Source organism: Phalacrocorax aristotelis, chromosome 11 (genome assembly GCF_949628215.1).
Source record: "Phalacrocorax aristotelis chromosome 11, bGulAri2.1, whole genome shotgun sequence".
NCBI classification, from domain to species: Eukaryota; Metazoa; Chordata; class Aves; order Suliformes; family Phalacrocoracidae; genus Phalacrocorax; species Phalacrocorax aristotelis.
Genome location: NC_134286.1, coordinates 12,201,132 through 12,339,436, shown reverse-complemented (window position 1 = coordinate 12,339,436; position 138,305 = coordinate 12,201,132). Strand labels below are relative to the sequence as shown.

The 138,305-nt window shown below is 51.0% G+C and overlaps 8 protein-coding genes and 1 long non-coding RNA gene across 24 annotated transcripts; 3 read left to right on the top strand and 6 right to left on the bottom strand.

The window, feature by feature from the left end:
- Positions 1-24,607: 24,607 nt before the first annotated feature.
- Positions 24,608-35,181, bottom strand: CNGA2 (cyclic nucleotide gated channel subunit alpha 2). 3 transcript variants are annotated; one of them, XM_075107001.1, is made up of 6 exons: positions 32,747-35,181; positions 32,395-32,505; positions 31,714-31,884; positions 29,217-29,324; positions 28,669-28,775; positions 24,608-27,975 (listed from the first exon to the last, which is right to left on the bottom strand). In XM_075107001.1, exons 1-6 carry the CDS (start codon positions 32,803-32,805, stop codon positions 26,552-26,554), a joined length of 1,980 nt encoding a protein of 659 aa, XP_074963102.1. In that variant the 5' UTR covers positions 32,806-35,181; the 3' UTR covers positions 24,608-26,551. The 3 variants fall into 3 exon arrangements, with proteins under 3 accessions (XP_074963102.1, XP_074963101.1, XP_074963103.1); XM_075107000.1 differs by having other exon boundaries at positions 24,609-27,975; positions 32,709-35,181; XM_075107002.1 differs by lacking the exon at positions 31,714-31,884 and having other exon boundaries at positions 24,609-27,975; positions 32,709-35,181.
- Positions 35,182-37,903: 2,722 nt separating this feature from the next.
- LOC142063354 (mitochondrial fission factor homolog B-like) lies at positions 37,904-47,755 on the bottom strand. 2 transcript variants are annotated; one of them, XM_075107003.1, is made up of 7 exons: positions 47,674-47,755; positions 44,120-44,348; positions 43,388-43,554; positions 42,524-42,612; positions 41,400-41,561; positions 38,617-38,695; positions 37,904-38,144 (listed from the first exon to the last, which is right to left on the bottom strand). In XM_075107003.1, the coding sequence occupies exons 2-7, from the start codon at positions 44,313-44,315 to the stop codon at positions 38,013-38,015; spliced, it is 825 nt and encodes a 274-aa protein (XP_074963104.1). In that variant the 5' UTR covers positions 44,316-44,348; positions 47,674-47,755; the 3' UTR covers positions 37,904-38,012. The 2 variants fall into 2 exon arrangements, with proteins under 2 accessions (XP_074963104.1, XP_074963105.1); XM_075107004.1 differs by lacking the exon at positions 41,400-41,561.
- Positions 47,756-48,764: 1,009 nt separating this feature from the next.
- Positions 48,765-59,089, bottom strand: PRRG3 (proline rich and Gla domain 3). Of its 9 annotated transcripts, none has more exons than XM_075107011.1 (7): positions 59,025-59,089; positions 55,814-55,855; positions 54,967-55,144; positions 53,845-54,016; positions 53,066-53,761; positions 51,634-51,794; positions 48,765-51,096 (listed from the first exon to the last, which is right to left on the bottom strand). In XM_075107011.1, exons 5-7 carry the CDS (start codon positions 53,178-53,180, stop codon positions 50,560-50,562), a joined length of 813 nt encoding a protein of 270 aa, XP_074963112.1. In that variant the 5' UTR covers positions 53,181-53,761; positions 53,845-54,016; positions 54,967-55,144; positions 55,814-55,855; positions 59,025-59,089; the 3' UTR covers positions 48,765-50,559. The 9 variants fall into 9 exon arrangements, 8 of the variants coding, with proteins under 8 accessions (XP_074963112.1, XP_074963110.1, XP_074963107.1 ...); XM_075107009.1 differs by having other exon boundaries at positions 53,861-54,016; XM_075107006.1 differs by lacking the exon at positions 59,025-59,089 and adding exons at positions 57,714-57,807; positions 58,708-58,844 and having other exon boundaries at positions 53,066-54,016.
- Positions 59,090-63,868: 4,779 nt separating this feature from the next.
- CLDN2 (claudin 2) lies at positions 63,869-65,211 on the top strand. Its single transcript, XM_075106999.1, has one exon. It carries the CDS (start codon positions 64,035-64,037, stop codon positions 64,728-64,730), a length of 696 nt encoding a protein of 231 aa, XP_074963100.1. The 5' UTR covers positions 63,869-64,034; the 3' UTR covers positions 64,731-65,211.
- A 20,063-nt stretch (positions 65,212-85,274) lies between these two features.
- LOC142063107 (uncharacterized) lies at positions 85,275-90,792 on the top strand. Of its 2 annotated transcripts, none has more exons than XR_012662634.1 (3): positions 85,275-85,907; positions 87,518-87,652; positions 90,381-90,792. It is a non-coding gene; the product is annotated as an uncharacterized LOC142063107 (long non-coding RNA). The 2 variants fall into 2 exon arrangements; XR_012662633.1 differs by lacking the exon at positions 90,381-90,792 and adding an exon at positions 89,039-89,310.
- Positions 90,793-93,395: 2,603 nt separating this feature from the next.
- On the bottom strand, positions 93,396-100,936 carry RBM41 (RNA binding motif protein 41). Of its 3 annotated transcripts, none has more exons than XM_075106996.1 (7): positions 100,833-100,936; positions 99,848-99,964; positions 99,086-99,278; positions 96,664-96,868; positions 94,912-95,288; positions 94,207-94,354; positions 93,396-93,843 (listed from the first exon to the last, which is right to left on the bottom strand). In XM_075106996.1, the coding sequence occupies exons 1-7, from the start codon at positions 100,838-100,840 to the stop codon at positions 93,686-93,688; spliced, it is 1,206 nt and encodes a 401-aa protein (XP_074963097.1). In that variant the 5' UTR covers positions 100,841-100,936; the 3' UTR covers positions 93,396-93,685. The 3 variants fall into 3 exon arrangements, with proteins under 3 accessions (XP_074963097.1, XP_074963096.1, XP_074963098.1); XM_075106995.1 differs by lacking the exon at positions 100,833-100,936 and adding an exon at positions 100,366-100,808; XM_075106997.1 differs by lacking the exons at positions 99,848-99,964; positions 100,833-100,936 and adding an exon at positions 99,561-99,691.
- Positions 100,937-102,045: 1,109 nt separating this feature from the next.
- LOC142063349 (nuclear pore glycoprotein p62-like) lies at positions 102,046-113,173 on the bottom strand. The gene is made up of 12 exons (XM_075106994.1): positions 112,738-113,173; positions 111,475-111,875; positions 109,933-110,043; positions 109,409-109,537; positions 108,233-108,328; positions 107,684-107,789; positions 107,388-107,532; positions 106,947-106,996; positions 106,689-106,823; positions 105,881-105,992; positions 104,939-105,005; positions 102,046-102,265 (listed from the first exon to the last, which is right to left on the bottom strand). The coding sequence occupies exons 1-12, from the start codon at positions 113,022-113,024 to the stop codon at positions 102,174-102,176; spliced, it is 1,731 nt and encodes a 576-aa protein (XP_074963095.1). The 5' UTR covers positions 113,025-113,173; the 3' UTR covers positions 102,046-102,173.
- A 1,334-nt stretch (positions 113,174-114,507) lies between these two features.
- Positions 114,508-125,661, bottom strand: LOC142063347 (nuclear pore glycoprotein p62-like). The gene is made up of 12 exons (XM_075106991.1): positions 125,197-125,661; positions 123,937-124,337; positions 122,395-122,505; positions 121,871-121,999; positions 120,695-120,790; positions 120,146-120,251; positions 119,850-119,994; positions 119,409-119,458; positions 119,151-119,285; positions 118,343-118,454; positions 117,401-117,467; positions 114,508-114,727 (listed from the first exon to the last, which is right to left on the bottom strand). Exons 1-12 carry the CDS (start codon positions 125,481-125,483, stop codon positions 114,636-114,638), a joined length of 1,731 nt encoding a protein of 576 aa, XP_074963092.1. The 5' UTR covers positions 125,484-125,661; the 3' UTR covers positions 114,508-114,635.
- Positions 125,662-125,819: 158 nt separating this feature from the next.
- Positions 125,820-135,774, top strand: DNAAF6 (dynein axonemal assembly factor 6). Of its 2 annotated transcripts, none has more exons than XM_075106992.1 (7): positions 125,820-125,957; positions 126,344-126,460; positions 128,096-128,159; positions 129,639-129,744; positions 131,587-131,683; positions 132,510-132,595; positions 134,999-135,774. In XM_075106992.1, exons 2-7 carry the CDS (start codon positions 126,365-126,367, stop codon positions 135,126-135,128), a joined length of 579 nt encoding a protein of 192 aa, XP_074963093.1. In that variant the 5' UTR covers positions 125,820-125,957; positions 126,344-126,364; the 3' UTR covers positions 135,129-135,774. The 2 variants fall into 2 exon arrangements, with proteins under 2 accessions (XP_074963093.1, XP_074963094.1); XM_075106993.1 differs by lacking the exon at positions 125,820-125,957 and adding an exon at positions 126,022-126,222.
- The last annotated feature ends 2,531 nt before the right edge of the window (positions 135,775-138,305 follow it).

Below are 138,305 nucleotides of genomic sequence, written 5' to 3'. Positions count from 1 at the left end.
TAACGATTATTGCTGTGTCCATGCCGAGAACTGCTTATCATTGGCCTCTCTACACAGGGATATGATGCCCAAGCTTGGCACATAATGCCTGCCATTTAATGTCCCCATCAAGCCACAGAGAAACCAAATGGACTGGAAAACTGGCCCACAATCAGTGCTTTCCTTCCAAACTGGCACCCACAGAATGCAAGACTCCTCTCCATTTTCAGCCTGGCATCCCAACCAGCCCCCTGCTCAGCTGGCGATGGCCGGGGAGAGCAGCAGTGCCAGACGCGGTTGCTTCTACCTGTACCGCCGGTGGTAGGACAGGGTCTCCCTGCTGCCTCGTGGTCTGGCAAGGCTGACTGGGGGGACACCCGCAACTAGGGGCTCTGCCCCAGCTGCCCCAGCACAGGCATGAGGCTCAGTCCCCCTTGAAGCCAGCGTCACAGCCCTGCCACTGTTTCAGACAAATGGTGAGCAAGCCCAGCTCCAGCTCCTGTGGCTGTTTGGCCACTACAGAGATCTGTTCAGGCCAACCCAGATTTGGCTGGCAGGTGTCCGTACCCCACATGCAAATACTTTGGCAGGAGGTCTGTGAGCCGAGTAGATGAGACTCTACATTCTGATCAAAGCCAGGGAGGGGGGCCTGACCCACAACAGCTCCTGGGATTTCCTCACCTGGATGCACCAAATCTGATGCTCAGTAGCTTTTCCTTCCATTGGCTCCCATCCTCAGTTGCATTTCGGGCATCAGTGGCCCCACGCTTCCTGCCAGGGCTGGCCCTGCTCCCAGGGCAGCATCCCAAAGCAGTGCTGTGGCTCTCTGCGTTTCCCCCACCAGTCCCTCTTTGAAACTATTCTCCCAGATTCATGGCTGTTTCACCTCATCTCCTCCCCCCGTGACCCCTGAGCACTGGGTTCCCACTACGGTCTGTAGCTAGCAGTCAGTGCTAATTGACTCCTGGCTGCCATTCATAAAGCTGTGGATATTTTCTGGCTTTTTCTGCTGTGCTGTCTTTCTTTTTGGCCCCTTCAGTGCCTCCCGCACCTCCTCTTTTAAATCTGGCAGCTCCTTGGATGGACAAGCACCCGCAGGGTCAGCTGCAAGCCCATGGCCAGGCAGTCCTGCACATTCCCATCCCATCACCAGAGCTAACCATTAAAACTGACTGCAAAGTAGTGACCCAGGTGCTCTCCTGGGGGACAAGCTTTGCTTCACTATGAGTGAACAGGGGTGAGGGGTCCCACCACCACGCATGCTTTCTGCTGTGTCCTGAGAGGGAAGCCCCACAACACACTGTCCCATCCTGCTTCAAGGTCAAGCGGCAGCTGAGACGCATCAGCCCTATAATCAGCACTGCTTGTCCAAAGCTGGCTTTTAGAGGGGCTGCAGGAGTTCTGCTGCCACCTTTAAATCCCAATGTGCAGAAAGTGAAATCAGAGTCTTCCCTACAGAAACCTGTAATATGCTTTGCATACAGCCAGTCCCTGTGGCAGTAAAACTCCCATCACTAGTCCATACTGCTCCCCTTCCTAGGGAAAAGAAAGGAACAGGGTTACCATGCTCTCAAGGGATGAGGAAGCCATTATTGTCTTCTCTATGCACCCAAAGAAACCTTGTGTTTAGGAACAGAGGTCTGCAAAAAGCAGTGCTCTTAAAAATGAAATAAGAAGCCTTGAAGAATTTTTATTTGCCATCTGTACTCATAGGCAATTAGAAGAGTAGGACATAAGGTCTGGTTTTATGTAGAGGCTTTTTCTCTTTCTTTCTTTTTCCCTTTGTTTTAATCATATAGCTCTTGTAGCACAGAAATGCGTTTTGCATCATAACAAAATACAGGAAGAGCACTCACTCCATAAAACATTTAATCAATACTACTGGGCAGCCAGAGCCAAAAACATGTCTAAAATGAGTTGGGAATTGGAAGAAAGTAACCGATGTCATTCAAAATCTCAAGGCATGTTGAAGGGCCGAACCGTGCCCTGCCTGGCTGAACAGCCCCGGCAGGATGGGAGCCGTGAGGTTGGTGCCTGGGAGAGGGGAATTCATTGACATCAGACATTAGATGCTAGGGTGGAGGAGCAATGGGAACCATATGAGCAACAACAGGGAAAACTGCCCAGCCAGCGCTCTTGCACCTGCAGAGAGTTTGGCCCTGTCACAGGAGAAATGGGTGGGAAAGACAAGATACCAAGTGCACAACAGGCAATAATAGCACAAGGAAGTGGGGGTTGCAGGGATGGGCAGAGACCACAGGACGAGGGGAGCAGGGGGAGGTTACCTGCTGCTGGAGACAGAGAGCAGCCACTGTGTGGGTGACTGCAGGAGCCTGCCTGAAAGAGGGTAATGGAAGGATTTACGAGCACAGCGATAATGAAAGCCAGTTATCCATGACCATCTTAAATCTTGTCAGAGGGAGGATGAGAGGGGACATCTCCAGTGGACAGGTTGGAAGATTTAATGCCACCATTCTGCAGTGTAATCGCAAAATAAGCCCACCCTGCACTGGCTGCCTCTCCATGGGAAGGGGCTCACGCTCCTGCTTGTGCTTTCAGAGCTGGTTAGAGCTGAGTGCTGGCCACCGCAGTCAGATAGGCCAGCTCTTAGCCAGCTACAAAGGGAGGGAGGTTAAGTAACACAGGAGTCACTGTGGAGAGGCTCAGCATCTCTCCCAAAGACCAAGAAGGTCACCAGGCTGCTGCAGCCCAAATGCAGGATGCACCACAAGGCTCAAAAGACTCAGCTGCTGAGGACATCACTCCAGTCTCATCCAGTGGCATGCACCAGCAGCCCCACACATCTCTGCTCCCACAGCCTTTATTAACAACGCTGCATTTCCAGCCAGTCACTGCAGTGCCCCTCATCCCAGCCACAGGGAAGAGGACACAGCCCTGCAGCGGCTTCCCAGGGCTGGAGGGGGCCAGAGCCTGAGAAGGTCCTTTCCTCACCAGTACAAGGTGTACAAAACCTCTGCTCCCACTCCAAGCCACTCCTCTCTCTTTGCATCGCATGGGTGCTGCTGAGCAGAGCCCGTGCTGGGGTACACACACCCCGCTCTGTCTGCACCCCGCTAGTGTCCTTCCCTCCATCCCAGCCCTCAGGTCCTTGTGCAGCTTGGCAAGCCCACGGGCCAGGCAGATGTGCCAGGTGGGTAGAGCTTTCATGGCAAGGACTCAGGGAGCATGAACTCAGCAGCAACAGGGCAAACTCAGGAGCCACCCCCCCACACCCAAGCCTGGGGTCCACATGAGATGGATCACTGTCACATCCTGCAGGCCAGCACCGTCAGCAAGGAAGGAAGACCTGGGCTCCAGGCAGGGACACGGGGCCACAAGGGAACAGGGGAGGAGCAGCCACAGCCACTGCAGCCCCCACGTCCCCAGAGTCCAGCCATGGGAACTTCCTGCCTGCCCTTCTGCAACCAAGCAGCCACAACATGCTTTCCCTGAGAGAGGAAGAAATCAGGTAAGCAATCTCTACAAGCCCATATGGAGGGGCTGGGATGCTGCCCAAGCTTCAGCTCAAAAAAAGTGCACATTTTATGGTATAAATATTTTGGTTTGCCTCCTCCTCTCCAGCCCACAAGCTCCAGCATGGAAACCACAACAGCAGCCCTCATCACAGCCGTTTTGGCAATTGGCTCCCTCTGATCCCCACAATAAACAATGTTTTCTGCAACAAAAGCCCACACAAACTCACCTGGCTGGCTGGGGCAGAAACCCCCAACCCTGCATGTGACCCCCTCTACTGCCTGTAAAGGCCCACTCACCGCTCAGGCACTGCCGTGAAGGAGAGGGACTTTTGGCAGAGTGGAGGGGGGCTTTTGGCTCCTGTGAGGTGCTGCTCCCCCTAAAGGCCACAGCAATTACCACATTTAAGGCCAAGGAGATGGCAGGCTGCCTTGCAACACCACCTGGCTCTCATGGAGCTGTTTGGTACATTTTGTTCACGTTGGCCCCTGTGACAGAAAAAAGCCAAGTCCACTCCCTTTCCTGTTAACAGCCTAAAAATTAATGCTCGCTCTGAAATTACAATGATGGCAGCAATGCAATGGGGAATCTGTCCGCCTCATCAGCCGCACCACCTTGCGGCGATCCCAACGTGAGCCCTTCCCATCAGCTGCAGAGCATCTCCCCAGGATGCATTCCCCATTGCTGTGGGTCCTGCCCTTACCCCACACAACACGTCTGCCAGCCCACCGTGAGCCACAAGCCACCCTACTTTCCAGACTCTTCCTCTTTGCCTCCTTCCCGTGCCATGGGAGAAGCACTCAGCCACCAGAGCCGCTCTCTGCCACGACAGGCGCAGTATCTGCACCACGATGTGTGAGCAGTGTGGGGAGAACAGGGGTGTATCTTCTTTAACTTTCAGAGCATCTGTGGACACATCTTACCACCACTGAATGCAAAGAGGCATGAGCTGCCACCTCCCACAGGTGCATGAGGAGCACTGCAATTAATCCCAGGTGCCAGCCCCAAACTTTCTCCAAAGACTCAGGCAAGTATGATAGGAATTTGGTAGGGTGAAAATGTATTCATTTCATTAAAATGAAGAGGACAGGAAATCCATAAGGGGCTTTCGTCACCAACTCCGCTTGGAACAAGAAAAAGAGAGGGAGAGATAATTTGTCTAATAAAAATAATATTAAAAGAAAATTTTCACCAGCTTATACTTTATGGCTTTTAATTCTTGAGAAATGAGATTGGGTCCTGCCTCCCCCAGCCCTGCTTTGGCTGTGAATGCAGCCAACCAGGCCCAGCCCTTCACCCTGCTCCATCTGCACAGCAAGTACCCAGGGAGAGACCAGGAGCAGCTCTTCAAGCCACTGTTTTTCCTTCAGACATACAGAGCAGAACACTTAACCTGCAAAGCTCACTCAGGCAGTGCCTTCCTGTGTGTACCCTCCAAAGCCACACACCCAATGCAAAACCTGAGCTTGGGATCTGCACTTACCTGGGCAAACATTTGTTTTGTGCTCTAATAGCAAGGCGAACGCACTATTCCCCTGTGTAAACATCCACTCTCCAGACATAAGCACTTCTGAGCTGTGCTGTACTCCCCTGTTCAAACAGCCACTTTCTAGCTGAAATCTGCTGCATTCTCCTGTGTCAACAGAGTTGGTGCTTGGGGCTGTCCTCGTCTCCTCTGAAACATCTCATCTTGGATGGCAACAGTCCAAGGGTGACTATTTATCCATACAAATGCAGTCCCTGTATGGGCAGTTTTTAGGCGCGCTCTGTTTCTTGTGCCACTTCAGCGGATGGGGTTGCAAAGCAGGAGTAGGAGGAAAATGATGATGAACAGCAGAGACACAAAAGAAAAAGAGGTTAAAGCAAATAGTGGCTTTATCCTCCCAGGATAATGTGATAACTGTCTTGAAAGAGATAAGGCAAAGGGACAGAGCAGTCTCACCTCTGTGGTCTTAGTGCTCCAAGGGAGATAGTGACCAAAGCAGGAACATGCGGAGAGTGGGACAACCCCAAAAGAGCCAAAAGTGAGTCCTGGAAGGGGAAGAATGATGCTGGAGGGAAGGTACCAGCAGAGCAGGTTTGTGACCCATGCAATTTCTTCATTCGTGACATCATGCTGATGACATTTGACACTGGTACAAAGCCAGGAGGCTGCAGAAGCAGATGGAGGGTGCACAGCCCATCACCCAGCAGAAGACAGCTTGGAGCCCATTAGGAGGAGGAATGAGTGCAGCATGCAGGGCTCAGGCTCATGAGCATGGGGCTAGGAACAGCTGTTTCCATCACCCATCAAGGACTCATCAGTTGGGAAGGGTGAAGGAAGAAATTATCTAAGTCTATGAGTCCAGGAAAGCCTTGATAAACTATGAGTGTGATGGGACCACAAAAGACAGAAAAGCAAGTCTAGGGGAGGTGTTACAAGCCCACTCACAGCAGTCTATGGGGCACTGGTTAGACCCTTAGGAAAACCCTTCAACATCAATAGATCAGAGAGGTGGCATCACACAAATTCCCAGCTGCTGTTGTTGTTTTCCCTAGAAAACTCTTATCATGATTTTTCCACCCAGTTTTAGGTTCATGGCAGGACCTAGGATGTGTTTGGTGATGTGTGGGTGTCACCAGCATTCAGCCTACTCTGGATGCTTGTTTGGACTACTCAGCTGTTCTGAGGCTCCCTGCAATGGTCTGGGACAGGACTCATGTCCCCTAGAACTTCAGTTTATGTTTCCGTTGAGATGTAAATTCACAGGGTATTGAAATGAGCCCCCATAAAGGACCAGGGCTGGGAAGGAGAAAGCTCCCATACCTTCTAGCATCTCACCTGCCCCATGCCATAGGATGGGGTCACTGTCTTCTCTATATATAGGGGGAAGCTGAGGCAGGAAAAGTGAAATTATTTGCCCAGGACCACTCACCACATGGTGGCTAAGCTAGAAGGCTATCCACATTAAAGAAGGTTAAAAAAGGAGCAGAGAAGGGCTCCTGAGTGAGCTGGTGAACACAAGGCACATGCTATAAAAGCAGTATAGAAGAACCTAGCTTGCTCAGCCTTGGTAAAGCAAACTGGCAGTGATGTGATTTTTTTTTCTCTATAAATACATCTGGAGAGTAAACACCAGGGAGGGGGAAAAACCTATTTAATCTGAAGGACAATAGTGGCACAAGAAAACATCCATATTAATGTTTCAGGAAGTAAAAGAGCTGGTTATAGGGAGAAGGAAGGGAGGAATGAATGGCTTGAAGGAAAGACAGAGGAGATACAGGTGGGACAAACTACAGAGCTGCCAGGCAGGGGCAGAGCGGGAGCTGCCTCTCCCAGGGGAGGGATTCCTGTGGGATTGATGCCCTTGCAGATCATGTGGTCCACACACTTCCCATGTGATGAGGTTAAACGGAGAGGTGCAACTAGCTAACCTTTGGCACCAGGTGGGAGAAAGGAGCAGGGGGGAGGGTTACAGAGGTATCGTGGCAGAGGACCTGAGCAGGGTGCACAGGGCACACTGGGGAACAAGCTGGCTGCTGCCCTGCTCCCCAACATGAGCAGCAGGAAAACAAGTGCCTGAACCACAGGACAACCTGATGCCTCCTGCCCTCATCCTCCCAGACTTCCTGCATGCACTGGAAGGTGCTGGGGACAGCCACAATGCCCTTGGGTTATGCATGGGCCAGCAAGGGGTGGAGATCCCCCAAAATGTCAGCAGCCAGTGCAGCATCCCCAGCAGATCCCACGTGCTCTGCTGTCCACTTGGTTCAGAAACAGAGCCAGATATTACTTTCTCACTCCCCCTTCCAGAAGCAAGCTGGGATTTCCATACCCGTTAAAAACAAGTCTTTGTTATTAGCCCTGTGAATTATTTATTCTATCATAATTAATGCAGGACCATTAACGACCGTGGCAAAGCTCCCCAGCTCACCCATCTGCAAACACTGCTCCACTTCTGCTCACCATTTCAGCATTAAATATGCATCAGGACTGATAAATGGCTCCAGCGCACTGATCACCGTGAGCCTGTTCAACAAAGCACTCTGAGCATGGATACCTCCCTTGGGAAGGGCCATGCTGGGGTAAACCTGAGGCATCCAGGGAGGGAGGCATCTCCCAGACAGGACAGGCTTGCTCCCATAGCACAGGTCATCCCATCCCCTGCTTTTACCACCGAACGGAGACACCTTCCCAAAGGTGCTACCTCAGCCATGCTCAGATAAATCAGTACCCTTGGGCTCTTGCTTCATGTCATGCCTCTCCCTTTTCAAGTCAGGTTTGGAGCAGATGAACCCCTCCAACTCCACCTTGTTTTTCAGCCCTGCTAGGTTTGCAGAAACACCAGCCGGGGCATAGCGTGACAGTGACCGGACCAGTGACCGTGAGACACCGACACGTTCTGGGAGGCTGCCCAAGCCTCCAACAGACGGGTGAAGCTGGGGCTTCCCAAACTTCCTAAGCCTTGGCAGAGAAGGACATGAAGCTACCTCTATCATCTCTCCCAAGCACCTCTGCAAACACTTCTTTAGCATGAGAGAGGATTTTGGTCCCCATCCCATGTCACAGTGGACTCGGGTGCTCCTGGAGCAGCACTATTGCCAGTCACTTCATTGCTTCTCACCCTCTCAGCCAGCCACAAGGCGGTGTAGACAAGCCCATCTCTGCAGTCTGTGGTGCACTGTCATTTGTCCCCATCCATGGCCATTCAATTCTGTCTAGCAGGCACATTGCAGGCCAGCAGAGCTGGAGGCACTGGGTCTTCTGCTGAGGAGGACATGATTGAAAAAGTAGCCTGCAGATCCAGAGAAGATGCCTTCATCACATCACCCAGAGGGGGATGCCTGCTCTGGCTGGGCCTCCCAGGATGCATGAAGAGAAGGATGGACTTCAGTTGCCTTCTGTGGTTTCACACGGTTTAAGCAAACGCCCAGGGAGAAGGAGGTGGATTCGGAGTAGCTCACCTAATTAACAAAAACAAGAGCAAACTAACAGCTGCTTTGAAGCTGCTGAACTCTTTTGCTCCTTTCTCAGACCAGCCCTTAAGAAATAAAGCAATTCCAGAGTATGAGGCTTTCTCAAACTCAGTTGGCTTTTAGGCAGAGCACCACGCTGGGAACACCCAGGGAACAGGATCCCCTAAGGGCAGGTATTATAGGGTGCCTCAGGAATTCCCTGACAAGCTCACTGGTCTTTCATTGATTAGTGAAAAACAACCAAAGTTTGCAAAATTCAGGCTTAGTGCAACAAATCAATGTGCCAGGGTTCAACGCCTGGAAAACCCTTACTCCCCACCCCATCAAAGTGTGCCCTCCAGGACATCCTGTACATGAGCACCCCAGTGCTGCTTGTTCTGCACTTTTTTTCATTTTCCAGAACTGCCACTCCTTCTAGTCAGCAGTGGCAGGCTTTAGAGAAAGACAGTTTTCAGTTATTGCTAAGTTTGATTTAAATCTGGAATCTAGCTATACAGCACATAGATTTAATCAAGAGACCATAAGCACAGCAGTTATGCAGCTTGGCTCCATGAGGTCACTCCAAGCAGCCTTTCACCAGCATGTAGAACCAAACCAGCATCCCTGGTTTGAGCCGGGAAGATGGGGTAAAGCCAGGCTAAGCTGGTGCATGAGACAGGATTATTTCAAAACATGCAATGGGCTGACTCCAACACAGAGGTCTGAATCCAGTAGGCAAGAGTGGGGCCAGTGGAGCTGCTCCCATCCTGCCACTCAGCAGGGTTAAAACAAGAAGAGAAGAAGGAAATATTAGACATGTATTGTCTGGGCTAATCCTGGCCCAGCAGTGAAGTGCACTTAAAATGACCCTTCTCTAAGCTTCATCTCTCTCCTTCGATTCTTCTCTGATTTGAGGGTCTTTCTGGCTGCAACATCTATTTCTCTGTCAACAGCCCTCACTGCATCTCTCTTGCTATCTTTAGTCTCGGTTTATTGATCCCTCATTCCTATCTATCCATCTGATTCTTTTGTGCTTACTTCTGCCTGTCACTCAATTTATGCAGCACACCTGTCCTGTTTTACAATGTGTAGCTCATGTCAGCCTCCTTTTTCACATTTCCCCTTCCCTGGTGAGGGGGGACACCAAGCAAGGATCCTAATGCTGCCTGTGAATCCGAAACACCAGCCATACCCTTGAAGATAAGGGCATCTTTGACAGCAGCATCAGCTCTCCACACTGGCTGGGTCAGGGCATAGCAGGGCAAAGCAGGGAACAGGGAAAGGCAGATGAAAGGAGAAAAGAAAGACTGAGAAAATGGGGGAGGATGGAGGTGTGCCCACAGAGCTGCTCTTGTTTTATTTTTGCCTTTCACGTCTTTAAAGGTGAACTGGGAAAGAGAGACGCCAAGAACAAAGCCCTATCACTTACCCTGGCTCATTAACTCATTATCGTTAATGTGGGCCATGCTGTGGCAAGCAGAACAAGGGGAAGGAGAAGGATTTTCTGTCTCAAAGCCTGTGAATAAAGTCCCTCCTTACTCAGCAGGCAGCCACTTTTCAGAGGGCTTGAGCTGATGGATGCCTAGATTGCCCGGCCATCCCTCCCCAGAGCTTAGTGGGGCTGAAAACCTCACAAAGAGTTTGGTCCATATTTTCGTGTTTTTCTATGGGACTGAGCACCATGGAGGCCCCATATCTAGACACTACCAAAGCACATATTTAGTGTGCATGTAGGTATCAAGAGTGACACCAAAACCACTGGGCCATCCATCTGTCATGAAGGCAATCAGGGATTGGTTTACCCTCTACTGAGGAACTGGGCTTGGAGCACTAACAGAGGCTCAAACTTGTCAAAAACCACCACAACTAATTGTGGTGGATGAGGTGGGGTTTGAAACCCGGTCACTGGCCAGAAAGTACATCCGGATCCTCAGCAACTGTGTCCTCAGTGTCTATTGCAGCTTTCCTAAGGACAGCTCCTAACTGTAAAGCGCCCTGTTGTTCTCCAGGCAAATCTAATGCTTATGCATGTAGAGTGTGGACTCACCTGGAAAGCCAGCAGAAAGACTAATGCCCTTACTGAGTGAGACTGAGGCCTCAGAAAATTCCCAAATCCTGACCCTATCAAGCACTGTGACATAATCGTTCCCAGGAGCACTGATAAAGGCTGAAGAAAAGTAGAAACATGCAGCTCCATGAAATATGGCCAAGAGAAAAACTTATGGGTTTTTCACAGAGGGTTTTCCTGCAAGATGGCATCCAGGAGGACAAAGCACTGCGGATATGTCCTGAGTCACAATGGCCTTGTGCAGTAGAAATCCTGGGGCTAAACCTTGGTTTACTTCATGGCCCATAGCAGCCTAGGGACAGAAAAGATGCAATCTCCATTTTGCTGTCTGAACCAGCAGATTGCCCCTACTTGGGCCAGGAACAGCCAAAACACTGATGCAAAGACCATTTTTTTGCCCTCCTGCCACAGCAACAAATGAGAGATGGGGAAACAACCACCGGTGGCAGGCAAAGATTGGAGAAGATTCATGCCTCCAACAGAAACTGTCCCAGTGTTGTTGTCCCAGCACTTCAACTGGAAATTGTTTTCACAGGAAAAGAAAAAATCAATAACAGCAGGGCTGTGAGGGTACGTCATTATTTTAAAAGTCCTGCTGGATTCTTGGTAAAGTCAGGAAAAAGGGATAGGATGAAAAGCAGGTTTATATTCTGGCTTTGGTTATTCTAGTGTAAGATTGCAGTCTAGGGCTTCAAAATCAGTGGTTCAAATTCCTCCCATGTTCTTTGCAAGCTGGTGGGCTTTGAAAGTTGAGATTTGTTCTTCCCATGCAAGAATCTCACCACAGCCCTGACTGGTGCTCTCTGACATGCTCCCAGGCAGAGAACCTGAGGCCTGGGTGGATAATAGTGACTGGACTCAATCGCTGCCCCAGAGGGATGCTCCATCAAGGCTGCAGCAGGCTACACAGCAATGGGTACTTGCATTACCTCCAGCAGGAGCCAGGCATTCACCAGATCCCTCTTCTTATATGTCCTTCCCCCAGCTCCAGTGGCAGAGAGTGGCGAGAGGAGACAGATCCTGCCACACACAGGTGCAGGCTCTCCTCCTCCCTTATCTGGTGTCAGGCAGCTCATTATCGCACTTTTCCACTGTAAGCTTGTTGGCACCTCCAACGCTGCTGTGTGCTGGAGTGAAAACACTCTACAGCCTCAGGGCATGCATTTCACTTTCTCAGACATATCTCACCTTCAGTGAAATGGTCCCAGTAGCTCTCCCCTCTCCTGCCTACCACGTTCACACCTTGTTAAATGCCACGGTTGTCCTAAGTAACCTCCAGCTTTACTGCAGTAGGAAAATACTTCCAGGATTCCCCAGATGTGCCAGCTCTTGTTTGAACTAACCACTGCAGCAGCTGAAGGCCAAAACAACCATAAGTCTGACCAGTGCAGAACCAGGACCCCGATGTTTTAGTTTTGCATGGCAAGGTTTTGTTGGCGGTGGGGCTACAGGGGTGGCTTCTGTGAAAAGCTGCTTGAAGCCTCCCCCCCATGTCCAATACAGCCAATGCCACCTGGCTCCAAGACAGACCCACCACTGGCCAAGGCCAAGCCCATCAGCGACGGTGGTAGTGCCTCTGGGATAACAGAGTTAAGAAGGGGGAACAAAAACAAACAAACAAAAAACCCAAAAAAGCCCAAAAACAAACCTGTACAATTGCAGCTGGAGAGAAGAGTGAGAATATGTGAGAGGAACAGCCCTGCAGACACCAAGGTCAGTGAAGAAGGAGGGGAGCAGGTGCTCCAGGCAGCAGAGCAGAGATTCCCCTGCAGCCTGTGGGGAAGACCATGGTGAGGCAGGCTGTCTCCTGCAGCCCATGGCAGTTAACAGGGGAGCAGATATCCACCTGTTATATCCATCCTCCACCTGTGGAGGATCCCACATGGAGCAGGTGGATGCCCGAAGGAGGCTGTGACCCCATGGGAAGCCTGCACTGGAGCAGGCTGCTGGCAGGACCTGTGGACCCATGGAGAGGGAAGCCCACACTGGAGCAGGTTTGCTGGCAGGACTTGTGACCCCGTGGGGGACCCACGCTGGAGCAGTCTGTTCCTGAAGGACTATACCCCTCTGAAAGAACCCATGGTGGAGCAGTTTGTGAAGGACTGCAGCCAATGGGAAGGACCCACACTGGAAAGTTTGTGGAGGACTGTCTCCCGTGGGAGGGACCCCATGCTGGAGGAGGGGAAGAGCCTGAGGAGTCCCCCCCTAAGGAGGAAGGAGCAGCAGAGGCAACGTGTGATGAACTGACCACAACTGCCATTCGTCTCCCTGTGCTGCTCAGGGGGGAGGAGGTAGAGAAATTAGGAGTGAAGCTAAGCCCAAGAAGAAGGGAGAGGTGGTGGGAAGGTATTTTAAGACTTGGTTTTATTTCTCATTACCTTACTCTGATTTGATTGGAAATAAACTAATTTCCCCAATTCGAGTCTGTTTTGCCTGTGACAGTAAATGGTGAATGATCTCTCCCCGTCCTTACCTGGACCAGGAGCCTCTTGTTACATTTCCTCTCCCCTTTCCAGTTGAGGAGGGGAGTGATAGAGTGGCTTTGGTGGGCACCTGGCATCCAGCCAGGGTCAACCCACCACACCCAAAAAGCTGCAGCTTCATAACAGGCCCCAGGAGAAAAACAGGATGAGACTAGGAACAGAGCAAGAAGGCATGGACACTTGCCCTATGCTCCCAGCCTCCAGCAAGTTGTGGTTCCAGGGACTTCTCAAGCTGACTTGTTTGGTTGAAAAGCTGCTGTGCTCCAAATTGGGCCATGGCTGGTTTGTGACCACCAGAAGACGCAGGCTTTGGGGACAGGACACATTAGGGAACCGAATGCTGACCCACACTCCAGAGAGAACAGAGGAAAGGGAAGGAGGACTGTGGCAGTAATTCAGCCTTAATTAGCCTCATCAAATATTCATCTGGTAATTTCTCTGAATTTACAGGGAACATTAACAACATCAATACGATTCATTGACTCTTTGAAGATCCTGCAGTGTAAAGCCAACCCACTCCAAAAAGAGAAGCGACTGAGAAGGAAGGAAATGCATTTAAGCAGGCAGTGAAGTGCCATGGGGATGGGAGGCCCTGGGATTTTCTTTGGCAGGGCCTCTGGAGATGCTGAGCTTACTCTGAGGCCCTCCAGCCGGCAGGATCCCCCTTCCCTGCATCCCAGCTGAGCCTGGCACACAGGGACATGGAGCCATGAGGGCGCAGGACCAGCCAGCATCTCAGGAGCATGGTGGCACCCAGTGTAATGCTGCATGGCAAAGTCACGAGCTGCCGTACCAGCAACCAATGCAGAATATCCTGTGCTGGAGCAAGGCAGTTTGGTTGATCGATGCACAGCAGCACATTAGTCAGCTTGGGTAGGTCACTGGAGCACTCACTGGTCCTGGCCAGACCTGGGTCTGGAGGTGGCAGCTGAGAAATTTTCTGGGCTGTTGGTTGGCTCCTGAGATAACATGACCTGTGCTGATGAGCAGCTAGGAAACATCTCCAGTGAGGTCTATCTACAGCAGGATCTCTCCATCCTCCTCGTCTGAGACCAAGGTTGGAGAAGGGAAAAGGAATAACAGCAACTACTCCATGCAAACAGGTCCATAAGTCTGAGTTCTCACAGAAAGCACAAGCTATGCCCTTCGTGACTGACAGAAAGCAATCAAGCCAAGGCCAACTTACAGGGAACCTTTGCCCTTGCTTTGCAGTAGAAAGGTTTCCATAAACTGCTAGGTTGTTGTGGGTTTTTTTTTCATGAGACATTTCCCTTCAATTTGTCTTTCACAAAAGGTCATTTTTAAAGACAGCAGCCCACTGGTGCCCATCACTCAGAGGCTCTGACAAGCCAAACGAACTGTCAGGCCATATTTTGCCTCCTGGCTACATTCAAGGTTTTGCATTCAATGTTTTTATTTTCCTAATGGAGTTTTTCCTTCAAGGCCAGTGCACTATTAGAAGCCAGACAGCACCAGCACAAGGCAGAACTTCACACAGGAGAAGTCTTACAATTCAATTTACTGCCTGGGAAATGTCACAGTAGGTGGCCACAGTACAAGATATCAAAGTGGACATTATCCAGGCAGCAGGATATAGAACAGTCCCAAACTTAGGAGCATCCAGATAATGGTGAGATTTTCAGGGATCACAGGGGGTTGAATATGAGTAAGACTCACTATGTCCCAGGTGAGCAGGCAAGGGAGAGCATCAGGAAACAGCAAGGCTCTGGAAGCCTTGTCTCCGTGTCACCCGCAGACTGCAGAGCAGACAGGAGAGTCTGGTCACTGGGTACAGGCTCCTCCTCCAGCCCCGAGCATGGCAAAGAAACTCCACAAGGAACTTGTTCTCCTCCTCGCAGTCCTGCTGGCTGTGGTACCCAAGTAGGGACCACAGCTGACACGACCCAGACCAAACTGTGCGTAAGCCAGCATCATGGGGGGCTAGGTCCAAGAAGAGTTTGTATCAGCACACATTAAGAATAATCATTTACACTTCTATTTTATTGAGGGGGCTGGGAGGCAGGCATGAACCATGCCTGGGCTCCACAACTAACACCCTCCTGAGTCCACTGAGGGTGTGAGGGGTGGCCCAGGGACACCTGCTCAAGACAACCATCAGCCAGGGACAGGAGACCAGGTAGGAGCAAGAAGGAACCACCAGGACAGGAGGGGAGCAGAGAAGGCTCACTGTGGAGTATAGCACCTGTTGTTCATAACTGTGATATAGATAAACATTTAAAAAGTCCTTAGTTGAGGTAGGATGAACTACCTAAGTAAGGCCCCAGAATAAACTGCAGTGGCAGCATTATGAGCCTGAGCCTTGAAGATGTGGGTGTACATGATGTAAAAAACGCCAGGGCTACCCACATCTCATGGACAACAATGCAACCTTGGGAGCTGAGCAAAATCCGTCCCTGGGTAACAGAAACATCAGAGATCAGATGTCCTGTGTACATTCAAGGCACCAGATTTAGTCAAGTCAGATGCAACGTGAACTTGCAGACCAGTGAAGAAAGAGCGGAGCATAAGGTCTGTTGGAAAACACATAAAACCAATCTCAAGTGGACTCAAGTGAGAGGAGGAATAAACCCCCACAGTGAATGGCACATTGCTCCTGGAAAAGAGCTGAAGACGGTGATGGCTCATTGCCCCCACTGCCTGCACCCACGGCACCCAGGGGGAGCCCAGCACCAGGGGCACAGGGGAAATATCAGCTTTTACTTGCACAGCAGCTTGTAACTGCAGTGCTGCTGATGGCATTTGTTAAGTATTGACTGCAGAATCAATAGGCTGTCAGTGTTAGTATCATTTTAACTGTACTAATAATAGCAACTGTTTGTTGCATTTTTTGTTATATTGTTAAAAGTTTTAATTACACTAACAATAAATTGTTGGTTTGGCATAAGAAGGTGTGTTTGGCCTTTGGTGAATAACATCCCCCATCTAACGAACACATCTGTGTCCTGCCCTGCCTCCCAGGGTGGATGGGATGCAGGGAGCTGCCATCCTCCCGATGGCTCAACACCACCCCTTCACAGAGACCCTTCTTGGGGCAAAATCAGACCTAATGCCTTGCAGCTCTCCCCCCTGCAAAGTGATGTTTGTGGGTAGGGCACAGACTAACTCACCACCTCCACCTTGCACGGCTGCAGACCACAGCTGTTGTGACTTCTGAAAGCCCCTTCAGGAACCAGTCCCCACCTTGCATCAAAGGCCTTGGCACATGAAGGCACCGCGGAAAAGCACAGAGCTCTAACCTCAATCTGTTGCTGATACTGCTGCAAAGGCAGGTTAAGGGATAGCAGCGACTGGCTTACATCAGCCATGCTCCAGGTAGCTGAGCCATATCCCCAGAAGCAGCCCAGGTCAGAGGCAGCAAAGGGAGGCCTTAAACCTCTGCAAAGGACAAGTCTGCCCATGGAAAAGTATCTGTATACCCATGCAGATGGCAGCATGTTACTGGTTCGTATAAGCTCCTGAGAGTATTACACCATGCTGAGTCCCTGTAGCAGCAGCAGGGAGCCCTTTGCTCCTACATGTGGAATCAGCAGCATCCCTTTTCAGGACAGAGGACATGCCCCTGTGGCTGCTGGGGCTTCCTGCCTGCAGACACCATGAGTCTGACCATAGCATTAACCTGGCTCTGAGCAAGGATAGAGGGATGCTGCAGGGCTGAGAAAGGGCTGAGTTCAAGGTATCTACCAGCAAGCAAGAGCTCGGCCCCACACCAACCCAAATCAGGGTCCATATCTCTGTTTGCTCCATCTCCTGCAGCCTCCCCCAGGATGGGGACAGGTGTGACAGGTACCGTCCCGAGGGCTGGCATGAGCCTAACAGCACCCCAGATTCTGCCCCACTGGGCAATCCCAAAACTTGGCATTGTGTGGGATTGCTTAACCCTGGCAAAACCCCTCTGTATGCCCACACCAGCTGCACTTTCTCAGTCTGGAGGCTTTCCCCACCATGAAAACCAGGTGGAGGGCTACAGAGGAGCTTGGTCACCTGGCAGAGAGCTGGCTGGCCCCAGGTCCCTCATCTCAAGCAGGGGCACTTTGCCCAGCTCCCCCCAGCACCCCAAACAAGCCAGGCATTTCTCCAGCTCCTTTGCATACCCCCAGCACCCCTTCTCTCAGCCCCTGTCCCAGTGCCTGGCAGCCCCTCAGTCCTTCCAAGGGCAAGAAACAGCCTGTGCTTACAGTCCACCCAGCGTAACAGTTCACCACAACATGCTCACTTTTAATTTGCTTACCCAAGCAATAAAGCAGAAATGAGGAATGGCAGCTAATTAAAAGTATCGATTCATGTGGCATTCAAAACTACCCAGAGCAAGCCAGGGGGGAAAGAAGGATGAGGAGCCTGGAAGAAGAAGAGGGGATGGCAGGACTGCAATGCTCCAGATGGGTTTATCCTTGGTCCCTGTGCTTTCTTACCATGGGGAAAACTCTTCTGCTTTAACAATCCTGCTCCTACAACTCACTATCCCCAAGGTACTGGGTCTTTTCTTTACTAGACACAGCTCCAAGATTCCCATTACATCAGCTCCATGTAGCTTAGCATGCCCCTTGTATTTTTAAGACTAACTGATGGTAAGCCAACAAAACCCCTGAACTGAGGAAAAGCACAGCTGGGATGTGTTTCTAGAGCAGTGGCACAGCACGCTGAAGGGTTACTGCTTGCAGTCCCCTCTGACCTTCACATCTGCAAAGCCGTATGCAAACACACAGAATATGCTGTCTTTGTCACTCAGGTACATGCAGGACTAGAAGGATGCCTGGGGCCAGCAAATCCAGACAACTTCCAGTCTAGATGGTCCACATCTCATCTGCTCTGCACACCATTGAATCCTCCCTGCTACAAGAAGATTGGTTCTTAGCACCAAAGTCAGTGCCTATAGCTCTCATGGGAATGGGAGCAGGGGAGATGGAGGCCATTACCAGGGACTCAGGTGTCTGCTGTAGCTAGGTTTCTTGTAGTAGAAACATCCAGTTCATTAGATGAGGAAGGTGTTTATGAGCATGTGAGGGTTGGGGGTAGCCTTGGCTGCAGTGACCGTGAGATGGTGGAGTTCAGGATCCTGCATGGTAGAAGCAAGGCAACGAGTAGTATTACAACCCTGGACTTCAGGAGAGCTTTGGCCTCTTTAAACACCTGCTTGGAGGAATCCCATTGGTTTGGGCTCTAGAAGGTGGGGCGGTCCAAGAGAGCCGGTCAATATTCAAGTAACACTTCCTCCAAGCTGAAGATGGGTGCATCCCTGTGAGGAAGAAGTCAAGCAAAGGAGCCAGGAGACCTGCAGAGATGAGCAAAGAGCTTCTAGAAAAACTCAAATGGAAGAAGGAGGTTTACAGTATGTGGAAAAGGGACTGGCCACTTGGGAGGAATACAGGAACACTGTCAGGGCATGCAGAGATGCAACGAGTAAGGCCAAGGCCCACTTGCAACTAATTCTGGCAAGAGATGTCAAGGGTAAGAAGAGGGGATTCTTCAAATGCATCAATAGTAAAAGAAAGACTGGGGAAATTGTGGGCCTGCTGCTGAACGAGGTGGATGCCCTGGTGACACAGGATGCAGAGAAGGCAGAGTTACTGAATGCCTTCTTTGCTTCAGTCTTTACTGCTAAGGCTGGCCTTCAGGCATCCCAGACCCCAGAGGAGAGAGAGACAATCTGGAGAAAGGAAGACTTCTAGACAGCAGGTTGACCATGAGCCAGCCCTGTGTCCTTGTGGCCAAGAAGGCCAACGGTGTCCTGGGCTGCATTAAAAGGAATGGGGCCAGCAGACCAAGGGAGGTTATCTTCCCGCTCTACTCCACCCTACTGAGGCCACATCTGGAGTACTACATCCAGTTCTGGGCTCCCCACTTCAAGAAGGACAGGAAACTACTGGAAAGAGTCCAGCGGAGAGCTACGAAGATGATCAAGGGGCTGGAGCATCCCTCTTACGAGGAAAGGCTGAGAGACCTGGGTTTGTTCAGCCTGGAGAAGAGAAGAATGAGGGGGCAATCTTACCAATGCTTATAAATATCTAAGGATGGGTGTCAAGAGGATGGGGCCAGATTCTTTCAGTGGTGCCCAACAAGACGACAAGGGGCAATGGGCACAAGTTGGAACCCAGGAAGTTCCACTTAAAGATGAGAAAAGACTTCTTTCCTGTGCGGGTGCCAGAGCAGTGGCACAGGCTGCCCAGAGAGGCTGTGGAGTCCCTTCCCTAGAGACATTCAAAGCCCACCTTGACACGGCCCTGTTCCCTCTGCTCTGGTTGTGCCTGTTCAAGCAGGGGGCTGGACAAGATGATCTCCAGAGGTCCCTTCCAACCCCTACTGTCTGTGATTCTGTGACAAGATGGGAGCTGAGACTGCCTGTGCCTGGCCAGTGTGGGTCTGTCTGGAGAGGAAGGTGGCTGCTGAATCCTCACTTCTCAGCAAGAGCAAGCCAAGAGCATCTAGACAGCGCTCTGCCAGTGACAGAGCTATGAATAGACTCTGAAGCACCCACAGCCACCCATGAAGTGAGAAACTTCCACTTTCTTGCTCCACATTACCCATGTCACCATCTCCCCACCCCTCTGTCTTGTGTAGCTACCAACAGCTGTCCCTATGGAGTTGGAAAAGAGCCAGAAACTGGGACTGAAATCTTGCTCCCCATCCCTCTAATCACACACACCAAACAGATGCCACCATGTCCTAGATTACAAAGGGAGCAGGGTACCCAAGTGCAGCATCACCATCTGAGGACTCGGAAGCAAGGATGATCCTGCAGGCAAGGATTTTTGCTCTGGATATGCTCCAAATGTTTCTCAGAGAAGTGCCAGAATACCTTCAAAACTTCTTACCTTCAAAACTCCCCTGGCAGCCTCAGCAAGGTTTGCACCCACATCATGGGCATAGGCCCTTGGAGGATCTTCACCCTCTGCCTGGTGTGTTATCAGGGCTTCCTCTGAGCTCCAGGGAAAGTCGTGGGGGGTTGCAGGTACACACTTAAGCTTCTTCTCCGCTTCCTCCAGCCTACCTTTTTTTACCCAGACTGCAGCCTGCTGTATCTATTGCAGACCATCCTGCCTAGCAAAGCACCCGGGCAGTTCTTGCTAGTGCACAGCGAGACACAGGGATGGCCAGCAGCCACTCCCCCAGCATCCCCCCCCACCCCTTCCACCATCCCACACCACACACAGGGATCACAGTGCTGGAGGAGATCAAAGGTCCTGCTACTGCAGGTAATCTGGCTAGGCAGGCAGGAGGAGGGATTCACTCTCTGTTGAAGACTTTATCTGGCTCCAGGAAGGATAAGCCTAAATCGTCTACTGTAGTTCCCCTCTCTCCGCACCACCTTCTAGTCCAGAAGATGTAATGTGACATGTGGCAGAGACCAAAAGGCAATGTTTAGGAACAGATCCAGGATAAATGTGCCACTTGGGGCAGGCAGGGGACAAGGATGACTGAAGTCTCAGAGGAAGGAGAGGGAAGGAGACCTGCAGTCTACAAACATCCCTTCTTGCAGACCCTGGCTTTTCAGGTTCTCACCCTAAACCGTGTGGCGAAGACATGTCTCCCATCCCAGAGGCTGAAGGAACCAGCCAAGCTGGATGTCCCCACAGGAGGTGGCAAGCTTACAGGCAACCAGTTCTGTGCCAGTGTCACCCAGCCTAAGCCTGGATCCTGGCTTCGAGACCCAAGTCAGACCCTGCCACTGCAACCCTGCCAAGGCTCCCTGGCTCCAACAATCTGCGCTGCCCTGGCACAGCCTACCTGCACTGTGGAGCTCCCAGCAATGGGCAGAGCTTGCAAGGCTCTCCCAAACCCCACCTGGCACCAACTGATTTACTGACCACCATCTCAGCTTGAGCCTTTTCCCCATGGACCACCAGCCTGGGGAGTTTCTCTTAGGATCTTACCTGCATGGCTAGGCTGAGGAAGGCACCAGGGAGAGCCCCATGATGGGCCAAGGAAGCCTTCACCCTCAGGAGCCCCAGGATGGTGGGTCAGGGAGAGAAGGGGTGTTGGGAAGGCATCCCAGGGTTTTCCCTCCATCCCTCCAAGGAAGATGGCTGAGGTGGCTTCACCTCCAGCTCACCCATTACCCTGAGCTGCTGTCATGGCAGCACACACTCAGATTCAGGGAGGAATGGGTACTTCTTGTATAACCAAGGAGGAAGCAGCACCCTGGTATTTTGAACAGGGAAGGAGGACAGGAGCAAGCAAGACAGTCTGCAATGGAGCTCACAGAAAGGCTGACCTGGACCTGCACGATGTGCAGGTATGCAGCCTCCTGCCGACTGCAAGAGGGGTGCAACGGTCAGCTACTTTGGCTCTGCAACTCATGGCTCCGAAACGTGCTCATGGTGATGGCGATACTGCCTTGATCTCCACAGGACAAAACTGTGACCGAGCACCCACCAGTCTGTATGACACACTGGGTGTTTAGCACCAACCTTCCTCTCCAAAGGGAAGACCACACCTCAGTGAGTCAAGACTCACTCAAAAACCTCAGGAAGGTCCTCAGATACTCATCAGGGGCTGCAAAGAAAACATACATTGCCCAGCACCACCAAAAACCCTTTAGCAGTAGGAGTAGCCACCATGCTGGTGCATGGTGGCTGTCCTCTCCAGCCCTTCCCCAGGAGCAGTCCCAGGATGCAGCACATCCAGCATCACCCACAGCCCATGAGGACAAGCTGAGTGTAGAGCCTTTTCTCTGAAACCCCACTCGTACCTGCAGGACAAGCAGGCAGTTCTTTGATTTCAGAGCTATTGAATCCATATGATTATGAGCAAGCCATCCCCCCTCTAGGGAACAGCTGCAATGGCAGTCTGATGACCTTCTACACCACCTTCACACCCCAGCCCCTGGAGAACAGGTGGAAATCTTGCTCACAGCAGCCCTCTGCAGGCAGTGTCTCACTCCTGGGAAGGCAGCACTAGCAGCACACAGGCAGTCCTGGTTCCCTTGGGTGCAGAGGAGGCAGGAGCTGGGGGAGGTAAAGCCTTCTAGGGAGCACTCAAAGAGGCCTGTGCTGGAGAGCTTGGAACTGCCTTCAAACTTTCCTGATTTTCAAGAGACTTCAGCTGAGCCCATAGGAGAGACACAATGCAGTCAGGAAGACAGAACAAGACCAGAGCTTGCCCACTGCTTTGCACTGCTTGAGGCCTTGGCTGGACAGCCAGACCCCATCTCAGCAGTGCAGAGCAGACTATTGCAGTGGCACAGCACTACGGAGAAGACCAGCACCAAGTTCAGCAGCACCAAGAACAGCTGTACTGCTGCCCTTGCCATGACACACACCAGAACCACAGTCATCAGGGATCCTGGTGAGCCATGAGCTAACCAACCCCACAAGCTCTGTGTTTTACACCTTTCCCCTAGCACTGCATGCACCACAAATGAACTTCTGACCAGGGTGAGCCTGCTGTGCTGCAAGACTCAGAAGCTTCAGGCTTCATGCCAGACCCTGGGCTCAAAGCCAGGCCCACGCTGCAATCCCAAAACCCAGTGGTCCAAACTCATATGAACCCTGCTTGCAGCTTGCTGACCTAACTTACCTCTGGATAAGAGGCAAAGCCAGATCATCCAGTGCCCTGGGGTGCATCAAGCGCTGCATCGCAGCCAGGCGAGGGAGGGGATTGTCCCGCTCTGCCCCGCGCTGGGGCGGCCTCACCTCGAGTGCTGGGTGCAGGTTTGGGCACCACGGTATGTTAAGGATATAAAGCTACTGGAGAGTGTCCAGAGAAGGGCCACGAAGTTGGTGAAGGGTTTAGAGGGGAAACCGTATGAGGAGCAGCTGAAGTGACTTGGTTTGTTCAGCCTGGAGCAGAGGAGGCTGAGGGCAGCCCTCATCGCAGTCTGCAGCTTCCTCCCAGGGGGAGAAGGAGGGGCAGGCACTGATCTCTTCTCTCTGGTGACCAACAACAGGACCCGAGGGGATGGCAGGGAGATGTGCCAGGGGAGGGTTAGGCTGGATATTAGGAGAAGGTTCTTCACCCAGAGGGCGGTGGAGCCCTGGAACAGGCTCCCCAGGGAGGCATCACGCGCCAGGCCTGGCAATATTCAGGAAGCACTTGGACAAGGCTCTCAGAAACATGGTGTGAATTTGGGGTTGTCCTGTGCAGGGACAGGAGTTAGACTCGGTGATCCTTGCAGGTGCCTTCCAACTCAGGACATTGTATGATTCTATGATCTCCTGTGCTGCAGTCTCCAGCCTTGCTGGCCACAGCCTAAGCAGAAGAGGTTATTTTGGGGCTTGCTCACAATCACCAAAATGGCCTCTTCATGAACATCTTAAGAAAAACAAAAAGCAGGCAGCCAGGAGGCAGGAGTTATCACCATTGTGTCCTGGCTAGCTCTCTGCATTTCCCCCAGCTGTGAAATGGGTACTTACATTTCCCAGAGGCCAATGAGAGAGCTTTTTCTGGGTATTATCCAGCGATGATTATTTCATTCCTAGAAGCAGTGCTTAGAGAGAAGGAGGAAAACCCAGTACGACACGATGCATTAGTGGTTGATTCACCCTAGAATCCCAGCCCTTTTCCTGCAGCTCTGGTAGAGGCAGGTTAGGTCTGAAGATGCACCCTTTGGTAGCAGCAGATTTGCAGAAAACATCAGCCACAGAAGTCAGGGGGCTTCCCTGGTTCGATGGCACTGGAAAGTGTGGGTGCCTGGTGAGTTACACATGGTTTTCCCCAGTCTGACCTCTCAGCCAGTCAATATATTTGCTCCATATTTGATGTTGCCCATCCACAACACACAGCTGAGAATGCTTCTGTTGTATAGGGGATTATTTTTTTGTAATGGGAGAGATCTAAAAGAAGGAAATTATTGATAATATATGGACAAAGCAGTTTAATGTATCACGGTGCATGGGCAAGTCTCTGCAGAGCACTGAGCAGCCCCTTACAGTGGGCACCCTTGTGGATACCAACCCTGCGGGGAAGCCTTTGGCAGCCCTCTGCTCCCTATCTACAGGAAAGCCTCATGGGGGGAAGGTACATACGAAAACAACCTGTAAAATGGGCAGCAGCCAAAGCTGTATCTGCTGTGCCCCGAGTCCATGCCGCTGGGAATTTAGGCAGCTCGCAAGTGCAGCTGTGCCATTGTGTGCTTCTCTCCAACATCTGCCTGTCCTGCCCGCTGAAAAAAATCACAGAGCTGCTGCTAATTTCATTAGCAGGCCTATCAAGTGGCTCATCAATCTATGGTTTCCTGGCTTACCACAGTGAGGAAACAAGAGGGGTCTGCTCTGAATTCACAAAGCCATCCTCTGGGGTAGTTTGTCTGAAAGCTTAAAGTTTCCCGAGTGGATATTATCTCAGATTAAAACTGGGGGAAGAGGTAGTCTCCACCTTTGGTTTTTTTTCCTAGACTAAAACAGAACATCCCCTAAACTGCCAACAGCTCCCCAACCCGGAGGCAGGAGTTGCCCTGTCCTGGAGACAGGCAGGCCCAGGCAGGGGACAGGCACCCGCTGTCCCCGGCTGACTGCATCGCCCAGCCACCCGTGCTCCCCAGCAGCGGAGAAGCAAAGCCCACGGGCTCTCAGCCGAGGGGGCGCGCACTAGGTGCACGGGGCTGGCACCAGGGAACGAGAAGCGCCAGGGTGGTGGAAGAGGCTCCAGCTCACCCCCCCAGGAAGCTGCAGCTCCATCGGGAAACGCTCAAATGGTGCGTTGCCAAACGCGCGGCTCCCCGCAGCTGGAACACGAGTGGCTGCAAACCCACAGCCCGCACGGAGGGTCCCGGCTGCCGGGGCCGCCTCCAGACCCCCGCAGCCGCCTCCAGGCCCCCGCAGCCCCGCGGGCGCGGCGGTTCCGCGGCTCGCAGCACCCTCTCCCGGCGCCCGGCCCGCATCCGCAGGGCGGCAGCGGCGGCGGAGGTGCCCGCCCGCCTCCGCTGCCCCGGCGCGGGATGCTCTGCCCGCCGCCCGCCCCCTGCCCCCCGCCGCAGGCAAGGAACGAGCGGCAAATTCAGGAGCGACAAATCACAGGAAAAGGGAAAGCTGGGAGCCAGGGCTCTTGGTGTTACAAGAAAAAGCAGAACAGAAAACACCTCATCTTCAAATAAAATCATCTTAATTAAAAAAAAAAAAAAAACTCACACAGAAACCCTACAATTCAATTTAGACATGTCGAAAAACTTTTTATCTGACTGCAAATTCTAATTTTGGTAATTTAACCTTCCCTCTCCCACCAATCCCAAAAAACAAGGCCATTATTTTTAAATGGAAAATTCTCATACAAAATTAAGAGAGGCAGTCTTACGTTGGAAGGAAAAGAAAGGACAAAGCAAATACCTGCAGTTTTCTACCATGAACCTTTCTGGCTTGATACCTCCCCACGTGTCATCCCATTATTTTAACCAAACTATTGGCTGAATTTGACCCAGAACATTAATTCCTCCAAAATCTCCTTCTCCACCAAATGTTCTCTCCCTCAGAAACCAGGCCCAGCCCACCCCACAGACCCAGTGGGCAGGAGCAGGAGGTCCCAGACACCTACACACGGGCCAGGGCAAGCTATGTGAAAGAAGCAAGAAGTGAGGTTGCATCCCCCAGCCCCAGCACCCACACAGTATCCTTAGGCATGGGTGCTTGTGCTGGGGTTGCTGTTGCTTGCAGGGTTTTGGTGGCCTTTCCTGCACTGTGCCCCTCACCAACAAGCTGCTCACACCATGGAGCCTGCAGGGCTGCAGCCCAGCCTGGCAGAGCTTTGCCAGCGCATGCAATGGTGCCACGTTTTCATAAGGAAGTTGTGGTGCTCAGCCACCCATGCCAGGTGCCATTTGGCCACACCAAATATAGCAGAAGGGAAAACAGAGGTAGGCAGGAGGACGGCAGCTGCCTGCCCTTCCAGCCAGATGTCCAGCCTCAGTGTGGGTGGTGGAGATGACGTAGGCAGTGACAGTGACCCAGACAAATCTCTCCATTTGCAGGCGTAAGAGGCACAGACTGGGCTGTCTTCACTGAGTTTTGGTATCTTGTGAGTAAGGAGTCTTTTGGTGCAGACTGTGTCCACAGACACTCAGTAGACTATCGACCTAAAGTGAGTTATAAAGGCTGAACCCAAAATGCATTTGTAAATATCTGGCTTGTGTTTTGGTGTCTCTCGTTGGGGTCATTTTGTTATCTGCAAGGAATGCAGCATCTTCCAAAGCTCTTCTCCTCCTTGGTCCTTGTGTTGATGGGTAGGTGGCACATGGCAGGCTCTGTCTGCCGTGACTCTGCATCTCCTCAACATACATGGGAGGTCAGCATGTCCAGGTAGCCGTCCATGCAAGATTCATGTCCCACCTTCTATTAAGGCAAATAGGAGGAAGGAGGTGTGATGGGCAACTTTTGCCATAGCTGGAAAGAAATGTTAGTGGTGGCATTGGATATTCTCCTCTCTTTAGTGATCCAAGTTCAAGGTCTCAGAATCAAGACAATGAGAAAAGGGACAGGCCAGAGGAGGAGCTAGGACTGTCACCTGATTTGGAGCCATCCAGGAGCTGCCATCAAGGCAGTGGCAGCAGCAATGCTAAGGACCTGAGAGAAGTCCCCAGCACGGCAGCCACAGGATCTGCCTTGTGAAGTAGCAAACATTGTCTCAGCACAAGGCCAGACATCATCTAGCTGACTGCTGCATCCCATCATTGCGTCCCACCAGGTAAAGCTTCCTCCTCATCCTCAAGGAGACTGTCCGAGCTATCAGAGAAGAAGTCCTCCAGATCCTGCTGCCTCATCTTGGACTCCAGAACAGCGATGCGCTGCTTGAGCTTCATCTGGGCATCATTGTACTCTGTCAGAAGCCGGCCAAAGCGGGTGTGCAGTGTGTCCAGGTTCCAGGCCAGCCTATCCAGCTTCTCCTCCATGCTCTTCCCTTCCGTGCTTGCCTCTGCAGCTGCCTCATCCAGCAGCCCTTCCTTGACCAAGATCTCCCGGCCACGCTCCTCCAAGACTTTTTTGGCATCAGGATACTCTGTGACTGCTTCCATAAGATCTTCCTTTGACAGGCAGAAAAGATCAGAGTAGCCCAAGCTACGGATGTTGGCTGTGCGCCTGTTGCCCATTTTGCTCCCTTTAATGTTGAGGATACTGATCTCACCAAAGCAGCCTCCTGCAGTGAGCAAAGCATACTGTGTCATTCCATCATCCGCCACCACAGCCAGCTTCCCCTCCTTGATGATGTACATCTCTTTCCCAATGTCTCCTTTCCGGCAAATATAATCTCCTGGGCTGAACACCTGAGGGCGAAGCTTCAGCACCAGCTCCACCAGTAGACCTGCCTCACAGTCCTGGAAAATCCTCACCTTCTTCAGTGTCTCCAGGTGAACATTGATGGCAATCTCTGCCCTTAACTTATCAGGGAGATTCTTGAGAACTTCCTGTTCATCTACTGCCTTCTTATTGGTCCACAGGTAGTCAAACCACTTGATAACTTTGGTTTCCATGTCTTTGCTCACCTTGCGGAACTGCATGTAGTGTTTGATGGCATCAATTTTTGCCTGGAACTCTGCCCTAGTGGCATTCATGTTGGATATCATGGATCCCACATTCCCCACAATGGTGGCAAAGATGAGGACACCGATAAGGAAATCAAAGATCACAAAGAGGTACTCTTCATCACGCACAGGCGGAGGGGTCTCTCCAATGGTAGTCAAAGTCAACGTAGACCAGTAGAGACAGTAGACGTACTCCCGGATCAGATACCCATATTCAGGGTCTGTGACATTGGGATAGACCCAGGTGTCCTCTCCAAAGCCTATAGCCTTTGAGATGGCATAATAAATGCATGCATTCCAATGGATGATGACCAAGATATAAAGGACCAAGTTGCTGATACGGAAGATGTTGGGGTGGCTGGTTCTGGTCTCAGTCCTATCAAAGAACTCAAACATGCGGGAGAAGTGCAGCAGCCTGTTGAAACGCAATTCAGGGCAGTGCAATCCCACGGCAAAGTATGCCAGGTCTGTGGGCAGGATGGAGAGAACATCCAACTTGAACTGTAAGGTGTGGATGTAGTTATGCCGTAGTTTCCTCAGGTCCTTAACCAGGAGGCCCTGTTCCAAGAAACCTAATAGAGAAGCAAATTATCAAATTATCTTGGCTTATGTTCAACTCTTCTGCAGGCTTTGTAAGCACTTCCGAGAAACATTTTATGGTATGCCATGCACATGTGTGCATATATACACAGGGTCATCCAAATATTACCAGGTCCACCTGATCTACTCGGCTTACAAGCTTTTTGTTATCACTCAAGCCCTTCATGTGGCAAAAGCCACCTAAAGATATCACTTAGGGATTTACTCTGTTGCCACAAAGAAATGGGGACACAAAGGTTTCCATCCTACAGATCATTAATTATTGCAGTTCTGACAGAAGATGTACAGCCACCTGCTGCGTTCTGAGAACATAAAATTCTACCATTTTTCCATGTAAATAATTCATTAGCTGAACTGATGCAAAATCAGAGATACAGACCTTCAACTATGCTCGAATACTTATAGTAATGCAGGTAATTTTGTACAATTGTTCAAAGGTGAAGTTGAAAGCTGGGATGATTAATCTTTCATTCTGAAACTTACTCCGTTTCTCAGATCTTTTAATTAGATTCTTTCTCTGGAGACTGCTTCGTACTAGTGAGTGCCAAGGTAGACAAAACCTTTCTTCTAATGGCGCTGTAGATTAGGCCTCTCCCTTGCAGCTCATCTCCACTTTTAGGGATTAAAGCAAAGCACTCACAAGATAGGATGCTGCTTCTGCTTACCTGTATGCAGGCAGATCACTATGTCCCCAATGTAGATAGAGTCCGAGACGTAGTCTAACACCAGCCAGAGGACAACATAGGTCTTTTGCAGGTCACTGAAGCAAGCCCTGGAGGAAGGTCATAAAATAGGGTGGTGAGATCAACAAATCTCCTTCTCATCTCCAACTGTTACAGCTGAATATAGGCTGACTCTGAGGCCCCTAACTCTCCAAAAGAGCTTGGCCACTTGCCCCTCTTCTAGAAATTAAAACCCCCTTCTCTGAAAAACCTGCCCTCCCTTGACCTGGGTGAAACGTCGTCTTGAAACCACCTCCCAAATGCATGTTGCAGTTTTACCCCAAAATCATGGTCCTTTCCAATCGGGGCCAGAGGATGGATGCTCTGTCTTTGCACTGCAGAAGTGTACGGTGATAGCATGAGCTCCTTTCCTTTAGATTCCCACCAGCCCCAGCACCACTGTTTTCAGTTGTCTGATGCTGGCTGAGCCACGGCAACCAGATGAGCAGAAGGATTAGAGGAAACAGGGACCCTGCAACCTCCCAGCTCACCTGGCTATGAGAAAGCACCAGTTATAGAAGACAGGAACTGCAATGACAGCCAGCCAATGGTAATACCAGTCCCCTGCAGGGTCCACCACAAAGATCTGCCATTTCTTCCTGGAAGCAGAGAGAAGCCAGAGCTGGAAATGTATGAATAAAGGCCTAAACATAGAAAATAGGGTTGGAAGGAACCATCTGAGCCACATCCTTCATCCCTTGCACTAGACTAGCTTAAACATAGCTGCAGCTTGAGTGCCAGTCTGTAAACTAAAACCAGACTCAGCAGTGCTGAGCAAAAATGTCCAGTACTCTTTAAGCCTATTTATCCCCAAAACTGGGCTCAGTAATGTACCAGAAGAGGAAACTGTAGGACCGTAAGGCAAAGCAGGTGGCCTACATGCACACAGCATCGCAGTGTCAGAGCCAGAAACAGATGTATGGAAGAGGGTGATCAGAAAACTTCTTGTTATGTGACATTGCCTCTCCCAGATGAGGTATGGATTGGTGCCAGACGGATCTTAAAGGAGATCGATTAGAGCAGGAAGGAAAGTGTGCTGCAGGTCAGTGGGAGCAGCAGGAGGGTATGCCCAAGCCCCAGAGCAGTGACCGGGGGGGCAGCTGACATTGCAAGGCTGCCATCACCATGCTGCTCACAGCTGCCTTCCTGCAGTTTGCTCAGTCCTGGGCCCAGCCTCTGAACTTCTCCCAGGTGTTTGATCCTGGCCCTCTGGGGACTCTGAGAGAAGATGTATGTGCTCCAGTCACCTGATCTCACTGGAGAAGCCAGGGAAGAGAAACTCTGTGGCTGGGCTGATAGACTTAGCTGCTGCAGCCTTGTAGGGCAAAAATCCCTCTGTGCCTCCTTCCTTCCCCCCTTTACAGCTTTGAACATGCAAAACTCCCTCCAGTGATAGGAAAAAAAACCAACCCACTTGCCAACAGATTCCCCATGCCCAACCCACTGCTTCTGACAGCTTCAAAAGCAAAACCTGTGCCTTGAAGTCTGCTTCCCCAGCAGCACAGGCAGCAGCACCACCCACAGTGCCCATAACATGGGGACCAGCACTCGGAGAAAAGCCAGAGGCAGTCCTTCACATTTGCTCTGGGTACAGCCACAGACAAGCAGGTGGTCCAACCTCCCCATTAAAAGTGCTTATCTTTTGCTCACAAAGTGTGACTTGAATGTTTTTTGAGAAAAGGACTCTCTGCTCCCTGGGACATACAGCACAGGAAGCACTGATTCACCTGCAGACAGCTGGTACTGTTGTAACACCCCCAAGCACTAATAACCTCAATAACGTTGGTAATTACACTGGTAATTTCAGCTTTAATTCACCAGTGCTGCCCACGGCAGGTGGCCAGACTCACTGACATTACACTGACAGTGGGTCCAGGGCTGGAAAACCAGGCCTCTGGGTTAACCCACGAAGAGGGAATAATCATCTGCCTCTTCCCAAAGCCTTTGCACCCACGCCTGCAACCGTGGAGGCTCTCACGGCTGTGAACAGCAGCTCATGTTTGGAATTACCAGACCTGGGACTCTTCTTACATGTAGAGCTGAGAACCTAGAAAACAGCAGAAGTTACCACCGTCTCCCCAGGAGCCCGTTGGCACCAAGCAGCCCCTTCACAGCACACTTAAGCTCCCTCTGATAATTAACAAGCTCCCCTTAACCTTGCAGGTCAGGATGGCTTTTTCCATAACTAGTAAAGACCTAGATACAAGGCTTAGATATTTTTCTCCTGCAGAAAACAATCATTTTTTGATGCTTTAATTACCATGTATAATGGTAAGGTCCAGAACAGTCTGTGAGCTTTGCCCTTTAATTAGCCAGCAGAAGAAAAGCCAGGTTATTGCTTTTCACTGGGAGTGTGAGCTGAGAAAATGAAAGGGTTGAATTTGAAAGAGCCTTTTCAGAAAGCTGCCGTCACAGTGTCTGCTCTTGGGGAGGGGGAGGGCATGTCCAGCAAATGCACTCCCTTCATCTCGCAGATGATCAATGAGACCAGCAAATCCCACGCGTCTGTGATTGCTGTGGTCTCCTGGGTAAAGACCCTGCATCCCTTGGCTTGTCCCCAGCTCCTCATATGCGCAAGCTGAAGGTACATCTCTTTACAGACTTAGGGCTGGCTCCAAATGCCGACCCTTGGGTTAAACTGCTCTGAAAATGGGGAGGTCTGCTAGCTGTCATGAGCCATGCAATGTGTGTTTCCTACCAGAGCATGGACTGGGGAGACAGACCCCATGGGTGAGGGACAGGCCAGGTCTTCTCCACAGGAACAGACTACCAGGTCGTGTGTGACTGCACAACAGCCCAGCAAAGCCAGTCTAGCTACCAGGACAGGGGCTGGTGAGGGCAGGGAGGACCCTTTCCACCACCGCCTCCTACCTCATCCTTTCCCATTCCCATCCACCTCTATTAGCCATCACTGCTGGGAGCCCCCAAGCACTGTGCACAGCTAATCTCCAGCAAAGGATGGCTGGAGCCACAGGGAAGGGACCCTACTTTTTGTTTTTCTCCTCCGTCTCCTCGTCCTCTAGATCACTGCCAGCACCTGCAGCCACTGCCTGGAGCTCGGGGCCCTGGAAGCGCTCGAGGAAGGGGTCTGGCCTTTGCTGCTCCTCATGCAAGCTCTTGCTGGCCCAGTTCCTCAGCACCAGCACCAGCCGGACTATCCTGAACAAGGAGAGAGGCAGAGTCAGGAGGTGTCTGCAGAGCAAGGAGAAAGCAAAAGCTTGAGAGCAAGCAGGGGGGCTACAGCTGAGAAGAAAACCCTCACAGCTCCCTCTCAAGCCCAAATGTTTCCTTTTTCCCACCTTGTAGTGATGGTATGGGACCAAGAATATATGAGCAAGAGAGCCTACACTGGCAGAGTCCCACAGCTCCTTCCCTAATCCTGTTGCCATTCCCACAGGGACATGAGGAATGTGTAGGTGACTGGGGTAGAGTCAGGCTACCTGCAAGGCAAAGGAGCCTTCCCAGGGCCCCAGAGGTGATGTCACTGTCCCCTCCCACAGCCCTCTCCATGGGCACCAGGGGACACAGAGCAGCATTCACAGACCCTGGTCCCTGCAACGCTCGAATGCCATACAGCAGGAGGGGATCCTGACCCCATGCAAGTCCCCAGTGTCAAAGCCAGGCACAAAAGGCTCAGGCTCAGTTCAGACTGGCAGCACACACACATACCTTGCCAAGGCTCGCCTGCCTTGGAAAGCGGAGGCAGACGGCTGCTCCCCCACATCCAAGGAAGCCCCTCTCCGCAGCTCTGAGGAGGTGTCATCCTGGGTTGAGAAGGTCCTGCAGTGGGTAAAGGGGGGGGTGTCACAGCCACACTGCGCCATCGTGGCACCTGCCCACAGCCAAACTGGAAGAGGCAGGCAGCTGAGGTTTGGCATTGCAGACCTGCCCACACCAGGTCTTGGCAGACACACTGAGCTGGCCCTCCCCTCCTCCCCTGCCCCACCGCTACCTCCCTCAACCAAACCAGGGACCAGCCTGACCTCCTGGTGCTGAGCCCCGTCCCCTCTGCGTCACCCACCACTTGGGCTTGAGTGGATGGGCAGGGGCAGCAGTTGGCTGGTGAGCTGTGCAGACCATTAATCTTGGCCATCATCCTCCATGTGAGGAGACCACAGGTACACACCCTGACCCAGAGACCTGCAAAGGGCAAAAAACAGCCACAAGAGCCATGCAGGACACATCACGCGGTTTGAGCACAGAGATATGGCACAACACAGGAAAATAGAGAGTCAAACCCCATGGGATGTGCCCACCCCCATGTTTTCTATCACCAGCCATCACTGATGATGCAGTAAGAATCCTGCAGAGCATTTCACCCTCCCCAAGCGATCCCACATCTGCCTGTGGCCCATGAAAGATGCTCTCCTCATTGTTCAGGCTCCTCAGCCATTGCCGGGACAACAGCTTCCCCAGCGAGCCATGGCATAACAACGAGCCCACAGCTCTCGGCACCACTGCCTGCCCAAGGACAAGAAAATAGACTCATAAGGGATGTAAGTTCAAGGCCAGCCCTGGCAGGGAGATACTGTCTTCACCAGCAGCACCGGGAATACTTTGCATGTACAAGGGTTGTTGCACCAGAGCAAGTGCTCTCCTTCCCCAGGGCACTACAACCTGGTTCTCTACCCAGTGAACCCCACCTCTCGTCACCACAGAAACCTCCCCTGCACTTGAAATTAAGGTTTGCTATTTAAGAGCCTTGCTGAGGTTCCTGCTGGCAGGAGCTACCATCTGGTTTCAGAGGGCAGCAGGGAAAACCCTACATTAATATGCAGAGACTGCTGTGGAGCTGTTAAGCATGGGATTTCACTGGGGTTTGTTTATCTAAAAGGCAAAAGATGCCCATGGGGCTTGCCCAACCCCAGCATCACATGCAGCCCTCACTCTCCTGCTGCACCCTAGTATTGACTACACCATGCAAAAGCACCTCACAGAAATACAGACTTGCACGTGCATGGACACAAAGGCACACGGTCATTCCCCAGCCCTACCTAGACCACAAACTCCCACCCTGGTCACCCCGCCTGCTCCCCACAGTGCACAATACACCCTCCATACCCGCAATGCATGGATGAGGCAGGTTCCTGGAGACAGCACGCTCGTGCTCTCACATGGTGCAGCCCACTGCCAAGACTCTGCTTGGGGGAAAGCAATGCCTTGTACACCTCTACCAACATGCACAGAGACTATATCCACACTGCAAGCACAGGGACAGTCATGCATGCCCAGGCGAGCCACCTCCCTGAGGCAGTGGAGCCACTGCCAAGGAGCCACCACTGTCCACTTACGAGCCTGGTCTCCCTCGAAGCCTTCAACACTTGGCTGCTGCTGAATGTGGGCTAGCAGGAGTGGCTGGGGAGCATCCAGCCCCCGGGAGCCTCCCAGGTCTCTCTGGAGCACTCAGGTTTTTAAAATGTGTTGAGCTGCAAAGCAAAGCCAGCACAAGCAGAGCTGCCTGCGCTCCAGCCAGGCAGCAGTGTGGCAGTGGCAAAGGGCCCTCTGCGGTGCACAGAGAGGATGCACACGCATGTGTGCGTGTCTCATCACTACAGCACGCCCATCCCCTGAGCATCCTCACCGCCCTGAGCAGCAAGGCACACTTCAGAGGAGTTAATAGCAGCCAGCTTTGTGTCTGGGGGATGAAAGGGAAGGAGGGAAACATGCCGCTCAGGGATACTCCATTTCCCTACCCACGCATCCCCTTCTCCCCCTGCCACCTCACCAGTGGCTGGAGGGACCCCAGGCATCTTCAGGGCAGAGCCTGGCTGGAGGTCATAGTCATCCTGAGCAGCTCTGGGTCCAGGGGCTCCTGAGTCCCCAGCAAACCTTGGGGAAGTCTCACAGCCCACCCAGGGACAGGCACAGCTGGCAGACCCCCACCTGGGCTCAGGTCCTGCTGCACGAGGGGATACACCAGGATTGCCTCCTGGGCCATCTGCTTCTACTCCCCTCCCGGCCCTCTGCCCTAGGGAAGAACAAAGCTGGTGACTCTTTCCCTGCTTCACAGGCTGTGCCACAGCTACTGCTATCATAGAAAAATTGCAGAAGTAGCCACATTTTAACACGCTCCCATCCAGTCACTTCTCACACCCGGGGAGCAGGAGACCAAATGTGCTGCTCTGGAGTCCTGGCAAAGAGAGCTGCAGTTTGAAGATGATCATGAAATGCATCTTTCACTAATTTCTGCCCTCATATTTTGTTCACAAAGCCATTTTATTCACTAGTTAGCAAAAAATTTGCATCCCCAAGGCAATGAGGAAGAGGTTAATTTTTACCCCCTTCCTCTGGCATCTAGTCACATGCAGTGGCTGAGGCTCGATCAGTCCCTGCCACACGCATGCAGTCCTTCATTGTGTGCAGGGCTGACCTGAAAGCACCAGCACAGGGATTCCCTTCACTATCAAAGGCTTACTTTTTTTTTTTTTCTTTTTTACCTTTTTTTTTTTACCTTCAAAGACTTAAATTCCACTTGTTCTGATCTCACTGAAAACCTGGGCAGCAGGAAGTCCAGAGGAAGAAACGGAATTTTCACAGCCTTGGCTGGGGCTGCTGGCAGCGTTGGGTGCTGCCTGGGTGAGCACCCAGCAGCGAGGGACACATCACCCTGCACCACGCCACAGACCCCAGCACTGGGGACAGCTCACAGACCAGGAGCACCGGCAGCAGCACCTGCCCACTTCCACTTCTTTGCTCCCTGCCTGCAGCTGCCTTCAAAAGCAACATGGGAACTCCAGTAGCTGCTCCCTCGCAGCTCCCTTGAGCACCATATTGCACAAGACACTTTATTTTCGTGCACGTCGTTGTGGCAATGACCCTAGGAGACACCCAGCTCTGCCACATCTGCTTCCCTGGGACAAGAAGAGCTAGGAAGAGGAGGCAGGGAAGAGAGAAAGGAAATAAATAAAAGCATCACAACCCCAACAGGGACAGCATTAACCAGAAGCTCTCCTCCTCCAGATCCCGCCCCCGGCCAGGGTGGCTGGCATGTGTGTTTTACACCAGCAGGCCAAATGGCTTGTAGCTCTAGAGATGTCAGAAATCCAGCGTCGGATTAAATAAGCATGCATGGCTGAGACATCCGGCACCAGGTCAGAGTCCTGCTGTGAAGGGAATAAACCTTACCTGTTCCCATCCACTGAGATACCAGAATCAGACTCCACAGTTGGTAGAAGAAACATGTTCAGAACACATGGAATTTATTAAAATATGCATTTTATGGGTCAGTGTTTCCAGATTTACACCAGGTTTTATGCCTTACATGAAAGTCATATTGTATCCCCTGCAACCTGTCAATAATTAGCCTTTCAGAACACACACAGTTTGACCACCTCTCCTCCAAACATCTTCAGTCCACACTTTGAACGTGGTGCGTCCCCCAGGATGCAAGCACTTCTCACTCTAAAATACATATTAAAATAAACCAAAACCAACACAAGTTTCCTCCAAAACATGTTTGCACCTCCCAGAGAAAGAAAACCAGCCAAACGATTTACCTTCTTTCCTGGCACGAGCCACACAGCGGCAGTCCCCTTATACAGACCCATTGTGTAAAGTCTCCCGGTAACCCTGACCACATCCCCTGGCCACGAGGGAACCATCCCAGGAACAACCCCTGCACCAGTGCTCCCATCCCTTACATACACTCTGCCACAGCACTGCACGCCAAGCCCACCACACCGACCTGGGTCTCATCTGCAATAAATCTCAGTGCTCTCCTCAGTTCAGCTATCAGGCACAGATTCAGACATACAATTACTTGTGGGACAGTTATTTATTAGTCAATGTCCACCTGCCAGATTTACAGTTATGGATGCCTGATGCAGTTGCAGGCAGAAAACAAAACACCCAAGCATCCATGTCTGTAAATACGCTATTGGGACATCTGGATGACATGCAGCTCCAGCTACAATTATTTATAGGTGGAACAGAGAGGTCCTGTTAGGCCATGCCAAAACCTGCCTCCAGAGCCTGCAAGCACAACTCCAGCAGATGTGCTTGGATGAACCAGCAAAAGCATCTCAAAGTCACATCAGATCCAAATGTTACTAAACCCTCAGAAGGAAAGAAACAGCAAAGCTGTTGAACTGGGCTTGTTTTTAGCTAAAGAGCTTCTGGGCCAAGAATTCCCCTCACCTGTGTTCTTGCACCATCACTGAAGTTACAGCTTGGCAGCAGACCTGGGAGTGATCCTGCCCTCTGGCATTGGCAACCTAACAAATATCTACTGCTGCCCAAATGGCAATTTTCCATGGCCTGTCTGGTGCTATCACTGCTGGTATGAGGTCTTATAATCCAGAGTCACCATGGGGAAGTTTCCCATTTAAATCTCTCTGGGAAAGAGCCAAGTTCCTGGATAAGCCCAGACTTCAGCAACTCTCTTAGAGTTACTTTGGATCTGAATGTTTGCAAGCACTCTGGCTGAACTGCCTCCAGCAGGATGAGAGCCAAGGACACAGTGGCACAGCAGCAAGTGCAGGGATGGGAGCTCCTGGCTCCTCCAGCCATACGTTCAAGAGAAGGGTCTATGGCATGGGACAACTGGCAATACTTCCTCCACCAAAGAGCAGTTGCACCAGAAAGAAGAGAAAACTCATCAGCAGTTCAAAACCACTCAACCATGCCACACAAGCTTTTGGGGTGGGAGATGAGGAACAGACCACTGCAGTTGGCTGAGAACTTTTACAGGGTCAGAATTGAGTTATCCAAGATGGGACATGGTCAGGAGATTGGGCCCACCACAGCCTAAGGGTGTAACAGGACCCCATGTCCTCAAATACCCAATGCTTTGGTTTTGCATCTCCTCTGGCACACAGCCCAAGAGCCAGAGGGTCACCCATTGCTTTGCACAGGACAGACACTTCCTGTATAAGCCACCAATTTCTTATGAGCTTATGGGCTTTTCACAGCAGCTTCCCACAAAAGCGCTGACCCCATCAAACATGCTTGCTTGCATACGCAACATCTGCAGCCACGGCCCAGCTCTGGGACTATGCCTGTTGGGCCAAACTCCTTGTACCCCACCTCTCCCTGACACCCATCTCCAGCTGCTGTGGCACAAGGTCCAGCTTCATCTTTTCCTTCACCCACCTCTGATGCTAGAGCATGGGAGAGGGATGGCACCTTGTAATTGGGGTCTAAAATCCTCAAGAGCCTACAGTGCAAAAAGCAGGTCAAGTTAAGAAGAAACACACAGTTTTACTGTTTGCAAGTACACGAGCAAGGATTCTCTTCCGGCCCTCACCCACCCTGCCAGGGTTGGGCATGGGAGGTCAGGGCATGGGAAATCATCTCCTCAGCCAGAGCCACGTGTTGATGAGGCAGGCAGAGATCAGCATGGAGTAGACCAGGGCCTCCTTCTGCCGCCAGGCGTTGCACTGCTCCTCCAGCACGCGGAGCCTCCCTGAGATCCTTGTCAACTGCAAGGGAAGCAGTGGGGCCACTGTCAGCCCTGCAGCAAAGTGCAGGACACTGGCTACACCCCAGAGGCATGGGACAACAAGGGATGGAGGGATGCGAGCTGCTGTCCCCTTCAGGTCCTCCTTTTCTAGAGCAGCAGCTATCTTTGTATGGGAGAATTAGCAGCAGCACCTCAGCTCCTGAGCAGGTGCTTCAGGAAAAGGTCCTTCACACCAGAAGAGCATCTGAGCCCTTTACTGCCAGCAGATGGACGGGTCTGCCTGCGTCCTGTAGACCTATAGCCCCTCAGGGTAGGAGCTTGACGGTCAATACACATGTAAGTCTTCCCCTGCTTCTCCATTAGCAGCACTGGCTGCGACCAGCTCGGCAGCACCAGCCCATCAGGGCTGAGCAACAGACCCCTGGAGCCTCTTCACCCACCCTCCTATGGCTTTCCCAGGAAACATTTGCAGCCCTTCACCCCAATCTCACCTGCTTTCTCATTGCTGCCATCTCAGCTGCCCCAACCTCCTCCAAGGCACTCTCTGGGTCTGGGCCAGCCTCCTGGGAGCTGGGGAAGAAAAACAGATGCAGACAGACAAACACTGCTTGAGAGGTACAACTGCCTTCCCACACTTGGGGAGCCAAGCCATGCAGGTAGCGTGTGCGTGCCCAGGATGTGCTGTCTGGATGCAGCATCAGGAGGGAGAAAATAGCACCTGCACAGCATCTACTCATCTATTCTTAATCCCCATCATGCATATTTATACCCCTCCACCATGGTGATCACAACAAAACATACAGCACAGATCATGAGAGACAACAGGGAAAACACATGCTTGTATTTCTTTAGAGGTCCAACAGAGAGAAAATGTGATATTTACCAAGCATCCATTCTCTACAGTCAGAGGAATTCATTGAGGGTTGGATAAATCATCTTTAGAGCCAGTCAGGTAAATACGTATCACAGGGCCAATGCCGAAATGGAGGGATGATCTCATTTACATCGGCAGGTGAGGATCCCACTGGTGGGAAGCAGCCATCAACTAGGGGGAACTATGTGAGCAAGTGCATCAGCCAGCAGAAAAGGGACCTGTGGTTGCTGAGACAAGGATTTGTTCCTCTCCCATATCTCCAGATACAACTCACTTTCTCCACCCCCCCGACAAAAAAAAAAGTATCACTTTTTGCTCTATAGCAAGTTTTACGTACATCTTGAAATATAAACAAGCAACTCAAGTGCGTACCACTTTCTTCCATCCCTGGAAAAAAAGGGGCTACCACTGGGATTAGCTGTTGCACTGGCAGAGGCAACACAGACCATGGATTTCCAGGGCATCTCCTGGAGACACAGCCTTGCTGCAGGGCCCACAGCACCGAGCCACAAAATAAAGCCACAAAACTAAGTAGATCCACGGTGAGAAAAATCAAAACTGCCATGCTCAGGCTGTTGTTCCAATCACCATAGGCTAGCCCTACAGCAGTTTTTCAGTAATCAAAACTCCCATATGCACACGAATAACTCACATGGGCGCTTGCAGATACCGTATTGGTTAAGAGTGTCTAACACCACTCCTTTGGAGACCTTGGGGACAGAAGGGTATTTATTCCTGTTCACAACATGATGTTGATCTCACTGAAGACAAACCAGAACTGTATGCAGAGATTCAGTGACTCTCTATCTGAAAATACATTTGTGAGATAATACCCCCACATAATGTAGCTGCAGTGTAAAATAAAAGTCACAACAGAAAGAAAATCCAATTTCCCCCAGCACAGAGCCATTGAAAAGGGACAGATCCTGCAGCTTTTGACTGAAAAATCCCAGCTAATACAGGTGAACACCCTTTAGAGACTAGAAATTACCTTCTGATGACTCATACCCTTAAAGAAGTCACTATCAGGCAGATATTCCAATCTCTGTCCGAGACCAGACTTTTCTTTAAACCCCAACAGGGACAGCATTAACCATTAACTTTTAAAGTTCAGGACAAACAAGTCAGCTCAGTAATTTTTTAATTTTGTTGTTGCACAGGGGTACACAGCTGTCATATCGAAGAGATACCACATGCATCTGAAGCAATACGAAGTACCAAGAGGCAGAGTTTCAAAGTGGCTGGCTTCAAAGGGAGATCAAGACCTGGCGAGGGGCCCAGGACTCACCCCATTGCATTACAGCAGCTCCACAAGCCACCATTTCTCATGGTACAATGGCCTAAACCTCCTCTACTGCTGACAGGAAGAGGGAGAAGGTCTTACACACCACTAACCAGATCTGTTGGCCTGCCCAGACCTAATTAAAACAAAAAACAAAAAACCAGAACAAACATTTGAAGACAGTCAGCCTACTGTGGTTAAAAGCAGGGACATCACTTTGCATTGTCCACAGGCAGAAGCCAGCTCTGCTGTCTGCACCTCCACACCAGCTGGGGAGGGAAGTCAGGATGTGCCACTGATGATGGATGCTCACTCTCCTCCCTCTCTGCCTGGAGGGTTTGCTCAAGGAGAATGAGAAGTATTTAGACATTCCTCCGGGTGCTCAGCAGCCTTAGAGCAGTGGGGACACCTTAAGGCTGCAATGATGTCTTTGAACGTGTTAAATTTACTGTACTTGCACAGATAAGAATGTGGTGGAGACAGTTGCTCCAGCACACCCGGAGAGACTGAGGTCATTGCACAAGTGCTCCAGTGAGCAGGCAGGACTGCTGCACCCTGCCCAGAGGCATTGGCTATAGGGTGAGTAACTCAGTGCAGCCTGTTCATAAAAAAGGTTTAATTAAGAGTGACCAAGATACGGCCCAGCCAAGGGTGCTGGGAGCCTGCAGGAGAGGGTGTCTCAGGGACAGGACCTGGGTCAGGCCATCTGTTCTGGATTGTGATTCCCTTCACACATTTCTCTCCATCAAGCTACCAAGGCACACAGGAAAATTAGCACTTGCTTAGCAGTGAAGAGCAGCTGAAATCCCAGCAATGTCACAGGCAGTGTTTGATCACTCGGAGTGCCCAGGGGATCCGTGTTAAGCTAATCAGGAAAAACAAGCTGGGCTGGGTTAGCAGGGTGCACCCAGGCTGGCTCACCAGGCGCTCCTGGGCCAGGCACCCAGGGCAGACAGGACAGGTGAGGTGGAGAGTCTGGGGCAGCCATGCAGGACCATCCTGCTCCTGTGCCATGCAGCTTGTGGTTTACAGAGCTCGTGCCTGGCTCATGCCTTAGCAAGGCAAAGACAAGTCCTTGCAGAGTGAGAGGGAGGTGGCTCAAGATGAGCCAAAATCACCTGGATGGCACTGGGTCTTGCAGAGAGTGCTGGACACGGTGGAAGAGCACCTGGCCCAGGAGGTACATGGTCTGGAAGATGTTCTGCATGGAGTAGGTCCTGCCCGTCTCTGTGAGGAGGGAGAGCGGAGCACTACGTGCAGGCAGGGGGCACATGTCCAGCCTGGGGTACACACAGAATCATGCCTGTTATTTCCTGGCCTTTTACAGCATGGGCACAGCCTGGTGTTTGGCAGTGCCCTTCATCCCTTCAGCAGCTCTGGGAAATGCCATCAGCACCCAGAACCCCATGTCACCAGGTGGGAGAACCCCCTCCAGCAGTCCCTAGGCTCAAAGGCAGTGACCTGACTCCTCCAAAGCCAACCACAACTGTGTGATAACCAGACCTTCACCAGCTTCTCTCACAGGGGTTGCAGAAGGCAGGTCTCCTGCCACCCAAGACAACCCTGGACTTCTAGGGGGAAAGGCGGCTCTGCTCTGGGATTCAGTTAGAGCCAATTTCTCCACTGGAGAGACTCCAGAGCCATGGGCAGAGGATCACTTGTCACCATGCTACTGCTCACAAGCTACACTCGAAGAGCTGAAAACCAAGTGTGCTCTTAGCCCACCCTGACTGCAACGCACCACAAGTTTCAACAACCCTTGTAGAAACCCATCTAAGCCCTGGTGCCTCGTTTGCCAGTGGTCACCAGCCCATAGTCCCCAGCATGCTGCCATGCTGGTGCTGGAGCAGGACAGCACATTGCAAAGCACTGACAGGAAGATGGGCAGAGCCAGAGACACTGGGACAAGCCAGAGTGGGCAGTGAGGTCGTCTTGGCCCAATGGCCTGGCAAAGATCCCAGCCTGCTGCGAGAGGGGACGTGGTCTCCCATTTGCACCTCAGCAGAGAGCTCATCAACCTGGGGACCAATGCAGCTGCCTTCATCACTGCCTGGCACAAACCTCTCTGATACCAGAAGTCATGTTCCTCTCGTGCAAGAGTAGGACTTGCCAGGCACTGCCTTGCCCTGATCTGGATACCCCCCTTACCTCGGGGCACCAACATCAGAGAGCATCAAAGCAGCACAGATGACAGGAGATGCTGATCCCCCCCCACCCCAGATGGCTCCGGGTTCATGCTCACCGCTCATGGTGCTGGCCTGGGCTATGCAAGGCCAGCTGGGCACAGTCACTTGGAGTCCTCTCCCGCCGCGACCTGCTGCTGTGATGGCTCTGTTGGCATCGAACACAACCACATTAGCGCAAAGACCCGGCCCAGTGCCCTGTGTGGTCTGCAGTGCCAGGAGCCCATCAGCATGGGGAAAACACTCAGTGGGGGGAGCGTTACGTGAGCCCCAAACCTTGTGAGCTGATGCCAGAGCAGGTGGGGACACATGCTCAGAGCAGGGCGAGGGTGACCAGCAAGGAGCCTGCTGATCTGATCTCTATTCAGATGAAAAATCCTGAACCTAACGCATCTGGGAATGAGTCTTGAATCTCAGGTGATGAAACCATTTGAGAAGGCAGATCAGCAGCTCCAGCAGCCAAACAAGCCTTTGCCTGCCCATGTCAGGGGACTCTCTGAATTAGTTTCACACCAGGTTAGAATCTGCTTTAAGCTCTGACACCAGAACCCTTTATGGTGCAATGATGAAACAGCTCCACCTCATACTTCACTTGGGAGAAACAGTGGTTGAAAAGGAACTTCACAAGTAGCAGAAGAGGCTGTGGGAGGACTGCACCTACCTCAGCCTGGCTTCTGTTCACAAAATGCGGTAGAAGATCTGGCTGAATTGATGTCCCAGCACCCAGTACTGGTTAGGGGACAGAAAGAGATCCCACCACGTCTACAGCCTTGCTCCTTGGATTCCTAGGACCTCCTAGGAGGAGGTAGCACTCTGGGAGATTAATTTTGGCTTGGACTGAGAACAGACCTCTGGAGAAATCCAACACTAGGATTGCTCCCCCTTCCCACCACAGGCAACCCTATCCACTCCCAGTACAGTACCGATCGTTTGCGTTTCTGGGAGCTTGATCTGCTGGCTATGTGCAGAAAAGGGAGCTCCCCGAAGTGGGTGGGCTGTGCAGAGGAGTCCGGGGATGTGTGCACCATGGCAGAGGGGACCTTCTTTTGCTGGTTCAGCAGGTTAGGCCTCAAACTGGCATCTGATATTTCTACAGAGAGGAGAGAGGGAAGAATTAAACCAACATGAGTGCCCTGAGGACAGGAGAGAAGAGAGATCCACCCACGTAGGAGAGCCTGTGTCTAGTGTTACCAGACATAAATTAAAATCCATGTCCCGCAGCTGTGAGTGGCAAGACAGCCTGGAGCTGCATGGACTGGGAAGCAACCAGACACAGTGCTCTGGAAAAGTGAGGTTTGGGAGCTGTTTTTCAAAGAGACAGGGCTAAATGTCTCTGCACCCCAAAGCAGGGAGCCTACCAAAGGCCAAGAGGGAACTGTAAGAGATGTGGAGGGAGATGCCTCCACATTTTGCTCCTCACCTTTTGGAACTAAGACCCCTCCTGCCTTCTGTTGGTCACCTTTGCCCACCTCTCCCCAAGCGTCTCTCCACCATCCTGTCCTACCTTCCAGAAGAAAGCTGACTACAATATCTGCCCCTGTCCTCTCCTCTTGCAAAGCAAACCACTGGGGAATTTATAAGGGGATCCTACTCCCTAGGATGTTGTAGAGCCCCACCAACCTTCAGCCACCTCAAAAGACAACTCAGGACATTACCTTCAAGAGAAATCCTATCAGGGATGTGCATCCGAAAGGAAGGAGGGACATCCTCTGTCACTGGCTCTTCGTCCACAGGGCTGAAGCTACCTGCTACCTTCAGCCTGTTGGGAACCTGCATCCTTTGACTGATGGCTTCTGTGAAGAGCAGGTCACAGCGGACACGGTTCAAGTCCAGTCCCCAAAACGGCCACATCTTTTTTTGATTTCCTCAGATTGCTTGAGCACCCTGGGGTTTCACACAGAGGAAAAGAAAGCTGAGTGAAAGTGGTAACAAGCAGCTCTTCCAAACTGGCACCTGCACAAGGACAACACACATGCTATAAGACAGCTAAAATACTGGCAGAAACAACCCAAAAGACAGAAACCAACGGAGTTGTCCCAGAGAACAGGATGTCCCACAGGGTGTCTCTCTTGCTGGTGGTGGCAAGGGTGTGGGGCCATCACAGGTGGGAACTCCTGCCAGCAGGGTGAGAAAGGAGAAAACTCCTATGTGTCCTGGGAGCAAAACATGAGCTTAGCATCTATTGTCTCAGTTGATAGAAAGGAAAGGACAATAGTTCAGCACACCTGTGGGAGAACAGCAGTTCAGTATACCCTAAAAACTAGTGGAAAAAATTATTTTCCATCCAGAAGTAAAGTTTTCAGGAGATCAGGGAGCACATTTTTGTGCACCTTCATCTTCAGGGGAAAATAAGGTTTTCTAAATAGAAAACGCACATTTTGGTGATAAGATTCCAGGTTACCACAGAAAAAACTGAACACCAAACTCCTCTCTGCACACACTTTCACTGGAGTATCCCCTAGGGCCATACCCCATTCCCCACCCGATCCAGCACCCATCTCCTCAAGTGACCCACACCAAGCTGAACAAGATGGACTTTGCCCTGAGCAGAGCTGCCAGATGCTGAACCATTCACCCAGAGGGGAAAGAGAAGCACATACCAACTCCTCCAGACCAGCATCAGCTTGGCTCTCTCCCAGGAGGGGACTGGCACTGAGGAGGGACACAGTCCCCAGCAGTAACTACTCCTCAGGACAGCCGACAGCAGGAGCAGGACATGGGACACGGGGACTATCTGGGGCTTTGCAGCTGCTCAGGACGCACAACTATCCCATGCCTCAGTTCCCGCTTTGCCAAGTCCCAGGGCTTTGAGAAGTGCTCTGGGGCCACAATGTCCCAACGCTTTTACTGAGCGATGAAAGCAGAGGGCAATCAACACACATTTTTGAGAGAAGATCCCAAAAAAACCACATTCCTGGCTCCCAGCATATGCACTCTTTAGTCTTTCTCAAAAAGCCACAGCCAAGGAGAAAACCCCAATAAGCAAAGGCTTCCAAGGCTGGCAGACCCCAGCCAGTCCCCAGCGCTGCTCTGGCGTCCCAGACGTGCCACATGTGTGCCCAGTCCACCCGCACCCTCCTTGCTGCCACCCTTTGAACTTGCCATGCCCAAAAAGGTCCCCATCTGCACCCAGGTCAAAATCTCCACCATAGGAGGGGCCACCTGCTCCAGCACAGCCCAAACAGTGAGAGGAAGGAGAGGTTTTCCTCTTTGAAGCTCAAGAGGGCGAAACGGGAGGAGGAGAGCAAGCAGGAGTGTGCAGGGGCCCTGCCTTCTTTGATCACGTCGTGGACTATATTTAGCAGCTGGGTCTCTGACGCTGCATTTCCAGCCCACCAGGCTGCTCCCACCCGGCAGCAGCCAGGGCTGCCTACCTCCACCCTTGCTGCTGCTTCTCAGGGCACTTCAGACCCTCTTGCTTGCCCCAGCCCCCTGCCACCCCTTGGGATATCACCCAGCGAAGAGGAGCAGAGGGAAATCCCTGGGGAGCAGCACTGCCTCCTGAAGCCCAAAGGGCAGTGGGAGACAACACCCCCCTGAGCCACCAACCCAGACCCCTCCAGCAGCTGGGCCCTGGAACTCCAGGTACACAAGGGCAGCAGAACCGGCTCTGCGTCTGCAATAGCCAGCACTTCCAGTGATCACCTGCCCCGCACTGCTCTCTCCTCCTCTGTCATTAAAAACCTTTTAATTAGAGAGAAAGAAATTAGCCTAGCATCAGCTGCGGCAATTTCCTGCTTCCAGCCATGCAGAGATGAGATCCTGGCCTCTGGGACTGGGTTTGCCCCAGAGGCACTGCCAGAGACACAGTGTGCAGGGGCACAGCTGCCCCACACCTTCTCCACCACCCAGCCCAGACCCAACACTGGCACGGGTGACACTAACCCATGGGTGTCACCACACACACACCCTGCTTCTCCCCAAAACATCAAAGAAAGTGGATTTTTGCAAGACCCCTGCCTCCCCCTTGCCCCCCAGGACCAGGGCAATAAGTCCTGGGACAGTCCCTTTAGTCCTGGGATGGTCCCACAGGAGAAACCTGCATCAGACACCCAGCCCCACAGTCCACAACCATGAAAGGCCATTGGCTTTCTCCTTCACATTTTTGGTGCTTTAGAGGAGCAAGCATCCTGAGTTGCTTTCTCAGCCTGTTCTCCAGGAAACCAGCATATATTAATTACAGTAAATCTGGAGAGGGCAGGTCAGTTCATTTTCTAATCACCTATGAAACCTCTGCAGCTCCCAAAGAGCAGAGGGATGGGAAGGGAGTGAGAAACAGGCTCTGAGAGACCAAGCTACTATGAAAAGGAGGAAAAAAAAAAAAAACAAACAGCTGTCAAAACAAAATGCTTAAGTGGCTGGATTTCCTCCTTTAACTTTCTTTAGGGCGTTTTCTAGCTATTGCCAAGCAACTCCCCCCCAGTCGCCAGTGGAAGATAACTGCTTCTCAGCCTCTGCTTTGGCACTTGTCGCATTTGCAGCGACAGGGCATTTCTGGCTCACTAAGCCTGTGAGTAGGTTTAAGTCCTGCAAGCCGGGAAAACCTGCCCTGGGGAGGGAAACCCCACAACCTCCTTCTCTGTGTCCCTCCCCAGATGTTCCATACAAAGCAGGCGGGGGTACCAGCCTCATCCAGCACCCCTCCTCCGCCTCTCGGGATGGGGGGATGGGGTGCTGGGGTGAGCAGCCCCCTGCTAGAGGAGCTGACCTCGCTCACAGCTCTGCCCTTCAGCTTGGGGCTGTAGCTTGTCCCGCAGGAAGGGGCTAACAGGGAGGGCAATGGGTTTTGTCGCCCGGCTCAGGTCAGAGCTCAGACCCGCAGAGCGCAGCCGGCCGCGCAGAGCCGGGGTAACCCCTCTGCCCGCCGCGGCCCCTGGCCCCAGCCTGAGGATGCGCCGAGGAGCAAAGGGCTCCGGGGATCCCAGGCACAGCGCCCGGCTCTGATCACCGCCGGGGGCAGAGAAACTCAGGCCACGGGACACGCGTGACAGGAGCCGGCCACCCGAGGGGTGGGAGGCGGGACGGGAGCGGGTCTGGGGGCGGCTCCAGGGCACGGAGGACTCCCGTGCCCCCGGGGGAGGCACCCCGCCCCTCGCCCCCCAGGGACACCCGCCCCCCCCCCGCCGGGGCTGCCCGCAGAGCCCCGGCCCGGCCCCAGCGCCCACCGGCCTCACGGCTGGCAGAGCGAGGCGGTGAGTGGGCCACTTACTTTGGGTTTTTGCAGACCAAGGGAACTGTCGGAGCTGTAAACAGGCGCGCCTGCCGCCGGCCGGGGCGGGGCGGGGCGGGGGCGGGGCGGGGCGGGGGCGGGGCGGGGCGGGGCAGCCCGCCCTCCCATCGGCCCGCCCGCCGCGCTTAAAGCCACAGCCGGAGCAATTAACGAGCGGCGCCTCTGGGGCCATCGGGCACCCCCAGCCCCCCGGTCACCCATCGCCCAGGTAGGAGGAAGCTTGCCGGAGCGAAGGGATTGCTCCTGCCGGGGCAAAACCTGCGGGCAGAAGCAAACCCAGGAGCCTCATCAGGTTCCCGCCCCGCGACCCCACACACGCGCAGCCTGGGGGTGTTGGCAAGCAAAGCAACCCACGCCTCAGGGTGAGGTCTCGGCCCGTGTCCTCCTGGCACCCCGAGGCCGATGCCCGTGGCAGCCCCAGCACGTCCCCGTGCCACCCGGGGAGCCCGGGAGGGAGCGGGGCCGGCGGCCGTCCAGCACCGAGCTGTGCCAGGCCTAATCTCTCCTGCCTCTCAGTGGAGTCTGCAGCTATAAAATGATCCATTTGGGATGAACGACAGTTTTAAACACTTCTGAATGGGGACAGAGTCCAAGACCTGACCGTAAAATCTGGTTTCAAAAGGGCTTTAAATAAATCCCATGCTGCTGTAGTCTTGCTATTTAAAGGGGATTATTTAAGAGGTTTAGGAGCACACAGAGGAACAGCAAGACAACTTGTGCACCTAAATCCCCGTAAAGACCTTAGGAAATCCCTCCGCACTTCACCTACCAACTGCTTGAGGCACCCTCCAGCTCTCACCGACGGTTGAAGCACATGCACAGGGAAGTCAAAGCTGGATGGGTAGGGTTCATTCTCAGCCCCACAGCAGCGCACACCTGATCTCCAGTGATGGTCCCCTCCTCACTGGAGACTGTGCTGCAGCTGTGCCCGGGGTGGGTATTGCTGCCATCATCCCACAGCTGCCTCCATCACCCCACAGAGCAGAGCCCCAGCACCCCTGTGAGATGGAAATCCAGCTGTGCCCAGTGAGATATCCCCACCATGGGAAAAAGCCACCCTGTACCACTCAGACAGTGAGGGTTTTTTAATAAATACTTTTTTTTTTTTGCACAGAAATATACCTAGTTTTACAGAATACAAACTGCAGGGATAATGACCGAGCATCAAAGACAGAGGATGCAGAGCACCCTTCTGTCTCCCTCCGGTCTTTTCCAGGCTCTGACCCCAATGTCAGATGTCACGTCTTCCCTTAACCCCGATTTGCTAAGGCCAAAGGCAGAGTAAATGCCTGGGGAGGGGACAGACAAGGTGCCAGCAGCTGCAAACTCCTGTGTCCTGCCCCAGAACAGTCACACCGGGCAAGCCTCAGCTCTGGGCTGAGGGCACCTGCTGTGAGAGGATCCCTGGGACCGAGTGGGGTGCAGGCAGCCGATGGATGTACAATAGCTTTTTGGTGCTGGTGGAGAGACTGGTGCTGGGATAACACCGAGAGGTGGCAGTGCTGGGAGTTTCTGGGCTACTCTGGGAGGTTGGTGAGCACAACCCCCTTTTTAACCCATTAGACGTCTGGGAAAGGACAGCCCTGTTGCTTGGACCCCAAAAGCAGCTGCCCAGGTAAAGGGGACACTCTGGTCCCAGAGCAAAGCACCTGGCTCTGCCCTGCCCTGGCTCCACCACCACCCAGTGGCCAGGTGCAGCAGGGTTTGGCTCTACTGACCCACTGGCATCACTGGGTAGTGGCACAAAGAGTCAGCTCTTGCTTCTGCAGCAGGCCCTCCATGCCATGGCCACCAAGCACTCCACCCACCAGAGGGGCCTGGAGGACAGTGGGGTCTCGCATTCCCCTTTACCTGCTCTGGAGAACAAAGAGCCCCAAAGAGAGTGGCCAGGCAGGATCGAGAGGTTTGGGGTAGGGAGGTTTGGCCTGTTCACAGGCTCCCTGTGCCAGCATCCCACCCCTGCGGCAGACAACGCACAGGCCATGCTCCAGGAAAGAGGAGCACCATCACCACTTAAAGCCATGGGACCACGTTTGGCTCGAGGTCAGAGATGACCCCATGGGCCACCTCCGCCACAGCCAGACCTCCAGCTGCCTGGCATCTCGGCACCCCAAGTGGAAAGCATCAGGAAAAGGACCTGCTACTTCAAAGTCACTTACCTCATGCACAAGATTATCACAAGCCTTTCCCTCTTTCCAAAGGGAGCTAGATCAGAGAGCACCTCCCTGACAGTGCCTCCCTGATCTCCAGACAGCAAATATTGCTACAGGCACCGCAGGATACACTGAGTTCCTCACTACCACCTGGCAGCAAATCTACACAAGGGAGGCACTTTCTCCCCAGTCACAGAGGGTGGACACTGACCATGGGGATGGACAGAAATTCACCACACCCCTCCTGCATCCCTAACTCCTAATCAGAGCCCCGAGCAGCAAAATGGGGCCCAATGAGGACATGGGGTAAGGCGGAGCAGTGCCCCGGGGAGGCAGCTAGGCTGTTTTCACGATGGAAAATGTTATGTCTATTTGAGGGGGGAAGTGAGGAAATCAAATGCACCATGGGGAGACCCCTGTGTTGAGCCAGGAGCAAGCTGCTGCTCTGCTCTGGCTGCTACAGCACTTACGTGACTGGGGAGTCTGGGGCAGAAGATGGCTGGCTGGCTCCAGAGCCATCCCCACAGCCCAGCCTCACCCCACTTGGGGACAGCTATTTTTGGTTAGGAGGGTAAGGCTATTGTGTGATGGCACCAGCTTGTACAAGTGAGACAGGGTGCCGACTGGCACCTGTAGGGGATCCCGGGCATGGCAAAGGGAGGGTGGGTAGGTGAGCGTGAGTGTGTGAAGAGACAGGAGGGAGGCAGGCCCACTATTTGCCCGCAGCAGGGGCAGTGGCCACGATCTCTTCATACTTGGGCGGTGGGTCATTGTAGGAGATGCTGGTCTCTTCGCCACTGCTGCTCTCCGGGTGGCCTGTCACCTCCTCATAGGAAGGTGGAGGGCTGGCACTGGACAGTCTGGAGAGGATGGAGACCGAATGCTCTGGTGGGTAAAGGGTGCCATCTTGCTGGGGGTTGCCCCCAGCTCTGCTGTCTCCAGCCACACGGTTGCTCACTTCTCGCTGACACTGGGTTTCCCCTTGGCTTTGTGACCGCTCCCGGTACACCATGACCCTGGGGAGGCTGCGTCCTGTTCGACTGGCCAGGTAACGGTTCTGGGCATAGGAAGGGCGGTGGCGGGTGGCCTTTTGAAGCTGGCACCTCCAGATGATGAAGAGGGCGATGACTATTAGAAGAGCCACTCCCAAAAGAGGCACTACCACGTACATAGCGTCTGAGCGCTCCGTGCTATGCCCGGGGTCCTTGACAGAGTAGACAGAGTTGGTATAGCCCTTCCAGAACTCCATCTGTGGCAGGAACAGAGAAGCAATCATCATGCGCTGCAGGTAGGACAAGCACCCCCTGACCACCACCAGCAATAATCACTGCCCAACCTAGGCCCACAAAAGAGGCAGTTTTCCAGCCATCCTGTCATTCTCACCAGGGCTGCCAGCATCTGAGGCACTGTGGAAACCAACATAAAAGATCATGGGAACATCCCTCAACAGCGGCTGACAGCCTCCACACCAAGCAGGGAGATATTTAGCCAATACCAACCCCAGCCTGGAGAGTCAGGGACAACAGCAGAATTTCCCACACATACCATGGGAGTGCCAGCTCGACCTGCAGCTGTGGGGAGGGTGTCCTGGCAATAGCAAGGTGAGGGCACTGCCAGGGAAGGGAAAGTCATGCTGGAAAGCCAGGCCATGGCATGGTGCCTACAGACAGAAGAGGACAAAGGGAACAGGAGAGGCTGTTCCCCCTATGCTTTGCTTCTCTGCTGCCAGCTAGCTAAGCTGTAAGCCCTCACACATCCACTGGGGAGCAGGGCAGGACAAACGCACCGTCTTTTCCTTGTTCTCAAACACTTCTTTGACCTCCTCATAGCTGCAGACCTCCTCAATGCACTCCCGCTCGATGGTGCCCTGTCGGATCTCCTCCAGGAAGCCGTTGGCTCGGGGAAAGCGCTTCAGGACCGAGTGGGCATTCCTGGCCCCCAGGAACACTGCAACACAAAAGGCAGAGACACACTGAGCAGCGACAACCCCACACTTGGCCTCTGCCCAGCCAGGCTTTCCCACCAGCTTCCCAAAGGATTTTGGTGATAGAGGCATCCCAAACACCAAAAGCCCAGGGCTACAATTCAGTTAGCACAGCAGAGTGCCTGCTGAGGGAGAGCACACCCAGAGAGGCACAGAGTTCTTGGGATCTGCCTGGAGACATATGGCACCAGGAGCATCCTTCCAGCAGGGCTGATGCTAGAGACATCAAAAGCAGCAGCTGCAGACCACACAGGGCAGCTGAAGAAGAGACAGAAGACCCCAAAAAGACTTGTTTTCAACCTCCTGCCCTTGACAGGATTCTACCTTGCTGCCCCTTTGCTGCAGGGCAAGGGAGATCCCACTGGGAGAGCAAGTCCCTACAGGGCTGGGACACAGAGCCAGGCTTCTCTGCCAAGACACGAGGCCAGCACCAAGACAGACTCACAACACACAGCACATTGTGCATCATTCCATGGTCCCCCCGCGCATCACCCCAGAGCCTCCTCTCTTGCTTCACACCTCCAGCGCCCCCCAGGAGGAGAGCAGACAGCCTGCTGGAAGCTGGCGTCCCTGCTGCCAGCTGCTGCAGGGTCATCCAAGCTCAGGGGACTTCAGGGACTCTGTTCAGGTCCCAGAGAAACCACTGTTTTCTTCCAGGCCCAGGCCAAATAAGGGCAGACATCCCCAACACACAGGGAGAGCACAGGGGATCATGAGTCAGATACTGAAAGGGGCCTGAGCAACCTCTCCTCACATGGCATCACATTCTTATCCCTACTGCATTTTGGTGCAGAGGCCTCACAAACCTTCCTCTGCTCCCAAAGTCTGGGAGACTAGGTTGCCCGCATCAGATCTTCCCACAGAGCATGCAGTCAGGAAGGCAGACAGAGCAGGAATAGCATCTTCCTGCCTGCAAGAGACAGCACTTTCAAAGCTTCACCCCTCATATTCTGCAGGAGGGAGACCTCCATGGGGTGCAGGGAGCAAGTACCTACCAGGACTTGCAGCAGCACAGGAGAGGCAAAAAGTTGCTGCCCAGAAAGCAGAAACTCCACACACAAACCACGACCCTTCCAGGATCCAAACATCCCATGCAGTATTTCGTATTTCCGTAACGCAGCTCAACACACTCAGCTGTAAGCTGGCACCATCTGTTCCCACTAAGCCACATCATCGTTCTGCTTCCCTTGAGGATGAATCGGTTCAGCTGGCTGATCCACAGAGACCTATTTACCTCTTTCACCTTCCGGGTCAGTCTTCCATTGGATCAACCAGATGAACCAACTCACACAGCAGCAACACCAACAGATGCAGGACAAGGAGGCAAGGGGACTGCCAAAGTCTCCCATTAGGCCACGTGGCTGTAACACGGAAATACTCCTTCAGTAAGAAGCTTGGTGAAGATCAAACGTAACAGTTAGTGAAAACCTACCAATTTCTTTAATTATGAGCCTTTTACCAGAGAAACTGGCAGGTTTCCTTCTGCTTTACCTCCCATGTATCCTGCTCCTAAAACAATACAGCAAGGTATTTGTAAATATGAAGGCAGGGACAAGATCATGGCGTAAGCAGCTACTACTGTGCTACACCATCCCATGCTTGGAGGCACTGTGCAATTTGTGCTGTGTAGGTGCATTTTCCCTCAGTGATTTATTAATGGCTTGCTTCAGTGAGAGAGTTTGGCGAGGGCTGAACCACTGAGGTGTGAATGAAGTGAGTCAGAGACCTTCCTTCAGAATCAACTTTATTATGCAAATCTTTTTTTTTTTTTTTTTTTTTTTTTTAACAAGGACAACCGAAAAAGCGTTTCCAAGAGGCACAGAAGGCATCTTGCAGGACGGCAGGGATCAGCTTGCCTTGGCTTTCACAGTTGAGGAGGGCTTTACTGGCTGGAGAGGGAGCAGGCTGGCAGGCTGACCTTCTCTTGACCCTTTCCAGAACAAGATTAAATTTTACAAAGACACCATGCATTCTGCAAATCTCCCATCCTTTGCTGGAGAAGTCTGGCCTCACCTCCTTTGCCTCCCACCTTGATCAGGCTGTGGTATCAACGCTCCTCTCCTTAGCACTTCACTCTGAGCCTCTTTCCAACTTCCTCAGCACACCTTGGAGCAACAAGCTTGGCTGCAGATCTCATTGTCAGGGTTTTCCATCCCTGCAGGTAGCAGGGATGCTGAACTGACCACTAGGGTGAGAAATAAAAACAGACACACAGGCAGGCAGGTATCACAAGCAATGTCCCAACTGAAAGCATGCTGCAATGGAGGTGTGTGCCTCTTCCCATATCCAGTTTCCCTCAGGGACCTAGATATGGCAGAAGAGCATAAACTAAGTCATTGCTCTCCCCTCTCTTTCACAAAGAAAGTGTAAAGAGCTTACACGTGCCTGGGGACCAGAGCAGGAAAGCCAGTGGCTTTCAGGAAACAAGAGCCTTGCCAACTCTCATCTCCAGCCTGGATCCCCAACTGACACAAAGAGCACACAGCTGAACAGGTGTTGCCCCCAAACCGCAGGCCAGAGGGGACTTCCCAAGGCCCAGCAGCCTCAGTACTGACCTCCTGTGCCTCTGCAAGTCTCCCCACACCAGCTGGAGAACTGGTGCTCAGGAAAGATCAGAGCTTTAGGCAGGGAGAGCAGGCACGAGGTCTAGGCTCACTGCATCTGGGCTGGGTTTCCTGAGGTGTTGTTGGGCCCTGGTGGGCTGGCAGGCTTGGCCACACCGCTACCCCACAGCTCTGCTGCCTCCCTTGTGGGGACACCCCAAGGCTGCTTCTCCGCAGAATGACATGCAGCTGTGTCTGTGGAGGGACAGCCAGGGCTGCATGCTGCCAGAGAGCATGTGATGGTGAACACGCTGACCACCACCTCCCCCTCCTGCACGTCAGGGTCACCACAAAGGGGACTGCTTGGCAGGGGACACTGCCACCACAGGGGACACTTCTCACAACCAGTAAGTGCTGGTAAGCCAGCACCGGAGCTCTGGGAGGGAGAAAAGGCAGCAGTAGAGGAAGACAGGGACCCAGCTGGGTATCCTCCTCATTAACAGAAGATTAAAACTGCCTTTTAAAAACACTGCCTGAAGACCTCTGCCCCCTCCCCGACCTAGCACAGCACAGATAATGAAAGAAGGCATACCTGTCATCCCTGGGGTCCTCCGCCTGTCCAGTGTGGCTACTGCCTCCGCCTTCATAGCTGGCTCCAGCGACACCCCGAGAAAATCCCCAGATCACAGCCAGATCTCTACATATCCCTGTTCACAACCGCTGTCCTCCTTGAGCTCCCATCACATCGCTGCATGCAGCCTCCACACAGGCTGCCCAGAAGAGCGAGGAGGGAGGGTTGAGTCCAGCTCTTTACAGACCACACGCCATCCTCCATCCTGCACCCTCACCAGACTCAGCCCAGCTTTAGCTGCTGGCCCCAAGCAGCCCCATCTGCCAAGCACTCCTTCAGACGCCAAGATGCAGTGAGCTCCTGGTGGGGCCAAGTTAGGCAGCTGCCCATCCACTGGGAACGCAGAGCCCCAGTGCCACCAGCCACACAGGCTACAAGGCAGTGTGGTCCCCAGGATGGGCAGCTCATGCGATGCCAGTCATGGGCTATGAGGAGCACCGTTGCTAGGAGATGTCAGCGCAGACCAGACGGGCAACCCCTGCAGAGGGGCCAGTCAGTCCAAAGAGCCTCAGGGAGGCCTGCCTTGCACAGCAAGCATCACGCAAATAAAGAAATGCCGCAGTGTATGGGGAGTCCCAGAAAGGTCAGCCCTTCAGCACCTCCCCTCGTGCAGAAGGGAAAGGGAAGCACAAGTCAGGCCAGACCTCAGACCTCATCCAGAGATAACAGCCGATGGCACCTACTCCCCACAGAGAGTAATACACCCCAAAAAGCACAGGCACCCCTTCCTTGAGAGGTGGCTGCCAAACATCCCCTTCTCTCCTCCAGCACCACAGCCACCTCTCCATCTTGACTGGGGAACACTTACTTGCCATGCTGCCTCACTCGGCTACAGGGGGCTCCTGCCTACCTGCAGAGAAGAAAACAGGAGAGTCACTGACAGCTTAAATTTCACCCCCTGAAGCCCAAGACCTCCATCGCCCAGCATCAGATTAATGCAGAAAGCAGGGTGCTGTCTAGTGGACCCACAACAGTTCCCAGCCAAGCAATGCCTCTTCAGAGAGCCAAGGACTCGTGCTGCCTCCCTGCTCATCACATGGCTGGAGGGACTGGTCACCCTCAGCCCCCGAGAGCCTGGGGCAGGCCTCTGCCATACTTGTGCTGCACCAGCCCAGGGAGGGCCAGGGCCCTGCCCAAGAAGCCCAGAGGGCTGCAGACAAGCAAAGTAGGAAGGGAAGAACTGGATGGAGAGTCCCCATATCTCATCTGCTGATGAGATGACCTGCATATCAGAAGCTACTGGGAGCAGTCTGGTGCTCTTCCCTTCCACAAGAGATTGATGGATATGGATAAAGCAATCATTGTGTTTTAAATCAACTTCACAGCCATGGTAGTTCTCACTTCTGCAACTCCTACCCATAACCTGCAATAAACAGGGCCATTCCGTTTTCTCCACTGACAAAAAGCTGGCTACACAGGGGGACAGAAAAGGATATGCATCTCCTAAAGGTTGATGGGCCAAGCTAAGGGAAGCAGCAAGAGTGACAGAGCTCCCTGCATACCCAGAACAGCAGCTCTCCAGCTGGAAAAGCACCTTTTGTGCTTCAAAAGCAAAACTAAGCTAAGCAAAACCCCATAAGAGTGAGACAAAGTCCTGCAGAAGCAGAGTATATACCTCCCTGCTCACAGGAGTTTCACTCACTTGTTTTTGCTTTGTCTTCTCCTTTTGCTCAATGCCCCACCAATCAGACTATCCTGGGCAAACTCATCTCCTCCCACCTTGTATGACACCTTGCTATGGCAAAGCCACAACTCTAAGGAGACAGAGGGGACAGGACTAACCAGCTCCTACAGGGATTTATTGTGGATGCAGGAGCAAATGTGGCTAGAAACAGCAGAAACTAAACCATGTGCTGATCTTAGGTCCAGGACCTCAGATATTCAGAGTTATCCCAAAAGCACTTGAAACCACTCAGCTGGAGCAAGGTCAGGGGGAACAAAGGGCTGTTCACAGGGTCAGTGGGGCTAGAAAGGCATTTCTCATTTCAGGTAAAAGGCAGGCATCCACACAGAAAGGCTGATGCACCTCCATACACCACCATAGCAGGCACTACCACACCTCATGAACAGCCACCTTCTCAGTAAATCCAGCACCTCTCCCTCCAACATCAGGTCTACTGTAGTTTCTGAGGTTCCTGCACCAAAAGCAGCAAGAGGCCAAGCAGGCCTGGAGCTGTCTCCAGAGGCAGAAAGCAGCTTCTTTCCAACAGTTTGCAAAACTCGGATTGCAAACCTCTGTCTGGAGTTTAAGGAGGAGCAAAGGAAAGCAGCAGAGCTCCAGAATTACACAGGAGGGGCCTGCCACCTCCTGTACCTCACCGTCTGCTCCAGGAGGCTTTTCTCAAGAAATTGTGCAGCCAGTGCCACTTCTCTGAGCCATCCTGGGGGATGTGAGAGCAGCCGAGAGGCCCCCCCCCACAGGCTGCATCAGGTCTGAGCAGGGACCACCTGACTGGCTTTGTCTTCATCAGTTTTTACAGAGAGACCCAAGCCCATGGGATAAAAGAACACATGGCATGGAAAACTTGCCACAGTTTCTACACAAAGCTCATTGTTAAAGGCATTCTCCCCCTTTGATAGACAGGAGAACAGAGAGGCAGAAGTAAGGATATTCAAGATCAGATATTTCAGGACCCCCAGATCCATAACCCATGTCATACATTGGGCAACACGTTTAAAGATTTTATCTTTAACTTTTTTCCAAGTACCTGTGCCAAAGCACCCAGCATCAGGGCTCAGAGATGGTTTATTCCAGTGCAACAATAAGCCAGGTCTATGCAAGCCTAAAAGCATGAGCATTGCCTGTGAGAAAGGCAGACATCCCAGATGCTTATTTTTATTTCCACACACAAATTCCCAACCACCTCCCCCGGCTCTGATGAGCAGGAAAAACTGGACCACCGCACGCACCGACACCAAGGCGAGCAGCATCCCTCCTGCTTCTGCACAGCCACACAAGCTGAGAGAAGTCTGAAGCTGGAGACTGACCTAGCAGACGCCCACCCAGTCCCGGTCCCCCCCTCTGGTTTCCCAACACACGTCGCCTCCTCTATAAATACCCCATCGATAGGAGGTTGCTAAGGCAACCGTGAGGAGGCGCGAGGGATACAGCCATGAGAGTGAGGATGCTGCAGTCGCACATTTGTGTCTCCCCCGGGCTCCCCCCATCTCCACCCCCGCTCCCGTCACCGATGCCAAAGGAGGAAATTGTGCTGGTAAAATTTGGTGTGCGCGTGGTGGCGGCCCCCGAGCGGGCGCGGTGGGCACCCCGGGAGGGAGCACCCCCCCGCCAGGCTGGGGGGCACAGGTACGGGTCGGGGGATCCACTGATGCCAGTGACGTGCCACGGCGTGCGGGGAGGCTGCCGGCTCTGCTGGCATCACGTAGCCGCGGCTGCCAGCCGCTCAGCAGGATCCTAGCGATATTCGGGGTTTTCCGTGCCAAGATCCACAGCGAGGAGAGGAGGCTGCACCGGCTCCGCTTGCCAGGGACCGTGGGGTCCCCGTGGGGTGCCAGGATGCCTTGCCCTCCCAAAGCAGCCTTCGGATCCCATCCGACCCCACGCAGCCAGTCCTTGCACGGCCCCCGGCCAGCCTCCACCCCGGCCCCTGCACTAGCCCTGTCACCCCCAAACCCGCTCCAAATTATTGCCATCGCCTCAGCTTCAAGTGTCGCCCCACAGCAGGGTCCCGCCTAACTCACCTGCCCCATCAGCCCAAGCGTGAACTTGCCCAAGTGAGCGGAGCCTTCTAGTCCCGGACGAACCCCACCACCACGCTCCCTGCCCCGCCGGCACCGCGCCCCACCGGCACCACGCCCCACCTCCACAGCTCTTCCCCAGGCGCCCAGAACCCCCCTGACAGCTCCACGACCCCCGACTCCCACCTCCCCGGCCCCAGCCCCTCCCTTCCCGCCCCAACACCCCATAACCCGCCCCACAGCCCCCCTCGCCCCACAACCCTCCCCACGGATCCCGCCTCCCCCGCCCCACACGCCCGCCAGCGCCGCCCCGCCCGTACCTCATGGCCGCCGAGCGCCCCGCCGCAAACGCTCCCCCCCGCCGACGGGAGGGAGCAACCCCCCGCCCCCTCCCCGCCTCCTCCCGCCCCAATAGCGCCTCTCAGCCAATCGGACCCCGCGCAGCCAGCGCGCCCCGCCTTCCTCCTCCCGCGGCTGCAATAGAAACGAGGAGCAGGGGTAGCGGGTGGGGCTACGCGCTCCTCCCCCAACCCGAGACGCAACGGTAGCCAATGAGAGAGGGCTACACCTGCCGGGCGGCGCCGCAATGGCTGCTGGGAGTCGTAGTCCCCTGCCCTGCGTAGGCCGCAGGGCTGGGCCGCGCCACCCCCGAGGGCCGGTAGCGGCGGGCGGGGGGGTCTGTGCCCGCCGCAAGCGGGGCAGGCATCTCCCCGCGCTTCCGTGGTGCCGCCGGGCCTGCCCCCGCCGGCTGCACTGTGCCCTTACATCGGCCTGCTAGGGCTGCCAGCCCGCGGCGGGGCACCTGCCGCCGCCGCCTCTTCCTCCTCCTCATCATCATCATCTTCCTCCTCCTCCTCCTCGCTGTCCGAGTCCTCGTAGAGGCAGAGGGTGGCCTGCACCGGGAATTTCTCCAGCAGCTTCTCCCCCGCGCCGTACAGATAGTCAAAGGCCTTGGACTTGGGCCAGAGGAGCCTGAGTGGGGAGAGCCGGGGTGAGGGCGCCGCCCGCCCGCTGCCCTCGGGCCCAGCCGGGCGCCCGGCGCCGGGGACGTACCTGACTGGGTGGCGGAAAAGCAGCAGCGTTTTGTCGGGGCCGGCGTCCCCCGCCGCCGCCGGAGCCCCGGCCTGAGGAGACACAGTCGGGTGGGACCTGCCCGGGGGCTCCCGCTGCGCCCTCCTCCCGGTGCGGGGCAGTCGGGTGCACGGGGACCCCAGCTGCCAGCGAGGGCCGGGGTCTTTCTCCCCCCTTGGCGGGGTGATGCCCCACAGACCCCGCAGCGCCAGCCTGCTCTGAAGCCAGCTTCTCCCCCCTCCTCTGCCCCTGGGTTTAGGTCCTCATGCCCCCACAAAGGAAGCTGGCATCTACTCCCCCTTCCCTATGGGCTTCTTGCCAGTGTAATCTCCCCCCCGTGCTCAGGACCTCATGCCCGGGCTCCCGCTAACCCCCTGAGGAATGTCTGCCAGGCCTGGGAACAGGCAGCCCTTTCAGCCCTGGCAGCACAGCTGTGCAGGCGTGGCTGCCCCACGGGGTGTGCAGCTTGCTGGGTGGAGGGGTGATGTGCTGGGGGAGGTGGGTACGGTGCTGCAGTCCAACAGTGCCAGGGGTGGAGGAGTCTGGGGTGAGAGGCTGGTTTTCTGCCAAAGAGGACCCCCGACCCTGCCAGTGGCAAACTCGGGGAGACCCGGTGGGGAGCGTAAAACTCACCGTGTCTGTCTGCTCCCTCCGACACCCGGTCACCTCCTCTGCTTGGGGCAGCCACGGTCTCCAGAGGGGCAGGGATCTAGGTGTGGAGAGCAGGTTTAGCACAATGGCTGTCTGCCCTGGCCTGCTTCCCCCCTTGCTTTGCCCCCCAGCTCTGCAGCCACACACCCCCAGCCCCACAGTCTCATCTGCCTGGCTCAGCCCCTGCCTGGGTGCATGGCTGGGGTGCCAGGCACACATGGGTGCACTCGTACCACCTTGGCGTCAGTGCTCCTCACACTGCTCCAGGCCCCGCAGCACACCTGGGAGCCCCTAATATTGCTCCCCAGGCTCTGCACCCTCTCTCCCACCCACGGCTGCCAGGATCAGAGGGTTCCCCATCAGAGCAGGGAGCCACACAGCCTTCACCCAAATCCAGCTGCAGCCTTCCCCATCTCACCTCCTGCGCACCCCCTTCCCTCCCCACCTTCCCCAGTCCCCCCAGGCTGTGCAGTACCCAGGTACCTTCCCCCATGCTCCAGCCCCAGGGCTGGGTGAGCAGTGGCCACAGGCATCTGAAGCCTATGGGGAGGCAGGCAACAGGCAGCAGCTTCCATGGTGGCAGGCAATGATGTCCCTTCCAACGCTGCAGACCGTTGGTGAGGACACCTTTATAGCCCTGCCCCAGCTGGTGACTCTCAAATTCTTCAGGGCAGGGGCAAGGGCAGGGGAGTGAGGGACTAGGCATGCAGGGACAGGGGTCCCTGGGGTGTGAAATTTGTCCCAGTTGTGTAAACAGAGGGTCAGGGGGAGGCTGGGGGCGGAGGGGCTGCGATCTCTGGTGGAAAAGCAAAACACAGAAGGGAAAAGTTAGACACCATTTGTGAGAAAATCCCCAGGGGGGAACAGGGGAGGGCAGAGACAATTAACAAGGATGATTGAGTGCTCTTTGTAGCCATTTGAATAAAAGGGGATGTGGGGGAGGGATGGGAAGTGCTGGGACAGCATGATAGGCATGGGATGGGGGAATGGCCAAGTGATGGGACAGCCTCATGGGCATGCCATGGGGATGGTGTAATGGGCTTGTGATGGGGACAGTGCAATGGGCATGATGAGGAGTTCGGCATGATGGGCATGTCATGGGGACAGTGTGATGGGCTGCAGTTGTGGCAAATACAGAGCGACCAGGAGGCAGGTGATGGGATGCTCAAGAAAGGACAGGGAGGGAAGGTGGATGGCAAGAGTGGACCCCAGGCACAAGCAGGGCAATGCTCCTGCTCAGGCATCCATGCCCCTGCTCGGATCACCCCAGGGAGCTGCCAGGCCCCATTCCCACACTGCCGGTGCAGTGGGGAGAGCACACGCTTGTCTGAGCTCCCTGACATCTCCGTTGGCTTTTTGAGATGTGAACCATACCTCGAGCTACAGAAAAGCTTCCCAATACGAGGATGCAAGGCTTGCTGCCCCCTCCCGCCCCCAGCACTGCCACATGTCCTGTCTCTGCCTGCTGCTCCTGCCTGAGCACTTGAGGTGAGGTGCCACCGGCAGACAGGTCAGCTCCCACTCCTGGGAGGGTTTCAATTTGGGACAAGGGAAGAAAATAGCAAATGGTCCCTGCTGTAGCTCTGCTGTCAGTATCCAAACACCCCTTTCCAAATGCTAGCTGGATCCTGCTCAGCTCCAAGAACAATTTGTCACCAGGGGCCCTCCCTGCCCCTCTCCATCTGTGGCAGCCGGAGAGCAGGAGGGGGCACCAGGCCAGCAGAGCCCTCATTACTGTCTCCATTTGCTCCTCATTTGGGCCAGGAGTCTTACAACAACAAACCCCGCAGGGGACAAGCAGGGCCAGGGGGAACGAACTGAAAGCCTGAGCTCACCCTGTGGGGACAGGAGTTCAACCTGCTGTCATTTCACTGCCCCTCCGACCCCAACACAGGCGACACAGCCCAAAGTGGACACATGGAGGGTGGCACACAGCCACCCACTGGACACCAAGGCTGGCCAGAAGGGTGACAGCAAGCCACAGACCTGAGCCACTTAGGTAAACCTACCCTGACAATTAAAAGACAAAGCAAAACAAGGCATCCGAGCTCCCCAATCCTTCCCGATGCCGAAAGGGTTTAATTCTGATCTGCAATAAGCCTCTGATCCAGGCTGAGATTTGCAGGTGGATTTTGCAAAGCTGTAGCTAAACAATTCACAGCCCCTGATCCCCTGGGCCGGGGCCCCGGCTGCTCACCCTGCCCCAACCAGCCACCTCCAGTCCTGGGTGACCCCTGGCTGCGGCCACCCTCGGTCCCACACCGCGTCTCCAGCTGCTGCCGTAAGTACTGCGGAGCTCCAGCATGACCCTCCCATGCCTTTTTGCCAGCATCCTGAGCACCCCAGGCGTTTCTTTTGCAGCAACACCGCTGAGACAGAGCAGGAGGTCTTGGTTAGCACAGAGGAAAGGAGGCAGAAAGTTGGGAAACTTTGGTACCAAGCCTTTGAGGTACCGGTGGGGGGACAGGGAGAGGAGCGGAGGCACTGGGCGGTGGCTGCACTCTCAGTCAGGAGCATTCCCAGGGCGAGAGGCTGCTGGCCGCAGCGTAGGCATGGTGTGGTGTGGTTCAGTCGGTTTCGCAAGACGCTGCAGGAGGGGGAATTTTGAAACAAGGCAGGGGGAAAACAAATCACCCTACTCCACTGCCTCTGCCAAAGCCCCCACCTGTGCCCGGGGCTGCCGGCAGGAGATGGCACCAGCAGAAAAAACCCTGCTGATGGCAATGAGCATGAGCTTTGCTCCAGTGTGTGCACCCCACCAAGGGACGGGTCACCCCACTTGGCCAGGGCACTCCGGGGAAGCATCCCCAAGGCACTGCCAGCATGCTTTGCCCTGATATAATTCTGCCCTCTGTGGACCTCTGGGCTCTTCTGGGGATACAGGCATCACTGGCACATGCCTCCCTCTCCATCATTGTCCCCAGCAGCACAGAAAGGCTGATAGCCATGGTTCAGTCTCATGTGAGTGAATTCCATTGTCCCACCAAAACCTCGGCAGCTCAGGGTGGGTGGTGGGTGGCTGCAGGTGCCTTGGGTGAGCCTTTTGCAGGTGGGGATGTGGTGCAATCCCCCTTACTTGGCTGGGAGAGTCTCAGGGTCACCACCTGAAATCACCTCCGGCAGGTCCCAAATAACATGGCGTAGACATAGGTTTTTGGCTTCCTTGGCTTGGGATATCACAGAAAAGGGACCCCCAGGAAGGCAGCAGGCATGTTACCCCTGCTAGTGGCTGAGTCTCCATCCCTGCCCGCAGCCCCCGCACAAGGGAGGGCTTTGGCGTCCTTCCCGGGCAGTGCTGCTCTGCCTCTGAAGTCAGGCTGGGGAGATAGCAGAGGTGAAAGGGCGCTTGGCGCTCCTCCACAGGCTTGGGTCAATCGTTAATCGGGGAGAGATTGCTTTCCACTCTTGCAGGTAACCTCTCCTCCCCCCAGCTCCCACCCACACGCTGGTGCCCGCACAAAACCAGCACCCCCAGGAGTGGGGTGGAGCTGCAGCACAGCGAGAAGAGTCGCCGGCACGGCCATGGGAAGGTAAACGCACAGGAGCGAACCACCAGCAAGCTGGGTGAGAAGCCGTAAGCCCTGGGAAGGTGACAGCCAGCCCCCACCATGGTCTCCATGGGGCTCCAGCTGCTGGGCTACGCTGTGGCCTTCCTGGGCTACATCGGCACATTGATAGCCATGCTGCTGCCCAGCTGGAAGACCAGCTCCTACATCGGCTCCAGCATCGTGACGGCGGTGAGCTTCACCAAGGGGCTGTGGATGGAGTGCGCCACATACAGCACAGGCATCACCCAGTGTGACATCTACAGCTCTCTGCTCAACCTGCCTGCCGACATCCAGGCGGCCCAAGCCCTGATGGTGAGCTCCTGCACCATCTCCTCCCTCGCCTGCCTCCTCACCGTCGTGGGCATGAGGTGCACGGTCTTCAACCAGGGCTCGCCGGCCAAGGACCGGGTGGCTGTGGTGGGTGGCACAGTCTTCATCCTTGGGGGGCTGCTCTCCTTCATCCCTCTGGTGTGGAACATCCATGTGGTGCTGCAGGATTTCCACAACCCCGTCCTCCCCGACAGCATGAAGTTCGAACTTGGGGAGGCACTTTACCTGGGCATCATCTCCTCTCTTCTCTCCCTCGTCGGCGGCTTCATCCTCTGCACCTCCTGCCCTACCCGGGACCCAACAGCCACCTATGCAAGCACCTACCAGCCCCGGCTGCTGGCGGGCAAGAGCCCCCGGCCCTCCGTCAGCCAGACACAGAAGACCAAGAGTGAGATTAACTCCTACAACCTGACAGGATATGTGTAGCAGCTGTGGGTGGGAACCAGGCTGGCACATCTCCCGGCTCCCCAAAGCATCTGGGCTGGCACCAAGGGAGCGCGGTAAGAGGAGAGGACACGGCGGCATGTTCTGTGCCCAGCACTCTCGCTCACAGGCTTGGGGGGTTTGACCCCACTCTCTCCCCAGGGATCCTGAGAGTCTTGTGACTGCTTGGAGATCCCAGCTGGTGGCTTACCAGCTTGGGTCTTGAGGTGAAGGACCTCATACCCAGTTTCTATTCCCTCCTCTGTGCTGCCAGCCCACAGGCAGCCTCTGGCACAGTGGGACCCCAGCCCACAGCCCCACAGCCTGCCTGGATGGGGGTGGGTAGGCTTGTACCCCCAGAGACCAGCCTACGGGCTGTAGAGTCATTACAGAGGGGCTCAGGGCATCTGCACGGATCCGGAGTCACTGCTGGGGGGGTTGAGTGCTGGTTGCAAACTGATGTCGCAATAAATCTGTGTTTCTAGCCTGGCTGTTGTTTCCTCCAGCACTGAGGGGCCCTGGCAGCTCCCCCGGCAGGTTGGACTGTGGTGGGGGCCGTGCTCGCCCAACCGGTGGGTCCACAGTGCAGAGGGCGTGCACAGCCCTTGCTCTGGCCTGTGTCCCCCCACCCCATGGCTTTGCAACCCAGGAGCCCAGGCAGGTGGGTTCACTATCAGGGGGGGCGTTGTGGGTGGGGGTGTCACTCCCCTGCACGGTTTGTCCCTGGGCACTGCACTGGGAGGTTGCCATGTGCCACCACTGCGAAGGGGGCGAGCACGGCTCCCCACGGGCTAACAGCAGGCAATGCCCCCCCAGACCTGCTCGCTTCTAAGGGTGCAGGTATCACTGCAACCAGGATGCCCACAGGGGGATTTACTGCCCCTGTGTGCATGTGGCATGTCAAGGTCCCCAGGCAGTGGGGAAAGCCCCAGCATTACCGCATCTCCATCCCAGGATGCTGTGGTCCCAGCACCTGGGAGGCAACATGATCCTGAGCACCCGAGGCAGACGCTGGCCATGGCAGAGGCTGAGCACCCCAACACAGCTGCAGAGGGCTCTCGCAGGTGGGTCCTGAGCCCAGGGGTCCTTGCAGGGGCTGTTTTGGGAGGAAAAATGTCACCAGTGAGACACTGGCAAGCCACAAGGAACGGGCAGGCAGGAGCCAAGACTGCTCCACATGACACTTCAGCAGCAGTAGGACACACTGTGTTGTTGCAGCCCTGCACAGTAGCAGCAGCATGATAGCTCACACAGGCTGCCAGTGGCACAGGGAGAAGCTGGGCACGTGCCAGGGCACGGCAGGAGGAGAGGAGGTGCAGGCAGCCCAGCCCACAGCCCACAGAGGAACAAATATATTTTAACCACTGTGCACCCTCTGACGTCCCACTGCCAGAAATCAGATAACCCCTGCACTGCCATGCCACAGCACAGGGCCGCCCAGGGACCCCCTTGCCCTGGCTTCCTGCCCCCCAGGGAGCAGGAGGCTTTGATCCACCTGCTGGCCGCTCATAAAGCAATTTAGATTAGGTCCCAGAGAGGACGGGACCATGTTCCCCACTCAGACGTCACTACCGTTACCCTTGCACCAGTGAAATCATGTTTGCCATGGGGTTGCTTGTGATAACGGTGAGTCACACTTTCACTGAGCAAGGGGCCACCTGGGGACCCATCCCCGGGGTGATGCTCACTGGAGGGGACCAGGGTAGATTTCAAGGCAAAGGCAAGTCATCCCCTATCCATGGCCAAGGGACAAAGCACTGCCTCTGCCCTGGGCTGGCTGAATTACTCATTGCTGCCCTGGGTAAAAGAGAGCCTTGGGTGCAGAGGATGGCAAGCATGCAATGCAGCGGTGGGGCACTGGAACAGGCACCCCAGGGAGGCATCACGGCACCAAGCCTGACACTATTCAACAAGCACTCGGACAACGCCCTCAGAGACATGGTGTGAATTTGGGGTTGTCCTGTGCAGGGACAGGAGTTGGACTCAATGATCCTTGTGGGTCCCTTCCCACTCAGGACATTCTCTGATTCCATGATTCTATGCAAGGGGCTCAGCCTGTTGGCTGCAGCCCCCAGGAGATACTGTGAGTTCACTTAAGTTCTTCAGCCATAAATGTTTTGTTTCTGGGCAGCTGACACAGAGAGGAGGCGAGAAAATAGTTGGTACGAGAGGTTTGTGCCTCTGAAAAGGAGGAATTCCTGGGCACCGGGTCCTCGCCCCTCACCTCCCACCCCAGGCAGTGGGGCCAGACAGCACTGCCTGTGTCTGCGGGCAGGGGCTCCACTAATTAAACAAAGGGGCATTTGAAATGCTTGAATCAGAGTTTGATTGCTGCTGGGTCTATTAACACTTTAATTCAAGCAGCAGAAGGGAAGATTTCTGGTTTTAGAAGAGTCAGCTTTTGCACAGCTTCCCCCTGAAGGAGAGGGGCAGCCGGCACAGGCTAGGGCAGGCAAAGCGAGGAGCTCAGGTGCAGAAACGCCTGTGGTTTGGACAGACAAGCACAGGGCAGAGGCACTGCAAGGGGCCCCAACATCCCCAACAGTCCCTTGGGTTTCTCTCTCACCTGTGCAATGCCAGACTCCCCTTCCACGGGTGAAGCACGCCAGCCTCAGCTGCAGCCCAGCAGAAGAGGAGCTGACAAGCATGACACTGAAAAGGGGGTGAGCCTTTCCCCAGTCCCCCATGCCTCCAGCCCTATCAAGGGGGAGCCCCTGCATTAAGCACGGGTTGGCTCAGGGAGGGGAAGATTTCTCCCCTCCAGCTTTTCTGGCCTTTAACTTGAACACACCCAAAGATGTAAAACTTGGCTACAGGGCAAGGCAGGTTTAAAAGGATCTTCCCCTTCTTTACCAGAAGGAGCAGAGGACAGGGAAGCAAGGACAGCGAGTGCACAAATGCAGTGGCAGTGGTTATCTCTGCCTCGCGCAATAGCCACATTCCTCGTTATCAATAAGCAGGGTCCTCGAGGGCAGGCTGGATGCAGCCCAGCCCAGGGCCAGAGAGGACAGGAGCCCAGACTGCCCCGGGAGCCACCTCAGCCAACAGCAAGCGTGAGCAAAGCGATGGAGCCACGCCAGCCAGCATGGTGCAGAGCCAGCCCCTTGGGTCACCTCTTGCCCCTCACCAGCTCAGTGGGAAAAGTTGAAGGTGCTCCGGGTTTTCCTGCAAGAAAGCCACAGAGGAGCACAGCCCCAGCCAAGGAGAGGAGTGGGATGCAAGGGGGACAGGCAGCCAGGGAAGTAGAGGAGGGGTGGGAAGAAGGCTGGGTGGGGAATGGCTCCTTCCTCTGAGCTCCCAGGCTGAAGCCCTCACCTCGCAGGACGGCATGGTGGAGCAGAGCACCTTGCAGCCCCTTGCTGGAGGGCCAGGCTGTGATGACTAATCCCCTGTCGTAAGGAAACAAGTCCTTCCCCCTCTCTTCTTGCTCTGGATGCTGCCTCAGATGAAGAAAGGAGGCAATAAAATACTAACATGCCCTTATCTTCAAAAGCAATAGAGGCACTATAAATGCCCAGCACGTCCAAACCCACAGCTGCACCTGGGCCGGGGGCTGTAACCTCATTGGATGGTCATGAGAAACATGCAAAAAGTCCCAACTTCTCCTTCCAAAGAGGGAACAACACATGCTTGTCACCAAGGCCTTTGCAGCCAGCTCTTGCCTACCGGGCACCTCCACCCACAGCACTCCTGGTGGTGCCCTGGCCAAAGCACCCTCCTGCTTCCCTGGCTCAGCAGCGCCTGGCCACTGCCCCATGCAAGCAGAGCCTCTTCTCATGCAGAGCACTGGGTAGTGATGCCCAGGGGAAAAAGGGCACAGGTTTGTCCCAGACTCAACCAGATCCCATGCCTCCTGCCTCCCTGGAGCCCTCCAGGCAAGCAGAGCTTAGTACTTTCTGGCATCCCCTACCTGCCTCTTGTGCCTGCCTAGCACAACTGATCTGAAACAGCAGCAAATAATCCATGCAAACTCTCTGAGAATTATCATGCCAGGTGCTGGGAGAGGTCTTCTCTGCCCACAGCCCCCAGGGAATTGCTCAGATAGGAGAGGCAGGAGGGAGAAGAACATTCAGGCCAAGTTCCTGATGGGCCAAGGCACTTGGAAAGGGCCTCCACATTCCTCCACCCTCCTCCCAGCCATAGCACACTCCCAGCTGCCTCCCACACCACACCAGAGCCTCCTGGGCCCTCAGGAAGCCAGGGCTGGTGTGGAAGAGGACAAACTCTTCCTACCCGTGGTGTTACAGCAGCCTTGTCGGGAGCAGCAGAGGGTGTGCAATAGAGGGGGACTGCTCTCAGGCACTACAAATCCTGACTGCCAGGCTGGGCAAAGCAACAGCTCAAGTCATGGACTGTGCTGATTGGAATGGGGGATGCACCCCCTGGCCCAGCCATGACCCAGGCCCCACCTGATATCCCTGCTGGTGGCCACGCTCTAGCCCAGGAAAAAGCCTCATCGTTTCACCTCGGGGCATCTATGATACTTGGCTGGCAATTGCACTCACACTTTACCTCCAAAGGCTTCCTGCCCTCCCAAAGCCTTGGGGATGGCCCCATCTGGAGTCACACAGCTGAGACACTGCCATGAGACCATTGGTGCCTGGCTTTTCTGGTTTTAATGGGACACTTTGCAATGAAAGTGAGGGGTAGTGAGAAACCAGCTCCTCTTCAGAAAATACCTTCAGTCAGAGGAAACGCCTGTCCACAAACTCATGGCTTTCTATAGCCTCCTGGGAGAGACTGGTTTAAAGGTGCTTTAAAGGATCTTTTGGTCTTTAAAGAAAGATATGAGGGAAACAGGGCAGAATGAACTCCATGGCACCGCAGGGGACAGAGACCTTTGGGTGAACCAGAGGAGATTGCTAGAAAGCACCTTGCTGGCTGGGTTTGAACAACAGCTTGGAAATCTATCAGGAGAGTTATAAAAAGTCTTTATCTCAGAAAACTATGATACCTGTGAAGAGGACACAGGGGTTTGATCTTCCAGGCATTTTATTAACATCCCAATGAGATTTCTCCGTAATTTGAGTGTAATCTACACTAGAGGAGCTTCAGGATAGCGATCTCAGCAAACCTAGCATACATGCAATCTGTAGCAGTGAAAGCAGGTTTTATCAGTAGAACCTACAACAATTCAGTGACCAAAATAAGCTTTATCTGCAAGACACTTTTTATAGTGGTGTAAACATAAGCTCTTCCAGGGTATTTACAGAAATATCACTGAAAACAGGCTACATCTCTAGCCAAAATCTGCCCAGGAGAATTGGCCTAGAGAATTGAAAAGAAATTGTCCTGCACCCTCAGCAGCTCCACTGACAATTGATGGTTAAAAAGCACCACCTGCACAGAAGAGATGAAGACCAGAGAATCCCAAACACCTTTCATGGACAAACTGAGCTGTGATCACATGAACCAGTTCACAGAGTCATCCCAAGAAATCCAGTCTAACAGCTTGTCATCTCCATGCTCAGGGTACACTTGAGGGCACCAGTATTTTAGCAGCTGCTAACCTAGGTTCATACCTAGAAGACACTCACACCCCAGGCACAGCTGAGTCCCTCCAAGCTCTCTGCTGTGCAATGGGAGTCTGGAAGAAACAAGAAGTCACCCCGTAACCAGAGAAGCCCCGGAGGCTTCACCAGCTCTGGGGCTGCCTCTTACCTCCACTCAGGATTTCAGAGGAAGGGTGTGCTTTGACGAAGCTTTTCCCACACTGGAGAACTAATCTCTCCTCAACGCAGGTGCCTTTTTTCACAGAACTTACAACATCCTCTATTTCTGGGATGTCCAGCCTGCTAAAAAATGCTTAAAACAGGACAAGACCCACGTCACAAACAGCGTGATTGCCTTGAACTCGCTTTCCTAGAAAAGCTGTCTCTCTAGGTTTCTCAGGTCACTGGAGCAAAGTGCCAAACCACTGGCTATACCTGGCAGGTACTCCCAAGATTGCTCCAACAGATGCATTTTCATTACCCACATTTTTAGCCTTTTCCTTTTGGGGGTGGGAGCAATTCCAGCCTTCAGTATTTTCCAAGGCATAGAGCAGTCCAGGGGGTCTGCAGGCATTACAGAGCTAAGGGCAGACCGCAGTCCTTGCTGGCTCCATGACCATGATGCTCCTGTGCCCTTTGAGCTATTCCAGTACGCTTTTACAGGAACAAGGGTGCTGCCCTTTGCCTTTGGATTTTCCCCTCGCTGCAGTGGAGGCCAGGCACCGCACCTTGCAGAGCGTGGGTAGGCAAGGAGGCAATTCACCTCTGCTCTTCCCCACGACTGAATGATTCCTCATTGGCCTTCTGCTCTTTCCAGCCCCCCTGTATTTTAATGGTGTTTCTAGATTGCCAGCTGGCAGGTCATTTCACACCAGGTCTGGCCACTGGCCTGCACAAGGCTGCTCTCTCCATCTCTATGGAGGCAGAGGCACAGGCTGCCTGTGCCCAGGGGAGGCCAGTGGGTAAGAGACAGCAGATGGAAAAAAACAATTACCTCCTTGTTTTCAAGGTGAGGAGAGCAGGCACTTCAGGACCAGGGACATTCCTCGGCAAGGGGAAGGACCTCTTTGCTGTGAAGCAAAGCCCCTTGAAGGGGAAGGCGGCTGCCAGCACAAAGCCCCCATAGCTCAGCCCCAGGGAGTAAGAGGTGGCTGCCAGGAGCCTGTTAACACACATTGAATTTCCACCTTCCCAGGCAGAGCTGGCTACAGGAGACCTGTCCCTGAAGCTGACGTCCCAGGGCCTGCTCACAAACAAGGGTCTTGCTGTGAGTTATGGCCTCCTTCCCAAAACCAAAACACCCCCTCTCCCAGATGTGCTAGGATGACTAGCATCCCACGTAAGCCCCACGGGCTGACTTCTGGCTTGTAAGTCTGCAGCTGAAAATAGGTAAGTTTTACCACATGGGTCACAGGCAGATGCAGCTAATCCACCCAACTTCAGTACTTCTGGCTGAGTAAAAGCCTCAGGGGAAAAAAAGGAATAACCAGGGCAAAATACGCTGTGAAGGCAGCCCAATCTTGTACAAAGAGAGAAGTTTATCCTCAGCTTTCCCTCAGTGCAGCTACCGTTTCTCATGGGAGATTTTTGAAAAGCAGGGGGAGGCTGCCCACAAAATGCAGTGCTAAAGCTCCCAGCGCACCGGAGGGATGAAGAGAGGTGCACCACCCGTGGCAGCCTAAGCCAAGGGGAAATTGCAGCCCTGCTCTTCCCTGTCTCCTCACACCGCCTGCCTGCTCCTGCACAGTGCTGGAAAGCAAGGGCAAGACAGGATAGGTTTCCTCCCCCCGAGCTTTGCCAGGGCTGCCAGCTACAGTGCCAGGACTTCATGAGGCACAGCACGGTAGAGTCAGGGAGGACATGGAGAGCTCTGGGACGAGAGAGCTTTGCCAAACAGCCTTATCTTTGAGACGCTTTTTCTGACCTCCTCACCTGCAACAAGTATTTATCTTCACTATACAACTTAATCCCCCCAAACTACTATGGCATCAACCTTCTGGCATGGGCACTGTTGAGCAAGCTTTTAAGGATGCAGCAGAGAAGTGCCAAGTTTCAAAACTAGGTACTTTGATACCAGCTTATCTAAGGAAAATTAATAGCTACACTGTTTCCCAAGTTACATCCTTTTAGGAAACACTCTATCACAGAACTACTTTGTGTGTTATTTCTTTTCACTGAGGAAAACAAGCCAGCTCAGGAAATGTCAGAAGACCCACGTATTGCATAAGGAGCATATATTTTGGCATGGTGGTAATGCAAGACACAGAGAGGTGAGAGTATGAAGCCTGCTAACTGTTCACAAGCTGTTAGACACTTCCATAGGCTCACAGTTCTGTGCCGTTTGATGCTTGCTTGCATCAAAGCTGCCCTTTGCTCACCACCTCCTCAGTCAGCAAAGCCCATTCCTATCACTAATGCCTGAGCATCTGTTTTCTGTAAATCGCGCAGACACCTTCTCCTTTCCCTGGGTGGCAGAAATTAACCAGGAGGAGCTCTGAGTTGTGCAGGCTCTGCCATGGCTCCCTCCTGGAGATGGGATCTAGCCCAAGGGCTCCACTCATGACACGACAAACATTGGGGATGTCTGTGAATAATCTTCTAAAAAAGTAAGGTCAGGTAGGATCAGAGATAAACTTCAGATCCCAGAGCTAGTTATAACAGCATGGAATAAACAAGATGCAAAGAGGAGCAGCAGCAGCTAAGATTACTAGCTCAACATATATGTGCTGTGAAGAGCATTGAGATTAAGCCTGAAGAAAGTGTGGGCATTTCCTGCTTTAGAAAGAGCTTTGGAGAAGAAAATAAAGGTCTATCTCTTCTCCTGCCCAGGGTAGATGCTTCAAATAATGACTGACTTTTGGGTTAAAATTTCCTAGCATTATCAGAAACATGACAGCTCCCCAAGCTTACTGGCTACTTGGCACCCCAGAAATCATATTTCACACAACCATAAAAACTAATGCAAGTGTCCCAGACATTGTGAAAGGAAGTTTCGACTCATTGGGATATCCTGGTGCAGAATCAACCTCCTCAACAGCTCTACTGAAAATTAAATGCAATGTGGGCATAGTCCTGTGGTTTGATGACCACAGGCAAGATGTCAAAAGCAAAAAAACAATCATGAATTGAGGTAAGAAATGCTACCTTCAAACCATGAATGGAGGGAGATAAGGGAGCTACCTTCAAGCTCAAGTGTTACCACCTGCAGTATTGACCTGAAAACACAGTAAACACCGCAATCTGAAAATGTCAAGAGAGGCCACAGAAACAGCTCTGAGATCTAGAAGCACAAGCTGAAAAGGAAACAGGATTCATCCAGACAGGAAATCAGGAACAGAGACAGCACCTACAGACTGCAGAAAAAACACAGTTTTATAGTCGTCCTTTCTATCTCCACTAGCAACAGTGAAAGTAACTTATGTGGTAACGTGTGTAAGTCCAGCCATGGGGGAAAGGACGTGGCAAAGTCCTTGCCACGCAGGATGGGGCACTCTCTGTCCACATAGCTGTGTTGCTCAACTCTGACTTTCAGGCAACACATGCTACACATTTGGTGATACCACCTAAGCCGCTGGTTTCTATCACATGGTCTCATGCCTTTGCAGAATAAATTAAATGTTTGAGTCAACGGAGCAACGCTGTGCTGGCCACCCACACACCCTCTCCTCCATACCCACCATCTGGGCAAGAGAATGCGCTTCAGAAAGGACAGTGAATGCATGACTGTAAGGGCAGCTTCTCCTCAGCTCCTATAAACTAGTCATTTTATACCTGTAGGAAACCATATTTGATTCAGGAAGCTTCTGAGCTGGAAATAAGTACAGGCTTGGACAATATTGAACTATATGCATTTGCCCTTGCCCTTAGTTTCTTCCCATGAACCATGCTGGAGGCAGGACAGGGCAGCATCCTTTGGTCTGAGTGCGATCGGTCCCCTTTGTCATGTCTGGCTGCTCTCAAACCCCACGTCTTCCTCCAAACACCTCATCACCCTCAACATTTCCCAGGTTAAAAGGATGGTCATGCTACTGAGAATCTAAGAAAATAAGCGTAAAAGAAAGGTTAAAGGTGAAGCTCCCTCGCAGGACAGCATCTGTTGAAAGAATCTGGGCTTGGCCACACTAGCCCAGAGCCTTGCAGCAGATCTGACTGCAAGCCCCAGCATCACCGTACCACTGACTGTTCCCATAACTACACAGGAAGATAAATTTAGTTCAAGGAACCTTGTGTTGCTACATTATTTAACAAACAAACAGATGCACTCAAGAGGAAAACACAGGCAGGGACCCAGTTTAGCTGCTGCGTGGGCTGGTCAAACCTATGGACTCAAGACTGCTTCCTGGAGTGAAAGGGCCCAGATCCTGAACCTCAGCACCATGCTGCTCTGGCCCAAGCCAGTCAGCTGTGTTAGTCACAAGACAACTCCAGCACGGCCACAGAGGAGTGCCCAGGCTGCACTCTCCTGCAATGCACACTTGTACCAGGAGCTGGGCAGCCACTGTCAGGGTCTCCCTGCCTCTCTGCTACTCAACCCAGACTGCTAAGGAGCACAGCAAAGAGGCTGCTGGGGGTGTCCGCTGGCCAGGCATGACCCAGCCTGTCTGTGCTTGGAGCCATGCCCATGCTGCAGTCCCCTCTGCTCACACTACCTCTGGGTTTCCACTGCCTGGAGAACCCCAGCCCCCAGCAATGGGGAGCAAAAAAGCCATGCCAGTGCTGCAAGACCAGATGAGGGTGAGGGGAACGCCCTGCCCCACCAAAGCACAAGTAAAAAAACCCAGGTTTTATTAATGATCATGTGCAAATGGCACAGTGGCAGGAGAGAGGGAACTACTCCAACATGAGGTCTGTCTCCTCCAGTACGGTCTGCAAGATCTCATCCACCTGATCCAACTCAAAGTTAATATCCTGGAGCTCCAAGTGGGGGAGGATGAACAAGAGAAGCAAGCTCACATTCATACATGGGTTAAGTTTCTCCATAACACTGTGGGTAAGAGGGTAAAAGCCAAGAAGAGAGTCAATGGCAAGAGCCTGGATCCGATACCTCCCATCACACACCAGCTGCTATCCTCCTTCCTACCAGGCGTACTATGTGCACTGGGGTTCCTTGCTCCATCCCATCTCCATTACAGACCCAACACAGTGCAAGGGATCCAGCAACAGGGTGCCACAGTAGAGGACAGACACAGTATGGACAAAGAGCCTTTCTGTAGGGCATCTTTGAAGCCAGATCAATTATTTGGATTCACCTGGTGATTCCACCTCCTCACAACAGCAGGATCCTCACTTATAGCCCAGTTACCTATGCAGCAAGTGATGGATACCAGGGAAGCAGTGTACTATGGAAATAGCAGCCACAATGACTTCTGCCCTCTCCCCGCACCTCAGGAATGACAGGGACTGCCAACCAGCCAACCCACAGCTCTGACCTCTTCACATATTCTTTCTCTGGGCCCATGCAGGAAACCTGTGCCCCCCTCAGCACCCCTAAGTGCCTCTCTGTATTCTTGAGTCTCTCTGTCAGTTCAGCCTTCTCTTCGGCAGGCCTCGCCAGCTTTGCTTTCCGCTCCTGCCACACAGTACGGCAGTAACGCGTGTATTTCTTGCTGCAGGGCAAGCCTTCCATCTTCTGAGTTCTGAGCAGTGCCAGCTCCTGTTGGCATTTCAAGAACTCTGTTTTCAGGCAACACTTCTCACGCTTAGATTTCTCCACCTGAAATGGGAAGATGGTGCGTGCACAGGAATTATATTAATTGGTGCCATGGTTTAACCTCAGCCAGCACAGCCCCACACAGCCACTCACTCACTCCCGCCAAAACGGGATGGGGGAGAGAAATTAGAAGGGTAAAAGTAAGAAAAGTCACAGGTTGAGATAAAGACAGTTTAGTAGGTAAAGAAAAAGCCATGAGTGCAAGCAAAGAAAAATAAGGAATTCATTTAATACTTCCCATTGGCAGGCAAGTGTTTAGAGACCACATGGAGTTATTGGGCACTAAAGCCAGCTCAGGTCAGGTCACTACTGCACATGCACCACTTCTTGTAAGGCTTGTTTTCCATTGGTTCATGTGGTTCTTGCTATAGTAATTCCTGTAACATGCAACTTAAATCTGGGGTTACAGCAATTTAAAGATGTATCCATTATGAACTGCACCCTTGGTCCCGTTAGTCATGTTACAGGGTTTAACACTGCAATGAACTCCTCCCCTTGCCCCTGCTCTGGCTTGGTTTTATCCACAGACTGCGGTCCCTTAGGGGTGTACCTGCTCCAAGTGGAGTGTTATCAAAGAGCCACAGTCTTTCCAGGGGTCTATCTGCTGCGGCATAGACTTATCCACAACCAGAGAGTTGCTTTGAGGTGTACCTGTTCCAGTGTGGCCACGATGTGTTCAGAGATAATACCTGCTCCAGCGTGGCCTTACCCACAGCCACAGTCCCTTCAGGGGTGTACCAGCAGTGTTGTGGACTTCGAGGTGTTCCAGCATGACCTCATGCACCACCACTGATGCTTCAAGATATACCTGCTGCAGCATGGACTTACCCGTGGGCCACAATCCCTTCAGAGTTATACTTGCTGTGGCACAGACATAACCACGGCCACCAATGCCTTGAGATGTACATGCTCTGGTGTCGACTTATCCACAGTCACCAACACTTCAGGGTGTCCTGCTCCCATGTGGACTCATGCACAGGTCATAGTCCCTTCGACTCGAGTTCACACCGGAGTTCCAGCCTGTCCAGTGCAACAGCACAGAAGGAGCAGGGATGTCCTGGCCATCTGCCAGCCCAGGCACATCACCATTGCTGTTATCAGAATGATCCCAGGCACAGCACAGGAAGACGATAAGCAGTAAAACAAGCAGCAAAAGCCACTAACAAGCACTAGACTGTCATATACGGTAAGACAAGGAAGCCCCAAGGCAAGCACAGGAGCTTGTCAATTAATAGCTAAACAGCAATAACAGCTATTAATTCAATCTAGCACATTCTAGTCAAACATGTCATTATCTTGAACCCTTCAGGCCCCATATTGGGTGCCAGAAAGGACAGTCATGGTTTAACACTGGCCAGCAACAAAGCCCCACACAGCCACTCGCTCACTCCCCCCAAGTGGGATGGGGAAGAGAATTGGAAGGGTAAAAGTAAGAAAACTCGTGGGTTAAGATAAATACAGTTTAATAAGTAAAGCAAAAGCTGCACACACACGCAAAGCAAAATAAAGAATTTGTTCATTGATTCCCATTGGCAGGCAGGTGTTCAGCCATCTCCAGGAGAGCAGGGCTCCATCTTGCATAACAGTTACTTGGGAAGAAAAACGCCATAACTCCAAACGTCTCCCTTTCCTTCTTCTTCCCCAGCTTTTATTGCTGAGGACGATGTCATATCATAGAATCATAGAATGGTTTAGGTTGGAAGGGACCTTTAGAGGCCATCTAGTCCAACCCCTCTGCAGCGAGCAGGGACATCTTCAACTAGATCAGGTTGCTCAGGGCCCAGTCCAACCTGACCTGGAATGCTTTAAGGAATGGGGCATCTACCACCTCTCTGGGCAACCTGGGCCGGTGTTTCACCACCTTCAAGGTAAAAAATTTTTTCCTTATATCCAGTCTAAAAATATAAAAATATTCCATATGGTATGGAATATTGCTTTGGTCAGTTGAGGTCAGCCGTCCTAGCTGTGTCCCCTCCAGCTTCTTGTGCACCCCCAGCCTCCTCACTGGTGGGGTGGGGTGAGGAGCAGAAAAGGCCTTGACACTGTGTAAGCACTGCTCAGCAATAGCTAAAACATGGGTGTGTTATCAAGGCTGGTTTAGTCACAACACTAAAACATAACACCATACAAGCCACTACGAAGAAAATGAACTCTATGCCAGCCAAAACCAGCATAATTAGCAAGATAAAAAGAGCTTTGCAAGGCCTGAAGAAGTTAAGTCAACAGATCAAGGAAGAAGCCCACTACGTTCTTTACAGAGAATTCACTCCTCCTCAACCCACTTCGACCTGCATACCAGCAGGGGTGCACAGCCACAAATTCATTACCTTGCACCGGAGCAAATCCCAGTCTGCTGAAATAGTCTTCAGTTCCACAAAGATATTCTCCACTGGTCTTCTCACATTCTCCCACTCCATTATATCCTCCTGCTGCTGTGTGTTAAGCACCTGCAATTCTCTTCCTCCTCTGGCTCCACCACTGAGGCACGGCGCTTTCTCCACCTTTGATCTGTCAACTCTTGCCTTCCATCCAAAATGGAAGAGCCAAATGGGAGCTTCACCACTTGTAGCAGTCTTCAAAACACAAAACTGCCACAAAGAAACCCTGTCTTCATCTTTTGTGCTCCTGTAAGGATTTACACATACAGTCAAGTCTGTAGCCTGTCTTTCTGCTATTAAGTTTGTCATTTGCTTTTTCAGCTTCCCCTGGACCACACCAGTCTCCTTCTGATCTCCTGCTGAGCTACTGGGCAATGCTGATGCCTCTGCCTTGAGGCAGTGTGATATGCTGTTAGTGGAGCTGGTGCTGCTCAGAGTGCCCAGCTGCCCTTTGAGCAGACAGGTGTGCAACCTGCCACCTACATTCATACCCTCCTGTTTTATGTGCAGGAGTTTTTCCTTTTCTTGGTAAGGTACTGCAAAGCTCTTCTGAAGGGGAGAAGTAGGGGGGCAGGGAAAATCAGGTCTGGGGGGTGAAACTACCACTACGTCCCCATGCTTTTCCAGTATTTCTTCTTTTATGGTCAATTTGGGCTTGCTGGGGAAAAAAAAAAAAGAAAAAGGAAAAAGAAAAACAGAGGGTGTGCAGGCTGGAGTGCCCCAGTTCACAGCACAGCTGGCCTCAGACCTCAATACCTGCTGCAGTTGTAGCAAACTATCAATCTCTTGACTGTGGGGATCAATCCTCCTCCTGGCCAGGCATTTGCTGCCCTAGCACAGAGGATTGCTGCTGAGGGAAACCCATGACATCAGCCTCTCCCTACAGCATAACACTCCTGATGCTCGCTCTCATTTTAGGACAAGCAGCTATCATGTTCACTTCATGCAGGGGGCATGTCAGTAGCAGAGCTACAAAGCCCAGAGACCCTGGCTCCTTACCTACCCAGCCCCACTGCCTGTCTCTCATCTAAGAGAGCAACAGGGTTGAACTGCAGTCCCCGAAGAAAAAACCCACAGAAATTTGCTAAATGTCCTGACTGAAACACATCTGCCTGACACATTTCACTAAACATGGCAGGCCGGCATGTTTCCAATAGGCTTCCATTCCAAGCTTCTTCAGCTATAAAATAATTTGGAGTGTGTTTGTCCACAAACCCAACCAGACCTTGTGCCTGTCAGAGCCCTAGATACCTCACCCATTTGTAACACAATCAAAAGTCTGACTTCAGGAAGGGAAAGGCCAGTCCATCTGCAAGTCTATGTTATGGCCCACAGCCTCGGATGGATTCCCAACAGTACTGGGCAAACAGGACAAGGAACATGGGCAGAAGGAGGAGCATAGGAAAAAGCAGAGTGTGGGGGAGTTATGGGGAAGTTGGGAGAGATGAACAGGGTTGGAAGGCAAAGTTGTTGATGGAGCTTGTTGGATGGAGCTCGTTGGATGGAGCTCGTATTTGGAAAAAGTAGTTCAGCATGGCAGCAGTGAAGAGAAACAAGAGACGCCTGGAGAGGAGCTGAGGCAGGGAAAACAGGAGCAACAGAAGGTGTTTGGCCCCACCATCACAATGAGAGAAGCACCTTTGAGAATTACTGTCCTGAGCCAGGTAGGGATAAGCAGGACTGTTCTTATCACACAATGTTTTCAAAGCTGGTGTAACCCAGTGGCCTTCTCCCTCCCCAGGATCCTGCAGGCCGGAGCAGAAGGTCAACCAGATCTATGATCCACCAACCTGCTGCATGATGTGCAGAGGGCCACAGAGAGAGAGATGCCAAGGTCCACTCGACTGCTCTCATGACACACAGCGGCCCCACTGCAGGCCTTTCCCTGGGTGGGCAGAGCCCGTGGCCAGGCAGAAGGGACACGTGCGGGACACAGCCAGCGGCCCCTCAGCCAGGCAAGTAGTGCCACCGTGTGGGAGCAGCCCACGTTGCTCTCTCATGACATGGGTAGTAACGGTTTCAGGAGGGTGTGAAAGAGAGACACAACAGCAGGATCCTCACTTATAGCCCAGTTACCTATGCAGCAAGTGATGGATACCAGGGAAGCAGTGTACTATGGAAATAGCAGCCACAATGACTTCTGCCCTCTCCCCGCACCTCAGGAATGACAGGGACTGCCAACCAGCCAACCCACAGCTCTGACCTCTTCACATATTCTTTCTCTGGGCCCATGCAGGAAACCTGTGCCCCCCTCAGCACCCCTAAGTGCCTCTCTGTATTCTTGAGTCTCTCTGTCAGTTCAGCCTTCTCTTCGGCAGGCCTCGCCAGCTTTGCTTTCCGCTCCTGCCACACAGTACGGCAGTAACGCGTGTATTTCTTGCTGCAGGGCAAGCCTTCCATCTTCTGAGTTCTGAGCAGTGCCAGCTCCTGTTGGCATTTCAAGAACTCTGTTTTCAGGCAACACTTCTCACACTTAGATTTCTCCACCTGAAATGGGAGGAGGGTGTGTGCACAGGAATTATATTAATTAGCAAGATAAAAAGAGCTTTGCAAGGCCTGAAGAAGTTAAGTCAACAGATCAAGGAAGAAGCCCACTACGTTCTTTACAGAGAATTCACTCCTCCTCAACCCACTTCGACCTGCATACCAGCAGGGGTGCACAGCCACAAATTCATTACCTTGCACCGGAGCAAATCCCAGTCTGCTGAAATAGTCTTCAGTTCCACAAAGATATTCTCCACTGGTCTTCTCACATTCTCCCACTCCATTATATCCTCCTGCTGCTGTGTGTTAAGCACCTGCAATTCTCTTCCTCCTCTGGCTCCACCACTGAGGCATGGGGCTTTCTCCACCTTTGATCTGTCAAGTAGAATCATAGCATATCTTGAGGTGGAAGGGACCTATAGGATCATCAAGTCCACCTCTCTGCTCCTCACAGGACTAGCTAAAGGTAAACCATTTGACTATGAACATCGTCCAGAGGTTCCCTGAACTCTGACAGGCTTGGGGCCATGACCACTTCCCTGGGGAACTTGTCCCAGTGACTGACCACCCTCTCAGTGAAGAACCTTTTCCTAATGTCTAATCTGAACTTCCCCTGACACAGCTTCATTCTATTCCCTCATGTCCTATCACTGGTCACAAGAGAGAGAAGATCAGCACCTCCCCCTCCATTGCCCTCCTTGAGGAAACTGTAGACTGGGATGAGGTCCCCCCTCAGCCTTCTCTTCTCCAACCTGAACAAACCAAGTGACCGCAGCCACTCCTGCTAAGTCTTGCCCTGGAGGCCTTTCACCATCTTGGTCACCCTCCTCTGGACACACTTTTTTGGACACGTAGTTTGATGTCCTTCTTATATTGAGGCACCCAAAACTCTAGATTCCTCTAGATCAAAGGCTGTTATTTTAAAGGCATCAGGAAAAAAGGGGTCAGGCAGTGACCAAAGCAAGCATGCACTGAAACATGTTCCTATTTTAACATTGCCTATTTTAATGAAGATCCATATTCACAGGTATTTGGAAGGAAAGCAGGAAATCAAGCATTTGACAGAAACCATTTGTATTTCAAGGATGTGAGATGGGATGGAAAAAAGTTGTCCAGGCCTCAATTCATGAGTCATCTACCAGTATCTGGGGAGGGGACAGAGATGACAAAACCAGCTTTCTAGTAACAACGTAGGGTCAACCTGGTCAGGGAGCTTCCTCCACTTCAGACACTCTTCACATTGTACCCACATCTGGTCTGGTCTGGTCTCTCTCTGCAAAAACCAATGCTCAGTCTGAGTATTCTGGCACCAGAGTCCAGGCTCCTGCCAGAGCAGATTCCCTTCTGGAAATCACCCTGGAGGAGAGGCAGGCTGCCCATCCTCTGGTAGCACCTCCAGTGCACAGCAGTATTAAACAGTAGCTGGACATCTCTAGTTACCTAAAACTCTGACAGGCACCAATTGTGCAGATGCACACTCTGATCTGATCCTAGGGACACACCAGGTCTCCTTGTTCAAGCCTGGACACTGTGAAATGTAGAAGTAAGGACCTAAGACAAGTCTGCTTTTTGCAAAGCCCCATTCTCCCCTCTCCCAGATAAAAAGCGGTAAAAGACAAGTCCAACTATTCACCTTCCTTTGACAGCCCACCTTCTGATAGGATCTGATGAGCTGGTTGTTGAGGTACATCATGATCCTGTAGTGGCTTTTGTTTTCGCAGGTGAATCCAAAGGTGATTTTTACCCTTTTGCTCTGAGGGAAAATGTGTCAAGGAAGAAATAAACAACAAGCTCCAGAGGAGGAGAGGGGGAGATGCCCAAGTTCCACAGGAAGGAGTGAAACATTCCAAAGAGGCTGCAGCATCAAGCAGCCCATGCTGCATTCCTCAGCACACCACCTTGCCTCTTCAGCAGGAAAAAAGTGCTCAACCTTGGCCTGCTAACAACAACCCCGTACATGCAGCCAACAACCACAGATAAGAACACACATAACTGACTGGAGGGGAGTTGGATACAGCTGTACTGAGCGGAGCCAGTGTGTCACTGCCAAGTCAAAATATGCGTTGGTTACAGCTTTAATAAAAGATCTGATATGCATTTATATTACTCTGATAATAGAACAGGCAAGATCTGGCCAAAGAAAACTGCCTTGGAGTACATCACAAATGAGATAACTAATGACTAATAATTTTACTTGTGATTAAAAGATAAATGACAAATGTTTACAAAACCAAATCAAGCACATCCAGTAAGGGCTGAATAAATCTTAACAACTAACAATGACACTAAGGTCCATCAAAGAAGAGCAAGCTCTCCTCCAGCAGACTCCAGTTTCACAAGTTCAGTTCTAGACAGACCACATTATAGATGGGTTTAGGATTAAAATATTTCATTAACCACTTTTTGTCTAAATATATTTTAATTTGCTTAATTCTAAGTCAGAGCTCATGCACTTGCAGTGTACATAGTCATCACGTGCTTTCCAATGCAATGTTACTTCACCTGTACACAACAGGTGCTAAACTCCAAATCTCAAGGATCTGTTATTTTATATACACCAGCTATGCAAGGCCAAAGCACCTTTGAAAGTAAGTGGAAAACCACTACTGCTTGGGCACTACTACTACAGGTTTCTAACCTGCTGCATTTCTGTAAATCATCTCAAAACACAGCTGCTGTGCAATCCTGGAGAGAGCACTAGCACACACACGTGAAATACTGTGAAGCTACAAAAGCAGGAAAGCAGCTTTGTTGGTTCTCCAAATCCTGACTAAGTACATAAGTACAGAATTTAAGTTACACCTTTTCATCTTTGGTCAATCTTTTCATATTAACATAAGCACAGAAATTCATGACACAAAATGACCTTTAAAGCACATTAGGGGGAGGAGACAATAAAAGATGCTTAGGCGCAGTTCAAAACAACTTAAGGAAAGTTCTTTCTGGAAGAGAGCTGAAGGGTAGATTGTTCTTTGCACTTGACTTTACTTGGGGATACCGGTTTCTGTTCTGTGGACACTGCTCTCCAAAAGCACATGTCAGCAGGTAAGCCAAAAAAGTCATTTTATTTCCAAAGAGCTGGGGTGGCCTAGGAGCAGGTGTTGGGGATGAGAACCAACATGCTCCAGGAACTCAAATGACCAGCTTCTAGTAAGATGGGAAAAGTCAGCAACCAGCTGCTGATAAACAGGTCAGAGGGGAAGAAAGGCTTTTCTGGTCTCGTTATACATTTTGATGAAGTGTTTTTTCCACTGAATTGAATAATGCTGTCATTTAAAATACAGCAGATATCTTCCCAAGCAAAACCAACCAGTCAGAAAAAGCCTCAAGCCTTTCTTCACCTCATTGTCCCCTGACACAGCACATCAGCCTTGGGCTATGGCAGAAATTGGTTCACGTACAGGGTGAGCTTCACAGCCCTATCACCCACTGCTCCAGCAGAAGCAGCTTTGATGGCTCCCTTCTAAGCTTCACATCAGGATTTGCCTTCTTAAAGGTGACCAGAAGATAGGAAGGAGAAGATAATTCAGCCTCTCTATTCATTTAAATCCTGGGTTTCTCTATGCATCAGACCAGATGAGCCTGAGGCCAGCTGTGAGGTTGGTCTGGAACCCTGCAGTGTGCTGAGGCTGCTGTGGGAGCAGAGTGCCAAGAGGTGGCAGGGAGGATACAATGAATCTTGGCTTGTGAACATCATACTCAACATTGGCCAGGCTCTTGGCAACCAGCTGAGTTCACCTTCTTCTGTCACGGGACAATCTGCATACGAGGCTTTAGGTACAAGATACTGCACTGTGCCTGGGAGAGGAGTCAGCACAATAGATCAGGCAGGAGAATTCTAGATGCCAGTAACACAAAATCTAGTTTGGATTTAATGTCTTTATCTCCTGTGAGTCATGCACAGAACAAAGCTGGGGAAGGGCCATCCTGCTCCCTTCCATCTTTCATCAACTTACTCCATTTCCAGGCCAGGAAACTCTGTCAGCATTTTCTAAGAGTACAGAACCCTTCTGCTGGGAATCTGTGTTACCCGCAAGGAAGTCTGCTATCCAGATAGGGATACCCTACCCAGAAAGGGAAACCCCAAACCTCCTCTCTTCCAAATCAGGAGGTTGTGTCTGGGAAGGGAGGCGGCATGCTGGCTAGACTTCCCAGCGGCATGGAACGCCCTTCCCAGCGGTGAGGTGGAGCGGGCGTGTCGGAGCCAGGAAGCACAAAGCACGCGGGGACACACCACGACATGGTCTGGGTGCCAACAATCTGGGACCACTGCGTCCAGGGCTGGGCATCGGTGACCAGTGACCACTGCCGCCAGGGCTGGGAGTCGGTGAACAGGGACCACTGCCACGAGGGCTGGGTGATGGTGTAACCAGAGCGATAGAATTAACCAACCATGGATGTTGCTATACTCCTTGTACAGCCCTACCCAACTGGATGTTAACTCTGGGGACATGGAGTATGCCAATCAGTCTATTCTTTGATCTGTATTTTAGTCCCTAGGTAATCATTGATGTGAACGAAACAATAGACAATGTGCTTCTGTCAGAAAAGGATGACAAAGTGTGGTTTCGTGTAGTGGACTGAGAAAACTGGCCAGGACTGCCAAGATTAAGAGCCAAGTAGGTAAAAGGTAATTCTGGCAGGGGGAGATCGCGACCACCGACTCACGGACCACTGACCCAAGTAATACCACCTACTCAAAAGAGAACAATGGAAGAGGACAACTGAGCCTGCGCAGTAATTTACATACGGAACGAGCAAGTTTGTACCAATCAGTAGAAAGGACAATAATGAATATGTATGAATATGTAAATTGTTGATCTATAAATCGTATGGGAAAGGTGTGTAAGGTATGCACGTTAGGAGGAGCGATCCCCCGTGCATCCGGCGCCGTGAATAAAGAATGCCTGCTCTTTAATACTAAATCGCTGTTAAAGAGTTGTTTCTGATTTTACCGCGTTTTTCGGTAACAGTTTTGGTGACCCAGATGGGACCCTGCTTTTGAATCTCGACGGATCCGTGGGATCGTGGGACCTCCAGCTGGCACCGAGGAATTCTCGGGGAGAGCTTCCGATCCCCAGACCGGAGAATTCTGAGCAAGATCCCCTGGATTGAGGTAAACAAGGCATTCTTTTAAGAAGAAACTTAGGTAGAAAAATACGTGGGGTTAGCTTCCCACATAGGATAGGATAGCGGGTTGGAGTCCCACAGGCCTGCCCGTAAGGCGCAGCGAAAGCTACGCAGGGTTGGGGCCAAGAGGTACCTCAGTTGGTAAGTCTCTGCTAGGCGAAAGCCTGTGGAGCGGGCCCCAAGGGTAGGGGAGTCTTCAACAGGGGGTTGAAGTCTCCAGGGATATCTAGCAGGGGGCTAGAAATCCCAGTGGGGGATTTCCAGTGAGAGTGGAATCCCAGAAGGAGCTCTAACAGGGGTTGGAGTCCCTCTGACTAGTACTTGTGATAGTGCACAATCACAACTACTAGCTGATTGAGAGATGGGAACATTTCCGAGTAAGAAACCTGTCCCACAAAGAACACCTTTGGGATGTATTTTGAAGCACTGGAAAGACATCAGGGGTGGTGACCCACTAACTCGGAAACCATTAAATGAATATTGCAATCATTGGTGGCCAATGTATCAATTGGAAGGTGAGGAAAAATGGCCAGAAAATGAGACATTGCAATATAATACCATCTTGCAGTTAATGTTGTTTTGCAAAAAGGGAAGGCAAATGGGAAGAAGTGGCATATGTTGATTTATTCTTTACACTGTGGAATCATCCAAAGCGGCAGAAATAGTGTGAGATATGTCCACAAGATTCTACAGCAATGTTTTTGAAAAGAGGAAAATGTGGTGAGAACTTGAAAAAGTATTGTTCTACTAGTGATACTGGATACTTTGCTTGCTGAAACTGACAAGAAAATGGCATAGAATACAGCCAGAAGGCAGGTGCAGGAGCACATGCTAATGGGAATTTACAGACAACAATGAATAAGAATTTTTCATCTACAAATCCCGAGTAGGACCCTAATCAGCCAGGACCCAGGGGAATGTTGACTAGATATCAGAGATAGATTTTATTTGGAGTAAGACATGCAATGCCAAAAGCAATAAATTGGTCAAAATTTATGAAGTAAGACAAATTAAATGAGTCCCCTTCAGCCTCTATAGAAAGACTGAAGGTGACTGTCAGAAAATATACTAATTTGGACCCATAAAAAACAGAAAAAGCAATTCAATTGGCCTTTATATTCATGGGACAATCAGCCCCAGATATTGTAAAAAAAACTTCAGAAACTAGAAGAACATGAATCTAGAAATTTGAGTAAAATGCTTAAGTAGCTTGACATGAAAGACACAAGGGGAATCAACCCTAGCTGAATACCTGGTTACACTGAAGCTAGGGAATGAAGAAATAGAATTTTTGGTAGGTACAGGAGCCACTTATTTGGTATTGAATACATGTAAAGAGAAATTTAGTCATAAATCAGTAGATGTTGTTAGTGCGACAGGGTAAAGAAAAATTAGTCTTTCTTAGGGCCATTAAAGTTTAAACTGGAGAAGCAATGAGCAACTCACCAATTTCTGTGTATGCCTAAATGTCCACTGCCTCTGTTATGACAAGACCTATTAATTAAATTAGATGCTCAAATAACTTTTAAAGATAGAGAGATTAAATTACTAATACCAGAATCAAAAGCCATAAAGGCGATAATGTTTATGTTACAGGATTCCTCCAGGGAAGAACAGATTCCCGAAGAAGTGGAAAATGTAGTAATTCCTTTGGTTTGTGCGAGCGGAGCTCCGGAGCGATCTAAATTGGCAGAGCCAGTAAAAGTAACGTTAAAACCTGGAGCCAAGCCGGTAAGACAAAAACAATACCCTATTAAGTGAGAGGCTCGAAAAGGATTAGAGAAGTTAATTATGAAATTTTAAAAAATATGAGCTTTTAGTAGAATGTGAATCAGAATATAGTACTCCTATATCGCCAGTAAAGAAATCTAGAGGCAAAGAATATTAACTAGTTCAAGATTTAAGGGCTATAAATCAGATAGTCCAAGATATACATCCAGTAGTAGCTAATCCATACACTTTACTGACCTCTTTAAAAGAGGAGCATAAATGGTTTACCGTACTAGATTTGAAGGATGCCTTCTTTTGCATACCTCTGGACATAAAAAGTCAAAGCATATTTGCTTTTGAATGAAAAAGCCCCACCACAGAACGAAAGACACAGCTAACATGGACTGTACTTCCACAAAGATTTAAAAATAGTCCTATAATATTTGAGACTCAGAGCTAGGGAAAAAAAAAATATTAGAGATATAGAAAAACAGAACCAAGAGAGAGGCATATTATTACAGTATATAGATGACATTCTGATAGCAGCAGAAAATAAAGAAAAATGTTTTAAAATTTTTTAATTTTCTGGGCCAAGGAAGATACAGAGTTTCCAGAAACAAAATCCAAATAGGAAAAGAAGCAGTGATTTATTTAAGATTTGAAATATCTCAAAGACAAAGACAATTAGAAAATGAAAGGAAAAAGCCTATTTGTCAAATTCCCGAACCTAGCAGCCCGAAGGAACTGAGAGCTTTTCTGAAAATAATTACATGGTGTCAGCTCTGGATTCTGAACTATAAACTGTATGTAAAACCATTATATGAGGCATTGAAAGAATCAAAGGATAAATATTTAACCTGGATGCCCGAATGCCAAATAGCATTCAAAGAACTTAAAAGAGCCTTGATGATGGCCCCTGCATTAGGCCTACCTGATTTAACTAAACCTTTTGAGTTGCTTGTCCATGAAAGACCACATTTAGCACTTAGAGTGCTAACACAGCGACTGGGAACCTGGAAGAGACCTGTAATCTACTTCTCTAAACAACTTGATAATGTGAATAAAGAATGGCCTGAATGTTTATGGGCAGTGGCAGCAACAGCATTACTGACCCAGGAAGCCAGAAAGTTAACAATAGAAAAAAATTACAGTATATGTCCTGCACGTGATAGTGACTGTTCTAGAACAAAAGGGGGGTCATTAACTATCTCCTAGCAGAATGTTGAAATATCAAGTTGTTTTGTTACAACAAGATGATGTGGAGTCGAAGACTACTGCTATAGTGAATCCTGCTATGTTTTTACAATTTAGAACATGATTGCTTGCTAACTATTGAACAAGTCTATTCCAGCAGACCGGACCTGAGACATAAACCTCTGGAAAATCCTGATCTGGAATTGTTTATAGATGGAAGAAGCTTTGGGCGAGAAGAGAAGCGATTGGCCGGATAAGCTGTTGTTACCACCACCAAGGTAATGGAGTCAGGGACGCTGCCTGCACACACCTCAGCACAGAAAGCAGAATTGGTGGCACTGAAGCAAGCTCTGCGAATGGCAGAAGGACGAAGGATAAATATTTGGACTGATTCCAAATACGCATTTAGTGTAATCCATAATCATGGAACTATTTCGAAGAAAAAAGAACTGCTATCAGCCAAAGAATCATCAATACAGCATAAAGAAGACATTCTCCAACTTCCAGAAGATGTGCAGAAACCAAAAGAAGTGGTGGTAAGGCATTGCAAAGCTCATCAATTCGGCCAAACGGCTGTAAACATAAGTAAACGATTGGCAGATAAAGCTGCAAAGAGGACTGCAGAGCAAGGTATCCTTGCACTAGTACCAGTAAAACAGATAGAAATTCCAGAGTTAAAACCGAGATATAATAAACTGGATGAGCAATTAGCAGAACAATTGGAAGCCTCGCAAAGTACAGAAGGATAGTGAATAACACACACACACAAAAAAAAAAAAAAAAAAAAACCACCCAAACAAAAAACAGATAATAATAACCCCACAAGTTATGACAGAATTTGCAAAAGAAAAACATCAGCAAACACATTAAGGTGTAGATGCTATAGTTTCGAGTTTAAAAACATCTGTAGTGTGTGTAGGCATGACAAAAATAGTTAAATCCATAATAACTATCTAATCTGTCCTAGAAATAATCCCCTGAACCAAAAGAAACCACCTTTAAGAATAACAAAACAAAACAAATTCTCTCGAAGATTATTTGCAAATTAAGTTTTCTGAGTTACCCAGAAAAATAGATATAAATATTTGTTAGTGCTGATTGACAAATTTTCTAGACGGCCAGAATCTTTCCCTTGCTGCACCAACAAAGCTAGAGAAATAGTTAAAATATTGCTGAAAGTAATAATACCAAGATTTAGAGTGCCAATAGAAATGTCCTCTGATAGAGGACCACATTTTTTTGCAATGTATTTCAACAAATTAATAAAATTTTAAGTATAAAATGAGACCTGCATCCGCCCTAGAAACCAATCAAGTTAAAAATTTAAGAAGATGAACCAAACACTAAGCTGATATAGTGGAATATTGTAGGTCTAAGATGGAAGTATTGAAAAGATGATTATTTCAAAACTTCCAAAGGGGGGAAATGTAACCAGAGTGATAGAATTAACCAACCATGGATGTTGCTATACTCCTTGTACAGCCCTACCCAACTGGATGTTAACTCTGGGGATATGGAGTATGCCAATCAGTCTATTCTTTGATCTGTATTTTAGTCCCTAGGTAATCATTGATGTGAACGAAACAATAGACAATGTGCTTCTGTCAGAAAAGGATGACAAAGTGTGGTTTCGTGTAGTGGACTGAGAAAACTGGCCAGGACTGCCAAGATTAAGAGCCAAGTAGGTAAAAGGTAATTCTGGCAGGGGGAGATCGCGACCACCGACTCACGGACCACTGACCCAAGTAATACCACCTACTCAAAAGAGAACAATAGAAGAGGACAACTGAGCCTGCGCAGTAATTTACATACGGAACGAGCAAGTTTGTACCAATCAGTAGAAAGGACAATAATGAATATGTATGAATATGTAAATTGTTGATCTATAAATCGTATGGGAAAGGTGTGTAAGGTATGCACGTTAGGAGGAGCGATCCCCCGTGCATCCGGCGCCGTGAATAAAGAATGCCTGCTCTTTAATACTAAATCGGTGTTAAAGAGTTGTTTCTGATTTTACCGCGTTTTTCAGTAACAATGGCAACCAGGGACCACTGCCGCCAGGGCTGGGCAACAGCAACCAGGGACCACTGCCGCCAGGGCTGGGCAACAGCAACCAGGGACCACTGCCGCCAGGGCTGGGCGACGGCAACCAGGGACCACTGCCGCCAGGGCTGGGCAACAGCAACCAGGGACCACTGCCGCCAGGGCTGGGCAACAGCAACCAGGGACCACTGCCGCCAGGGCTGGGCGACGGCAACCAGGGACCACGGCCGCCAGGGCTGGGCGACGGCAACCAGGGACCACTGCCGCCAGGGCTGGGCGACGGCAACCAGGGACCACGGCCGCCAGGGCTGGGCGACGGCAACCAGGGACCACTGCCGCCAGGGCTGGGCGACGGCAATCTGGGACCACTGCCGCCAGGGCTGGGCGATGGCCATCTGGGACCACTGCCACCAGCGCTGGGCGACGGCAATCTGGGACCACTGCCGCCAGGGCTGGGCGACGGCGATCTGGGACCACTGCCGCCAGGGCTGGGCGACGGCAATCTGGGACCACGGCCGCCAGGGCTGGGCGACGGCGATCTGGGACCACTGCCGCCAGGGCTGGGCGACGGCAACCAGGGACCACTGCCGCCAGGGCTGGGCGATGGCCATCTGGGACCACTGCCACCAGCGCTGGGCGACGGCGATCTGGGACCACTGCCGCCAGGGCTGGGCGACGGCAACCAGGGACCACGGCCGCCAGGGCTGCGGGAGTTGCAGGCAAGCTGCGCAGATCCACCCAGCAATCACCGCAGCAACTACTAACAAAACCTCCGTGATCTCCCCTCGATGCACCACGCACATTAGAGAGAACCTGCTTCGTAAATCCGTGTGGATTTTTTTTAAAACACCAGAGCTTGCGCTGTCACCTCCAGCACCCCAGCCAGCCTGGGGTGGAGGCTGAGGCCTGCGTGCAGGCCACAGACCGGCTGTCAGGGTGCACCGAGCCCTGCCGGGGGGCGAGGCCGCCGGCGCCCGTCTCCTCACGGTGCTCGGAGCTCACCGAGCAGCTCCTCCACGGCACTAGGGGCCGTGCGTCGATGCTGCTGCAGCTCTGCAGGTGGCGGGGGCTTATCCGTGGGGACAGAGACAGCGACGGTCAGCGGCGGCGGGGCGGGCCCGGCCCGCAGTCACGGCACGGAGGCAGATGTCCCCTCGGTGCCGGCCTGCCTGCCGACAGCCGCGCCCCGCTCCCTCAGCCCGCCGCCTGCCACCAGAAGGCAGCCCCTGCGCGGCGGCGCCCCACGGCACCACAGCGGCTCCCACGCGGGTGGGCGGCTGAAAGCGTTAACGCCCCTCCCGGCTTCCCTCGCCGGGCGCGGCGAGATGGCGGCGCCCGGGGCCGTACAAGAAGATGGCGGCGCTCCGGGCTGAGCCGCGGTTGGGGAGAGCCGGCAGCGTCAGAGGGACAGCGCGGGGAGGCCCCAGCCTCTCCCCGCAGGGGATGAAGGTGCCAGAAACCAGAGGCCAGCGGCGGTCCCGGTGGCCCGGGCTGCGCCAGCAAACCCCAGCCTGGGCGAGTGCCTGGCAGCAGCCTCGGCCTGGGCACAGGCTTCCGGGGCCGTGTGAGTATAGACAGGCCCGGGCCTGGGAGACTCTCCGGGGACGGGGTTGAAAGCAGCCCCTGGGACCTACCTCTGCTGGGCCAGGGTGGGCCGAGCATGGTCTGCTCACAGCTCTGTGGCACTGGGGCCCAGAACCACCCCATGGCAACACTCCTGGAGCTCAGACAGGGCAAGGCCTGCCGGCACCAGGGCAAACGTGGTGCTCCGCAACACCACGGCCACTTTTCTCTTTCAATTTTTCAGTTTCCTCTTGTAGAGACCGTGCAGCCTTGGCCAAATCGGTATACATGTGTGTTGTTGCAAGTGCATTTGCCAGAAGGACAGTTGCGAGGGGAGTCACACAGCCTGGAGAAGATGAGAACAGGGGAAAAAAAAAAAGTAGATCTCGGGACCATTCCTCTTCTCCGCATGGCTGTATGTAGATACGCAGAGGAAGCCTGCAACTCGGCTCTGCTGGGAAAGCCTGGGTTCCCTCAGCCCCTGTCACCAAGAGCTCGGATATTGCTCTCCCAGGAACACTGGGATACTGTGGGAAGCATAAGACATTAGCTTGTCTTGTTCACAAAAAGCGCTAAAACAGGTCAGCAGACAAAACATGGCATCTGCCACAATGGTACCACACCAGAGCAACCACCCTCCATGCCACAGGGCTTTATGGGGATCAATAGTGAAGAGCCAAGACAGATTTGCAATCGTAAAGCACTTCTGTAATTAGATATCTGTGCAGCCAAAGTGTCTGGAAGAAAAGGGGCAGCCTTTTCTCTTGTCCTAAAGCAGTGTATCTGCTGCCACCAGAGATGAGGCAGCAGCGCCATCAGTCCCTGCATCAGTCAGGTACTCCAGCTGCCAGCACAGAAGCCAGGACTGAACTCTGCTGACACAGTCCTGCATCAGCAGAGTGGAGCATACTTGGCTCTAGAAGACTTGTGCAGGACAAAGGTGAATAAACACACACTAAAGAAATACCATAATAAATACATTTATTTACATATCTTCCTCTCCCCCTCCTTGCCACAAAGGGCTGAGAAGGCTGACACACATGTAAAACAGGAGGAAAAAGTCAGTACACTCCCACAGTACAAAGACAGTCCCCATCTGTCTCAGGGAAGAGCCTAGTCCCCAGCTCTCACCCTTCCCCACTCTGAGATTTATGGACCTGCATGTTAACTTCCAACAGTCCTTCACTGCCCCAGTTACAACCAAGGAGCTCCCATCGCCCATGCAAATCCACGAGGTTGCCGGTTATCCATCCCTTACTTGGCAGGGGGGTTCTCTCCAGCAGAGGAGCGGGGGATGGCAGCGTCAGCCTCTGGCAAATGTCCCTTGCTTTTCCCAAATTCAATCACCAGTGGCTTCCCCTGCAGTTTGTACCCGTTCACCAACAGCATGGCATCCTGGGCCAACTGAATATCTGCAACAAGAGAGCAAAATGGGCGCAGGTTACATGGCAAGTTCTGGCACAGACATACGTGGTGTTCACACACATGTCCCTGACTCATGGACCCTCAGCCTGCACCACAATCCAGTGCAGCACTGGGACCCTCCAGCCAGAGCAACGTACTGAATACAAATACAGCACATAACAGACCGCATTCCTTCTGTTTTGAAGAATCCTCTTCCAGTCCAGGGAAAAGGCTATGACATGATAGGAGAGGGAGTGAACTCCCCTCCTTCTCCTTGGAGAGCAGGCTTGATGCCAGCCCAGTGCCCTGCAGGAAGATGTGGGACCTTCGTGGGTTAGGGAAGAACCGAGAGTCATGATGCAGCAACTCACCAGGGAAGGTGATGAAAGCCTGACCCCTCATACGGCCACTCAGAAGGCGGAACTGGATCGGTGGGCTGTCCTCTTTCTGGAACCGAGCAAACAAGGACACTAGGTCCTTCATCGTCACTCGAGGGCTCAGGTTCTTCAAATACAGCACCTGTTCCAGAGAGACAGAGGGTCAGCTGGCCTGTGCCATGCTAACAGACACCTTTCAACATGGCCCCAAGTCCATACACCTCAAAGGTATGAATTAGTTCAGCCCCTCTTCCATCCCAGAGTCCTCCTCCTGCACACATGCTAATGGTGGAGTTTGGAAGACAGGTGGGTGTTCGGAAAGGCAGCTCTGGAGTCAAATCATCATCATGCTTGCCAGCACCAAGTGCCAGTTATTTATAAAACGCAGCAAGCTCCAGCTACCAGTTAAGCACAGTTTGAGTAAAGTCACAGCTGGTCTCAAGTCAAGCCCAAATAGGGAGAGGGCATCTTGACTAGTGACCTGCCAGAGCCAGGAACGGCTGAGGTCTGAATTGCAGCTCTATGCCAGTCCTGGCAACTTCCCAATAGATCCCAAGGTCCCTCCCTTGGCCAGGAGGACCAACCAAGCACCCTCCAGGCAACAGCCAGTCAATAGCAAAGAGGAGCCTTTGCCTGCTGAAGCAGCTTCAGGGCATGCTAGTGAGGAAGAAGAATAAATCCTTGTTCTCCTCAACATACCTTGTTGGGCTCCCCAGGATGGTAGGATGAGAACCTGGGTATAGTCCGGAGTTCTTCCTCTGAGAGACGATTCTTGCAGATCTCCTCTTCTGGAACAAACTCTACAGGCTCTTTGATAATCACAGGGTTTGGAGGGAACTGGTTGGGCCTTGTTGCAGGAAGGCTGGGACTTCTTGCCTGTTCTGCCTGCCCTTCCTGGTCTGGACACGATGACTCTTCAGCTACAGGCCCCTGCGGGGCCAGGGAAGGGCACAAGCATGGGTCACTCTTGGTAGGCTGGACTTCTTCAGGCCACTTCTTGCTCAGCAGCTCTTGGTAAACACTCTCCAAATGAACCATGGGGTCCCTTCCATCTGTTATCCTCTTCTGCGTGTCATCTAATCCACAACAGAGAAACATGGTAATGTGACTACCACCAAGAACCTGGAAAATGCACAGACTGCAGGAAGAGACACAGACAGGAGAAACCCTGTTCCAACCCATCCTCCATGCATCTGCCAACCAGGCCCTGCACGTTATTCGGAACAAGAAGAGTAGCCCCAGCACCCAGCAAGTGCTGGTGTCCCAACCCATGATGAACCTACAGAGAGCAGCAGCTCCACCACTGCTTTGTATAGAGCTCATTTCTTCCAAACAAATCCTCACTAGCTTATCTGCAGCCACATTTCAGCACATTCTAGTGACTCCTTCAACACACCTTCCTCCTCCTGCATGGACAGCCAGGATGTGCCACACTGCCCTTTTAGACCACTACATGGAATATAAGCTTTTTGCTTCCAGGGACATCAGATTAAGCTCCTGGGTTTAAGAAGGTCCATGGCACAGACTGACCAATCATATCTCCTTTATTCTATTTAATGGAAAGACAGAAGTGAGAAGGGCATCTCCCAGCCTGTGAGCCTTGACCTTGCCGCCTCTTGCTTTTGCTAAATGCCACAACACTGACACCGAAGGAGGAAGCAGGGGCCAGAGGACACTAGGTCAGCTGGACATTATAGCTTGAACAGCATCAACACTGATCAAAGTGATGCCTTAGGAGTTGGAGTTTAGAAGTTCCTCCTCATCTTCTATTTAATACTGTCTTACACAAAAAAAATCAGCCTGGGCTGGAGCTTCATACCCACGTGTTCTCCAGCTAAAGCAGACTGGAACGTTTTTTGCCATCTCTGGGCAACACTTGACTCTGTCCAGAAAAGTCACATTAAGCCACAGGCTCAGAGACAACACTGCCGGGGTGAGAAGCGCTGTCATCCTGTGGACACAGTACTGGGAATCAGTAGCTGGGCTCCGTTTCCAATTTGGCTACTGGGCTTTCAAGAAGTCACTTACTCTTTCCTGCTCTGTATGTTTGCCTCCCACCCTTGTTCGACTGCAGTTCAATCAGAGAAAGGACAATCTCTAGCCCCACACAGGCACCTCTTGTCACTCAGTATAGCTCAGTGGGAACCTCTGGGCTCTACCAAAGCATAATCCTGACTGCTCTTCCACATACCAAGCTGGGCTCTGCAGTACATGCAGCACATCAACAAGATCCATGTCTGTCTGTTTGGAGAGCTTTACAAGCCTCTATATTAAATCCTTCAGACAGCCCACTCTATCTGCTCATTTAAGAGAAGAAAATATCTCCTCCCACACAGTGCCAAAACAGAGCCATGTCTTTGGGGACAGAAGGCCAGACAGAAACGTGTTGTACTCCCACACACCCTAGCTCTGTGCTGGAGCAAAGGCATAAACAGCCTTTAGCCCACAGACCTTGGTGGTAGAGCGCCCGGAGGAAGGAGTGGCGGTCTGTTCCCTGGAAGAGGGCATTTTCAATCTCCATCTCCCGACGGCTCAGCTGCTTGCTGCCAGCAAACCTCTGGGGCAGAGCAAGTATGCGCTGACGCTCCTCCATCTTCTCCTGGATGGCATGGAGTCGGTCCTGTGTGGCCTCTGGGGCTGCTCCCAGCCCAGAGCCCTGGAAAACAGGCACAGCTTTGCTCAGATAGGGCCTGTACCTCCTTTAGGAGACACATCCAGCAGTCAAACTTCACATTCTCCAGCCCTGGAGTGGGTGCAACTAGGAACCATCCCCCAAAGAGCAGGTCACCAAGAGGTCCTGTTACTGCAAGGGTAGGACAGAAATAAAACCACTCAGCAAGCCTCAGTTCTCGAGAGAAGTGGAGAAACTGCCCCTTTCTCCTGACCTTTCTGTGCTGCTTTCCTTCCCCTGGCCTCACTGCCTGGTGGTGCCTGTGTCCCTCTGTCTCAGCACCCCAGCCTCTGCCAGCTATAGCCATTTTCTAAGGACACATACAGTAACTGCACAAATCCCCTTTGACGTTTCTTGTGCCACACTGGTAGCACCCCTGAGCTCAAGTTTCCACCAAGCTTTTGGTCTACGACCCCAGCATTACTGAGAGAACCTTACTTGCTGAAAAGTGGACCCCAGGCTGCCACTTGGCACCAAGGGTAGGTTCAGGCTGAGGCCTAAACCCCTGAGGAACTTAACATGAGCCAGCTCCCAGAAACCACCCAGGTACTACAGCACAGACCTCCTAGCTAACCTGCCTACAAGTGAACATTCCTGTATAAATAAACCTCGCTGCACAGGGCCAGGGTACTGCTAAGATTCACCAGACTCATGCTGCCAAAGCACATACCACAACTTCTGGAGGGGCATTTCTGTTCCTCCATCCACCTCTATCAGAATTCAGAGAGCACGTTTTTATGGGGCTGTACATAGACTCTCTATTCTCAAATTCAGTTCAAGAATTACTGTGGCAGATCCTTCTGCCTCAGGCAAGAAACCAGGCTTTCTCCCTGCACTGAGCACAATCTAACAAAGACTCTCCCATGGGTACCTCTCCCTTCCTGCCTGCCTGCATGGGCCCACATCTGCATGGCTTGCGTTCACCATTTCACAGCTTCCCTGGGGCACAAAAGGCTGTTTACATGGAAAAGCAATTCTGGGAAATCATTTGTAGTACTTTGTTTTCAAAAAAGCTGCAACTTAGCAGCTGAAAATAGCAGAAGCCTGCACTCAGTACTTTGCCAAGAGGTCCATGGGCAATCTGAAGTCCTCTCTGTCTCAGCTAACTCCTCCTTGGTGGAGTCTTTCACTTGGGGCCTCCACATACAAAGCTGCACATCGCTACCTGACTTGGGCTTTCTCTCTAATTATTCTTCTTCTCCCATGAGCTGTAGAAAATGTTCCCTAATACCACTGATTCCTTCTGCCAGAGTAGTGTTTTCCAAACTAATCTTTATTTCTAAACATCCCAGAACTTATTTTGTAACAAATACACCAGCTGGTACCGTTGACATTAATTTCCATTCTTAAATTAACACCGCTCCTCTCTTAACCCAAGCTTTAATGCAGGCCACACCAGGGCTGGGTTTGCATTTAAACACCAAAGCAAGGAATGACTTCGGCTGAAGAGTGGTAAACCCACGATTACCACAGACAGCTTCCTCCTGCACACAGTTATTGCTCAGGAAGAGGAGAGACAGAGAAGCCAAGGGGCAGCCCACGTCCTGTTTTGCACCTTCTGGTTTACCAAATTAAGAGCAGGAGACTCCAGTGCACCTGACACACGACAGCCTCGAAAGCCCCTTGTCTCTGGAACATGAAAGAAAAGGGTGATGGTAGGGGAAGGAGAAAAATCTGCTTTGGCACTGCTCTGCCACAAACTGCACCAAAGAGGAGCACATCACTGCAATCACACACTCCTCACTCCCCTGAGGAGAACTTACAAAACCCTCCTTATGGACAGCTATCCCAAGCCAGCCATGGGATCCAGGGACGTGTCAGAATACAGAAAGGAAGAGGCTGAAGTGCTTTGAAATGTTTCCTCCTTTTTCTCCTCCAGCCCTTAAATCCTTCTTACACAGGTATAAACTGGTGAAATGATTTACTTGAGACCATCAAGACAGAGGCAGGAATATAGTCAGGTCCTGCTGTGTTCCAAAGGACCAACTCTTCTCTCCACCACAGCTTTTTGCACAGACCATTCCACCAAAGAAAACTGGCCAGAAAAAGCGTGGGATTGTGCTGGCCTAAAGGCCAGATATGCATGGAGCGTCCATTCTTTTCCAGAGGGCTTACAAAAGACTTGAGTTGTCTACCAGGGTGCCACAGGCCATGGGGTTAGAGGGACTTGACCATGCTCACGCCAGAGCTGAGCATGCCTACCTTCCCTGTCGAAGCCTTGTTCTTCCAGAGCAGGATCTCAGCATCAGAGAGACCCAGTTCCCGGAGAGAGGCCGTTTCCTTGTTATTCTCCTGCAGGGCCTGGAACTGCGACAAGGTCAAAGCCCCTGCAGCCTCTTCCCCAAAAGGCTTGTAAAAAGCTGCAGGGGCAAAGCATCTCCGCTTTGACTTGCACCTGTAACCCAAAGCGACAGAACAGCAGAAACAACTTAGCACTAAGAAACTGGGGCAATAGGTAGGGGCTGGCCTCTCCCCCCAGCCACGCTTGGTCCTGCTGCACCTAGGCAGAGATAACGTTTCCAAAACACAACTCAGCCATGCTTTCCCAACCCTTTTCAAAGCCCACAAGTTTCCACAGGGCAGAATGCTGCCCCAGCATAGGCAGGAGGCACCTTGTGACACCAAGCCCCCCACAGCTGCAAACACAGGCTCATCGCTCGCCAGCCTGGAAACCCACCCCTGCATCTGGCGCAGGCAAATCGGTTATTTTCAATAGGTGAAAACAAGTTATGACCAGCATTTGCTCCAGGAGACAAGGAGTGCTTATCTCCTACTGGGATGTCCAGGCAGGAGACCCAGCAAGGGAGGGAGGGTTTGCACAGCTGTTTTGGCAGACAACAGCCTGCACCAAACACCTCCCCAAGGAGGAGGCCCAGTGAGGCAACACTGCTGCAATGCTAACAGGGCCAGAGTCCGCTCACTGGCCCCTCCGGCAGCTCCCCCGGGGGCCAGATCAGGGCTTACTGCTCAATGGAGACAGTGGTATCGAGCTGGTGGTGAAGGAGGCTCTTCAGCTGCCTCTCTCCTTCCGTCTCCAAGTCTTCCAGGAGAAGCTCATTGCTGGACAGGCTGCTGTTGACCCTGGGGCATGCAAATACAGCACAGAGGTGGTCAGTAAGGCAACAGCAAAAACACTTGCTCAAAATGCACACCACTACAGCCTCTCTACCTTCTTGTTTTTATGGGATTTAAAGCACAGCAAGGAACCAAAACTACTTGATTAAAGCTCCCACTAACATTACCTAGAAAAGCCAACATATTTGGGACTACTTTGAGAACATTAAAAGCAACCCAGGGCGCTTTTCTTTGTTTTTAAAAAAACCCACACAAGCGCAATCTTATTTTTATTGTTGGAAAGTTGTTTTGTATCAGCATCTAAACAGACATTGCTAGTTTCAAATGAGAAAATTGTGGGGGAGATGAGAAACAGCGAATTCGAGCGGCATTCTATGTAAAGCTCCCTCTTCCCTCCCGGGGGTCACTCGCTTGCGGGCGGGCGGACGGGCGGACGGACTCCGCCCACCGTCGCCCCGCAGAGAGCACGCATCTCCGCGTGGCGGCGGGGGCCCTGCTTTTTTGGAGGTTCCCCTACACCGCCGGGCGCCCCCGACGCGCCCGCCGGCACCAGCGCGGCTCAGCCTCTCCGTGGTGGGGCAGAGCCCCGCTCCGCACGGCGAGGGGAGGGCCCGCGGCCCAGCGCCAGCGGAACAGCGCTGCGGGGCCCACGGCAGCTCCAGGAGGGGCTGACGGCCCCGGCGGGCCACCCAAAAAGCGGGTTTCCAGGCATCGCGGTCTCCGCCGGATCGTCGCGCCCGGTGAGGCGCCAGAGGAGCACCCGGGCCGGGCGGTCCCCGCAGGACCGGCTGGCGGGAGCCCCGCGCCAGCTGTTCTGAGACACGGGGAAACCTCGCCCGCAGCCGGCGGAGGCCAGCCCGGCCCCGGCGCTCACCTCCGCATGGCCGCGGCCCTCCCCGCCGCCGCCGCGGCGACTCCAGCTCCCAGCAGCGCCCGCGAGCGCCGCCCGCCGCCGCGCAGGGGCCGCAGGGAGCCGAGGGCGGCGGGGCCCGGGCGGGGCCGGGGCAGGGCCCTGGGCCAGCGCAGCGGGAGCCGCCAGGTACGGGGCAGCTGGCGGCAGCGGCCCCGGCCCCGGTGAAATGGCTCCGCTCCCAGCTGAAACCCACAGCGCAGCGCCCGGAGCCCCCTGCAAGGGTTTTCCCCATGTCCCCCAAATGTCATCGATAGCATCTCTGAGACAGCCCCCCCCCTCCGGGGGCGGGGGGAAGCTAACAACCAACTCACTTCTTCACGCTCAGTCAGTAAACTACTCCCATAAGCAGGCCCTTCTCTTTTCCCAGAGGACAATATACACAACAAGGCAGAGGGGTGCAGGCAGCCAAAGGGAAGACAAAGCCCACTACGCATTTATCTGCACCCCTTCAGCATTTTGCAGAATAGAAGCATAAAGGGCCAAGGAGAATGGAGCATGAGGGACGTTCTGCTAAGCAGGTGATCATTCACTGCCCCGTTAGTAAAGATACATTATATAATGCACATGCAAATCACACTATCAGAAAGCACTGATACAACACTGCCTCTTCTCTCGAGCACTCTGCGCAGCAGCCTCCTTGACCACGTTCTTTCCCACAACCTTACACCTGAACAAGCGACGCTACCCCAAATCACCGCACGAACACCATTTTTCTACTGGCACATCTATTCATTTTAATTGCGTAGAAATTCTGCTTCCAGGTACCAGCACAAAAGCAGTTTATTGCCAAAAGTACAGCAGACAAGGCCCGTCTTCACAAGTGGAAGCCTACCTAGTTTAAACACAAACTCTAGCTGGTGGTATGAGGAATCTGAGTCTCTCACGCTGCTGCAGCTCCTCTGAGGGACAGCTCTTCATCAAACCATCTCTGTAAGGACCTGAATAAAAGCTTATGAAGTCCCGCTTCAACATATTCAAGATACATTTCAGTACTGGAGAGCTCAGCCATGGAGTCACACGCTGCTTAAATCCCTCAAGGGCAGCATTTGTGTATCTCGCCGGTCCGCATGCAGTTACAAAGAACAGAGACAAGGAGCGCACGCTTCCAGCACAACTTCACGTGGTCTCTCAGACTGGAGTGGGTGAATTCCAGTCAGACACTGGAAAGACAGGCTTCGGAACAAACAACAAATTTTATTGCAAGAAAAGAAACAAACCCAGATCGCAACTGGGAGACCGAGGTCCCCAGCCACCTCTGTTTTCTGTGGACGCTTTAGGTTAACCCTTCAAGCTTTGTGTCTTTCAATCAAATGTGATCCGAAAACTGCGCTCTTGCTCCTTGCGGCGGCTCTCGCAGACCTTTGTCACCTCTTCTACCTTTCTCTGCAGCACGGCTGTGGGAGAAACAAGCGATTAATCTTACCATCACCCTAAAACACAACCCTGCACTGCTTAGCCTGCAGAATGAGAAAGAAAAACATTTTGACTTTGACAGTCACTCAGGTTTGACAGTGCACAAAGAAGGACAAAAACCCAACACAAAGCACTGCTAACCCTCCAAGGCAAAGACGACTGTCGAAAAAGTATTCGGAGGCATTCAGGGAAAAGGCAGCCAGGATCGGGAGAGTCCTGGACACGCCGTTGACACTGTTGGCCATGCCAGTTTGTCGTAGTTCCCGGGCACTGCGTCAGAGGGCAGAGCAAACCCTCCCTGAACAGGAACTGCAAGCTGGTCTGCAGCTGGAGAAAAAGCAATTGCTCTAGAAACCAGCTCTCCCTACCCACCTCCCGCTAAGCTCGCTCTGAACTGCGCAAGTTACAGGCAAACCACACAACCCGTTAGAAGTATATACGTGCTTTCCTGCAGCATCTCACACAGCCATTACAAGCTTTTGACGTAAACACAGAAAAGACAGTACAAGCACATAAAGAGCTGCAGAGCACTTGCAGCCACAACACAGATCATCTGTTATTTGCAGACCACTGATCTGGAAGTACGTAAGCCACTGATTGATCATCAACTTTAAATGCAGCAGGCATCGCAATATACAAAAAGTCCTGGCACAAGCTAAAGCAATTTCTCATTTCATTCCACGGAAGCTTATCAGAAGCTATTCAACAGGGCTGCGGCATTATGTCAGCCTGTGGCTTCATGAGAGAGATTCCAGGTTAGCTTTTATTTCGCCAAACCCAGAATCTCCCAGTAACATATTAAGCAACACATTTCAGTTTGTCACTTTTCAAAAATCCTCCATACAAAAATTATTACGGCATAAAATGGCAGTCTGCTTCACTGTCTCACAGATACCTCTCGCTCAACTCAGAATTCGGCTCTGACTACGAAAGAGAAGACTTCCTGGCCTCTCAGGGAGAGGCAGACGCTCAGAGCAAGGCGTTGCCCAAACACTCCTTCCACTTGTGGAACCAGCACCACCCTGCGTCCACCTTCAGCAAGTCCATTTAATTGCGGCAGCGTAGGTTAACAGCCATTTGAATCAAGTGCCACAGCGGCACATAACTGTTTAACAAGTCAGACAAGTTAAGAGCCACTGGGCATGAGTATGCCTAGAAAAGACCACTGGCTGTGGGAAACAGTCATGGAGATGTTCCACAGGAAACAAAAGTGATAACATCACCTGCAGCACGAACGTCCTACTTCTGGTTTTGGGGGGAGGAGTGGTTAATTATTTTTTGTCCATACAGAAAGGATGTTAAGGAACGTGTCCTTCCCAGGCCTACTCAATTTACTAATGGCAAGGGCTACTTGAAGGGCTACTTCAAAACGGCACCATTTGACCACCCTACCACTTCAGTGCACACAGTAGCAGGAATTCTCCTCCTCACCAAGAACCCCACAGAAACAGAGAGATACGTTAACCTGTTTTAAAACTGGCAATTTCCTAGGCTTATTGCTTCTTTCTTGTCTGAAAGTGAAATGAAGATGAACCGTTTCTTCAGACGTACATTTCCCAGCACAGAGAATGAATCGTGATGAACTGATAAGACAGTTTCATCGGTACTGAATGATAGAGGAACAAATGGGTCTCCTGTCTAGGAAAATTCAAAGGAAACAGGCTGCTGTTTTCACACACCTTCTCTAAAGTCAGACTTCTGACGCCTCAGGAGCTGCACCCGATTTCCCAATACAGGCAAGTTTGGAATGCAGAAATTAGCATATATGTTCTGGGACAAAAAGCCAAATTAAATCCTGACCTAAGCTGGCAATATACTACTAAAACATGGACAGTACTATGCCTGCTCTCACCCAGCAACTACACCAGCTGCGGGCACTTTCTCAGCACAACAGCCAGACACTGCAATGTGGTGCTGGTGAGAAGAGCACTGCTTTATTCTGCCATGCCCCCGTGTGGCTGCTAACATCAGTTAAAATCAAAACTGCGTAGAATTCCTGAACCCCTCACAAGGAGGCACTCCCTGTGAGAAAAGTTCCTTTTCCTGTTTGCTTTTAGTATGCTACCACGATATACTAGTGAAGGGTAATGATCTGCGACAAGAACAACAGTAACTTCGCCACCGAGTTTTCACTACCGAGTGCATCTTCCGCTCCGCACTACAGCTCAAGTTATTGCTCCTGTGACATTCCCACACTCCAGTTACCACGCACGTAGATAAATGCATGCTGCTCAGTCTTACCTGGATATGGCTTTCCTGTTGGGGGCGGCGGGAGGATGGTCACGTTAAACACACGCACAACCCCCCCAGTCCTCCCGTTCCAAAGGGAAACCCCACAACAGTTTAGAAGTTGACAGATTTAACCTTAGCTTGACAGAACAAAGCATAACGTTTTCAAGTCCTCTGCTTTGCACTGATGCGTTTCAATCAGTGCTTTTTGGTCGAACACTAGCAGTTCCCGGGAACTACTTCTCAGCAGAGGCCTTCAATGCGCATGAGGAGAATTCAAGCACAGAAGGGACCACTGTAATTAAAGATGCGGAGGAGAAAGTTCCTCAGGGATCTCCAGCGACTCATTTATGGTCAAGAAACACTTGCACACATGCCACATGCTTCCAACTTACATTCCCAAAAAGCTGCAAGACGACCCTCACCTGAGTTCTGGTCAATCCACTGCAATGAATCCATGTGTGCATTCAAAATCTTACAGATCTGCTGAAGCTGAGCACAAAGAGAAGGTGCAGGTCAGTTGTTACATTACATAAAAACCAAGAGCAGAAGACAACAGCCTGCCCGTCCCTGCCTTTGGAACACGGATGCGGTCAAATTTCTCATACGTACAGCTCCACTAACTTAGCAGCCACTTTCCCAGGGAAGCCTGCGCAGCGCCTCTGTTGCTTCGCTTCTCTTTACCATCAACAAAACTGACAGGTTTAGAGTGTACATACGCTTGTGTCTTAGGCTTATTCCAATTTAGACCTAGGAACCACTGCAACGTTCAGCACCTTAGCCCCGGGGTGGCAAAAGTAAAAAGGAATGGGAAAAAACTCAGTCTGCAATACTGAAAGGAAATGTTTACTCAGAAAAAGCTTCTCAAGTAAAGCCACAAGGAGTACTGAAGATCCATTTAATACGTATCAGGAACAGCTGACAATTCAGATCTTGTTTTCATGAGGATACCAAAGTAGTAAAAGGAAAAAGCAGCTACGGAGGGCGCTCGGAACAAAATTTAGATTTGTCACAAGGAGGATGTGAGTGGTGGAGCATGTAGCTGGATCAACGTTAAACAAAGCTGCTGAAACAAAGCTGTAATCTAGGCAAAAAATAGACAACAACAAATATCCAGAGTTCGTACCAGGATGAGATACCCTGAAAATTATTAACAGAACTGCAGAGTAAGTATGCGAGTCAGGCTGGCTCGTGCTGTGCTATAATGCAGGTTTAACAAAGAGAACCAACCCAAAGACGAAACATAATACCCTTCCAAGCTTGGAACCACAAGCAGCAGATTATCCACGAGCAGACAAACAAAGAGGTACAGCTGTTAAATAACCTTTGTCTCTTACCAACATATAAAAAATAAAGTTTGGATTTACCGGGTCACTCGTATCTGCTGGGCCTCCAGATGTATTCAAGTGTTCAATGATCTCTTTCAGATCTTGGGCCATACGCTTCAACTGAGCATCTATGTTTTCAGCCAGTTTATAGCTGCAAAACACACGGGAACCAAGCTCAGAATATTTCACGTGAACTTCAGAACACCTCCTCCCAGTCACCCCAGTTTGGGCCATCAGAACTAGCTTCCATGCCTTTCAACCACGGCTGGCAGATACGTGGGAACAGCACCACGAGAGGCATTCTATCACACAGATGAAGGAACTCCTAACCTCCTTCTCTTGACAGACAGAGGGAGACAGACAAGCAACAGTATGGAGGGCCTTCTGGAAGGTTTTGTCAGAACTGAGGGAACCAGCTAGTCCAGACTCTTCAAGGTTTCTCTCTCCTGAATCAGACAAACGCTTATTTTAATTACCCTGCTACAAATCAACACGTAAGGCTTACAAGGACACCTGAGCCACACATAATGCGTTCTGCTCTCATCACTTCTGTCACTACATTATCACTAGTTTTCAGAGGTTATGCCAGAATTAGTAACCTTTGCCCAGGCAGCTGATTAGACCGACACCCAAACAGGTTTTCATGCTGATTCAAGGGCTTCCAGTTGCAATTCCCCTATTTCTAATGCATAAAATCTAAGCTGCCATGTATAAAACAGGACTATGTGTTTGACAAGGGCCGTTCGTAGATCAATACTGTCACGCATCCCAACTCCACTTCTTGCTGACTGATCATTGCCACATTAGTCTGCTCATCGTAAGTCCAAAGCAGATTTTTCCCTCTTACGTCCTCTCCCGTTCTTCATCCGCATGCTGCAAGTAGATAGTCCCACTCTGTTCCTTCACAGACTCCTCCAGAGGGGTCAACAAGTCTTCAAGCTCTTTCTGCTGGGACAGAATGAAGTCTAGCTCCTGATCCAGTCTGAGAAGAGAAAACGTTACAGCCTCCACTTAGAGATTACATACATTCTAGATTGGCCGTACCACAATGCAACAAGATGCAAAAAAAGAAACAAAATCATCCCAGGTGTTCATGGCTCCATACCTCTTCTGATCAAGCTTCACTTTCTCTACTTCTCTGTGTAATGAAGTAATCTGGAAACAGAAGACACTTAGTCAAACTGTGAAAACTCAAAAGTCAACTCATAAAAGAGCAGCGGTAGAACTGAGAAAGCAGCACCACGCAAACGTCTACTAGAAACAAGGAACAGTTACGTCGGGATTTACAGACCAAAAATTCAACAATGGAGGTTTGGCTTTCAAAGCTACACCCTAAGATAACTTGTTATCACAGTGAAAACTCACAGATTTCCAAGCTCCAGTGCCTACACAGCGTACAGGGAGTCTTTCACAAGCATCCAGACATAATTCTCATCTGGATTTTCACAAGTAGAAAGTCCCGCTAGATGGCTTGTTGCCTCTGTAACAGTTAAGGCCTTTAAGGAGCTAAGCAAGCAAGATCAGGTTACACTGGATGTCACCTTACCTTCTCACCGTTCTCTATCAGCATCCGATCCCAGGCATTAACTTGCGTGGCTTGATGGAGAAAATGTTTCTCTTGGTCTTCCAGTTCCAGGCTCCACTTGTTTATCAGACTCTCCAGCTGGGCATAGGTCATCACTGGAGGCGCGCTGAGAGGAAGTGCGAGACAGTACAGAACACAAGATCAAAAACCAAACTATAGACATGACACCACTCATCTCCCCCTCCTCCACCAGATACCAGCATTAATACTGCCTCTCGCCTCAGAGAGAAAACAGTCGGTTGTTACAAAATACCCACCTGGTGGTTGTTGTGGTTATGGCCACTGTAGAAGTCCCAGCTCCAATGGTGCCAGCGGAAGTTAACGGCTTCAGATTCAAAGCAAAGCCAGAAGCAGTAGTAGTGCCTGAAAGAAGAGATTATGGAAGAAACAGATTAATGGGGCAGAAGTGAAACACAAAACACCTCTCCCTAACACTCCCTGCAAGTCTTTGCCCTCTCCCTTCCCCCATCGGGACACCTCTCCCTCACCTCTTAGACCAATTCTGCACCTGCACAGGCAGGCTGGAGAAGGAGCAGCTAACCCATTTACTTCGCTTGCTCCAATCCAGAACATCAAAGCCAAAGTGCCTTTGCTGTGCACAGGCTCTCAGGAGTCACAAGGAACTGTGCATTTGCAGAGACGGAAAAGGAGGATCAGAGAAAGAAATACTGTGTTATTTTCAGTTGCCGGAGGGCATCAGAAATCAGAACTGCTGTGCTACCACACCAGCGTGGCCCTTTACACTACTACAGAGCAATGAAGTCAGGCTTCCTTCTCTTCAGCTACTTCCAGCATCCAGTTCTTACTGGTGGCAGTGCTCGTTGCAGCAGCTGTTGTTCCAGGAACTTTTAAGCCAAATCCAAGCGTTCCAAGACTGGATGTCCCCGTGGAAGGGGCACCAACTGTAAACAGAAGACAACACAAAGAGTTTGCGTAACCCATTAAATACAGTGCCCCTTTGAAAAGCTCCACCCTGCCCGCTCATCCACCTCCAACTGGTCTTTATTTCTATTAGGCAGGGTCACCGCTCAGTTGAAGGATCACCCAGACACAACAGGAAAAAAGGCAGGCTGAAGCTACCAAACAGCCAGAATGCTCTGCGATTCCCCCAGGAAAGTTATCAACACAGGTGCCAAGCTACCGTCGCTCCTCCTTACCAGTGTTAGATAATTCGAAATAGAACTGCCATCAAACACCAAAATAAGCAAAGGGTACTGGACGCTGGCAGGCAGGAAATGCAACCTCTGCAGGAGTCTACTTGCTAAAGCAATACAGTTACACATACTACAGGGAAAACGCTGCTCACATCCATCTCGGTTGCCTGGAAACAACCCACCTATTATCAGCTAAGGACAAGGTTTCAGACATCGTGATGAACAGAGAACGCCCGTTAGCTTAAAAGCATTCTTAAACACTAAGATTAAGGTCACCTCTGGAACTACAGTAGCAATGCAAGCACTGTAGAGCTTCTAAAAATACAAGTTGTTAGGCTGGTGTACAAGGTACCTGCAAACTGTAGGTGCTCAGAAAACAGACACTGTTTCCCGCTATAAAAATCATTTCCCAGGAAGAAACTGGCCAGGTATTACCAGAGGAACTTGTAAACATACAGCTGTGTCAATACTACTCTTTAACCACACTGCATCCTCCACTGTCACAGGCCACTGTTCCTAAAGAAGTGTGAACACCTAATGCAAGAGGCAAAGGCGGACGTAACCACACTCAGGGCACTGGGGTCTGGAAGACAGCAGCTAAACATCACTGGAAGGCTCAGTTGTGGCGATACTACCCAGGCAGAGAAATAAAAGAATCCACGTACAGCTCAAACTGCTGCTTGCCCACTCTGAATCTAAAGCAACCTTTGGTTAGAACAAAACCCTCCCATATTACCCCAGAATCTGCGGCTCCATTACTGACAGGTAGCACCAACCACGCTGCTCGTTTAGTCCCCCAGTGGGTAAAAGCCGTACATTCTGACTTACGTGAGAGGCCCGTGGTGGTAGAAGACGTCGATGCTGAAGAACTCGCTACAGACGCAAACAACGTAGGCCCCCCTGAACCAAGAACGGAGGTTGTGGCGGTAGAGGCTGTTGTAGCAGCTGTGGATGGTACTACAAACAGAAAAAACATAGATCTTGTACAGTCAAGCTCAGAATGGGATACAAATTTGCCTATCTACACCGGGTCTTTATGGATGTAGGAATTTTTAACTATTTTTCCTCTTATTCTACCTCAACGCTATCTCTTTCCCAACGTACCCTTTAACCTTGTGCTCTAGCAAGAAGTACAGAACAGAACCTGGCTCGTGGGGCGCAATAAAAAATATAGGATACTAAGTTCAATGGCTGTATGGACTGTCACAGATTACCGATGCCGTTGCAAATTCACAGTAACAAACACTTCTAGCCCATTTCCAGACTCCAGTTTAGAAAACTACTCCCAGAAGGACAGCAGACTCACAGAGCCTTGAGTAATTCACTGCAATTCACATAAAATCACATCCTACCTCCCAGTTTGGTTCCAAAGGACAGAGCAGGTCCCTGGCTGGTACTAGTAGTCAGCGTTGCCGTGGGTGCACTAGTGGCTGCCGTTGAAGGCAATGACCCAAAGTTTAGACCTGGAACGAGTCACATAAGCAAAATAAAAGACCAACCTTCTACTACAGAGTTTCCACTGATCTACTACTGTAGTTTCCACTGATCACAGCAATGGTCAAGTTAGAAGCAATAACAAGAAAAAACATTCATAGTCAGCGTAACAAATACTCTGCGCTACTGGCCGGGTTTCAGCTGGGATAGAGTTAATTTTCTTCACAGTAGCTAGTATGTGGCTACGTTTTGGATTTGTGCTGAAAACGGTGTCGATAACGCAGAGACGCGTTAGTTGCTGCTAAGTTGCGCTTACACCAGCCAGGGACTTTTGCAGCTTCCCATGCTCTGCCGCGGGCCAAGAAGCTGTGAGGGGAGCGGACACAGCCAGGACAGCTGTCCCAAACTGACCCAAGGATATCCCACGCCATGTGACATCATGCTCAGCATATAAGGCTGGGGGAAGATGGAGGAAGGGGGACATTCGGGGTGATGGCCTTTGTCTTCCCAAATAACCATTACCCTTGATGGAGCCCTGCTTTCCTGGACATGGCTGAACACCTGCCTGCCCATGGGAAGCAGTGAATTAATTCCTTGTTTTGCTTTACTTATTAAACTGTCTTTATGTCAACCCAGGAGCCTTCTCACTTGTAGTCTTCTGATTCTCTCCCCCATCCCAATGGGGGGGAGCGAGCAAGTGGCTATGTGGGGCTTACTTGCCAACAGGGGCTAAACCACAGCTGCTGCCCAGGAAATGAACCAGGGCTGATGAGCTCACTACCTACAAGGGCTTTCAAGAATGATTCTATCACAGATGAACGTCACACTCACCCCAGAGCTGACGACCTTCTCTCTGAGGACAGCGCTATCACACCAACAAGTAAATCAAAAGCTGCAAACCTAACTTTTGCCAGACTCTGCCACGGCAGGCGGGTTCTTGCCACAGGAAAGTGAAACAGCGGTTTAGCACAAAAATCAGCCAGACCAAGGTGCTGTCCTGAAACACTTCCCCAAACACATGCTTTGCTTGGCCAGACTGCCCTAGGCAAGAGACAAACTCTCTAGCTCAGTTAAACACACATTCAAACTCTGCCAAGTACTGTAATGTGAAGAAACAAATGGATTCAGGCACACCTTCTGGGATCCTAATGGATGGGGTTTTCTGTCTGCGTTACCTGCTGGCCTCAAAAAACAAATGATCAGTACAAGTCCAGTAAGGCATGAGGTTGGAGACATCTACTTCCCAGGAAAGCAGCGTGCTGAAGGCTAAAGAGCAACTATAACTCACCACTGAAGAGCCTGGGTAAGCATGTCAGAAAAACCACTGACTCCAGCCACTCGCTTTGTTTCACACCAGCGGAAGCAGGAGGCTGCAGAACCTCCACACCATCCCTGGCTGCCCTCCCTCCCCTCTGACAAGCATCCTCAACACAGCTCCCATTTCAAGCCCAGGCACCCACCTGCGGACTGCCCCCCTAGGCTGAAGGGGGCTGCTGACTGGGTGGCAGCTCCTAAGCTGGCAGCAGTGGTGGCAGCAGCCGCGGGTGCCGTTCCAAAGGTCAACCCTGTGGATGCTGCTTGTGGAGCCGCCGTGCCGATGTTGAAGCTGTTTGTTCCGGCCTGAGTTGTGGTACCACTGGAGAAAGTAAACCCGCCGGTTGTCCCAGACTGAGCGGAGGTGGTGGTGGTGGTGGTGACGGCGGTGGTGGTGCCCGCAGATCCAAATACAAAGCCAGAAGGGGCTGCTCCTTGACTTGAGGGCACGCTGCTCGGTACAGAGCTACTAAATCCAAAGCCCCCTGTGATTCCAGTAGCTTGAGTTGCAGTGCTGCCTCCAAAGTTTAGTTTTGGTGCATTTGCCCTGAGAAGAAAAGAAAAAAGCCAATCTGTTTGAGACGTACGCCCAGTCAAGTACTGAGTCACCTTTCTCACAGACCGTTTGCTGACAGCAGAAACCACCTTGCAAAAAGGGACGCACTTGACCAGATTTGTGTCTCAGTTTTGGCAAAGACTATACTCCAACTCCTGTCATGGGCAGCCCTCTGTCAAGTCTCTTTATAATGACTCCCCCTTCATTCCCTCCACCCATCCAGGCACCAGAAGACCCTCAAGGCAGCGTAAGCAAAGGTGCTTATCCTCTCAGCCCCTAAACACCCTTTTCACTTCCTCTACACAAGACGCTTTTTTTTTTTTTTTTTTTTCAACTAACTTCTACTGCTAGCCCCAATCTGAGCTCCCTTCCCACTGCTCCCACCTGGCAAGCTTCCACAGCAGCAGTTCAGAAGAATCACTTCAGAGCCTACAGCCTTTCCTAAGGGCAGAATGGTCTCACTTGGCTGAAGAAACATCCCGAGCTCTCCACGCTCCCATTGGAAAGGGCAAGACATTTTATGCTCGGATGCAAAGCTTTATCATTTCTTCAAGCCAGCGCCTGTACCCCAACTGCAGACCGAAGTGTGGAACTGCTTCTTCTTAACACCCATCCGAAAACGTCAGCACCGACAAGCAACGGGTCTCACCGAACGCTTTTCCCAAAGTGCTATAGCGCAGCGGGAACCCTAAGGCATAACACCAACAGCTTTGCTCCCTGGAGAATTTCTCGCAAAGCGCTTCCAAAGCAACGAGGGGGCATCACCCACCCGCCCGCCCGCCCGCAGCAGCCAGGGCCGCTCCGGAAAGCCAGCGCCCCCACCACGGGCCCGGCCGGCCCCCGCGCCGCTCACCCCAGCGGGAACACGTTCGCTGCCGGCGCCGCCGTGCCCGTGCCCGTGGCCGGCGTCCCGAAGCTGAAGCTGGCGGGCTGCGCGGCAGCGCCCGGCGTGCTGAAAGAGAAGAGCCCGGCGGGCTGGCTGCTGGCGGGCGGCTGGGCCGCGCTCCCGAAGCTGAAGCCCCCCGACGCGGCAGGCGTGGAGAAGGAGAAGCCGGTCGTGGCCGTCGTGGCGGCCGTCTTCGGCGTGCCGAAAGTGAAGCCGCCTCCCGCCGCACCCGACCCGAGGCTGAACTGGTTCATGGCGGCTGCGGCCTGCAGGAGCACGCACGGCCACCGCCGGGACACCCGGGCGCGGGAGGGGACGACGGCGGCGGCCCAGCCCCCGCGGCGCGGCCCAACCCCGACCGGCCCCTCCGCGCCGCGCCGCGCCGCACCGCACGGAACCGCGGCGCTCCCCGATGACGCACATTGCCGCCGCCGCTCCGCGCCCGCCCCTCTCCGCCACCGCCCAGCCACCGGCCGGGGCTTCCCGCCCTCAACAGCTATTGGCCCCTCCCGCCGCCGCTCGCGGCAGGCGCGGCCGCATTGGCCCGCGAGGCGGCAGGAGGAGGGGCGGGGCAGCGGCGCCCCGTTGCCGCGGTGACGGGGGACGCGTCCGGTGCCGGCGGGCGGCTCCGGGCCGTGAGGCGGCACCGCGGCCTTCGGGCGGGTCAGGGCGGCTGTGCGCTGCCGCTGGGGCGTGGCCGCCACGGTGCCCCACCGCGGGGTCGGGAGCCACGGTGAGGGCGGGTTTCCGCCGGCCCCGAGCTTGGGCCTGGAGCCAGAGCTGTTCTAAACCCGCCTGGAGCACGGCGGGTGGGCAGGCACCCTGCATGAGGACCCTTCCTGGCGCCTCAGGGCGAGCGCTGAGCCAAGGTAACGAGACCATCCTTTAAAAACATTAAACTACTCCCATAAGCAGGCCCTTCTCTTTTCTCAGAGGACAATATACACAAGGCAGAGGGGTGCAGGCAGCCAAAGGGAAGACAAAGCCCACTACGCATTTATCTGCACCCCTTCAGCATTTTGCAGAATAGAAGCATAAAGGGCCAAGGAGAATGGAGCATGAGGGACGTTCTGCTAAGCAGGTGATCATTCACTGCCCCGTTAGTAAAGATACATTATATAATGCACATGCAAATCACACTATCAGAAAGCACTGATACAACGCTGCCTCTTCTCTCGAGCACTCTGCGCAGCAGCCTCCTTGACCACGTTCTTTCCCACAACCTTACACCTGAACAAGCGACGCTACCCCAAATCACCGCACGAACACCATTTTTCTACTGGCACATCTATTCATTTTAATTGCGTAGAAATTCTGCTTCCAGGTACCAGCACAAAAGCAGTTTATTGCCAAAAGTACAGCAGACAAGGCCCGTCTTCACAAGTGGAAGCCTACCTAGTTTAAACACAAACTCTAGCTGGTGGTATGAGGAATCTGAGTCTCTCACGCTGCTGCAGCTCCTCTGAGGGACAGCTCTTCATCAAACCATCTCTGTAAGGACCTGAATAAAAGCTTATGAAGTCCCGCTTCAACATATTCAAGATACATTTCAGTACTGGAGAGCTCAGCCATGGAGTCACACGCTGCTTAAATCCCTCAAGGGCAGCATTTGTGTATCTCGCCGGTCCGCATGCAGTTACAAAGAACAGAGACAAGGAGCGCACGCTTCCAGCACAACTTCACGTGGTCTCTCAGACTGGAGTGGGTGAATTCCAGTCAGACACTGGAAAGACAGGCTTCGGAACAAACAACAAATTTTATTGCAAGAAAAGAAACAAACCCAGATCGCAACTGGGAGACCGAGGTCCCCAGCCACCTCTGTTTTCTGTGGACGCTTTAGGTTAACCCTTCAAGCTTTGTGTCTTTCAATCAAATGTGATCCGAAAACTGCGCTCTTGCTCCTTGCGGCGGCTCTCGCAGACCTTTGTCACCTCTTCTACCTTTCTCTGCAGCACGGCTGTGGGAGAAACAAGCGATTAATCTTACCATCACCCTAAAACACAACCCTGCACTGCTTAGCCTGCAGAATGAGAAAGAAAAACATTTTGACTTTGACAGTCACTCAGGTTTGACAGTGCACAAAGAAGGACAAAAACCCAACACAAAGCACTGCTAACCCTCCAAGGCAAAGACGACTGTCGAAAAAGTATTCGGAGGCATTCAGGGAAAAGGCAGCCAGGATCGGGAGAGTCCTGGACACGCCGTTGACACTGTTGGCCATGCCAGTTTGTCGTAGTTCCCGGGCACTGCGTCAGAGGGCAGAGCAAACCCTCCCTGAACAGGAACTGCAAGCTGGTCTGCAGCTGGAGAAAAAGCAATTGCTCTAGAAACCAGCTCTCCCTACCCACCTCCCGCTAAGCTCGCTCTGAACTGCGCAAGTTACAGGCAAACCACACAACCCGTTAGAAGTATATACGTGCTTTCCTGCAGCATCTCACACAGCCATTACAAGCTTTTGACGTAAACACAGAAAAGACAGTACAAGCACATAAAGAGCTGCAGAGCACTTGCAGCCACAACACAGATCATCTGTTATTTGCAGACCACTGATCTGGAAGTACGTAAGCCACTGATTGATCATCAACTTTAAATGCAGCAGGCATCGCAATATACAAAAAGTCCTGGCACAAGCTAAAGCAATTTCTCATTTCATTCCACGGAAGCTTATCAGAAGCTATTCAACAGGGCTGCGGCATTATGTCAGCCTGTGGCTTCATGAGAGAGATTCCAGGTTAGCTTTTATTTCGCCAAACCCAGAATCTCCCAGTAACATATTAAGCAACACATTTCAGTTTGTCACTTTTCAAAAATCCTCCATACAAAAATTATTACGGCATAAAATGGCAGTCTGCTTCACTGTCTCACAGATACCTCTCGCTCAACTCAGAATTCGGCTCTGACTACGAAAGAGAAGACTTCCTGGCCTCTCAGGGAGAGGCAGACGCTCAGAGCAAGGCGTTGCCCAAACACTCCTTCCACTTGTGGAACCAGCACCACCCTGCGTCCACCTTCAGCAAGTCCATTTAATTGCGGCAGCGTAGGTTAACAGCCATTTGAATCAAGTGCCACAGCGGCACATAACTGTTTAACAAGTCAGACAAGTTAAGAGCCACTGGGCATGAGTATGCCTAGAAAAGACCACTGGCTGTGGGAAACAGTCATGGAGATGTTCCACAGGAAACAAAAGTGATAACATCACCTGCAGCACGAACGTCCTACTTCTGGTTTTGGGGGGAGGAGTGGTTAATTATTTTTTGTCCATACAGAAAGGATGTTAAGGAACGTGTCCTTCCCAGGCCTACTCAATTTACTAATGGCAAGGGCTACTTGAAGGGCTACTTCAAAACGGCACCATTTGACCACCCTACCACTTCAGTGCACACAGTAGCAGGAATTCTCCTCCTCACCAAGAACCCCACAGAAACAGAGAGATACGTTAACCTGTTTTAAAACTGGCAATTTCCTAGGCTTATTGCTTCTTTCTTGTCTGAAAGTGAAATGAAGATGAACCGTTTCTTCAGACGTACATTTCCCAGCACAGAGAATGAATCGTGATGAACTGATAAGACAGTTTCATCGGTACTGAATGATAGAGGAACAAATGGGTCTCCTGTCTAGGAAAATTCAAAGGAAACAGGCTGCTGTTTTCACACACCTTCTCTAAAGTCAGACTTCTGACGCCTCAGGAGCTGCACCCGATTTCCCAATACAGGCAAGTTTGGAATGCAGAAATTAGCATATATGTTCTGGGACAAAAAGCCAAATTAAATCCTGACCTAAGCTGGCAATATACTACTAAAACATGGACAGTACTATGCCTGCTCTCACCCAGCAACTACACCAGCTGCGGGCACTTTCTCAGCACAACAGCCAGACACTGCAATGTGGTGCTGGTGAGAAGAGCACTGCTTTATTCTGCCATGCCCCCGTGTGGCTGCTAACATCAGTTAAAATCAAAACTGCGTAGAATTCCTGAACCCCTCACAAGGAGGCACTCCCTGTGAGAAAAGTTCCTTTTCCTGTTTGCTTTTAGTATGCTACCACGATATACTAGTGAAGGGTAATGATCTGCGACAAGAACAACAGTAACTTCGCCACCGAGTTTTCACTACCGAGTGCATCTTCCGCTCCGCACTACAGCTCAAGTTATTGCTCCTGTGACATTCCCACACTCCAGTTACCACGCACGTAGATAAATGCATGCTGCTCAGTCTTACCTGGATATGGCTTTCCTGTTGGGGGCGGCGGGAGGATGGTCACGTTAAACACACGCACAACCCCCCCAGTCCTCCCGTTCCAAAGGGAAACCCCACAACAGTTTAGAAGTTGACAGATTTAACCTTAGCTTGACAGAACAAAGCATAACGTTTTCAAGTCCTCTGCTTTGCACTGATGCGTTTCAATCAGTGCTTTTTGGTCGAACACTAGCAGTTCCCGGGAACTACTTCTCAGCAGAGGCCTTCAATGCGCATGAGGAGAATTCAAGCACAGAAGGGACCACTGTAATTAAAGATGCGGAGGAGAAAGTTCCTCAGGGATCTCCAGCGACTCATTTATGGTCAAGAAACACTTGCACACATGCCACATGCTTCCAACTTACATTCCCAAAAAGCTGCAAGACGACCCTCACCTGAGTTCTGGTCAATCCACTGCAATGAATCCATGTGTGCATTCAAAATCTTACAGATCTGCTGAAGCTGAGCACAAAGAGAAGGTGCAGGTCAGTTGTTACATTACATAAAAACCAAGAGCAGAAGACAACAGCCTGCCCGTCCCTGCCTTTGGAACACGGATGCGGTCAAATTTCTCATACGTACAGCTCCACTAACTTAGCAGCCACTTTCCCAGGGAAGCCTGCGCAGCGCCTCTGTTGCTTCGCTTCTCTTTACCATCAACAAAACTGACAGGTTTAGAGTGTACATACGCTTGTGTCTTAGGCTTATTCCAATTTAGACCTAGGAACCACTGCAACGTTCAGCACCTTAGCCCCGGGGTGGCAAAAGTAAAAAGGAATGGGAAAAAACTCAGTCTGCAATACTGAAAGGAAATGTTTACTCAGAAAAAGCTTCTCAAGTAAAGCCACAAGGAGTACTGAAGATCCATTTAATACGTATCAGGAACAGCTGACAATTCAGATCTTGTTTTCATGAGGATACCAAAGTAGTAAAAGGAAAAAGCAGCTACGGAGGGCGCTCGGAACAAAATTTAGATTTGTCACAAGGAGGATGTGAGTGGTGGAGCATGTAGCTGGATCAACGTTAAACAAAGCTGCTGAAACAAAGCTGTAATCTAGGCAAAAAATAGACAACAACAAATATCCAGAGTTCGTACCAGGATGAGATACCCTGAAAATTATTAACAGAACTGCAGAGTAAGTATGCGAGTCAGGCTGGCTCGTGCTGTGCTATAATGCAGGTTTAACAAACAGAACCAACCCAAAGACAAAACATAATATCCTTCCAAGCTTGGAACCACAAGCAGCAGATTATCCACGAGCAGACAAACAAAGAGGTACAGCTGTTAAATAACCTTTGTCTCTTACCAACATATAAAAAATAAAGTCTGGATTTACCGGGTCACTCGTATCTGCTGGGCCTCTTGATGTATTCAAGTGTTCAGTGATGTCCTTCAGATCTTGGGCCATACGCTTCAACTGAGCATCTATGTTTTCAGCCAGTTTATAGCTGCAAAACACACGGGAACCAAGCTCAGAATATTTCACGTGAACTTCAGAACACCTCCTCCCAGTCACCCCAGTTTGGGCCATCAGAACTAGCTTCCATGCCTTTCAACCACGGCTGGCAGATACGTGGGAACAGCACCACGAGAGGCATTCTATCACACAGATGAAGGAACTCCTAACCTCCTTCTCTTGACAGACAGAGGGAGACAGACAAGCAACAGTATGGAGGGCCTTCTGGAAGGTTTTGTCAGAACTGAGGGAACCAGCTAGTCCAGACTCTTCAAGGTTTCTCTCTCCTGAATCAGACAAACGCTTATTTTAATTACCCTGCTACAAATCAACACGTAAGGCTTACAAGGACACCTGAGCCACACATAATGCGTTCTGCTCTCATCACTTCTGTCACTACATCATCACTAGTTTTCAGAGGTTATGCCAGAATTAGTAACCTTTGCCCAGGCAGCTGATTAGACCGACACCCAAACAGGTTTTCATGCTGATTCAAGGGCTTCCAGTTGCAATTCCCCTATTTCTAATGCGTAAAATCTAAGCTGCCATGTATAAAACAGGACTATGTGTTTGACAAGGGCCGTTCATAGATCAATACTGTCACGCATCCCAACTCCACTTCTTGCTGACTGATCATCGCCACATTAGTCTGCTCATCGTAAGTCCAAAGCAGATTTTTCCCTCTTACGTCCTCTCCCGTTCTTCATCCGCATGCTGCAAGTAGATAGTCCCACTCTGTTCCTTCACAGACTCCTCCAGAGGGGTCAACAAGTCTTCAAGCTCTTTCTGCTGGGACAGAATGAAGTCTAGCTCCTGATCCAGTCTGAGAAGAGAAAACGTTACAGCCTCCACTTAGAGATTACATACATTCTAGATTGGCCATACCACAATGCAACAAGATGCAAAAAAAGAAACAAAATCATCCCAGGTGTTCATGGCTCCATACCTCTTCTGATCAAGCTTCACTTTCTCTACTTCTCTGTGTAATGAAGTAATCTGGAAACAGAAGACACTTAGTCAAACTGTGAAAACTCAAAAGTCAACTCATAAAAGAGCAGCGGTAGAACTGAGAAAGCAGCACCACGCAAACGTCTACTAGAAACAAGGAACAGTTACGTCGGGATTTACAGACCAAAAATTCAACAATGGAGGTTTGGCTTTCAAAGCTACACCCTAAGATAACTTGTTATCACAGTGAAAACTCACAGATTTCCAAGCTCCAGTGCCTACACAGCGTACAGGGAGTCTTTCACAAGCATCCAGACATAATTCTCATCTGGATTTTCACAAGTAGAAAGTCCCGCTAGATGGCTTGTTGCCTCTGTAACAGTTAAGGCCTTTAAGGAGCTAAGCAAGCAAGATCAGGTTACACTGGATGTCACCTTACCTTCTCACCGTTCTCTATCAGCGTCCGATCCCAGGCATTAACTTGCGTGGCTTGATGGAGAAAATGTTTCTCTTGGTCTTCCAGTTCCAGGCTCCACTTGTTTATCAGACTCTCCAGCTGGGCATAGGTCATCACTGGAGGCGCGCTGAGAGGAAGTGCGAGACAGTACAGAACACAAGATCAAAAACCAAACTATAGACATGACACCACTCATCTCCCCCTCCTCCACCAGATACCAGCATTAATACTGCCTCTCGCCTCAGAGAGAAAACAGTCGGTTGTTACAAAATACCCACCTGGTGGTTGTTGTGGTTATGGCCACTGTAGAAGTCCCAGCTCCAATGGTGCCAGCGGAAGTTAACGGCTTCAGATTCAAAGCAAAGCCAGAAGCAGTAGTAGTGCCTGAAAGAAGAGATTATGGAAGAAACAGATTAATGGGGCAGAAGTGAAACACAAAACACCTCTCCCTAACACTCCCTGCAAGTCTTTGCCCTCTCCCTTCCCCCATCGGGACACCTCTCCCTCACCTCTTAGACCAATTCTGCACCTGCACAGGCAGGCTGGAGAAGGAGCAGCTAACCCATTTACTTCGCTTGCTCCAATCCAGAACATCAAAGCCAAAGTGCCTTTGCTGTGCACAGGCTCTCAGGAGTCACAAGGAACTGTGCATTTGGAGAGACGGAAAAGGAGGATCAGAGAAAGAAATACTGTGTTATTTTCAGTTGCCGGAGGGCATCAGAAATCAGAACTGCTGTGCTACCACACCAGCGTGGCCCTTTACGCTACTACAGAGCAATGAAGTCAGGCTTCCTTCTCTTCAGCTACTTCCAGCATCCAGTTCTTACTGGTGGCAGTGCTCGTTGCAGCAGCTGTTGTTCCAGGAACTTTTAAGCCAAATCCAAGCGTTCCAAGACTGGATGTCCCCGTGGAAGGGGCACCAACTGTAAACAGAAGACAACACAAAGAGTTTGCGTAACCCATTAAATACAGTGCCCCTTTGAAAAGCTCCACCCTGCCCGCTCATCCACCTCCAACTGGTCTTTATTTCTATTAGGCAGGGTCACCGCTCAGTTGAAGGATCACCCAGACACAACAGGAAAAAAGGCAGGCTGAAGCTACCAAACAGCCAGAATGCTCTGCGATTCCCCCAGGAAAGTTATCAACACAGGTGCCAAGCTACCGTCGCTCCTCCTTACCAGTGTTAGATAATTCGAAATAGAACTGCCATCAAACACCAAAATAAGCAAAGGGTACTGGACGCTGGCAGGCAGGAAATGCAACCTCTGCAGGAGTCTACTTGCTAAAGCAATACAGTTACACATACTACAGGGAAAACGCTGCTCACATCCATCTCGGTTGCCTGGAAACAACCCACCTATTATCAGCTAAGGACAAGGTTTCAGACATCGTGATGAACAGAGAACGCCCGTTAGCTTAAAAGCATTCTTAAACACTAAGATTAAGGTCACCTCTGGAACTACAGTAGCAACGCAAGCACTGTAGAGCTTCTAAAAATACAAGTTGTTAGGCTGGTGTACAAGGTACCTGCAAACTGTAGGTGCTCAGAAAACAGACACTGTTTCCCGCTATAAAAATCATTTCCCAGGAAGAAACTGGCCAGGTATTACCAGAGGAACTTGTAAACATACAGCTGTGTCAATACTACTCTTTAACCACACTGCATCCTCCACTGTCACAGGCCACTGTTCCTAAAGAAGTGTGAACACCTAATGCAAGAGGCAAAGGCGGACGTAACCACACTCAGGGCACTGGGGTCTGGAAGACAGCAGCTAAACATCACTGGAAGGCTCAGTTGTGGCGATACTACCCAGGCAGAGAAATAAAAGAATCCACGTACAGCTCAAACTGCTGCTTGCCCACTCTGAATCTAAAGCAACCTTTGGTTGGAACAAAACCCTCCCATATTACCCCAGCATCTGCGGCTCCATTACTGACAGGTAGCACCAACCACGCTGCTCGTTTAGTCCCCCAGTGGGTAAAAGCCGTACATTCTGACTTACGTGAGAGGCCCGTGGTGGTAGAAGACGTCGATGCTGAAGAACTCGCTACAGACGCAAACAACGTAGGCCCCCCTGAACCAAGAACGGAGGTTGTGGCGGTAGAGGCTGTTGTAGCAGCTGTGGATGGTACTACAAACAGAAAAAACATAGATCTTGTACAGTCAAGCTCAGAATGGGATACAAATTTGCCTATCTACACCGGGTCTTTATGGATGTAGGAATTTTTAACTATTTTTCCTCTTATTCTACCTCAACGCTATCTCTTTCCCAACGTACCCTTTAACCTTGTGCTCTAGCAAGAAGTACAGAACAGAACCTGGCTCGTGGGGCGCAATAAAAAATATAGGATACTAAGTTCAATGGCTGTATGGACTGTCACAGATTACCGATGCCGTTGCAAATTCACAGTAACAAACACTTCTAGCCCATTTCCAGACTCCAGTTTAGAAAACTACTCCCAGAAGGACAGCAGACTCACAGAGCCTTGAGTAATTCACTGCAATTCACATAAAATCACATCCTACCTCCCAGTTTGGTTCCAAAGGACAGAGCAGGTCCCTGGCTGGTACTAGTAGTCAGCGTTGCCGTGGGTGCACTAGTGGCTGCCGTTGAAGGCAATGACCCAAAGTTTAGACCTGGAACGAGTCACATAAGCAAAATAAAAGACCAACCTTCTACTACAGAGTTTCCACTGATCTACTACTGTAGTTTCCACTGATCACAGCAATGGTCAAGTTAGAAGCAATAACAAGAAAAAACATTCATAGTCAGCGTAACAAATACTCTGCGCTACTGGCCGGGTTTCAGCTGGGATAGAGTTAATTTTCTTCACAGTAGCTAGTATGTGGCTACGTTTTGGATTTGTGCTGAAAACGGTGTCGATAACGCAGAGACGCGTTAGTTGCTGCTAAGTTGCGCTTACACCAGCCAGGGACTTTTGCAGCTTCCCATGCTCTGCCGCGGGCCAAGAAGCTGTGAGGGGAGCGGACACAGCCAGGACAGCTGTCCCAAACTGACCCAAGGATATCCCACGCCATGTGACATCATGCTCAGCATATAAGGCTGGGGGAAGATGGAGGAAGGGGGACATTCGGGGTGATGGCCTTTGTCTTCCCAAATAACCATTACCCTTGATGGAGCCCTGCTTTCCTGGACATGGCTGAACACCTGCCTGCCCATGGGAAGCAGTGAATTAATTCCTTGTTTTGCTTTACTTATTAAACTGTCTTTATGTCAACCCACGAGCCTTCTCACTTGTAGTCTTCTGATTCTCTCCCCCATCCCAATGGGGGGGAGCGAGCAAGTGGCTATGTGGGGCTTACTTGCCAACAGGGGCTAAACCACAGCTGCTGCCCAGGAAATGAACCAGGGCTGATGAGCTCACTACCTACAAGGGCTTTCAAGAATGATTCTATCACAGATGAACGTCACACTCACCCCAGAGCTGACGACCTTCTCTCTGAGGACAGCGCTATCACACCAACAAGTAAATCAAAAGCTGCAAACCTAACTTTTGCCAGACTCTGCCACGGCAGGCGGGTTCTTGCCACGGGAAAGTGAAACAGCGGTTTAGCACAAAAATCAGCCAGACCAAGGTGCTGTCCTGAAACACTTCCCCAAACACATGCTTTGCTTGGCCAGACTGCCCTAGGCAAGAGACAAACTCTCTAGCTCAGTTAAACACACATTCAAACTCTGCCAAGTACTGTAATGTGAAGAAACAAATGGATTCAGGCACACCTTCTGGGATCCTAATGGATGGGGTTTTCTGTCTGCGTTACCTGCTGGCCTCAAAAAACAAATGATCAGTACAAGTCCAGTAAGACATGAGGTTGGAGACATCTACTTCCCAGGAAAGCAGCGTGCTGAAGGCTAAAGAGCAACTATAACTCACCACTGAAGAGCCTGGGTAAGCATGTCAGAAAAACCACTGACTCCAGCCACTCGCTTTGTTTCACACCAGCGGAAGCAGGAGGCTGCAGAACCTCCACACCATCCCTGGCTGCCCTCCCTCCCCTCTGACAAGCATCCTCAACACAGCTCCCATTTCAAGCCCAGGCACCCACCTGCGGACTGCCCCCCTAGGCTGAAGGGGGCTGCTGACTGGGTGGCAGCTCCTAAGCTGGCAGCAGTGGTGGCAGCAGCCGCGGGTGCCGTTCCAAAGGTCAACCCTGTGGATGCTGCTTGTGGAGCCGCCGTGCCGATGTTGAAGCTGTTTGTTCCGGCCTGAGTTGTGGTACCACTGGAGAAAGTAAACCCGCCGGTTGTCCCAGACTGAGCGGAGGTGGTGGTGGTGGTGGTGACGGCGGTGGTGGTGCCCGCAGATCCAAATACAAAGCCAGAAGGGGCTGCTCCTTGACTTGAGGGCACGCTGCTCGGTACAGAGCTACTAAATCCAAAGCCCCCTGTGATTCCAGTAGCTTGAGTTGCAGTGCTGCCTCCAAAGTTTAGTTTTGGTGCATTTGCCCTAGAGAAGAAAAGAAAAAAGCCAATCTGTTTGAGACATACGCCCAGTCAAGTACTGAGTCACCTTTCTCACAGACCGTTTGCTGACAGCAGAAACCACCTTGCAAAAAGGGACGCACTTGACCAGGTTTGTGTCTCAGTTTTGGCAAAGACTGTACTCCAACTCCTGTCATGGGCAGCCCTCTGTCAAGTCTCTTTATAATGACTCCCCCTTCATTCCCTCCACCCATCCAGGCACCAGAAGACCCTCAAGGCAGCGTAAGCAAAGGTGCTTATCCTCTCAGCCCCTAAACACCCTTTTCACTTCCTCTACACAAGACGCTTTTTTTTTTTTTTTTCAACTAACTTCTACTGCTAGCCCCAATCTGAGCTCCCTTCCCACTGCTCCCACCTGGCAAGCTTCCACAGCAGCAGTTCAGAAGAATCACTTCAGAGCCTACAGCCTTTCCTAAGGGCAGAATGGTCTCACTTGGCTGAAGAAACATCCCGAGCTCTCCACGCTCCCATTGGAAAGGGCAAGACATTTTATGCTCGGATGCAAAGCTTTATCATTTCTTCAAGCCAGCGCCTGTACCCCAACTGCAGACCGAAGTGTGGAACTGCTTCTTCTTAACACCCATCTGAAAACGTCAGCACCGACAAGCAACGGGTCTCACCGAACGCTTTTCCCAAAGTGCTATAGCGCAGCGGGAACCCTAAGGCATAACACCAACAGCTTTGCTCCCTGGAGAATTTCTCGCAAAGCGCTTCCAAAGCAACGAGGGGGCATCACCCACCCACCCGCCCGCCCGCAGCAGCCAGGGCCGCTCCGGAAAGCCAGCGCCCCCACCACGGGCCCGGCCGGCCCCCGCGCCGCTCACCCCAGCGGGAACACGTTCGCTGCCGGCGCCGCCGTGCCCGTGCCCGTGGCCGGCGTCCCGAAGCTGAAGCTGGCGGGCTGCGCGGCAGCGCCCGGCGTGCTGAAAGAGAAGAGCCCGGCGGGCTGGCTGCTGGCGGGCGGCTGGGCCGCGCTCCCGAAGCTGAAGCCCCCCGACGCGGCAGGCGTGGAGAAGGAGAAGCCGGTCGTGGCCGTCGTGGCGGCCGTCTTCGGCGTGCCGAAAGTGAAGCCGCCTCCCGCCGCACCCGACCCGAGGCTGAACTGGTTCATGGCGGCTGCGGCCTGCAGGAGCACGCACGGCCACCGCCGGGACACCCGGGCGCGGGAGGGGACGACGGCGGCGGCCCAGCCCCCGCGGCGCGGCCCAACCCCGACCGGCCCCTCCGCGCCGCGCCGCACCGCACGGAACCGCGGCGCTCCCCGATGACGCACATTGCCGCCGCCGCTCCGCGCCCGCCCCTCTCCGCCACCGCCCAGCCACCGGCCGGGGCTTCCCGCCCTCAACAGCTATTGGCCCCTCCCGCCGCCGCTCGCGGCAGGCGCGGCCGCATTGGCCCGCGAGGCGGCAGGAGGAGGGGCGGGGCAGCGGCGCCCCGTTGCCGCGGTGACGGGGGACGCGTCCGGTGCCGGCGGGCGGCTCCGGGCCGTGAGGCGGCACCGCGGCCTTCGGGCGGGTCAGGGCGGCTGTGCGCTGCCGCTGGGGCGCGGCCGCCACGGTGCCCCACCGCGGGGTCGGGAGCCACGGTGAGGGCGGGTTTCCGCCGGCCCCGAGCTTGGGCCTGGAGCCAGAGCTGTTCTAAACCCGCCTGGAGCACGGCGGGTGGGCAGGCACCCTGCATGAGGACCCTTCCTGGCGCCTCAGGGCGAGCGCTGAGCCAAGGTGTTCTGCCGCCCTCACCCTGGCTGCGGCATCTGTAAATCCTTGTTCACCCTTTGTTTACCAGAGCTAATAGTCGCTCTAAGGACGGGCAGTGATTGCAATTAATGCCTGTGGAGCAAGAGTCTGTAGGTGTGGAGATGAAGGGTTGATTATTTTCTGTTATATATACATGCAGCAGGAAAATTATGCTTTACAGTCCGTACAGAGCACATCTTGCTCTTTCTTCATCTGTCACTTGCTTTTTCTGCAGAGGTAAGCAGTGGGTATTGTTATGGACAGTGTTTCCTCAGGCTCTTCTCTGCAGTTCCTTGCCAAACTACTTCGTGATCCTCAAGAAGAAGATGATGATGATGATAATGAACATGTGGTGAGTCTTACATATGAAATGCTGCTTCTTTTACATGTTTTACTATAGCCTATCCTTGTTAACTGAGAAGAAGCAAGGTCCTTTTTCCCAGAGTGAGTAAAAAGAGAATTAAAACCTTAGAACGTTTTGGACTGATTGAAACAGCTAGCAGATACTTTTAGGGTAACTAGCTCTTGAAGGAGAGAATAAGGAAGATGTCCCAGGAAAACAAGGAGAGATTGTGACCACAAAGTGGGAGCGAGATTTAATTTTTCAGCCTGAAGGAAATGAGAACACATATTTAGAAGACCTTCAGATACTTTACACTTCCCCCTACTTTTCCCTGAAGTGTGCCAGAGATGAAGACAGTTACATCTTAATACTTTATATGAAGGAAAAAAAGTTGCTGCTCAGCTTCTGAGTGAAAACTAAACTATCCAGAGGCAGTTGAGTGTACTGTTGAAGAACTGTAGAGATAATTGATCATCAAAGTACAATAGATGTGTTGGTGACTGTAGAACGATTTAGGAGAGAAATATCTTTTCATTCTTCTATATCAGTTCATCTCAGGACCAGATAAACATACATTGTTCCTGCAATATGCAACTGTTGCTTTCTTCTAGGCACACATGTGTGCTGGGGAGAAATATCCCAGGAGGGACACAGGTGCCAACAATCACAATGTGGAAGGCCTCTGTGAAGGCTCAAAACTTTGCCAAGTCTCTTAGGATTTTGAACAAGTCATGTTACGACATGGATAACAAAAATGGTAAATGCTTAGTGTTCCTCCAAATCACTCCTCAATAAATAGTCAGCTGGCTGACCCAGCACTTCGGTACTAGTAGTGGCAATGGTAGTAATATTTGGAGTAAAAGGGGTCTGTATCCCTTGAAATTTACTTTCAGTAGGTGGTAGATGTGGTCCTTCACACTCTAACTACCCTTCAGCTGTTTAATGCCTGCCTTTTAAAGCTAGCATTATTGCTACACATCTTTGCAGTAAACATCCTGATTTTAAAAGAATTTGTGTACATCTTATTAATAAAAGGAATGACACCAGAGACAGAAATGGAAAATTGCCACAAGGGATGTCAATTAAGTCTGAGTCAATCTGGGTAAATTGAAATCTTTATTTTGATTTAATTTAATGTTCTGTGCATATGAGGCACTTCTGTCAAACCAAGGAGTCTTCATATACAGAGAAATGCCTCGCATTGGCCTATTAGCACTAAATTGATTCATAATTAGAGGAAAATGTTGTTGCCTCGTATGATCTCTACTGTCAAAAGGAATCCAAACGCTGTGATGGGGCTTTCATGTAGCACCTTTGGTTTCCTGCAATATTTTCATGGCAGGCAAAGCATAGAAATTTTGCCAAAATGCCACGGGAACTAATACTCAAAAAGCACATCTGTCTTAATACTGTGCTTCTGGGAGTCATGCTTAAACCCAGTGTGTCATGGTCACTTTCTGCTGGGTAAGAGTGAAGAACAGCGAATGTTCAGTTGTTCAGTCATGAAAGTGTGGAATAATATTTTTTGGATTCTAGCAGGGATTTGTTTGACCTCAGATAACATTTTATATTTATTGACAGTATCGTTGTTACTGAGTTGTGCTCTATGAAAATTTATTGAAGTTCCATTTGTCTTTTTTGCAGCCACACTGTTCTTTTAGCGCCATGACTCCTGGTAGCATTGGACCAGTAAAGAAAGAGACCACTGGTAAGGAGGAGTGTTTTTATGTTTTGGCGTTCAGTCCTGTGTTAGCAGACTGTAACACCTGTAGTAAGTAACCACTGATGGGGTTTGCTTCAGAAAGAGTGGTCACTGACCTTTGAGATGGAAATAGCATTACATTTTTATAATTACACTGTAAAATTCTTCTCCTGAAAGTTGTACTGCAGAATACACAAAGAGAAGCAGAAAGGGTAACTCCAGAACACAGCAGCCTCAAGTGGTGATGATAAACAGGATACAGAGCATAGCCTGGTCACAGGCTGATGGGAATCATAACTGAGCAGCAAAAAGCTCCATAGAAGTACTCTCGTTGAATTGTTAATGCTCACTTAGAGCAAACAAGGAAGATGGACTTCTAAGTAATCCCCTGAAAGGCTCGTCATGGAGTAAACCATGGAACTGAGGCTGTGCCTATGAGGAGGAAGAGCTATGAAGTATACTGTGAAATGCAGTCATACCATATTCGCGCCAAAAGTTTCACAACCCTATTTAGACCACACATGGGAAGAAATAGAAGCTTTTTTCAGTGCTGCCCTCAACAGAGTGAGAGTCATTTTTCAGTTATTCTCCTTCCTGCACCTAATTCTTTGCCTGGAAACCCTGGACATTTACATGCTTTACCTGACTCCAGGTGTTCTGGCATCATATAAAAAGGCAGACTCTCAGACAGTGAGAACAAATACCTTGAGTGTTGCTAGATTTGTCTCAACACCCTGGATTCTACTCAGGAAAGAAAGGAAGACAAGTTTAAGCTTGGCAAAGTTAATGAAAAGTTATTCCTGGAGCTAATGCGGTCACATTATTGGGTAGCTTAGTTATGAGCCATAAGAAAGGTCAACAAGGACCAGGATGAGTATAGCAGGAAAGGAACATGGCAAATATAACAAATAGAGTATTTTTGCTTGGGGTTCCAACAATAACCAAATGTTCTACTATAAAAACCTTCAAGCTGTAGATTTACCAGCTTACTAGAAAATACATTTTTCCATGTAGGGCAGGCAGAAACCATAGTATTCTGCCTGTGAACTTTCATGTGTCTTCAATACCTTACCTGGGCTATATTCAATAATTAATGGGAAAAACTGGATTTCTATGTGAGGAGGAGGTCCTTTTGTAAATTACTTTGCTCACTTAAAAATCTCATGTCAGGGGGCTTGGGGAAGGTTAATATTTCATACTTCTACACGTTACCCATTTTGAAGTGCGAGATATTTTATGCCTGAAAGGAGAATTTCCTTGACACAGAGGTTGGGTAAAGGAGATTTAAGGGAAGTGAAGAGAAAACATCCTCCCTCTGCAAATTCTCATTCATTAAGATACTGAGGTGAAGGAGGCTCTAGTCATTAACTAAAATGCTGTTAATACAAAGATTTTTCTAAAGCCTAGAAAAATCTAAGTTTTCAGCAAACCTAGAGGAACATAGATGTTCCAAAATATGACAGTGATTTTTCTTATCACTTACAGGTGCTTTTCAAGTGAAATCTGAAAATGGGAAAACTATTTGGAATACAGAGGAGGTCCCAGAAGAATCTGAATTTGATGATACCTGGGACCCTAGAGAACAGCCAGAGTAAGTGAGCTGAGATTACCTGCATGGGCTTTACATAGCGTTAACGGAAATAGGAGTTAAATAGCATCTACTGCATTTGAGTGAAACAGCCATCTGAAAAGCTTGTGTCATGGAAGGAGAAAGGAAGGATATCGATGTTGCATCTAAAGCAACATGTGAGGAGTGATTTTAACCTCTCCCTTGGAAACTTTCTGATTTCATGACAGAAACATAGAGATGGTTTTTTCCATCGTAAGATTATCTGCAGTGTCACATACTTGTATTAAATGAGATTAAATGGGGCAGTAGGCCAGCAAAACAATTTACTAGCTTTCAAATATGCCATTAGTGTGAAATACCTGTCTTTTCCCACTGCAACATTCATTTTTCATACTCACAAATTCATAAATTACTCCAACTTATATTTGCATGTCAAAGAATTAAGCTCTTTAGAGACAAATAGTGCTACAGGAAGGAAGGCTACGTGCAGGCAGTTTTCTACTTTTAAATTTTGTAATTCAATCTTAGTCTGTCAAGGGACAGCCTAAAACCATTTCCCTTGCTCATAGAAAAACAAAACCAAAAAGTTATTGAAATAGATACAACCACACATGTTAGTTGTAGTTGGTAGAGGTCAGTAAGCCTTCAGGGACAATCCACAAAGCAGCCTTTGCATTTCTAATCTTTGTGTTCTGACACCATATCCTGGAGTGCTAAGTGCTGGAGCAGATGGACTGAAGCCCATGAAGCTGCATATTGTACACTAGTTTGTAGTCCAGAATTCTCATTTTTCTCTGCATATAAGTCATGCCATTAGGTGTTCAATTTCCTGATCTAAACACAGGACTGAGACCCGCCTGAACTTTGACAGCATTCTGAAAATGATTTGGCATTCACCCGTAGACTTACATACAGCCGTTCTTGAAACTATCACCTGTGAGGTATAAAACAAGCTCTCTTTGTATTGTGGGCAGGACAAAAACTTTTCTCATGCCATTTTTTGACCCTTCCTGTCCATGCTGGGTAAAATGCAGTGCTTCTCTAGCCTCAAGCAATTATGACCTCTGTTGCACAGATGAAAAGAGAGTATTTGTAACAGTTCATTAAATTGAGCAAGGAAAATGGCCCAAAAGGAAAACAGATGGCTAGAGAGGTGCATCTAGAGCTACTAGACAGATTTCTCATTGACTTAGGAATTTTTACATACACGTATGAACAGTGAAGATGTGAAAAAGACTTCCCATACACTCTTTCCAACAGCTTAAAGTGACTCGCTGCACTTATTTTGCTTAATTTAGTAGGAGTAATGTATGTTCTAAATACAATCTTTAGTTTGTATTTCCTAGTTCATTAAGTATTAAGAGCAAGGGAGTATGTGATTCTGCATTTTGTAGATGTAGAGGGGTAGAAAATAAATGTATGCCAAAAGCAAAAGAATTAAAATTTAACCAAAAGAGTGTTATGCTCAGGCTACAAGACTGTTGAATGACAGAACATAACACATATAATTGTGACCACATCCTTTTCAAATCCATTTCCCAAGAGTTTGCGGTGTTTGATTAGTTGATAACTGTCATGTTCACTTAGGATGCATTTCCTGATCCTGCAAAGGCTGTTTAGTGAAGTAAAGGCAGAAAACTGAGTGCCTTGGAAGGTGCAGTGAATGATCTTCACTTGTCTTCTAGCTATTTCAGTCATAGCTCTGAACAGAAACCCAGTGCAGATGGGTTGAAGACTTGAAGGGAGACTGAAAAGGGGGAGAGACAATGCAATGTGGATATTTACTGTCCTCTGAGAAATACAGTCACCTTTAGTCTCCTGTCCCTTCTCCAGTATTATTAGACAATTACTTCTCTTCCTCAGGTATCAGATTTTATTCAAACAGTGTGTGGGAACAGAGGACGTCTTCTTTGGGATGAGCAGGAAAGATCCCTCCACAGCCTGCTGTGAAGATATGGTGGTGAGCTGAACCTGTATCTCCCATCCCTTCTTTGTGCTCTTTCTCCACCCTTTTCAATCTTGCCACCTTCTTGAGGGACAGAATGTAAACACCAAGCTGTATTGCTGCCTTTGGCCCCTTGTAGGAATTTCTTATAGTTCTTCAAGTATTTGTAGATGTGATTTGTGATCAAAAATTGATTGACAAAATTTGTGATATTTACACTTGCCAATCTGAGGAACTCGTGTATCTCCTCAAGGACCTAGTGTACTCAAAAGAATCTATGCAAATGCTTACGCCACATACAGACTTGAGGGAACTAAAAAGTAGCTCCGAGATGAAGTTTCATCTTGGACACAATTTTGGAGGGGAGATGGGCTGGGAAGGAGATGGCTTTCATCTGCCTGCATTTATTAAAAGGTATGTGAGTTAGCGGAATGCTACAATACTGACAGTCTTTAACGTTACAGGTATCAGATCTTGTCCCATTATTATGTGATCAAAGACCTCCCTGCTTTCTGAACTTCAAGACAGGTAGAACTGCTGTGCAATTTTTCTAGTAGAAGCAAGCTGTCCTTGGAATACACAAAGCCAGGAGGTTTTACTGTATGTAGAATACCTGTCAAGTACATTATGAGCTCAGGATTTTGAAGAAAATATGATATCAATACACATCACTAAGCTATTGAAAGCAATCATTATCACTGTCATATTTTCTATGATACAAATTACCTACTCAGAATGTTGGTCTTTGACACTAGCATCAAAATATACATGAAGATGAGATCTTTTGTGGCTTGTAGGGCTACATATCTAATCACAGCTTTCCCTCTGCCCATCATTTCAGATTAAAATCAAGCTGCCAGAGACAAAGTACTCGGACATCATATTAGATATCCAGGACAAGGTTCTTGACCTTCGAACTCCCAAAAAGTAAGTGAAACACAACTGATAGAAGTACAGTTAATATCTTGTTTGAAAGGAGGTTTAAGCAAGCCTCCAACTGAATGCTGTGTGGAAAGCAAAGCTAAAGATGCAGATCAGATTATTAATTGCACATGAGAAATAGGTATATAGACAAAAACAACTATAGACCATCTGTAGGTGTATAGTGTGCTAGCTTTGAATCTGTGATACTGTTCTAGCAAAAACAGCTTTAAGACAGATTTTAGCTACTTAAACAGCAAGGCTTCAAGGGCTCAAAATGTCTGGCAAAAAACTGCCCATGGTCTTGAAGGACTTATTGGGAGTTTGTTTTCTAAATACTAATTTGTACAAATATATAACTGAAGATGGTAAAAAATGTGCAGATACATTTTCAGAAGTTGAAAGCCAAATTGAGGACATATCCAGGCATGAATGCAGAGATGAAAATGTTACCAGGTTTCCCTAAAAAGATTTCCTTTGAGTTCTTTTTTTTATAAGTCTATTTCAAACCTACAAAGATAATAAACTAACTGATATAATCTCAGACTTCTCAGTCTTCCTCCATATTTCCCTCTGTGTGCAATTGCTTTGCATGAGATTTCCAGATAATTCCCATGTCTGTTTTGCTTTAAGTCCTTCTTCACAATAGAGTGCTTGCAGAAGAAAGCTTAATCCTCTCTGGGCTGACTTGCTGCATTGAATGGGATGTGGGAAGATCCATATGCGAATAGCTTCCTGCAAATAAATTCAAGGCGCAGGCCATGGATTAAGGCCTGAATAAGTTCTGTCCCTAGTGGACTAACTATAGAAAAGCCACCTTTCTCACAGACAAAACCACGCTGAGTCGGTTACCACCTGCTTGGATTTAACCCAAAGATGCTATAGAGGTGGAAGAATGTTTGGAAGGGCTAGCTCTGAAACTGGAAAATCAGGAGGAATAATTATTCAGCTAATGACTTGCAGAACCTATAGGTAGTAACAGAGGTAGCTTAATGCAATGGTACAGATGTAGGAAAACCTCAGCATCCTTTTCTTTTGCAGTTCTGTCTTTTTGGTGCCTCAGATATGCCATAATCTTCTTAGTATCCAGCTGCCTCTAGTCACAAGCCTAGCAAATAAAAATTTTGCCATAAATCTAATGGTTGCTTGGGTACAGCCTAAGCCAGTGCTGCCTTCACAAATATAAGTGCAAGCCTTCTCAGTATGAAAGAACCAAACAGGATTTCAAGTTCTACATACTGAAAAACACTTTAGTCTCACAGATGTGCAGGAGAGCTCAAAGGAAGTGTTTCCAACTCTGTAGTCCTGGGGCTGATTCTAAGCCAAGCTGATTTTAGGGTCTTCTCCAAATTATAGCAAATGGCTGCCTTCAGTAGGTGTGGTGCAAAGGTGTTTTGACTGTACCTCTTTCAGCCACGGCTCCTACAAGACAGCTGAAAAGAATCAACATGATTTAAACCCCAGTTTAAAGTAATTCCCATCTATGCTACCATGTTGCCTTGTTGGGCTTTATGTAGTTTGGCTGGGCAGATCCCTTGATTCTAAAGTGCCCTTGATTCCATTTGCACTGTCAATGGAGTGGAGGTCCAAGACTGGCCCATCATTCATACTGCTAACATATAAGCCTGGGATAAGAGGGGAAGGAGTCCAGACCCTGCATGAGCAACTAGGTTAGAACTGTCATCAATGAGAAGAGTTGAATGGGTCCAGTCTGTGACATCCTGGTGAGGAAATAAACTGGAAGTCTTGTCAGCCATCCCAGAAAAGCTGTATGTCTAACATAAGGGACTGTGGAATAGTTCCTGAACCCAAGATTCAGCCTTTCTTTGTGTATAACGTGCCTGAGCCACAGGTAGAGGATCATTAATCTTCAGTGTAGGTTAAAATCCCAGCAACTCTATAACTCGAAGTCCATTCTCATACCTGAACTGTGCTTTGCAGTGTAGACATATCCTTTGTGAAGCTGGACTGGCCAGAATCTCTAATCAGGCTGCAACACTTACTTCTTTTTACTAGAGAAGACAAGCTTCTGAAGACACGTTCAGGCTGTAGGCATTATTCAGATTTTTACCACCAGATCATTATCAATGCAGCTCCCCCTTTCTCTGCATTTAAAATGCAGCACTGTGCAAAAGCAAGAACAGTGGAGAGAGCCCACAATCTATCATTGGAAACCGTTGTCATAGCCACAGCCAAAAGAAAGGAATAGCGTTGGAAATATTCCAGGGCCTGTACACCAGGGCTATGCACCAGGTATTGCAGGAACCCCACAACCTGCCACAAGAATGAAATATACTGAAAGAATGTTCCTTGGTGTACTGATTGGCAAATTGTAAGAGTAACTTGCAATGCCACCTCAATTGCTCACCTGGTCTGAGACACTGAAAGTCTCTGTGCCCTCTTTTACAGGAAGCTGCTGCTGCATCTCCCCTACCAGGTAGACAGCAAGAATGGTAAAGCTCGTTTTCTTTCTGAAGAGGAGACCTTGGAAGTCACCTTGAGATTATCAAGGAAGTTTGATTTCATAAATTTTGTCTGATGGATTGAGAAAGTTTGCAAAATGTAATCTCTCAGTTTGAAGTCTTCTTGAAACCTAGCTGGTCATGAAATAGTAGCTTGTTTCCCTTGAACAATCCAGGGGGAATATCCCTGGAGAAACTGAATGAGTTAGGAGGAACCTAGCACCCACAGGTTCTATAAGCTGAGGCTGTCCAGCTCTTGCACTGCTCTGGTTAATGTTCTGCTTCCTTCAGTCTGATACAGGCTCTGTGAATCAGAAAATAGGAGACTACAATTCTGTAAGCCAGAGAAAGTCTTTCTGTGGTTATGGCTGATAAGTAGCACGATGAGGCTCTGGCCAATGAGTCTGGTGCTTAGTTACCATTGCAAGACTTGCAAGTGGTGATACTGTTGCTTGGCCTCCAATTCTGGGATGGGGATGGTACAGAATGGCCTCTTAGCTACTTCTTGATGAGAAGATCAAAGCTCTTTAGGGGTCCATGTCCACATCAGAGGCTGCTTTACACTGGCAGAACAAAGTAACCAGCTATAGTTGGATTGTTGAACAGCTCAGCTCTTTTGAACAATTTTTGACAATGTGCAGTTTAGTGTCATCTATTCACCTGCCATCCCTCTAGCTATTTTTCTGATCTTTCTTGATTAATAAAAGAATGTGTTCTAATGAACAGTTCCAGTTACCTTTCACTCTGCCTTCTCTGTATTATGTCCTGAGAGACTTCCTAAAAGTGATATAAGAGGAACTTTGCATCACAAAGCATCACTCAAAGGGCTGAAATGTGGCAAAAGCTTCTCTTCAGCCTTCAGGTCCAATCTAAAGCTACAGAGGTGGGTAACCAGAATGTTTCCCTTACTAGCTGCTAGGCAAATATATTCATTTAATGTTGTTGATCATATAGGGAACAGATATTTGCTCAATGGTCAAAATGGAGAGGAAAAGCAGGGTCTTGCATGTTGATGAACTTTAGGTACACTTAACCAAAAGCTTGTAAGCACTTTAAAACCAAAATGGCTTGGGTCCTGCATTCTTCTGGTGTAGAAGTAGAGGAAAATAATTGACCAGCTAGGTTGCAGACAATACCCATGCAGCTAAATTTGTGGCAGGCTGTAATGAGAAGATTAATTCTCCATGACGGATTGAAGACACTGCCGATCAGTTTCCTAGTTTGTTATGTTTTGTCAGGAAATATCAGAGTTCACGCTATATTTGTAATATACTGCATTATAACTCTAGTACAAATTAAGCTGGTGTCTGGACATTTCAAGCACTTCCCTTAAAAGTATACCCATTGCTTGGGTCAGAATAATACTATCCAACCTCTGCTTTAGTGTTAATGCGCTGGCAAGCAGATACCTCAGTTATGATTCACCACAAGCTATCGAATATGCTGATAACACTAAGGGGCTACTTCAATTTGTATTTGCTTAAGTTTCCATAAATTGCATTTGAATGTCTCTTATTCCTACTCTAAAAAGCTGTGGTGGAGGGGAACAGTGTGGTGCATGAAAAGGCTGAGATCATTCCTCCTGACTCAGTTTGTACTGCCTGTGATTGCCAAGAAGTTACAGTAAGGCTGTTTATTGAAAAAAAGGTTGTCTTTGTGGTCTCTAGACAATATGCTGCTTCATTTTTGCATTTCTTATACATATTACAAGAAGAGTGGTAGATTGACCTGTATTTATACACATGTGAAGATAACATTTGCCCAAATTCATTCAGAAAATCCATTGCAAAGCAGAGTATAACTCTGCTCTTCTGAGCCCTATTCCAGTGCTCTGTCCACAGGTGATGTTGACTTTGTAGTTGGGAGTAGCGATTTACTAAGCCTTAAATCATAAAGTTCTGGTTAATTTAATGTCCATGTTAGATACTGAAAACAGTGATAAGTTTGCCTTATTGTGCCTCTCTCTGGTGTTTTAGTTTCCTATGGAAATGAGCATATACCATACTGGTATCCATGTCCTATATTCTCCCCAAATATTTTTTAACCTGGGGGTATTTTATCTGCATTCAGGAGACAAAAATCTGAGGTCAGTATGTTTTATAAGAAAGTAATCTGCTGAATAGAAAAGGGAAATACAAATTAGTACTGCCTAAGGGGGAAGTTCTAGTGTGATTTCTTGCACTTGCTGGCCAGTCACTCTGTACACCCATACTCTAGGCTACAGTAGGTGATCCACACCACTCCATGAGGGGAAGCTGGCAAGTTGGTGACATAGCAGGATAGGGAAGGTATTACAGGGAAAGGGAGATATGCTGGCAGGGGGAAGCTGAAATCCCATTGTTAGGGTACGTGAACACGGGACAAACTCATAGGAAACCAGGCTTCCTATTTTCCACTGCCCAGTGTTATTCAACATCTTTATAAGTGATCTGGATACCGGCATCAAGTGTAGCCTGATGAAATTTGCAGATGACACCAAATTGAGTGGGGAAGTAGACACCTCAGAAGGGAGAGCTGCTCTGCAGGAAGATCTGGATAGGCTGGAAGAGTAGGCCAACAAGAACCTTATGAAGTTCAACAAGGACAAGTGCAAGGTCATGCACCTGGGAAAATATAATCCAGGAGTGCAGCACAGGCTGGGATCTACCTGACTGGAGAGCAGCTCTATGGAAAGGGACCTGGGGGTCCTGGTGGGGGGAAAGCTCACCATGAGCGAACAGTGTGCTGCTGCGGCCAAGAAGGCCAACAAGATGCCAGGTTGCATCAAAAAGGGCATCACCAGCAGAGAGAAAGAAGTTATCCCGCTCTACTCAGCGCTTGTCAGACCACACCTGGAGTACTGTGTACGGCTCTGGTCCCTGCTGTACAAAAAGGATGTGGACAGGCTGGAAGGGGTCCAGAGAAGGGCCACCAAGATGATCAGAGGACTGGGAAGCTGCCATATGAGGATAGGCTGGGAGAGCTGGGTTTGTTCAGCCTTGAGAAAAGGAGGCTCAGAGGGGATCTCATCACCATGTACCAGTACTTAAGGGGAAGCTACAAAGAAGGTGGAGACTCCCTTTTTACAAGGAGTCCCATGGAGAGGACAAGGGGGAATGGACGCAAGTTGCTCTTGGGGAGATTCCGATTGGACTCGAGAGGGAAATTTTTCACAGTGAGGACAGTCACCATTGGAATAATCTCCCCAGGGAAGGGGTTGACTCGGCCACGTTGGACACCTCCAAGAGTCATCTGGACAGGGTGCTGGGCCATCT

Coding starts and splice junctions, on each gene's coding strand:
- CNGA2 (XM_075107000.1), bottom strand. CDS start 32,821: ATGATGGCCAAGATTAATGGTCTGCACAGCTCACCAGCCAACTGCTGC. Junction 29,325..31,713: donor ACGGAGGAGAAAAACAAAAA/GTAGGGTCCCTT, acceptor CTCTGCTTCCAG/GAAGAAATGGCAGATCTTTG. Junction 27,976..28,668: donor AGTGATCTGCCTGCATACAG/GTAAGCAGAAGC, acceptor CTTCTCTATTAG/GTTTCTTGGAACAGGGCCTC.
- LOC142063354 (XM_075107003.1), bottom strand. CDS start 44,315: ATGTGGCCGTTTTGGGGACTGGACTTGAACCGTGTCCGCTGTGACCTG. Junction 42,613..43,387: donor CCCAGAAACGCAAACGATCG/GTACTGTACTGG, acceptor CGATGCCAACAG/AGCCATCACAGCAGCAGGTC. Junction 41,562..42,523: donor CCAGGCCAGCACCATGAGCG/GTGAGCATGAAC, acceptor TGTGTACCCCAG/GCTGGACATGTGCCCCCTGC.
- PRRG3 (XM_075107011.1), bottom strand. CDS start 53,180: ATGGGAGACTTTGGCAGTCCCCTTGCCTCCTTGTCCTGCATCTGTTGG. Junction 51,795..53,065: donor TGACCCGGAAGGTGAAAGAG/GTAAATAGGTCT, acceptor TTTGTGTTGCAG/TGTTCCTGGGGGCCAGGAAT. Junction 51,097..51,633: donor TTGAGAACAAGGAAAAGACG/GTGCGTTTGTCC, acceptor TTCCTGCCACAG/ATGGAGTTCTGGAAGGGCTA.
- CLDN2 (XM_075106999.1), top strand. CDS start 64,035: ATGGTCTCCATGGGGCTCCAGCTGCTGGGCTACGCTGTGGCCTTCCTG.
- RBM41 (XM_075106995.1), bottom strand. CDS start 100,430: ATGCGTGCTCTCTGCGGGGCGACGGTGGGCGGAGTCCGTCCGCCCGTC. Junction 99,965..100,365: donor GTCCGCCCGCCCGCAAGCGA/GTGACCCCCGGG, acceptor TGCATGCCCCAG/GGTCAACAGCAGCCTGTCCA. Junction 94,355..94,911: donor ATCCTGGGGAGCCCAACAAG/GTATGTTGAGGA, acceptor TCTCTGGAACAG/GTGCTGTATTTGAAGAACCT.
- LOC142063349 (XM_075106994.1), bottom strand. CDS start 113,024: ATGAACCAGTTCAGCCTCGGGTCGGGTGCGGCGGGAGGCGGCTTCACT. Junction 111,876..112,737: donor GCGAACGTGTTCCCGCTGGG/GTGAGCGGCGCG, acceptor TTTTCTTCTCAG/GGCAAATGCACCAAAACTAA. Junction 105,006..105,880: donor CAGCAGATACGAGTGACCCG/GTAAATCCAAAC, acceptor CTTTGTGCTCAG/CTTCAGCAGATCTGTAAGAT.
- LOC142063347 (XM_075106991.1), bottom strand. CDS start 125,483: ATGAACCAGTTCAGCCTCGGGTCGGGTGCGGCGGGAGGCGGCTTCACT. Junction 120,791..121,870: donor TACCACCACGGGCCTCTCAC/GTAAGTCAGAAT, acceptor TTCTGTTTACAG/TTGGTGCCCCTTCCACGGGG. Junction 118,455..119,150: donor GATGAAGAACGGGAGAGGAC/GTAAGAGGGAAA, acceptor TGTGTTTTGCAG/CTATAAACTGGCTGAAAACA.
- DNAAF6 (XM_075106992.1), top strand. CDS start 126,365: ATGGACAGTGTTTCCTCAGGCTCTTCTCTGCAGTTCCTTGCCAAACTA. Junction 131,684..132,509: donor CCTGCTGTGAAGATATGGTG/GTGAGCTGAACC, acceptor CCATCATTTCAG/ATTAAAATCAAGCTGCCAGA. Junction 132,596..134,998: donor GACCTTCGAACTCCCAAAAA/GTAAGTGAAACA, acceptor CCTCTTTTACAG/GAAGCTGCTGCTGCATCTCC.